At 36.7% G+C, this 139,661-nt stretch overlaps 2 protein-coding genes across 2 annotated transcripts; one reads left to right on the forward strand and one right to left on the reverse strand.

The window, feature by feature from the left end:
* Positions 1–4,636: 4,636 nt before the first annotated feature.
* On the reverse strand, positions 4,637–35,491 carry LOC131147733 (uncharacterized). The gene is made up of 3 exons (XM_058097277.1): positions 35,399–35,491; positions 7,206–7,405; positions 4,637–4,886 (listed from the first exon to the last, which is right to left on the reverse strand). The coding sequence occupies exons 1-3, from the start codon at positions 35,489–35,491 to the stop codon at positions 4,637–4,639; spliced, it is 543 nt and encodes a 180-aa protein (XP_057953260.1).
* A 4,639-nt stretch (positions 35,492–40,130) lies between these two features.
* Positions 40,131–113,355, forward strand: LOC131147742 (alpha/beta hydrolase domain-containing protein VTE7-like). Its single transcript, XM_058097289.1, has 10 exons — positions 40,131–40,678; positions 96,091–96,185; positions 96,263–96,360; positions 96,447–96,496; positions 96,765–96,860; positions 98,858–98,947; positions 112,123–112,215; positions 112,370–112,465; positions 113,031–113,096; positions 113,227–113,355. Exons 1-10 carry the CDS (start codon positions 40,442–40,444, stop codon positions 113,353–113,355), a joined length of 1,050 nt encoding a protein of 349 aa, XP_057953272.1. The 5' UTR covers positions 40,131–40,441.
* Positions 113,356–139,661: the final 26,306 nt, after the last annotated feature.

The following is a 139,661-nucleotide window of genomic DNA, read 5'->3' on the forward strand; positions in this document are numbered from 1 at the left end:
CCAAAGATAGGAGATCCTATGAAACTAAAAGACTATTGAAGCATGAAGTCAAAACAAACATAAAAAAAGGGAGCAATGCATGAAGATTTAGTTATTAGAAAATCTTAGTTTTAAGAAGTCTCGTATAAGCATTTCAAACTATTTTAATATGGATGCATGAAACTCTTGAGTTAATTACGTGAACTTAGATACCTTTTAAAATTTTTGAAAAATATTTTTATAAGGTCAAAAGTTATTTTAAAAATGTTAAAATTATTTTTTGAATGAAAAATACCAAAACATGATTCTCCAAATTCCATTCTTTTTTCAATATCTGCATTGCTGTGCAATTTTCTCTATCAATTGTTTCTTATCTTAAAAAGTGTTCAATATAAAAGTTATGAAATTTTCTCTTTAACTTTCTGTTAATACTAATTTGGAATTGTATAGAAAAAATTATGATCAAAATATTGAATGGTGGTTGAAACTAACTGCACTTCAGCCGACATTCAAAACAGGTTGTGCTCACCTTTGGCCAATCTCTCCCCCAATCTCTCCTCCACATTCAAAACGGGTTGTGCTCAATCTCTACCCTTCGCTCCTCTTTTCCGGTACTTCCCCAAGCCCCCTCCCCTCCCTTTCTAGGTTTTTTGTGTTCTTCAGTTCTAGGTCGAGTTTTGATCGCATTCCTAACTGTGTGGTTCAGATCAAAGTTTGGCGGCCAGTCTCAGGCCAAAAGCACTAGTACCATCAGAATGGCAGGAAGCAGCACCACCGTCCCAAGCATAGTCGTCTACGTCACCGTCCCAAACAGTTAAGACTCAGAGATGAGTGGATACTGGAGTTTCTCCTCTCAAAGGAATTAGGTTTGCGGTACGCCAGAACGTGGTCCACAGGGTTTTCCTGTATACCAGACACACACGCAAGTCTGCAATAACGTCTATATTTTGGACAGGTGGACTGTTCCCTCGTCCTTTCGGCCATCACATTACTCAAACCGTATTTAAAGTTTAAACAGTAATTAATTAATTGCAATAAATAAAAGCCTAAAAAGTGGTTCAAAAATAGCTAATCAAAAATTAAATGAAATAAATAAAATTATGTCAATATATTATTTGCGCGTGGGGGTTGGGGGACAAATTGATGTCCAATCAACAAAAAATAAGGGGTAATTTGGTTCCAAGGGGGTATTTTGTTTGTGGTATTTATCAACATTTCTAAAAATATGATACATATGATATCTCATTCCTATGTTTGTATTGGAACCAGAACCTTACATGGTAGAAATTTTAACATTCTTGGTAATGAAAGATACCCACAAAATATACGGTCATCCTATTCCACCCTTTCTTTATGAATAAGTTTTAGAGAATCCCATTCCCATAGGAACCCTTTTCTTTTTTGGAGCAAATTGCTCTCACTATTTTTCATGAGGTCGACAAGAATCCCTCTATGAAATAGTATAATTTACACATTTTTATTATATTTAAAATAATAAATTATTAATAAAATGAAAGTATTACTATTATTGTGCTATAGTACTATAATATAATTATTAATATTTAGGCACTATATTGCACTCAATTATGTCAATTTGAATTATTAAGTGTTGATTTTTTTTAATAAAAATTTATGATTGTTGAAAATGTTAGGAATTACCTAAACTTAATTAAGTACATGTTTTTAGTAAGTCTTTCTATTGAAAATATAATTATTTTTCATGTATTAGTTGTACACATGTCGAGGATACAATGTCAGCTTCTTGCAATCTTTGCTACGTTTTTTGTGTTAAATCAAATATTGATATAAGAATTCTATGTACATAATTGAGACGACCATGCAAACTAAATAAAAATATTTGTAAAAGTGAGACATCACATCCCCAAGAATGTCATTCCATGAAAATATTTTAAGTAGTGAAGCATCCCATAAAAAATAAACCTCCATGGGAAAGGAGATTCTCATGAAACTACTAGAGTTTTTAAGTTTTAGATTGTTGAAGGGACTTGCGGAATAACACAAAGATCCAGTTTCAGTGCATACGGATAACAAAAAAAACTGATCATGCAATCCCTAATTATGTGATTAGGATTATACCTGCGAGATTTGTTTGGTTTGATCCTGAATCTACAAGTACTAAAACGAGCTCTTGAAGACGACTAGGAATCTTCTATTGTATTTCTTGAACACGCCTTGCTCTTGAGAGAGTGGGCTCGTAAACGGCTACTAGGGTAGTCTTCTCTCAAAAAACCATCTGCCTCTATGAGAGTTCACTTGTAATTCCCTAGTTGCTGAGTGGAGCGCGTATATATAGGCTACAAAAGGGACCTCTGGGCAAATATGAATAAGGCTTACCACGTAATTAAGAATTCCTAATCCGACTCGGATTCATCCTTAATTATGTTAATTATAATTCATACCACTAAAGAATTATAATTGCACCCCCTGTCATATTCGAAATTAAATTTCAAGCTCCTATTATTAAATGCTTATTTATCTTCCCACATAAAGATTACAAATACCTGCCTATTAAATTAAATTATTAAAAATTTAATTAATTGATATATTAATTCCTCGAGACCTTTCACTTAATTTATTTGATGTGTTAAATTCAAAATCCACCTGCAGGGTTTGACACAATCACAACTTATAAGCTTCCTTAAGGGGGTATCATCAATCCTGATACCGAGACATGGATTCCATCAATAATTAATGTTCACCATACACATAATGTCATCACCCAACTCACTGAGTTTATTGACCTATAAAGAATCTCACTCTTCTATGAATCAAAGTAACAAACATTATATGCACATGTCCAATAATCATATCAGGATTAAGAGAATAAACACTCATAATAACCATGAGGTATTAATTGTTTTATATAGTCATAATAAAAATAATTATCTCAAGACGGTCATGTTCAATACACACAAAGTGTACTAGCTCAAGGAGTTGGAACTATACCATTCCCAATAGTCAAGACAAACTTATTAAAACCTTGTGCTAAAGTCCTAGCAATGGTGTGTCTAATTTCATTTAAGATTGTGAATAATAAACTTATATTCCATAAGAACTGATGATCTAATCTTCTGTGTATAAATCGTACTCTACACACTAGATCACGTACTATATAGAATAAAAGACACACATGCATAATCATTAAATAAATATTGTCACGTAAACATTACTCACAAAGATTCTCATTAAAATGGAATAACTGATGTTATTAATAAATACTAAAATCGATTACATAAAGCATATAACATGTCTTTTAGTATAAATACCCAACAATCTCCTACTTAAACTCAAAGCCATGCTACCATACATCTCACTTCCATTCCCTCTACATGACTATCAAAAGTACTAGCTGGTAAGCTCTTTGTAAATGGGTCTACGAGGTTGCTTGCCAATGCAATCTTGATCACCATTACATCACCTCTCTGCATGATATCTCGTATCAGGTGATACTTGCGCTCGATGTGTTTTGCCCTCTTGTGGGTCTTATGTTCCTTTGACTTAGCAACTACCTTGCTATTATCACAGTAAAGTGTAACAGACCATTGTACCGAAGGGACCACTCTAAGATTCAATAGAAAGTTTCTGAGCCAAACGGCCTCCTTGGCTGCCTCAGAGGCTGCCACATATTTAGCCTCCATAGTGGAATCAGCAACACATGATTACTTGATACTCCTCTAACTAATGGCTCCACCTCCTAGGGTAAACATATTTCCTGACGTTCATTATCTAGAATCCTTATCTGATTGAAAATCTGACTCTATGTACCTAATGGGTACTAGACTATCTTCCTGATAAACCAATATATAATACCTAGTTTTTTTTAGGTACTTGATTATATGTTTTACTGCGGCCTAGTTTTCCCGCCCTAAGTTAGACTGATATCTGTTGACTATGCCTACGGCAAAACATATGTCAGGTCTAGTGCAAAGCATAGCATACGTGAGGCTTGCTATTGCTGATACATAAGGAACTGCCTTTATGTTCTCTACCTCAATCAGTGCTTTAGGACACTGATCCTTAGATAGAGAGATTCCATGTCTTAAAGGAGTAACCCTTTCTTGGAATCTTGCATGCTAAAACGGGTAAGAATCATATTGACATAAGTAGCTTGTGATAAGCCCAACATCTTTTACTTGCGATCTCGAAAAAGCTTGATCCCAAGGATATGACTGACTTCTTCAAAGTCCTTCATGTCAAACTATTTGGATAACCATACCTTAGTCGAAGATAATACCCCCACATCATTTCCGATGAGTTAGATATCATCCATATATAGCGCCAAGAATACCACCACGTTTCCATCATGGTTTTTGTATACACATAACTCATCAGGACATTGATTAAAACCATAAGATTTAATGGCTTGATCAAAACGGATGTTCCAAGACCTAGATGCCTGCTTAAGTCCATAAATGAACTGCTTAAGCTTGCACAACATGTGTTGTTGGCCTACTGCTGCAAAACCATCTGGTTGCACCATATAGATGCACTCGTCAAGACTTCCATTAAGGAAAGATGTCTTGACATCTATTTTCCAAATTTCATAATCGAAATGAGTTGTAATGGATAAGAGAATCTAGATAGACTTTAGCATGGCTACCAGTAAGAAAGTTTCCTCTTAGTCGATTCCTTCTTTCTAAGTAAACCTTTTCGTAAAAAGCCTAGCCTTGAAGTTTTCCATCCTCTTGTTTGCTCCTCTCTTCTTCTTAGAGATCCACTTGCATCCAATGGGTTTTATCCCTTTGGGTGGCTCTACAAGATCCCAGACTTGATTAGTGTATATGGACTCCATCTCTGATTTCATAGCCTTCTGCCAGAATTCTACTTCTTTATCTTGAAGTGCTTCACAGTAGTTGCCGAGTTCAGTATCCAGTTCATCAGGGATCCTATCATAAGACTCTCCCAAGAACATATATTGATCAGGCTAGTGTACAAACCTCCCACTACGATGAGACATGTTTTGCTATGTTGATCTTGATCATTGTGCACCATCATATGACCCTGGTTATACAACCGGTGTGTTGATGGTAGCTACACATGATGGGTCAGACTCAACTCGAGTTACAACATTCCTCCCTCTATGACGAGGCAATGGGATGTTAGTAACTCTGTTTTCTAGTAATTCTTCTTGCACTACGGGTATAGCTGGTATATCTCCTCTAAACTCTTTTAGAACAATCCTACTTTTGGGTTTGTGGTTTATTACATAGTCTTCTTCTAAGAATCAAGCATTGGTGCTAACAATGACCTTCTGATCCTTAGGACAATAAAATAAACCACTTTCATTCCTCTAGGGTTGCCAACAAATAAACAGAAATTTGTCCTTGATTCCAACTTATCTTTTTTCCTTTTTAGCACATGTACTGGACTACGCCATATCCGAACATGCCGCGGACTATGTTTGTCTAGTCCACAATTCCGTGGGTGTAGCAAGTATTGACTTAGATAAGACCAAGTTTAGAATATAGGCTACTGTTTCTAGTGCGTGCTACCAAAATGAAATAGGAAAAACTGAATAACTCATCATAGATCTGATCATGTCCATAAGAGTCCTATTCCTTCTTTTGGTTACACTATTCTATTGTGGCATACCAGATCCAAACACCTGGGAATCAATTCTCTCCTCTAATAAGTAATCCACAAAATCTCCTAAGAGGTATTCGTCAACACGATAAGATCATAGTGTCTTGATACATTTATCCTGACGTTTCTCCATTTCTACCTTAAATACCTTGAATTTTTCTAAGCATTCAGACTTATAGCGCATCAAATAAATATACCCATACCTTGAGTAATCATCCTTGAAAGTAACGAAATACTTAAAGCCACCTTTAGCCTAGATATTCATGGGGCCACACAAATCAAAGTGAACTAGTTCTAGTGCCTCTTTTGCTCTATAGCCCTTGGCTGAAAAGGGCTGCTTGTCATCTTACCTTCTAAGCAGGATTCACGGACTGGTAGTGCCTCCACTTCTAATGAACCTAATGGTCCATTTTGAACCATCCTTGAAATCTGTCTCAGATTAATATGACCTTGGCGTAAGTGCCAAAGATAAGTTTAGTTCAATTTAGAAGGTTTCTTTCTCTTACATGGTAGTTTATTAGTGTTATTCAATTCATTTAGTTGCACTGTAGGAGAAACATGATTAATAAAATAAAGACCATCCACCAATGCACCAAAACACATAAAACATTTGTTTAACTTAATAACAACTGAGTTATTAAAATAAACAGAATATTCGTGATAAACTAACTGGGAAACTGAGATCAAAATCCTTCTAATGGAAGGTAGATAAAAAGAGTCTTTCAATATTAAAATCTTATCTCTACCAAAAGAAATGTGAATATCTCCTACTGCAACTACTGACACTCTCGTTCCATCTCCCAGAAATACGTAAATCTCCCCATCACTTAGTAGGCGGGTTTGTTGGACCCGTGCAAAAAATTGCAGACATGATTAGTGGCTCCCGTATCCACACACCAGGTGCTGGTAGATATCACCGCTGAACACGTTTCAACTACTAGTGAATGAGATATACCTTTGTTGTTCTGTTTGGCGAGATAAACTGGACATTGTGATTTCCAGTGTCATGACTACTTGCAGTGAAAAAAGTTGCCTTTAGGCTTTTTCACTCCATTTTGCGGCCCATGTACTACTGGAGCAGCTTCCAAGGTTTCAGAATCTCGTTCCATCTCCCAGAAATACGTAAATCCCCCCATCACTTAGTTGGCGGGTTTGTTGGACCCGTGCAAAGAATTGCAGATATGATTAGTGGCTCCCGTATCCACACACCAGGTGCTGGTAGATATCACCGCTGAACACGTTTCAACTACTAGTGAATGAGATATACCTTTGTTGTTCTGTTTGGAGAGATAAACTGGACATTGTGATTTCCAGTGTCATGACTACTTGCAGTGAAAAAACTTGCCTTTAGGCTTTTTCACTCCATCTTGCGGCCCATGTACTACTGGAGCAGCTTCCAAGGTTTCAGAATCTTTTTCTACTTCTTTCAACCTTTCGGCCTGTAAGAAGAACCTTTCTCAATCACAAGAGCAATAGTTGGTTTCCTGATGAGGCTTTAAGCTACTTGAAGCTCTTTAAGTGGTTCTACCAATGAGTAAGAGAGCTTATTCATGTTGTAGTTCAAGTAAAACTGCTTGAAAGAGTCAGGAAACGACTGGAGAACAATATCAACCTGGGTTTACCCATCGATTTCAGCTCTAAGAATCTCTGGTTCATTGAGAAGACTAATCATCTTCAGAACATGATGCCTTATTGGGGTCCCTTGTGCTATAGTAGTATTCATAAGTTCCTTCATAGCAGTTTGCCTAGCAGCACAATTTTGATCCCTAAACTTTTCTTTGAGGTTCTGCATTATATCATAGGCAGAAGGCATAAACTGATGCTGATGTTGCAGAACATTCAACATAGATGCCAAAATGTAACACCGCACTATCTCATAGGCCTTAATCCACTTCTAGTAAGCTTGGGTTTCCTCATCGGTTGCCCCTTCACCGGGTGTCTGTGGACATGCCTCTACGAGCGCATACTTGTACTCCTCTGCGGTCAGTACAATATCCAAGCTCCTTTTCTAGTCAATATAATTAGGTCCAACCAGTTTGTTTTCTTTGAGAATAACAGCCAAGGGATTGAAAGTCATTTCAATCTTGAGAATCACATATTATAACAAAATATGATAAGCAATAATGAACTTTAAATTCAATTAAAAGAATATGGTTCCCTCTACCAATATTTTCTTTTAAAGAGTCTATTAGTAGCCTAGCACACCGTGAGTAGTATACCTCGATGGGAGGTCGTCTACTATTCAACATTTGTGTAGACAGGTGACTATTAATTTTACTATCTAGGCAAGTAACTATGCCAAGCAAAATTAAACTGTTGACTTAGCTTTGGTCCTATACACAATTGCAGTGACTCAGATGGTGAGGATACTATCATTCATAACTAAGTGTATACCATCACATAATATTAGACCTATTGTTCCGAAGGGAATCCCAGATGGAGAGGTGACCCAATACTAACAATTACTAGAATTTATACTTGGTGAGTCTGTAATTAATTCTATCTGATGGGGAGGAATATACTAATATCATCACATAAAATTAATTAATTCACCTATAAACTAGTGATGGAGACCATGAGGTTTATATGTAATAAATTCCCTCACCCACTTAGTTATTTAATTCATAGGGGATACAAACACGTGTTAAATATTCAAATATATTTAATATTCCAATATTGGTTACTAAATTACATGCAACAAATAAAATTCCAAATTCCCTTAATATTTTTTTTTTAAAAAATTGTATTATAACTTGGGAATTAATTTTATTCTCTAGTTGCGCATGCATAAACCAACATTGAAATTCTAAATTTTACATGCTAATGACATAATGCAAGAACAACAAACACGCCAAGCAAGCATATATAAACAAGAAATATGATATAATAAATATCCGGTTATTATGGTCAAGCAGTTTGCATCGTAACACTGTGAATCCTTGTTATCCATTACGCCGTGCCAAGGTTCGGCAGGGCCCCGGGGGTAGCGCCCTCTATGGGGTTCAACTTGCCCAGTTAGGTCACAGGGTTCCAAGTAAATTTAAATTCAAATTAAAAAGGGAACCAAAAACCGCATCATTGTTTTAGGGTTTTTCCTATTTTCACTGTTGCTATGCACACACCGCAACTGTGCCTCTTTCTCGGATGAAGCTGCATCAGATTACAAAATCCTATGCTTCTATAACCGGAGTTCACATGCTGCGAATCTTGTAATAAACAATCACAATCACAAAACATACATTCGTGTGACCATAATTGTCGAACAGAACGTTGCAAAACAGAGGTTGGTGCATACACACCTTCTACCCTAAGCATGCATTAATTGATTTTTGAAGAACATGGTATTATTATCCGTATATAGTATCAATCGAGGCTCTGATACCAATTGAAGGGACTTATGGAATAGCCCTAAGATCCAGCTGTAGTGCATATGGAAAACAAAAAAAACTAATCATCCAATCCCTAATTATGTGATTAGGATTATACTTGAGAAATCTATCTGGTTTGATCCCGAATCTGCAAGTACTAAAACAAGCTCTTGAAGACAACCAGAAATCTTCTACTATATTCCTTGAACACGCCTTACTTCTAAGAGAGTGGGCTCCTAAGCGGCTGCAAAGGTAGTCTTCTCTCACGAAACCGTCTGCCTCTGTGAGAGTTCGTTCGTAATTCCCTAGCTGTTGAATGGAGCGCGTAGATATAGGCTACAACAGGGACCTCTGGGTAAATATGACTAGGGCTTCCCACGTAATTAAGAATTCCTAATTCGACCTGGATTCATCCTTAATTATGCTAATTATAATTCATACCACTAAAGAATTATAATTGTACTTTCTGTCATATTCAAAATTAAATTTTGAGCTCCTATTACTAAATGCTTATTTATCTCCCCACATAAAGATTACAGATACCCTTTTATTAAATTAAATTACTAATAATTTAATTAATTGACATATTGATTTCTTAAGACTTTCCAGTTAACTTATTTGATGTATTGGATTCATAATTCACCTATAGGGTTTGACACAATCAAAACTTATAAGCTTCCTTAATGGGGTATCATCAATCCTGATGCCGGGGTGTGGATTCCATCAATAATTAATGTTCACCATACACATAATGTCGTCACCCAACTCACTGAGTTTATTGACCCATAAAGAATCTCACTCTTCTACGAATCAATGTAATAAACACTACATGCACGTGTCCAATAATCCTATTAGGGTTAAGAGCATAAGCACTCATAATATGTGACGACCTACTTAATTTTCACTTTTTTTTTTTACAAAATATAATAATAAAATCAATATCTCATATTCCAGCTCAGCAGATCATAATCCACCTGAACCCGTGGGTACTAGGGATAAATCAGACCACAAAACGGAAGCCTAAGCAGCAGGAAATATATAATCACAGTATTATAAACACAAAACATCCATCTCATTACCACAAATACCAAAGTCCCTATATCCACTGTATTCTAGTATATACATCCCAAAAAAAAAAAACCTAGGGACATCTCCCACAAAAATCCAACTGTCCCTACTAAAACTTACGCTTCAAAAAGGGCAACAGCTCTAGATCAGCGGGGCTTTTCCCGCTCTCCTATCAGGGACCCCTGAAAAGTTTATGAAATTTAGGGGTGAGACACCTCTCAGTAAGGGAAATAAACCAATACCAATGTGTGGCAACATAAGTATTTTGTGTCATACATAAATTATATAGAACATATTCAGTAACTGTTATGTATCTGGGAAAACATATATATCATCAAATCATGGTATAACATAGTTCATTTTAATAAACATATTTCATCTTATATAATGATAATAAAAAAACATCCCTGATAGGTTAGCTGGCTGTTGTCATGTATTACCCTCACATGACTAGATTGTGTGGCCCAAATGCGGGACCAGTCAATGGTTGGCCGACCATTGCCAAGTGAAAAGTACAGTCTATAAGTCTGATGGGTTAGCCTGACCTAGTGCATACACCAGGGGCGATCACACTCTTCTTAAAAATCACATCGACCATCCAATCTCACACCACTCCGTACAGCGACGTTAACACAAATATCATGATCACGAAGACCATGGACACATAGCAACGGTACTATGCAAGTGCTAGCCTAGACCAAGCCAACCAGGTTTTGATATCATATACATATACTAAAACTGTGATACATGGATATCGCATATCATTAATTATCATATCAATCATGTCATTTTGCATATATACGTATATCATGAAAATCATCGGCCTGTATGCCAGTATTACACATTTTATCATAGCTCGGCCCATACGCCGGCAAATCATAGCACAACCCATACGCTGGCAAATCACATCTATAGCTCGGACAGTACGCCGGCAAATCATATCTATAGCTCGGACCATACGCCGGCAAATCACATCCATAGCACGGCCCGTACGCTGGAAAATCACATCCATAGCGCGGCCCGTACGCTGGCAAAATATATCCATAGCTCAGCCTGTATGCTGGCAAATCATACACATAGCTCGGCCCATACGCCGAAAAATATATATAAAAATCTCATCCCGTGCGCCGATTTTCCATTATAAAAATCAGTATCATAATCTCATTTCCAGAAAATAGTATTTCATAACATTTTATACTCATGCCACACTAACAGACTTTTCACATATTCAACATACCATCATTTTAACAGTATTTTCCCAAATATAAATCATATATAAATATATTTATTTTTCAGAAATCAAATGCTATATATATACATACAATTTCTCCAAAAATATCTAGCTTAGTTTATCCCTTTACCTGATTCCTGAAAAACCCCTAAGAAAATCTGCCCTGCTCCTATAGGGTTCTCAACTCAACACCCTAGAAACAACATTTTTCCAAAATTAAAGTTCAGTATTTCTATGCGTATAACACTTTCTACAACTGTCAAAACTCCAAATATTGAGTAGAAATCCTTACCCTGGATTTGGGATGATTTCCAACTTGCTTTCACCAACGATCCGCTCTAACAGATTTGGAGAGAACTTCCCTAGAAGCATCGTGGTGGCTTCGGATTGTCTATCTGGCGTAAATTTAGCTCGAAATCAACGAAAGAGAGAGAGAAAACCGAAGGCGAGAGAGAGAGAGAGGAGAAAGTTGGCTTCATTTGGAAGCTAAAATATGGATTTTTCTATATTTATAGAACTAGATTCGTTGATGAGCCACGTCATTCATCGATGAATCCTTTATAATTTTGTCGACGAAATTCAGTCAACTCAAAACCTCTCTCGGTATTTTTTTGTCAATGAATCCCCTGTATTCATTGATAAATTCTCTTAAACCCTCGTCGATGAATCCCTTGTATTCGTCGACGAATTCTCTTAAACCTTCATCGATGAATCCCCTGTTTCGTTGACGAAGTCAATTTCCTCCTTCTATTACTGTCTCCATTTCCCCTCCTCTTTATTATTTACATCCCATTATTATTCGGGTCGTTACATAATAACCATGAGATATTAATTGTTTTATATAGTTAGTATAAAAACAATTCCCCCAAGATGGTTTTATTCAATACTCACAAAGTGTACTAGCACAAGGAGTTGGAACTATACCATTCCTAATAGTCAAGACAGACCTATTAAAACCTTGTGCTACAGTCCTAGCAATGGTGTGTCTAATTTCATTTAAGACAGTGAACAATAAAATTATATTCCATAAGAACTGATGATCTAATCTTTTGTGTATAAGTTGTACTCTACACACTAGATCACCTACTATATAGAATAAAAGACACACATGCATAATCATTAAATAAATAGTGTCAAGCAAACATTGCTCACAAAGATTTTCATTAAAATGAAATAATTGAAGTTATTAATAAATAATAAAACTGATTACATAAAGCATGTAGCATGTTTTTTAGTATAAATCCCTGACAATTGTAACATAAGGTTCTCTTATCAAAAGTCTAAAAGTAGTGGAAATAAGCTTATAAAGCATTTCCCATTTCATTAGTTTAAAATCAAATTTGGAGGGATCCACATATATTTATTTATTTGGCACTTGTAAGATACATACACGTCTGTGATTAATTAATACCTAAAATTCAAAATTATTTTTTTTTTTCCAAATTTTGTAATTCCAAGAGAAATTTTGCAAAGAAATATTTAGGATTGTTATTGCAAATTTTTAGTTTTTTTTGTTATGTCCATGATGAGAATTGCACAACTCTTCTTCCACAGAACTCCTTTGGGTGGGGACAAATATCTCCTCAAAGATAGTGATATTCATGCCTTAAAACCACAATAGTCATTTCTGAACTTGTTCTTTTAATATTCTACTGCCATAGTAACTTTAAGGTGATAATTGATAGAATCAAGAAATTCAAAATTCGTAGTCAGAGTTCTGGATTAGGATTTTCTCCAATTGGATAGGTTCAAGGGAACAAACTTCACCCTTTGGAAAGATATGATGATGTTTCTACTAACAACTTTGAAGATTTCCTACATTCTTGATTCAAATTTACCAGAAATTCCAAAGCCAAAGTCAGATGATTTAGATCAATTGAAAGCATAATGGAAAAGCATGAAGAAGACAAACGACTATGCAAAGGTCATATTCTCATTACTTTGTCTGATAGCCTGTATGATATGTTTACTTCTGTCAAGTCAGCAAGAGAAATCTAGAATTCAGTAGAATTCAAGCACAACACAAATAAGCAAGGTGCGGATAAATTTCTAACTATGAAGTATTTTGAATTTGCTATGTGAGAATCTAGGTATACTCCCAAGAGGGAGGGGGATGAATTGGGATTGAAAATTTTTTTTTGCTTGCTTTGTATTGCAAATTCCTTAGTTAAAATTTAATTTCAGTAATATTTACGTTTAGTAATTAATCAACCTTTACAATTACTATTCTATTGATATCAATTTAAATTCAACTCAAATTCAATTTTTAATATTGAAATCCATCTGATAAATTTCAAGAATCAAATTAAGATAGTTTAGAAACAAACTTCAGCTTTTAAACTCAAACTCAGAATTTATTCTTTTACTTCAATTAATGAAATGCAATTTTTAGAGATTTGATTTTGTAAAATTTTTAGTTCAAATTACCTTTTAGTTGTTTATTTTAAAAAATCAGACTTTTATTGAATATATCAAACTAAACAACAATTTATAGTATGCTGATTTCAAATAATGATCAAAACCAAGATTCTAGCAATTTTCAAAGTTCAACAGTATATAAAAATCATACACGCATATAATATTCTTGCAGAAAATTAAAGACAGTAAGGAGAAGAGCTAAGAACTAGATTTTTACAAGGTTCGGTTTGCAGCCGACATACTTGCCCCAAGCAACTGTTGTGAGGATTCCAACTTTCTTACTTAGGAAAAGTTACAACCTCTCTTCTTCTTAGGTGGAGATCCCTCTTTAAAAAAAATACCCTTTCTTGCTAGGCAACAATCCAAAAACCTTGAATCGTCAAAAAGAAACAATACAAAGAAGCAAGATGTTGGCCTCACAAGGCTTAGAATCTTGTTTTGATGATAAAAAAGCAAAGGAGCCTAACATATTTGGTTAAGCAATGATTCAGGACTCAAGTGTTCAAGAACAAGTGCTTGACAATGTCTTTTGAAAGCTCGAACCCAAAGATGGAAGATCCTATGAAGCTAAAAGACTATTGAAGCATAAAGCCAAGATAAACATAAAGAAAGGAAGCAATGCATGAAGATTTAGTGATTAGATCATCTTAGTTTTATGAAGTCCCATGTAAGTACTTCAAACAATTTCAATATGGATGAATGAAACTCTTAGGTTAATTACTTGGACCTAGATACCTTTTAAAATACTTGAAAAATATTTTTATAAGGTCAAAAGTTATTTCAAAAAGGTTAAAATTATTTTTTGAATGAAAAGCACCAAAATATAATTCTCCAAATTCCCTTCTTTTTTCTATATCTGCATTGATGTGCAATTTTCTCTATCAATTGTTTCTTATCTTAAAAAGTGTTCAACATGAAAGTTGGGGAATTTTCTTTTAGCTTTCTATTGATACTAATTTGGAGTTGCATAGAAAAATTCATGATCAAAATACTGAAGGGTGGTTGAAACTAATAGCACTTCAGGCGACTGTACAGTTGATTGATGAGTAGACAGAACAAGCCCAGTCGACTGACCCTGAGAGTCCAGGCGACTGACCCTATACTGTTTTAAAAATTACGTTGATTTAAAAGGCCCAGGCGACTAACCTTCATAAATTTAAATTTAAAACAATGTGGGAAGGTTTCCAAAAGTATTTGCAAGGCCCCCAAACTTTGTAAAAACTTGGGGAATACAAAAAACTACTTTTTCTATCTATAAATACTTGTTAAACCCAAGAATCAAACACAACAACAAAGATCAAAATAAGCTATTGATCAAATTCTTTCTCAATCAAAGCATTCTTGTTGAATATTTTTTGAAAGCTAAAGCTGAGTACTTGCTGATCTTAAAGCTCAAGGTTCTTGTCCTCTACTTGAATTTTTCAATCTAAGAAAGAACCTAGTGATATACACTTGAGCTTCATATTTCTATATTGATATTTGATTGAAGTATATTGTGATATTCAAATTATACGAATCCGCTCTTTTGAGAGTGTCTTTATACACAAGAATTGTTCTTGTTTTTCTTGTCGTTTTGATGGTTTAGGTTTGTTGAATCGTTGGATTACCGATGGTGAGGTATTGCTTGGAGAGGAGGGCTCCATCCTACTTGAAGAAGTGTGTAAAAGGTTTGCTCTCCTTGATTAAGGAAGCGGTATAGTGAAATCCTTAGGTGGTTTATTTAATGCAAGGACAAAGGCGGGTATAACTGAACCTCATAAAATCTTGGTGTCTTTCTCTTCCCTAAATCTTTTAATTTTTATGCTTATATAAATTGCGTGGATGCTTACTTAATTGCTGGAAATTAATTTGTTATTGGGAATTGCGAAGACTTTAAAGGGAGTACGTTGATTGATAAATATCAAAGTTTGCGAAAACCTTAAAGGATTACGTTGATTGACAAATAACAAGGCCCATTAACATATTTAAATTCAAGCAACATATTTGATATCAAAAAGCTGAATTTGGAAGCCTGCTGAATTTCTTTGTTTGATTCTTATTTAAATTACCAAATTATATTGTTTGTTGGATTGACATATTCAAAAGTAAAACCAAAATCTGATATTGGTTTCTAAACCATCTTAAATTGATTCTCAAATTCAATTAGCTGTGTCTTTGCATCAAAGATTTGAACTTGAGATTGAATATTGAATATTGGTTTAAATCAAGGAATTTGATTGGATTTAAAGCTGATTTAAATCTTGTATGATCATCTCATCTATATTGCAAGAATTGGTTTATTGGAATTATCCATTGAAGATATCACTACTCATTGTTGAAAAGAAAATACAATTTGAAATTGTTATTCATTGAAGTATTGAAAATTAAACTGGTAACATCATCCTTACATTACAATAATTAAGGTGGTTAATAAGAGTTTGATTGTTGGTGGGATTTTAATCAACTCAATCTTAAAAAGGGGTTAATACTTAACTAAAGGAACTTGTAAAACAAAGAGTTTGCAAAGAAAATTTAAAAATCCAATTCACCCCCCCTCTTGGGAATATACCTTACTTTTCAATTGGTATTAGAGCAAGGTTATAGCAAATCTTAACTTAGAAGCTATATGAAGATCCCTATGGCACACCTAGGAGTATCTCCCTATGACCTCCTATCTTTTGTGGTATAAACTACACCTTTTGGAAACAACGAATGAGGATATACTTACAAACTATGAATTGGAAAGCATGAAAAGTTGTCCCACATGGTGACCTTATCCCCCTAAAATTGTGGATGGTAAAGAAATACCTAAAGAAGAAAAAGAGATGACTGACAATAACCATAAGATGTTGCAAGTAAATTCAAGTGCTATGAATGCTTTATGTTGTGCTTTTGACGTAAATGAATTCATTAGGATTATGGCATGTAAATCAACTAAATAAATTTGGGAAACACTTGAAGTAACCTATGAAGGTACTATTGATGTAAGAGATAATATAATTGATATGCTCACTAGTGAGTATGAAGCCTTTAGGAGGAACCCGGATGAAACCATCACTAGTTTGTACACTAGGTTCACCCATATAGTATACTCCCTCACTCGAATGAATCCCCCATCATTCTCTGGAGGAGCCGATCCATTCGTGGCAAAGAATTGGGTCCAGGAGATTGAGAAGACGTTGGCAGTTCTCCCTTGCACTAAGGAGCAGAAAGTTTTATTCACTACTTTTAAGTTGACATGGGAGGCTAAATGTTGGTGGAGGTCAATGAAGTTGTTAGAGGAGCAGAGGTCAGTGCCTACAACTTTAACTTGGAGCCACTTCAAGGAAGTATTCTTCAAACAGTACTTCCTCGCTACTACTAGAAATGCTAAAGTGGGGGAATTTCTAAATTTAACTCAGGGGCACCTGATGGTCCAACAGTACGCAAGCAGATTCATTGAATTGTCCCGATTTGCTTTATACATGGTGCCAGATGAGGAGAAGAAGGGGAGGAGATTTGAGGAGGGTTTGAGATAGATTATTTATGAGCAGGTGGTTCCATTCGAGGTCTAGACCTTCTCGGAGTTAGTAGATAAGTCACAGTGATAGAGACCGGACTATAGAGAGGTGCTGGGGTGCATAGTTAGAGGAAGAGGCTTGCACCTCCTGAATTTCGAGCAGGTACCATTCAAGATTAGTGGAGGAGATATGATGAGGGCCAAAGGTAGGTAGTGGTAAGTTGAGCCCCTCAAGGTGATCCAACACCCCTTATTTGTACTAGGTGTGATCAGAGGCATTGGGGGGAGTGCCGAATTGGGATGAATGTTTGCTAACGGTGCGGTCGGCCTAGCCATATTGTGAGAGACTAACGTGCGCCGCTAGCTAATGCACCCACCCTTAATCGTTACCAGGGAAACAACCAAGCACCCTGAGGCAACCAGCAATGGAACACCGCCCCAGTGTGTGTTTATGCGTTGACATCGGGAGATGCAGAGGCAGCTCGTGACGCGGTGACATGTATCATTTCTATATTCTCAAATAAAACTGTTGTTTTGTTTGATTCAAAGGCCACATATTCTTTTATATCTCTGGGGGTACATCAAGTTACGTGGAATAGAAACTTAGATGCTAGACACCGAATTATCAGTTACCACATCGACAGGATCAGTAGTGAAATGTAGAAGGGTGCTCAAAGACTGTCTAGTGGATATTTAGGAAAAAATGCTACCAGCCAATCTAGTGGTATTTGACATGCATGGGTTTGACATAATTTTGGGAATGGACTGGCTAGCTGCCAACTATGCCAGTATCGATTGTCATAAGAAAAAGGTAGTATTCAAACATCCAGGGGAGTAAGAGTATAGATTTGTGGGGTCGTGTGTGCGCTCCTCACCATATTTGTTATCTGCTAATCAAGGGAGGAGGTTACTGTTGGGTGGGTGACAAGGATACTTATCTTGTATAAAAGAAGCTCCAGGAGGGGAATTGAAGCTTGTAGATATTCCAGTAGTAAGGGAGTTCTCATATGTCTTTCTAGAAGATTTACCTGAATTACTTCCTAATCGTGAAATTGAATTTGCCATTGATCTACTTCCAGGGATGGCACCGATATCTAAAGCTCCTTATAGAATGGCTCTAATTGAATTAAAAGAATTGAAAGAGCAGTTATAGGAATTACTGAATAAGGGGTTTATCATCCCTAGTGTGTCACCCTGGGGAGCACCAATTTTATTTGTGAAAAATAAAGGTGGGATGATGAGGATGTGTATCGACTACAGGGAGATAAATAAAGTGATAGTTAAGAATAAGTATCCTCTTCCTCGTATTGATGATTTGTTCGATTAGCTCCAGGGAACACAGGTTTACTCAAAGATTGATCTTCGATCCGGGTATCATGAAGTGAAATTCAAGGCAGAGGATGTTTCAAAGATAGCATTCCAAACTTAGTATGGCCATTATGAGTTTTTGGTTATGCCATTAAGACTGATGAATGCTCCTACTGCATTCATGGACCTGTTGAACAGGATTTTCCATAAATACCTGGACCAATTTGTAGTGGTTTTCATTGATGATATTCTGGTCTATTCGAAGAGCCACAAGGAATATGAGGATCATTTGAGGATAGTTCTTCAGGTATTGAGAGAAAAGAGGTTGTATGCTAAATTCAAGAAGTGTGAATTCTGGCTGGAAAAAATTACATTCCTTGGGCATGTGATATCTAGGGATGATATCTTTGTGGATCTGAGCAAGATAAAGGCGGTAGTGGGCTGGCTAAGACCGAAAAAATGTTCCAGAAGTTAGGAGTTTCTTGGATATGGCAGGATACTATTGGCGGTTTGTGGAAGGATTCTTTAAACTATTGGGTCCTCTAACATGATTGATGAGGAAGAATATAAAGTTTGAGTGGACCAATGATTGTGAGCAGAGTTTCCAAGAATTGAAGCATCGAGTCGTCACTGCTCCAGTTTTGACCATTCCATCAGGAGATGGTGGATTTGTGATATAAAGTGATGCGTCTCAAAAGGGACTTGGGTGTGTCTTGATATAGTAGGGTAAGGTCATTGCATACGCTTCATGTCAACTTAAAGAATATGAAAAGAACTACCCTACCCATGATTTGGAGTTGGCTGTAGTGGTGTATGCATTCATATGGAGGCTTTATCTGCATAGTGGGAAGTGTGAAATATTTACAGATCATAAGAGTTTAAAGTATTTCTTCACACAGAAGGAGTTGAATATGAGGCAAAGGAGGTGGCTAAATTTGATAAAGGATTACAACTGTACCATCAGTTACCACCCAGGAAAGGCTAATGTGGTAGCTGATGCCTTGAGCTATAAGTCAGGAAGTGCCTCAGTATCAGCAGTGGTTGTGCAACATCAGATTAGAATGGATTTAGAAAGACTTGGTCTGGAGCTGGTAGAGGGAAATCACCAGGCTTTTATTGCTAATCTGGTACTTCAGTCGACTTTACTAGAGAGAATTAAGATTGCACAGATGCAAGATGCAGAATTGGTAAGGATCAGGGATAAAGTGCAGAGTGGACAAGGAGCCAATTTTGATATTTCAGATGATGGAGCTTTGAGGTTTCATAACAGATTATGTGTACTTGATGATGTTGAAATTATAAAGAGCATTTTGGAAGAGGTGCATCGTACCCTGTATATGGTACATGCAGGAAGCACAAAAATGTACAAGGATTTGTGGGTATCTTTCTAATGAAGCAATATGAAAAAAGAAATTGCTCGATATATGGAGCAGTGTTTAACCTATCAGCAGGTAAAAGCTGAGCATCAGAGACTGGCGGGACTATTGTAACCACTTCACATACCTGAATGGAAGTGGGAGAACATTTCTATGGATTTTGTCACAAGGTTACCCTCGAAACTTCATTGGATGCCATCTAAGTAGTCATTGACCGAGTGACGAAGACTGCCCATTTTCTTCCCATTAGAGTTAACTAAACCATGAGTAGATTGGAAGAGCTATATATACAGGAGATAGTTAGACTGCATGATGTGCCAGTGTCCATCATTTCTGACCGGGACCCACGGTTCACATCTCAATTCTAGAAGAGTCTACAAGGAGCCTTGGGATCTCAATTGACATTCAGTACAACGTTTCATCCTCAAATCGATGGAAAGACAGAGAGGACCATACAGATACTGGAAGATATGTTGCGGGGTTGTGTGTTAGATTTTGGAGGCAGCTTGATTCAGTATCTACCACTAGTGGATTTTGCTTATAACAATAGCTACCAGGCCAGTATTGGGATAGCCTCGTATAAGGTGTTGTATGGTCGGAGGTGTCGATCTCCGTTATATTGGAATGAAGTGGGTGAGAGATAGATTTTGGGGCCGGTGGTTGTACAGTGGAATTCTGAGAAAATCAAACTTATCCAAGAAAGAATTAGAGCCGCTCAAAGTCGACAGAAAAGCTATGTAGATACCCGCCGACGAGCGGTGGAATTTGGTGTAGGAGATAACGTGTTTTTGAAAATTGCACCAATGAAAGGAGTAATGAGATTTGGAAAGAAGAGTAAGTTAAGCCCTAGGTATATTGGACCATTTGAGATATTGGAAAGAATCAGTCTAGTTGCCTACAGGTTAGCGTTACCCCCAATATTGTCCAGAATCCACGATGTATTTCATGTGTCTATATTGAAGAAATATGTTCTAGATCCGTCACACGTAATAAGTTATGAGGCACTGTAGCTTGGGGATAATCTATCATATGATGAAGTGCCCGTTCAGATCTTAGATCATAAAGAATATGAATTATGCACTAAGAAAATCCCACTGGTAAAAGTACTCTAGTGTAATCACGCATTCGAGGAAGTCTCATGGGAACTAGAGGAAGAAATTTGCCAAAGGTACCCACACTTGTTTAGTGGGGCTGAGTTAGACAGATAACATAATAATCCATGTAAGAATTCAGTGATATGTAAGTATGTTTTGTGTAAGTTCATATGTATTTAATTGTAGATTTACATGTAATGGGTTTTATGTTTGAGTGGGTTTGGAAGAGTCTTGATTTGGTTGTTGTAATCTCCCAGAGCTATTTATGTAATCACGGTATTCCTCTGCGATAAGTGGCGGTAATTAATAAAATTTCAGTGATTTTCTTTGAACGTTGGTGCAAGTGCTAATTTGCAAATTTCGAGAATGAAATTTTTATAAGGAGGGGAGGATATAGAGACTCGGAAAATAGTAATTAATGAAATAATAAAGAAAAGAGGAATTGGTTTGGCATAGGCCAAATCGTCGATGGTTTTGGTGGAGTTTAGAAACCCGTTGACGATTTTGAGTTACTGAGGCTCAATAAGGGTAAAACAGTGAAAACGGTTTGGTTTAAAGACAAAACCGTCAACGGTTTTCCCCTGTGCCAGCAGCCTATAAAAGAGGATCAAGTCATTTTATTCTCTCTCTAGGTTGCAGCAATCACTCTCTCTCTCTCTCTCTCTCTCTCTCTCTCTCTCTCTCTCTCTCTCTCTCTCTCTCTCCAATTTTTGGCCCGATTTCAGCCCAAATTGAAGGATAAATGACATTTCGAGATCCCAACGACAATTCTCCGCAGTTTAACCAGAGTGGTTTCGCTGTTTAGGCTATCCAGGTACCACTCTAAAACTGGGGTTAGGAAGATGTTTTTCAAGTTTAATTAGTTATTGGAAGATTATGGATTTAGGAGTACTACAATGGTTAATATTTTGGGTTGAGCTAATTGAGTTAGGGTATATGGATATAGGGTTTCTACGAATGCTACAAGCACATTTCTAAGAACAGGAAAGGGGAATAAATTATGTCATAAGTTTTTAGAAATTTTATTGAATAAATTATAATATGTGATTTTTGAGTAATATAGATGTTTTCCCGAGTATATAGATTTATGAGAATGGGAACTTTGGAAATGATATATATATGTTTGAAAAATTGGGTTATTGAGTTTGAGAAAAACCCTAGAGATGGTTATACTAGTATTTTCAGTAGAATATTATTATAGTATAAGTTATTACTCAATCTGTGTGGCATGAGTTTGTAAGTTATGTATAATTAAATTTTTCAGATTCTACAATAAAATATATATAGACAGAGGTAGGTTTTATACAGATTTTATACATTATTACAGCGTCCTATAAAGGACTACAGTGCAGATTTTATACAGTATTACAACGTTCTATAAAGGACTATAGTACAGATTTTGTACAGTATTACAGCGTCCTATAATGGACTACAGTACAGATTTTATACAATATTACAGCATCCTATACAGGACTACAGTATAAATTTTATACAATATTACAACGTCCTATAAAGGACTGCAGTACATATTTTATACAGTATTACAACGTCCTATAAAGGACTACAATGTTCTGTATAGAACTATAGTACAACATTTGATACAAAATTACAGAATGATAGCGTTCTATATAGAACTACAGTATGATAGTATTTTATATAGAATTACAGTATTTCAGTGATTTTATACAGATTTATAGTATGAAAATTTATACTGAGTTGTGAATGAAATCATGTACTATATAGTTTTAGAAATCACATTATATGGTTTAAGAACCCTGATGGACCATAGCTAAGCACGGTACCGTAGCTTCACAGATACCAGTGCAATCACACTTCTTAGATAGAGTGTTGGTGGTATACAGTCGATTGTGCCATTGAAGTATAGAGTTACCCCTTGGAGTCCAAACCAGCTGAGTAGGCCAATTGTACTCACAAATATAGATATAGATACAATTGACTTAGCCTGGTTAGGCCAACCATGGCTAGGTACAGCCTATAGGCCGCACAACCTGGATCATGCAGGGTTAATACATGATGTTGTTGCTTATCCATCCAGGATAGTTCTTTTATGCATATATGCGTATTTACTAATACAGAGGTATTATCTTATATAGAGTATGATGCAAAAGGAATGTATTTTGAAATATATTTATATATGCGTTTACAGTTTTGCATGATTTCATAGTGAAAGAAAAAGGTGAATAATGGTTGTATATTTGGAACACTAAAACTCATATTGCCACACACTGATAATAACCTATTCCTTCTTACTGAGAGGTGTCTCACCCCAAGAATTTAAAAATTTCAGGAAATATGAGGAATCAAGGTTAGAGTGCTTTAGGGCAGGTTCTAGATAATATTGTTGGAAGTAAGTATTTGTGAGTTTTGATATTTATACAGTGATGTTTTGTACACCATGGGTTGCAAATATGTGTATGGGAAGATATTTATATGTTGATGGATGGTTGTAGAACTCTAGTATTGCAACTTGGATTTTATATGTATTTTTCTGCTGTTTAGTTCATGGATTGGTTTATGGTTAGGTTTACCTGTTACCCCACTTTGGGATCGAGATAGTATATCAGAGTAGACTTATTTTATATAAAAAGAGAAAAAAATAGCAGAATGTTTGAGTCGTTACAGCAACTGCATGGGATAATATAAATTCCAGTAGCTCAAAAAGTGAATCAAGCGATCAAGAGGTTGAAAATGGTTGTCTTATGGCATGGGATGATCATAAGGAACAAAGCTCTTCATCCAAATTTTGTGATAATTCATACAATGAATCTAGTTCATCTGATGAATCTGGTGATGAGAGCAGACCACCTTATGAAGAACTACAAACAAAACTATTCAAAGTTCATAAGATTCTAGTTAAAGTAACTAAATGGTATACTTCACTGAAAAATAAAAATGAAGTTGTAATGAAAGAATTAGAATAAAAAAAATCTTGCTGAAAGAGAAATGAATTTAAAAATCAAGAGATTGGAAAGCAAAAATGAATAAGTAATGAAAGACCTAGAAGATTTAAGATCTCAAACTTCTATTGAAAAAGAAAAGGACCTAGTCATTGGTGAACTTGAAAGAAAAATAAATCAGATGACTAAAGAGCTAGAAAGGATGCAAGCAAACTGCAAAGGAATAAAAGATTCAAAAATACTTTGCCTTGAAAGTAAAATTGAGGATCAAAATAAAATAATTTACAACTTCACTAAAGGAAAGGAGAACTTTTATAAAATGATTGGATCACAAAGAGTTTCTTTGGATAAAGAAGGTATAGGATTCAATGGAGTAGAGAACACAAGGAAAAAGAACTTCTACACGGGGTACTTTGTAAAAGCCTCTAAAGACTGTGTGGAATTGGTGTAATCCCAAGAGGGAGGGGGGTGAATTAGATATTTAAAAAATTTCTTCTTAGGTTTAATTAAGCCAGTAGCAATAATGAAAAACCTAGGGTCTATCTTAACACAACCAATTCAACAATTAAATTATTGAGTAGATATAAAACAAATAAACTATTCTCATCTATTCATAATAATTCAAAATGCATATGTAAAATAATAAGAGCATTAAACAATAACATATAGGTACGAAAAATGGAAATATAAAGTGCACACACGATATGTTATTAGCATTCGGCCAATACTGCCTACGTCCTCACCTCAAGCTCACAAGCAAGAGGGTTCCACTAGTTGCTTGCTTATGGGTGGAGCGACACCGATTACAACACCTTACCAGGATGGTGCACCTAGTTCTCTTAACCGGGTCTAAACTAGTCCGGTGCTCACCTAACCAAGTCTGAGCAATTTAGGACTTTTAACAGGGCAAGTCTCCCTCTTCCGACCATATGTCAAGCATACAACAAATAATCAAAAGAAATATTTTCATGCACAGTATATGTGTTTCTCCTATAAGAAAATATGTACCAATACACACAACACAACCAATGCACTCACAGATGATAAATATTTATGCTCAAAGTGAGATTGGTCAAGTTATATGTCAACTCTCAACCAATGTGTATATATTGTATATACATGAGAGATGATTACACGTCAAAGTTACGTAATTAGGCATTTAAATTCATGCATTAAATATTATAATTTTAATTAAATGCCTGATAATGTCTAATATTTTTATCATTGAGCTCACTTGATAATTTTAAGATAAGTACCCTATTTGTTGCCGAAATTTATAGACACTCGTATTTTATTATTGCAGGATAATTTTTGGACATTAAATTTGAAATTAGAATGTACGCTGGTCGTGAGCATGAAGAGGTGCCATGTACGTGAGCATTAAATGAGATTACGCGTCAAAGATAATTTTCGGAAGTTAAGCCGTGTTCGTGGAGAGCAGTGTACGTGAGCCGAAGTCCAAATCAAGACCGTGAGCATACATGGTTTTCCTAGACATTTAAAGTTGAATTAAAAAGAAAAAAATATATATTATGGAGCTTCAAAATGGGCTTTAAAAATGCAAGGGAAGACTGTGCGTGAGTGGCTAACCAAAGCAACCTATGGAGGCCGGTAAACTGGGATTTGTAAGCTGTTATTATGTGAAGCTCTGAGGAAGCACATGCATACACGCATTGTGGGCTGGCTATGAGGATAGACGTGAGCTGGAGCATTAACTGGGTCGTGGATGTGAGAATGCAAGTGCGTGTGTTTAAGTGGCTAAGCAGAGGGCTTCATAAAGCAAATCTGTGTGCTGGGCTTGGAGGAGACTCCATGCATGCACGTGAACAAGGCGTGTAAGGGCTTGAAGGTTGGGCTGTGACGTGACCCGTCCATGCAATAATAAGGCGCTGGGTCTCTCTTTCTGAAGGGGAATAACCGAATGGAGCGAGGGGGCATTGGTATTAAATAAAAGGGTTGTTTTTACTTTATAAAAGAGGGTGTGCGGTAGACTTAAAGGGGTTTTTTCTTAGGGTTTTAGGGGGCTAGTTTACTTTAGGGTTTTTAGACGAGAATAGGGTCTTCATTAGAGTTTTTTTTAGTCTTTCTTTTCCTTTCTTTTCTTTTTTGGGTTGGAGTGCCCTTTATGAACTTAAAATTAAAACACAAAATAAGAACCTAATACGCTTAGAATAACAAGAAATGAATGATGGTAATTAAATCCTATTTAGACAATAAATAAATCATACGTATGAACTCCGAAAAAAAGCCTAAAGATCAAAACTTTATTAATTAACTGAAGCATTCAACCATAAAAGTAAACACCAACTAAACAATTGAACTTAACCCAATTAATTAACGTAAACAAAATTAAACTTAATCCTATAATAGATTCAAACAAAAATAAATTAACCTAAACTTAAATAACGGATTAACAAAACTTAATTGAACTTAATAAAATGAAATGCAATAAAAACTCAGACTTTAATTAAACTGAACTTGAAATAAATAGAACCCAACAAAATTTAAATCCTAAAGAAGATTTTTTTTAAGAGACCAAACCGAACTTTGACAATGAAAAATAACTCAACCAAATTTAACTCTAATAATGATATTAAATAAGAAGAGAAAAAAATTGTATCTAATAATAATAACCCAACATAAATTTAAAAGTTTAGAACTTTAATTAAAATTCAACTAAAAATTAACAATGATCAATCAAGTATTTAATTGCAAGAAAAAAAAAACTAGAGAACAAGAGAAGGAAAAAGAAAGGAAGAGAGAGAGAGGGAGAGAGAGAATAGTCGTGAGGAGGGAGCTCCCCTGGTGTGCACGGCCTCCAAGGCCCTAAAAGAAAAACCTCCCAAAAGCCAAAAGAAAAAAAGCTGCTTTAAACCCAACCCAAAGCTACCCCTTTGACTTGTCAAAATAAAAATAATAAGTCCCCCTTTTTAACAATTCCACCTCTAGCAACTTGAAAACCAGCGCATAGCAAGGGCTGCCATCATGTGGTCACATCACATTTTTTTGTTCTTTTCTTTCTTTCTTTTGTTCACACATAGTCAGTTTTGCACTTTCAATCCTGATTTTGACCTTCCTACAGCCCGTAACTCTCAAAACTCAAAGCACGAAAGTTGTATATAATTTCCTTAGCTTTCCACATAATTTTGAATCATCTTAATTGGAGCTTAGACAAGAAAGTTACGCTCATATTATAGAGTAATGTCGAAATAGTCCATAAAAATAGTGTATGGTAACTTCACGTATGATTTCGACCTTGATGCAGCCAGTATCTTTCAAAACTCAAAACATGAAAGTTGTAAAGGGTTCTCTTATATTTTTAAGCATTTTGACTCATCTGAATCGGAGGTCGTATGAGAGAGTTACGCACAAATTATGAAATAATGTCAAAAACGGCCTCTCTTGCGTGCATGGCTCGGCTTCTGAAATTATCCTTTAAATGTCCATGAAAATCCCAGATGCTCACGGTCTTTATTTGGACTTTGCGTCACGTACACGACACCTCTTTATGCTCATGACCCGCGCACATTCTAATCTCGGATTTAATTTCCAGAATTTTTCCTACAATAATAAATTACAAAAATCCTTAAATTATTAAATAAAATTTTAAATATTATAAATTGGGTGCAATGTTACAATATTGAACATAATTAGGTATTTAATTAAAATTATAATCCTTAACGCATGAATTTAAACGCCTAATTACACAACTTTGACGCGTAATCACACCCCCTAAACTAAAGTTTTGCTAGTCACTAGCAAAAAAAAAAAAACTAAGGAAACTACCAAATCCTATCTACCTCCTCTTTCACGGGAAACACGGTTGCATTTACTGAATGTAATAAGGCTTTAAACCCCTAGGTCGATCCTAGTAGGCAAGTTGTAATCTTGTGAAGGTTTCTAAAGTGACACCCACAAACACCAATTCCAATGAATATTAAATGAATGTACATGCAACACGAATATACCATTTCACATACATGAATATCACCAGACTTCACACAAGCTCATCATATACAATGCACGTAATTCCGAAGCAAGTTATTCATGCAAGTCTCATCATTATGTAGCCATTAAGAACAGTATACTCACATAAAGTTAACCAGCAATTATTGTTGGAGTGTCAAGCTTGAAGAAAAAAAGAATCCAGACCGTCCATTTTGAGAGAGATCCAATGACTGCTGTTTTTACACTTTTGCTATAGGGGGCATTGATGTAATTTTGATCCTTTCTTGTCTTGTAAATTAAAAACAGTAGGGGCAGGGGTTTAATTCTCTGATTTTTAGAACAAATTTTAGCAGGCAGCCCGAGAGCCCTCACCTGTGCGAGAAAGCACCTACAGCCCGAGTTCCTTTAGCTGCACGGGAGAGTGAGGGGTTTTCTTCAGCAGCCGCGAGAGAAAGGGTTTCTTCAATAGGTGGAGTTCCTTGTGGCCAGCACTGGTTCGCACCTGGGTAAGCTAAACTAGGGAGCACAAATCTAGGTCTTGGGAGGGTTTTCTTTTAAGGAAATCAAGGAGAAAGATAGGAAGAAGCCTAGGGCTCTTTGCAGGTGCGAAGAGGGGGTTTTCTTGGGTCATTCTTGAGCTGATTTTCAGAGGAGATTGGTAAGCCTCAAAGGTAAATCTGTGTATATGTATTTATTTCCACCATCTTTAATAAAGCATCTCCGAATGTGAGTTCCTACCGTGGATGTAGGCCAATTTTTGGGCTAAACCACGTAAATGTGTTCTTATGGTTTGTAATTGTGCATGTTTATGTTTTGCTGAATTTATTGTGGCTTTGATGAATATTATTTGGAGAATAGATATTTTTCTTGATCAGGCTTGGCACACACGCACACGTTGAAATAAACAAGTTTCAGCTTATGTATGGTTGTGATTGTTGCAGAACTAAAATCAAATTCTTATTGTGGTCCATGAACACTTTATAATTGATTAAAATTTGTAAATTAGAATAAGCAATCAGGTTATTTACACAACAAGTGGTATAAGAGTCTGACTATGTGGTGGGGACCGCTAAGTTTGAGATAGAAAAATTCACCAGAAAAGATAACTTTGGTTTATGGAGGATTAAGATGCGCGCCATCTTGGTACAGCAGGGGCTTGAGGAGACCCTTATAAGAGAAAAGAAGGGGCTTCCACTTCACAAGAGTGGAAACTAAGTTTACCCTCCACTGACAAAGTGAAGCCCGAAATCCTCCAAAGGGCACATAGTGCCATTATCTTGTCCCTTGAAGACAAAGTGCTTAGGGAAGTTGCCAATGAGGATACGACAGCTGGTGTTTGGTCAAAACTAGAAAGTTTGTACATGACAAAATCCCTAGCAAATAGACTCCATAAGAAGACTAAACTCTATACTTTTAGAATGACCCCTAAAACATCTATTGATGACCATTTAGATGAATTTTATAAAATTCTTGTGGATCTTGCTAATATTGATATTAGTATAGATGAAGAAGACCAAAAAATTCTTTTATTGAGTTCTCTTGATTCCACATATGAAGATCTTAAAGAAACTATGATGTATGGGAGATAGGGCTGACTTTAGAAAATGTGCAAACAGTTTTGCACTCTAGGGAATTGCACACTAAGTTTGAGTCTAAATCAAGGTCAGGGGAAGGGTTAAATGTGAGAGGTAGGTTTGAAAAGAGGGATAAGAAAGGAAAAGGCAAGAGGTCTAGACCAAAGTCTAAAAGCAAAGCACTAAGGTGTTTTGCCTGTCACAAGGAAAGGCATTTTAAGAGGGACTGCTCTGAAAGGAAAAAGGTTGCCAATGCCACCACCTCTGAATCAAAGGGTAAGGCAGCTATAGTTTTAGATGGGTATGATAGTGCAGAAGTGTTGAACGTCTCTGAGAAAGATTTGGGAAAAGAATGGATATTAGATTCAGGATGTTCCTTCCACATGTGTCCGTTGAAAAACTGCTTTGAGTCCTTTACATGCTTAGAAGGAGGTCATGTTTTCCTAGGAAACAATAAGTCATGTAAAATATAGGGTATTGGGACAGTGAGGCTTCTAATGCATGATGGGATTGTAAGAGATGTGAGGTACATACCTGAGTTGAAGAGAAACTTGATTTCTCTTGGTAGCTTAGATAAGACAGGGTACACATTTGAGTCTGAAGGAGGTAGCCTGAGAGTATGTAGAGGTTCACTGGTAGTGATGAAAGGGGTACTTAAGAATGGGTTATACACCTTGTTAGGAAAGACAGTGATTGGTGAGGCTTCACCTATCAATCACAAGGTAGAAAATAAGGTTTCCTTGTGGCATAAGAGGTTATGACATATTAGCCAATAGGGTCTAAAGGAGCTAAAGAAATAGGGGCTGCTTGGGGATAGGAAACTTGAGGAATTGTCATTCTGTGAGGAATGTGTCTTAGGTAAGTCTACTAGGGTTAGCTTTAAGAATTCCACTCACACCACAAAACAGACACTTGATTACATACATTCAAACTTGTGGGGGCCTGCTACGGTTAGTTCTCATGGTGGTTCTAGGTATTTTTTGTCAATTATAGATGACTTTTCTAGGAAAGTATGGGTTTATATTATAAAACATAAAAGTGATACTTTTGAAAAGTTTAAAGAATGGAAAACCTTAGTTGAAACTCAAGCTGGCATAAAAGTTAAAACACTGAGAACAGACAATGGATTGAAATACTTGTTAAATGAATTTTCTGAATTTTGTAAAGCTGAGGGTATTGCTAGACATAGGACTGTTAGGGATACTCCCCAACAAAATGGATTAGCTGAAAGGATGAATATGACTATTCTGGAAAGGGTAAGATGCATGTTAGCCACTTCAGGTCTGCCCAAGACATTTTGGGTAGAGGCGATGACCACTGCTGTATACCATATTAATAGATGTCCTTCCTCAACTCTAAATTTTAAAATCCCTCAAGAAATTTGGTTGGGTAAAGCTACTAATTATCAGGGTTTAAAAGTTTTTGGGTGTGTAGCCTATGCCCACATTAGAACTAATAAGTTAGAGCCTAGGGCTATTAAATGCATTTTTTTGGGATACCCAAAGGGGGTTAGAGGCTATAAGCTTTGGGTTACAGAACCTGGAAAACAAAAATGTATTATTAGCAGTGATGTAATTTTTAATGAAACTAAAATAGGGGGAAAACCAAAAAATTCAGATGAAAGTGTTAGGCACTCTGATACTAGTGACCTGCAGCTTAAGATGGAGCAACCCTCCACTTTTTATAGCCATTTAGAAACAGATGCTGCAGATTTTGAGGAGCAAAACTCAGAACCAAAAACCTCTGAATTAAGTAAAACCTACCTTCTAGCATGGGATAAGGAAAGGAGGGTCATAAGACCTCCTCAAAGGTATGGGGAAGCTGATGTGACAGCTTTTGCTTTTTCTGTTGCTGAAACAGAAATTGAAGTGGAGCCTAGGACTTTAAGAGAGGCCATGGATAGTAAAGAGACTGAAAAATGGATTCTTGCAATGCAAGAAGAAATGGAGTCTCTAAATAAGAATAAGACATGGGTGATGGTTCCTAGACTAAAAAAACAAAAACTCGTAGGATCCAAGTGGATCTTTAAGAGGAAAGAGGGAATCCCTGGAGTTGAACCACCTAGGTTTAAAGCTAGGTTAGTGGCTAAGGGATTTACACAAAGGGAAGTGGTAGATTATAATGAAATATTTTCCCCTGTTGTGAGGCATAGCTTAATTAGAATTCTATTATCTTTTGTTTCTATACATGACTTGCATTTGGAACAATTTGATGTTAAAACTGCTTTCTTGCATGGTACTTTAGAAGAAACAGTTTATATGCAACTTCCTGAGAGTTTTGATACAGAAATGAATAATAATCATGTATGTTTATTAAAGAAATCTTTATATGGGCTAAAACAATCACCTAGACAATGGTATAAACGATTTAATTCTTATATTATTCAAAATAATTTCTGTAGAAGCAATTATGATGGCTGTGTTTATTATAAATCATGTGATAAATGTCATATATATTTACTATTATATGTTGATGACATGTTGGTTGCTTGTGAAGACTTGGATATGTTAAATCAAGTTAAGTGCATGCTTAAATCTGAATTTGAAATGAAAGACTTAGGACCTGTTAAAAGAATACTTGGTATGGAAATAACTAGAGAAAGGAATAAAAAGCTTCTCTATTTGTCTCAAAAGGCTTATATTTCAAAGGTGGTAAAAAGATTTGGAATAAGTCATGTTAAATCTACTTATATTCCTATTGCACAACATGTTAAATTGTCCAGAAAACAGTGCCTTGAAATTGAAAATGAGTCACTGTTTATGAATAGAATACCTTATGCTAGTATGGTTGGTAGTGTAATGTATGCTATGGTATGTTCTAGACCTAATATATCTTATGTTGTAAGTTAAGTGAGTAGATTTATGAGCAAACCAGAAAAACCACATTGGCATGCTTTGAAACAAAATTTTCAATACTTGTCTGGAACAAAACAGAAAGGATTAATATTTGGAAAAAGGGATATGCATTGTGAAATATGGTTAAAAGGATATGTAGATTATGATTATGCTGGAAATATAGATACCAGGAAGTCTTTGTCTGGTATCATCTTTTCTTTTTTAGGTAGTGCTATTAGTTGGAAATCACATATGTAGTCGATGGTAGCCTTGTCTACCATGGAGGCTGAATATATTGCCATAACTGAAGCCTTTAAGGAGGCTATATGGATAAAAGGACTGTGTCTAGAGTTAGGAATGTATAGTGGAATCGTTATAATTTATTGTGACAATCAAAGCACTATTCATTTGACTAGGAATCACGTTTATCATGATAGGTCCAAACATATAGATGTTAGGCTGCATTTTGTGAGGGATATTATTTCTAGTGGTGAAATAGAAGTAAGGAAAATTCCAACAGAGGATAATCCTTCTGATATGATGACTAAAATAGTACCTAAATCCAATTTTGAACATTGTTCAAACTTGGTTAACCTTGGAAATTGCTAGTGTTTGTTTTGCAGGAACCTCCATAGGGGATGCTAAGGAGGTGCAAGGGTCACAAGCTTGCCAAGGTGGAGAATTAATGGAGTGTCAAGCTTGAAGAAAAAAAAAGAATCCAGGTCGTCCATTTTGAGAGAGATCCAACGGCTGCTGTTTTTACACTTTTGCTATAGGGGGCATTGATGTAATTTTGCTCCTTTCTTGTGTTGTAAATTAAAAATAGTAGGGACAGGGGTTTAATTCTCTGATTTTTAGAACAGATTTCAGTAGGCAGCCCGAGAGCCCTCACCAATGCGAAAGAGCACCTGCAACCCGAGTTACTTCAGCCGCGCGAGAGAGTGAGGGGTTTTCTTCAGCAGCCGCGAGAGAAAGGGTTTCTTTAGTAGGTGGAGTTCCTTGCGGCCAACGCTGGTTCGCGCATGGGCAAGCTAAACTAGGGAGCATAAATCTAGGTCTTGGGAGGGTTTTCTTTTAGGGAAATTAGGGAGGAAGATAGGAAGAAGCCTAGGGTAGTTCTTCGTAGGTGCGAAAAAGGGGTTTTCTTGGGTCATTCTTGAGTTGATTTTCAGAGGAGACCGATAAGCCTCAAAGGTAAATCTGTGTATATGTATTTATTTCCACCATCTTTAATAAAGCGTCTCCCAAGGTGAGTTCCTGCTGTGGATGTAAGCTAATTTTTGGGCCGAACCACGTAAATGTGTTCTTGTGGTTTGTGATTGTGCATGTTTATGTTTTGCTGAATTTATTGTGGCTTTGCTGAATATTGTTTGGTGAATAGATATTTTTCTTGATCAGGTTTGGCATACACGCATACGTTGAAATAAACAAGTTTCAGTTTATGCGTGGTTGTGATTGCTGCAGAACTAAAATCAGATTCTTATTATGGTTCATGAACACTTTATAATTGATTAAAATCTGTAAATTAGAATAAGCAATCAAGTTATTTACATAACAATTACAATTCAGTGTTAACGTAGTCATATAAATTCAAGAATAAACAGGCGAAATCTCGAGGCATATGTAATTTGTATGATTCGTTACACTTAGGATACGGTGGACACCTACAGAACGGTTGTTTTGACTTGACCTAACTGGTATACCCTAAAAAATACTCAAAAAGGATGGGTTCACTCATTATATGTGAGGAGGAGTGTCGCGATCAAACATCTCACATATTGCAAGGAATATATGCTAAATGTATGGAGTGGACTACTCTGAAAAGGATCCAGCCTATTTGCAGGTGTCGGGATCCTTCACCCTAACATCTTTTCACCTACTCACCATATCCAATCAAGAGCATCCTAGATCAACTTATTCACAAACCAAGCGTGAAGACATTTAAGGCATTAAGCAGTTGAAGCGTCTTCATATGTGGATAATATGTGTCGTGTCCTTGACTTTTTTGTGATATTTATGTGGAGCGGGTATTAACCTTTCATTTTATGTGCATTTTTGTTTTTCTTATTCTTTCTTCTGCTCATTCTTCAATTTCTATATTTTCATTGTTAATTAGGACAATCATTATACTTCTTTCATTGTCTTCATACCACCAATAGGAATTAAGCTCGAACATTAGTCCATGAATTAAGTCTATTTCTAAGGGTGGCTCAGCCTTCATGTCTTGAGTAGGCTATAAGACCTAAGTTTCTATCTCCCCACTAGATGTCACCTCTAGGCTAGCAAGTCAAAAACATAGACTAGTGTATAAAGAGTATCCATAAAAGAAGGGAAAGTTGAGTTTCATGAACTCTAAGCTGACATCAAAAACTCAAAAGAACGATAAATAACTCAATAGTACCTCACAAGGTGTCATAGTCACTACAGGCACTCTCTCGGTGCTTACAAGGAACCCTAAGTGCTATAAGTCATGTGAACGTGTATTTTCAGTCTCATGGATACCACGTAAATACAAGAGTTTATAAAACCAGATTAACACGAATGAACTACCAGTCAACCATCATGGAGTTGCAATTCCTAGATAAACCATATAAAGAGAAACTACACATAAATAACCCACTTATACAACTTAAGTGTATAACTCATAGGTTATATGCAAGTATGTAAAGGGTATAAGTCAGTTTTAATCATGGTCTAATCATCCATATTAAAAAAAAAATTCAATGTAATTTCTTATCCCCCCCCCCCTCTCAATTAAAGTGGAACATTGTCCTCAATGTGAAAGCATAGAGGAAGTAGAGCATACCTAGGTGGAGAAGTAAGGGAAAAGAAAAACTGAAATTAAGGAAAAATGTACTTGAAAATTAACTAAAAATAAAATAAGGTAAAACAAAATGAAAAGAAAGGAAAGAAAAACATCACAGTTTGTCTAGTGGAGGCTCTAGAGGAATTTCATCTAGTGGATGCAGGTCTATAAATTGAACCAGCGAATCTCCAAATTTGAGTCACCAAAATGAATCTGTCTTGTTACTTGCACAAAAGTTAGCATCAAATAAATCAATACATTCTAAGGTACCAGACAAAATATGTGCAGACTGCCTTCCTTGTTTTAACAAGAAAAAATCTTTATTCAACATATTTTCCAGAAAATTCGCTTCTTTAAGAACCGGTCTTTGAGACAAAGTTGTTAGAGCAGTTACCTCTCGTTTTTCAAAAGCATCATCATTAAAATTTTTACTTGGTTCCTTTAAACGCTCACCATTCTGCTCACCCTCTTTATCAGATATACCCATCACTGTACCATTGACATTTACTCCAGTAGGGAATGATGGTTCCATGCCTGTCAATCTCTGAGGGTAAGGTACCACAAGTTAAACTCCTTAGTGGTCTCGGTCTCCTCATTAATTGACTTCTTCACTTCTAGGCTCGCTTCCACTGATTTTCCTTTGACTTCATTTGTCTCAGTCGTAACTTCAGGTGTCGGGACAATTGGTTATTTGTCAATAAGTATCTCGAGTTGGGGAACTTCTTTTCTACTTCTTGAAGTAATAATGGCCTTCACTGTCTTAAGAGAAATATAATGTATTTGTTGTTGTTGGTGCTGGAATTCTTGAGGATTAGGTTGAGGTTCTACCGAAAATTTCCTTTTTTCTAAGATATTCAACTGCGTGCTCAACTCATTAATGGTATCCTACAATTCATTCGTGATCTGAGTATTAATTTGCATATATTCCTAAAGTGTATTAGTCACCTATGTCATGCTATCCTAAAAAGATGTCGTCATTGAAACATGAGCTTCATTAGGTTGAAATTATGGAAGTGTGCAGCTCTGATAGATTTGTTGTGGCTGATACTAAGGCGAAGGAACATCTGGATAATATGTTGGCTCATATTTACCTCCACCACTGATTGTGCTAATAGGTTGCACTGCCATGGGTGCCTGATTGTATTGTGCATTCCATTGTCGAATACTTTCAACTAAGTAATCAAAGAATGATAGTGCCTGATTCGGTTCCTTGCTGAAGAGATCTCCATTGCACATAGTTTGGACAAATTGTTTGCAATCAGGAGTAAGAACTGTATAGAAATAATTAACTAACCTCTATGATTCAAACCCGTGATGTGGACAAGTACTTAGCAGATCCTTGAACCTCTCCCAGCAAGCCCGAAAAGTCTTGTCACCCTTCTACATAAACTGAATGGTCTGTTCCCACAAAAATTGAGTTTTCAGTGAGGGACAAAACTTATGCAGAAATTCACGCTCCATATAAGCCCAATTAGAGATAGAAAGAGGTCTTAAAGAATTAGACCACTTCTTCGCCCTATCCTTCAAAGCGGTAAGAAAGCCTAGTAAATTCATCAGTTCTAGCACAAGGGAAAAAAATATTGCAAGTTAACTCAAACTCCGTTAGGTGCTGATAAGGACACTCGGATTTTGTCCCATATAACTGATGTATCAATGACATCCTCCCACAGTGCATCATGAAATTAAGTGCATCATTAGGTAAAGCAGTGTAGGATGGTGCAGTGATGCATGTAGGCTGCAAAAAATTCATAAGCATGTGTGATGTAGGTGCAGTCATATTTTCTTCAAAACTTTTTTTTTCTTCTTTTTTATTTTATTTATTTATTTATTTATTTTTCTTCATGAGAAAAATTAAACTAACAAGAAAAAAACTAGTTTGAAACTAAAATTGACATTCCCTGGTAACGGCGCCAAAAACTTGACTTACTTGAAAAATGAACAGTTCGGAAGCTATCCCAAGTATAGAAGTTAAGTCGTGTAATAATTAATCCAATGATCAGATCATCTTCTCAGGGAATGCAATTTAGTTCCAAATTTTGTGTAATTCCAAAAGAAAATAAGAAAATAAATTTTTACTTAACACAGTTAAGATTCAGTTCCGAGGATATTTGAGAATTTTGTGATGAAATTAAAAAAACGTGAACTTTTATTTATGAATTTAAAATTAAAACATAAAATAAGAACCTAATACACTTAGAATAACAAGAAACGAATGACAGAAATTAAATCCTATTTAGACAATAAATAAATCCTATGTATGAAATTCCGGACAAAAGCCTAAAGATCAAAACTTTATTAATTAACTAAAGCATTCAACCATAAAATTAAACATCAACTAAACAATTGAACTTAACCCAATTAATTAACGTAAATAAAATTAAACTTAATCCTATAATAGATTCAAACAAAAATAAATTAACCTAAACTTAAATAATGGATTAACAAAACTTAATCGAACTTAATAAACTAAAACACAATAAAAATTTAAACTTTAATTAAACTGAATTTGAAATAAATAGAACCCAACGAAATTTAAATCCTAAAGAAGATTTTTTTTAAGAGACCAAACCAGACTTTGACAATGAAAAATAACCCAAACAAAATTAACTCAATAATGATATTAAATAAGAAGAGAAAAAAAAAATTTGCATCTAATAATAATAACCCAACATAAATTTAAAAGCTCTGAACTTTAATTAAAATTCAACTAAAAATTAACAATGATCAATCAAGTATTTAATTGCAAGAAAAAAAACCAGAGAACAAGAAAAGGAAAAAGAAAGGAAGAAAGAGAGAGAGAGAGAGAGAGAGAGAGAGAGAGAGAGAGAGAGAGAAACCATAGCCGTGAGGAGGGAGCTCCCCAAGTGCGCACGGCCTCCAAGGCCCCAAAAGAAAAACCTCCCAAAAACCAAAAGAAAAAAAGCTACTTTAAACCCTACCTAAAGCTACCCGTTTGACTTGTCAAAATAAAACTAAGAAATCCCTTTTTCTTTTTACAATTCCACCCCAGCAACTTGAAGACGCATGGCAAGGGCTACCATTACGTGGTCACATCACATTTTTTTTTTGTTCTTTTTTTCTTCTTTTATTCACACATAGTCGGTTTTGCACTTTCAAACCCAATTTTGACCTTCTTAAAGCCCATACTCTCAAAACTCAAAACACAAAAGTTGTAGATAATTTCCTCAGCTTTCCACAAAATTTTGAATCATCTCGATCGAAGCTCAAACGAGAAAGTTACGCTCAGATTACGGAGTAATGTCGAAATATTTCATAAAAACAACGTATGGTAACTTCACGTCTGATTTCGACCTTGATGCAGCCAGTATCTTTTAAAATGCAAAACATGAAAGTTGTAGAGGGTTCTCTTAGATTTTTACAGCATTTTGAATAATTTGAATCGGAGGTTAGATGAGAGAGTTACGTGCATATTACGAAGTAGGGTCGAAAACGGCCTCTCTTGCGTGCATGACTCTGCTTCTGAAAATTATCCTTTAAATGTCTATGAAAATCTCATATGCTTACAGTCTTGATTTGGACTCTGTTTCATGAACACGACACCTCTTCATGCTCATGACCCGCGAACATTCTAATATCAGATTTAATTTCCAGAAATTTTCCTGTAATAATAAAATATAAAAGTCCATAAATTATTGAACAAAACTCCAAATATTATAAATTTGGTGCAATTTTAAAATATTGAACATAATTAGACATTTAATGAAAATTATAATCCTTAACGCTTGAATTTAAATACCTAATTACGCAACTTTGACGTGTAATTACTGTACGCTTAGGTTCTTATATAATCATACATTATAACCCTAATTGTATGCTTGACATTATTGATTGTAAGAATTAGAGTTGTTACTCCCGTGGACATAGGCAAATTACCGAACCACGTAAATCTTGTGTCTTTGATTATTACTTTCATTTTTCTCATTGTTGATTGATTGCTTATTTTGTATTATTCATCCTTAAGTGATTGCATTGCTTATTTGTTGGTTGATTCGTGAGTTTGTGTGAGGGCTTTCGTTGCACATCTGCAAACAACACATTCACTAAAGGCCTCTCAAGGGATTTGATAAAAATCACAATAATTGGAATGAGTTTGAAACCCTTTTAAAATCATAAGTAACAAGAACCCAAACTTTTATTGGTTATATTACTAGTTAAATGGTTTAATGGGTAACAAGTTATTGACATGCGATTGATTACACTAAAATTGTATACAACACCTATGAAGTGTTATGTTAATAAGAGAATGAGTGATTTCCTCTTAATGAAATTCATTATTATAATGTGTCTGCTATAGTGAGTTCATAATGGAAATTTCATCTATCTAAATATGAGAAGTGGTGCCCCTTTCTTGCAAAATATTGGGATTGATTTTTGTAAATGTTCATGAAATGCAGGTGGTAGCACAAGACCATGATAGTATTAAAATAGTATTCATTGAACTTCTCACTAAAGCACGACAAACTTATAAAGGATTCTTGGTTTAAACTTATGACACCATTGGTTTCGATAGAATTTTGAAATAGTTACAATAACATGAAAGTTTAAGTCATAAGATACCTACTTGTAAGCATGACTCAATAACTTATACTTCATTCAATATTAAAATTACAATCTAAGTTGAGTATTATTGGATAAATTGAAATAAAAAGGGAGATAATATGTTATATTATAATCTAAGTGGGGGATTGTTAGAGTTTTCAAGTTTTAGATTGTAATATAAGATTGTCCCGATGTCTCAAAATAGTGAAAATAAGTTTATAAAGCATTTTTCATTTCATTTGTTCAAAATTAAATTTGGTATATATATATATATATATATCCACATAAATAAGTATATTTTATAATCTATTTTTTATTATACAAAAACAATAAAAAACAGGAATGATAAATTTTTAACTTTATTTTATTTCATTCGCAATAGGTTAACATGTGGCACACGTGATATTAAGTGAGGAACAAAAGAAATCAAAATGGCACATGTGCGCTTTCCTGGTACACTGCCCATGAGGCTGACAAAGAAGACGGCCCTCGTTTCGATCGCCATCTGACCCCAAAAGCAAACCCATGATCTTTAAATAAATGCGATAATATCTGTTGCTCGTGCTTCACGAGACTTCATTTTAAATTCCTTGCACAAATTGAGGAGCCGATGCAGTTGTTGTCCGTCGCTTTCACGCCTTTTCCCGATTACCACTGATCCAAGCACCCATGCAGTAGTCCCCCTCTTTTCCCTTTCGGGTTCTTGCGTCTCCTTCTCCAGTTATTTTTTCATTCTTTATGCATATGCAAGAACACTCGCCATCATTTTCTGCAGAAGCTATCATTCGCCAAATCGAACTCCTCCCCGTTGCGTGAATGCCCATTCCTCCCTTTGAAAGTAGTGTACTGTGTCTTGAGTGTTAATTAGTTCAAAGCCATGATGGTCGCGACAGCATTGCCTCCGCCACCAGTTTTGAGACAGGTGACGGAGGGCGGAGATGTGCATATCCGGGGTTTTCAGGTGGTAGTCGCCGCCGCCGGTGGCCCCACAGCCGGTGCTGGTGTTGCTGGTAGTGGTGGGAGATTTCCGTCGTTTCTGCCCAAAGAGGTTGAGAACATCAAAGACCCGTTTGCTCGAACTTTGGCTCAGAGGATTCAAAGGCTCCCCGTGCAGGTTAGTAGTCTGTATCATATGTGCGTTCTCTTGATCTCTTCTCTTTAATCTTCAACGTGCAATGCCTTTATGACTTACCAGTTGGGTTTATTTTATTATCCTTTTCGTTCCTTTCCTTTGTTTATAACTAACAAGGGTTTATATTCTTGAGTTTTTTCCCGTTTTAACTTTTTTTTTTTAAAATATATTAAATAATACCTCATTCTGGTAAGTAATTCCCAAAATAACTCTGACGTAATCTCGCTAGTTCAAGTAGCGATTTTTAACCAAATCTCGTTACTTGGAGTAGCGAGATTTACCACATGTCACTAGAGATTATTTTTGTAAAACACAGATCTCGCTACTTGGAGTAGCGATTTTTAACCAAATCTCGCTACTTGGAGTAGCGAGATTTACCACGTGTCACTGGAGATTATATTTGTAAAACACAGATCTCGCTACTTGGAGTAGCGATTTTTAACCAAATCTTACTACTTAGAGTAGCGAGATTTACCACGTATCACTGGAGATTATTTTTTGTAAAGCACAGATCTGATTATGTGTTGTAAAAAAATATTATTTAATATCTATATTTTAAAAAATGATAAAAAAGGAAAAAACTCGGTTCCTTGTGCTGTGGTGTTTTTTGGTTCGTTGAATGGATTGTCCTGGGTGGACAGCCCCAAAAATGATAAATAAAGATGCAGTCATCGATTCTCCCGAGAGGCCGCAATTACCGCGAGTAAATATTAATGACAAAGGACGCATTTTTTATACTAATACTTGTACTTGCTCCGCTATTCAGCCCAAGCCTGGCTGAGGAAGAGTTATGAGGCGTAAAACAAAAAAAATATGCAGATTGGCCCGTGCATACTATATTGAATATAATGATTCCATCATTCATGATCAGATCAATAATAAGATAAATAAGTGTTGGAATATTACTTCAAGAATTGCACAGTTGGAACTGGAATCCAAAGCTACGCAAGTTAAATTAGAAGAAGAGAAGATTAGTTAATTAGTTAGCCTGATTAGTTAGTTTTCTTTATTCTTGATTCTTGTATTATATAAATACAAACATATACTCTGTATTTGAAGCAGATAATAGAGAAGAATTTTTCAGCTTATGTAAAAACTTCACATGGTATCAGAGCACTTGCTTCCCTTCCGCAATTTTTTTTAAGTTTCAAGAAACCATGAAAGCTCTATTTTTAGCCACACTGCGCCTCCAAATTCTGAGCAGTACGAATATTCAGAAAAATTCTGACGCTGATCAAGAGAAGCTGATAGATTAGTATTCTGTATCGGCATTATTTTGGTATCAAATTGCAAAGCCTCAAGTGAATTGCTTTTATCTCTGGTCTTTACAAAGAAAAATTCTTTGATCTGCAAATTTTTTATATTTCTTGGAGAAATTCCAGATATGACTTATGCTGATAATTCTACCAGTTCTCAAAATTGTCATCGTATGATCAATCTTTCTGATGATTTATCCAGTCCATATTACTTACATCCAAGTGATAATCCTGGTGCATTACTGCTTTCTGAAATTTTTAGTGGTGATAATTACATTGCATGGAGTCAGTCAATCACCATTGCTCTAACAGTTAAAAATAAGGTAGCATTCATTGATGGCTCGATTCTTGCTCCTTCTATAAATCAGTGTTCTCTCCATACTGCATGGCTGCGTGCAAACAATCTAGTTCTTTCATGGTTAATGAATTCCATTTCCAAGGAAATAAGAAATAGTCTTCTCTATGTTACATCTGCTGTTGATCTTTGGAATGAGCTGAAAACAAGATACTTACGAAGTGATGGTCCTAGAGTTTTTCATCTTGAAAAATCTCTTAGTTCTATTACTCAGGGTTGTTTATCAATTACTAAGTATTTTAATTCATTCAAATCATTATGGGATGAATATATTAACTACCGACCATTCCCTACATGTAGCTGTGGTAAAATGGCAACTTGTACCTGCAACCTGTTTGATTTTTTGTTGGTTAGACAGCAATCTGATTATGTGTTGAAATTTTTGATTGGTCTGAATGATTTCTATGCTCCAATTCGAAGTCAATTGCTTATGATTTCGCCATTACCAAGTATAGCCAAAGTATTTTTTTTACTACTTCAAGAGGAAAGTCAAAGACAACTAAATAATGTTGTCAGCTGTGAAACTCATGCTTTGATTGCCAAACAAAACATTCAGCCATCTGGTTTTTTGAAATTCTCAAAGGATAAACAGAAGAGATTTTCTCTATATTGTACACATTGTGGATACAATGGGCATACAATAGAAAAATGTTTTCATCTTCATGGTTTTCCTCCTGGCTGGACTGGACCAAAAGGAAAAAGGAAGCCACCTACTGCAAATGCTGCCATGACAACTCCTGAGCTTTTTCTTCAACAGAATAATGAGGATCCAAAGTTTTCTTTTACTTCTGAGGAATTCAATAAATTGCTAGCACTTGCAAATTCTACTTCATCTCCAATATCTCATCAAACATCTTCTCCGGCTATTAACATTGTTACTTCTCAATTTTCTGGTAACCCTTCAAATTTTTGTTATTTAGTTTCTTCATCTCTGCAGAATGTACATTCATGGATTCTAGATACAGGTGCAACAGATCACATGATATGTTCACCTTCATTATATTCTTCTCCACCTACACCAATCAACACTTCCATAAATTTGCCAAATGGAAACTCTTTTCCAGCTTCACACATTGGCAGTATTTGCATTTCAAATATACTGTCTTTACATAATGTGTTGTGTGTTCCCAGTTTTTCATTCAATCTGTTGTCTGTTTCTAAACTAACAAAACAATCTAACATTTGTGTTTCTTTCTTTAACTCATATTGCCTTCTACAGGACCAATTAACAAAGAAGATGATTGGGATTGCATTTGAGAAACATGGACTGTACCATTTATCTCAAGTTCCTTCAAAGGCTGCTACTCACAATCAAGCCAAGTTTCATTCTTCATCTTTGGCTTCAACCATTACCCAAAATCAATTAGATACCTGGCACTACAGACTTGGTCATGTTTCCAACTCAAGGTTACCTTATCTTAAACAGCTGGAGTCATCCATATCTTTTAATACCACACATGTTTGTGATGTATGTCATTTAGCAAAACAAAGAAAACTCTCATTTCCTGTATCTTAGTCTAGTTCAAAGAACAAATTTGATTTGATCCATTGTGATATATGGGGACCATTCAATGTTGTTTCCTATTCTGGTTTCAAGTATTTTCTTACTATAGTTGATGATCATACTCGTTGTACTTGGGTATACATGCTCAAGATGAAATCTGAAGTTTCTTCTATCGTTAAAAATTTTTGCACAATGGTAGTAACCCAATTCAATGTTCCTGTTAAAAATAGTGAGATCAGATAATGGTCCTGAATTTCTTTTAACTCAATTCTATAATGACCATGGCATTATACATCAAAGATGTTGTGTAGAAACTCCACAACAAAATGGAGCTGTGGAAAGAAAACATCAACATTTGTTAAACACTGCCAGGGCCTTACTGTTTCAAGCAAATATGCCTTTACCTTTCTGGAGTGACTGTGTATTAACTGCAACTCACATTATAAACAGAATTCCAACTCCAAGTCTTAACAACCAAACACCATCTGAAATGCTTTTTGATAAACCTCCTAATCTTTCTCATCTTAAAGTATTTGGTTGCCTTTGTTTTGCATCAACACTTACAACCCATAGACATAAATTTGATCAAAGATCTACCAAATGTTTATTCTTGGGTTATCCTTCTAACATAAAAGGTTACAAATTAATGGACCTTAATACTAATAAAGTTTTCATCTCAAGAAATGTAGTTTTTTCTGAAAATATTTTTCCTTTTAAGGTTTTTTCACCTAATCCTGAATCACATTCTTTCTTATTCCCTCCATCAGCTTCTACATCTGATTTTTTTTATTCTTCTAATCAAACTCCTCCATCCTCTTCACATTCAACCAACAATCATCTAACATCTTTGAACAATGTTCCCATCCCAGATATTATTTCACCACAACTCAGAAAATCTTCAAGAATTACACGACGGCCAAGCTATTTGCAGGATTTTTACTGTGGTACAGCTTCCAAGGTTTCACTTGCAACTTCTTCATCTGATATTGCTAATTGTTTTTCTAATAAAGGTATTCTATATCCCATCTCTGATTATCTTTATGAAAAACAATTATCTCCTTCTCATAAAGCTTTTCTAGTCTCCATTTCAGCTTCTAAAGAACCCAAAACTTACAAATTAGCTGCTCAAATACCTGAATGGCAAGCTGCAATGCAAAATGAATTAAATGCCTTGGAATTAAATAAAACTTGGGAACTTGTAACTCTTCCTCAACATAAACAGACTATTGGTTGTAAGTGGGTATTTCGAATTAAGTATAAGGCAGATGGAACTATTGAAAGGTACAAAGCTCGATTAGTAGCTAAAGGTTACACTCAACAAGAAGGGTTAGATTTCTTCGACACTTTTCTCCTGTAGCAAAAATAACTTCTATTCGGTTATTACTTGCTATAGCTGCTATTAAAAATTGGCATCTTCACCAGTTGGATATTAACAATGCATTCTTACATGGTGACTTGAATGAAGAAGTTTACATGGACTTGCCCCCTGGTTCGGTTGTCAAAGGAGAAAATAAAGTTTGTCAACTTTTAAAGAGTTTATATGGTTTGAAGCAAGCATCTAGGCAGTGGTTTGCTAAATTATCCACAGCATTGCTTGCTTATGGCTTTACTCAAGGTACTTCTGATTGTTCTTTGTTTATCAAGAAGTCTACATCATCTTTCATAGCTTTATTAGTCTATGTAGATGATATTCTTTTGGCCAGTGATAGTTTAAATGAAATTCAGTTGCTTAAATCTTTTCTCCATGACAAGTTTACAATCAAAGACTTGGGGGAACTCAAATACTTTCTCGGTTTGGAAATAGCAAGAAGTAGAACTGGTATATCTGTTTGTCAAAGGAAATTTATTCTGGATACACTTGAACAAGCTGGAGTTATTGGTGCTAAACCAGTGGCTTTTCCCATGGATTCCAATTTAAAACTTACTACTGCAGATGCTGATTTCTATGAGGATCCTTCAGCCTATAGAAGATTAATTGGCAAAATGTAATTCACCTTTTTAGTAATTCATTTCTGAAAAAAAAAAAAAGTTTCTTTAATAGGGAGGCCTAAGGGTGGTTATCGCTTAAGAATAATTAAGAAAGAGGAAGAGGAGGTCATCTGTAACACAATTCCTTAGTCCCAATTTTAAGTCTTAGTTACTTTTAAAAATAAAAATAAAAAAAATAAATATAATTTTGTTTATTTTAGCCTTTTTTTTTTAAAAATATCTTTACTCATATTAATATTTAAATTAGAAGGATCCGATAGTTTCATTTATTAAGTCAAATGACAAAAATACCTATCATAGATAGTGCTGGATCTTGGGGATAATAATAATAATAATAATAATAATAATAATAATAATGCAATTATTATTTTACAAAAAATTCATTAATATTGTATTGCTGCCCCCTTATGTTTTTGGATCCATTTAAATGTTTATTAAGATCAGGCAAGAGAACAAAATTAAGAAGTGTATCTCATTTCAAAATTGTTTCATATACTATTCAAAATTTTGAATTTAATATTTTTCATATCAAAGTTGTATTATATCCCCCCCATAGTACAAGCATGAAGTTATCTCTTGCTTTAGAAGCATGAAGTTAGACTTGAGTTCATGGACATATTAAACTATATAGAATGTTGAATTGAAGACCATTCAGTGTCAACCTAAAATCTTTAAGAGTTCGTACTTTAGACTAGACCAATGACATAATAAAAAGGATAAATGGCATGGAGTCTTGCATGCATGCCTTTCAGAGATAGCCCCATCACATATCATGATAAAATCAAGAATAAGCCTGCAACCTATAATCCCCAAGACTTGCAGCTTCTAAGCACCAGTCCCATGCATGATGATTAATGGCGCTAAATTATTGAGATTGATCTGCTCTTACCTTCCATATTTAAATTTACATGTTCTAGCATATAGAGTTGGGACAACACTGTCCTACATTTAATGTTTTGTAACTTTTACTTCTTCATCATATATGTATCCATTATCGATAGGAGTTAATACAACTTCCTCCTTTACAGATCATAGGTTATTATTTTCGTCTGGCTTATGTTTAACTTTCTACATTTTGGATTGTCATTACATTTCTGATTTAATGATTGGTTCTATTGTGCCTTTGCTTAGCATTTGGTTTGTGCATTCAATGATTCCAAAGTATTCCAATGTTTTCCCTCGTTTAGTTCGAATTCCATGTCTTCGAAGCTGTGTCAGTCATATCTCCATTGCAACTTGGTAGTAATAACAAGACAACTCTACTTTATATGTATAATAAGACGACATCCCTCCTTTCCATATTCATCGTATTATGAACAAACGCTTACGCCCCTGCGAAGGACCTTCTTAGCCATATGTTTGGGTCCCCCCCTTACGTTCTTCTGTTCATAAACAATATTTCAGAACAAAAAATGCAAAATATAATATATCTTACTAACAGTTCTTCCCCAAAATTTCTTCACGCGTATACTCCGTCAATTCAAGAAAGCTATCAGATGCAAATATCTGAACATCAAGGACCATATTGAGTTGATTTCCAGAAAAAAAATGCACAATATCACAAATTGAAATTGCAAACTAGACATTCCATATTGGTTGTAAAAATACCACTTTACCTAAAAGGTTAAGCTGTTAGGTTGTGGGCTAACAATGTATTGCAAGCTTTAGCACTGCCTCGCACATGCAGCCCGACAGCACGTGAAGAGATGGACACTTGATAAATAACCCTCATTACAGGAAATAAAATAATTTTTTAAACACCACCATGGCAGGCATTAAGACTAGAACCCAGGACCTTTTGGTACCCAGCTCCACTACCAAGTTAGAATACCACTTTACCTAAATGGCTCAGTATACACTTTTTAGGATTATATATTTTTTGGTAGTTCTAAAGATAAATCATCATATCATACAGCTCTTTTACTAAGTATACATTTCAACCCTATTCAAGTTGAATTGCACCTAATTGAATTCTTTCCTTTTTCCTCGGGGGCCCGTTTGGTGTTACTTTCAATATTGTGAAATTAAAAGTAGAAATAAAACCTAAGAAACATACATAGAGAGACTAAATTATATTTCACGACGTTACATTCACGAGATTTGTATACATTGAACCTATCAAAATAGTATACTAATTTCGGCAGAGTCCTGTTTAAAAATTGAGCATATCCATCCACACACCTGTGCAAATAAAACATTATTCAAATACAGTTGATACCAGTATGTTCACAACGTTACATTCACGAGATTTGTATACATTGAACCTATCAAAATAGTATACTAATTTCGGCAGAGTCCTGTTTAAAAATTGAGCATGTCCATCCATGCACCTGTGCAAATAAAACATTATTCAAATACAGTTGATACTAGTATGTTCACAACGTTACATTCACGAGAATCGTATACATTGAACCTATCAAAATACTATACTAATTTCGGCAGAGTCCTGTTTACAAATTGAGCATATCCATCCACGCACTTGTGCAAATAAAACATTATTCAAATACAGTTGATACCAGTATGTTCACAACGTTACATTCACGAGAATCGTATACATTAAACCTATCAAAATGCTATACTAATTTCGGCAGAGTCCTGTTTACAAATTGAGCATATCCATCCACGCACCTGTGCAAATAAAACATTATTCAAATACAGTTGATACCAGTATGTTCACAACGTTACATTCACGAGAATCGTATACATTGAACCTATCAAAATACTATACTAATTTCGGCAGAGTCCTGTTTACAAATTGAGCATATCCATCCACGCACCTGTGCAAATAAAACATTCTTCAAATACAATTGATACCAGTATGTTCACAACGTTACATTCATCAGATTCGTATACATTCAACATATCAAATTAGTACACTAAATGATACCAGCTTGTCACTTTACCTATTGCTGCTCTATAGATTCAGAATTAAGAAAATTACATTATATACAAATGATACTCCAAACAATTACATTATGTACAAATGATACTCCAAACAAGTAGAAATAAAGGACAAATGATATATTCTATACAAATAGATGATGTACAAATGAAGTCATTAATAAATACATTATGCCCAAATGAATAATGAATAAATACATTATGTAGAAATGAAGTTGTAAACATATATCTGATGTACAAATGAAAGTATGAACTAATTAACAAATACATATATTGGCTACTCGGTACCGCATGGAGGTCGTCTCCGGTGTCGGGGTGGCTGCCGTCTGCATCTACCCTCACCTGGCTGCTCCTTCGCGTATGGCGTCCGGTCAGGTCGAGGGGCTACATGTCTGTCGTCTCCGCCCATACGTCCTGGATAATCCCTCTCTAGGTGAAGCGGACAGGGAACTATGTCGTATGTAGTCTCTAGACGAGTCCGAGCTGGCAAGCCAGGTGCATCCACCTCCTCCGCATCGAGAGGGTCGTCTAGTAAGTATGACATCGACGGCGTCGCGGCAGAGTTAGATCGATAATCCGCCAGTCTATTGGAGGGTCCCGCAAAATTAGCAGTGGATGGCCCAAACACATACTCCTCATGTACAATGGGCGGTGAGAAGGCCGGACTCGATGGACGGCTGGAGGTAGCTGCTCGACCCCCTCGTACTGGAGCTGCTCGACCACCTCGTGGGGCTGGGGTCCGGCGCGGGGTAGGGATCCGTCGCCCGTCCTCCTAGACAATGTCCCAACCAACTCTCGCTAAATCGCTCACAGCGAGGTCTAATGATAGCGAGTCGACCTGGTGTAATACGTCAGCCTGCAGCATACGAAAATAGTGGTTAAAACATTGAACTACTAATCATCACGGTAACAAATTAGGTATACGTTTGAGTAAGCGTACGAGGCTCATGTAGACCGTAGCAGTCCTATCTACGAAGCGACGTGTGATCGACCTGTACCATGCGTAATACGGATCCTCCGGACGCATCGGGCCATCTACCCGCACTCCCTCGACAATGTAGTCGCGCCTATGTACCCACATACTCACGTACATGGCGTGCTCCGTAGCCCAATCTGTGTTCCCCCGACCGCGACCATCAATCTCGTGCAAGTCCTCCTCACGTACATCGACACCCGAAGTACAGAAGCGACCGGGAATGCCCTGTCGAAAGCCAAACTGGCGCATCACTCGGTCTGGGAGATGCCACTTGAGAATATGAAAACATATGAGTGGCACTCGGGCAACCCAGAGGTCCGACCTAACTGTATAACCAGGTGGTAGGTCGGCAACAATGTCATCAATGTAGGGCGCCCATACGAACTGCGCGTAGACATATAGTAAATGTCAGAGGTGGGACGAGAATATATGCAAATCTTGAAAAATACTATCAATACACATAACCGAGACTACCTCATGCTCCCGGTGCATGTCCAGCTCAAATCTGTACCAGGGCAGCGTGTGTTGCGTAACATTAGGCGCCAACAACTGATCCCTCCACCTGTACACAATAAAATGTAAGTTAACAAGGTGTAACCACTACTACGTACTACAACTGAAGCAAATGATTTTTAGTTGAGTTACTAACCTCCACGCGAGTGGAGTTGGGTCAATCGGTCGTCCGTCCTTATCCCTCTAAATAAGACGTCGGACACCGCGGCGCGTAGGAGCTAACGACGTGAATCTCTCCCACGCCCAAACCTGCAATAAGCGGAGTGCTCCTCCGATCTGTGAATGCGACACGTCAGCGGCGCGGCACATCTCCCGGTACAGCCAGGCTAACGGCGCAGCACCCCAACTATAATGGCGTATCTCTCCTCGCTCCGCGAACCGGTGGAAGGAACATCAAGTGTGCGTAACTCCCCGATAGGTTGCAGAACAGCGTCCCACATATCAATCGCAGCATGTGGGCACGTGCGCGACACGCTATAGTCTGATCATCAGCATCAGCCGGAAGCTGGCGAAACATCTCCCCCTCTAGAAACCGCATACGAATGCGAGCACCAACAAGCTCACCATCTGGGGGCACCACTCCTAACAATCTCTCGCACATGCGGCGAAGTCCTCCCCCCTGACCGATGCCTCCATCCTGTACTGGTCTAGTTATACGACTAGTGACGGGCAACCTATCAATCGGTAGCCCGAACAACACCGCGACATCCTGTAATGTGATAGTCACCTCCCCGTGTGGCAAGTGGAAAGTGTGTGTCTCTGGCCTCCATCGCTCGACCAACGCGGTCACAAGATGCCAATCCAACTGGATATGGCCAATTTGATATATCCCATAAAAACCCGCGTCACGTATCCAATCAATAATGCGAGGGTTTGCACCTATCCTATCTTGTACGCTCTGACTGCCCCCTCGGCAATATAACACGTTAGCATGCGAATCGGTCCACGCCCGACTGGACCGGTGCCGATCGCCCATACACAGTACAGTAGTATCGGACGGCCCTGGATCGATCCTGCAAACAAGCCAGAATATTGAAAGCATTAACATAGAAATCATAAGAATTGAGTATTTGTCCCTGGTGCTTTGTATGGTGGAACCAAACAAAAATCTCAAGGTTTATCCTGTATGTGTACGAATGAAAATGTCTCACCAAGTTTTCATCTGAACATACACTATTCTCGATTGATGAACACAGTGACTCAATTGCTCAGAGACAAATTGAGCATGGAGCATTCGCGTGTTCACCGAAAAATGAAAGCGGTTTGAAGATTTAACATTTGGAAACAAATTTTTTAGAAGGAATGAGTAGAATGGCAGCTGAAAACTTGTCGTGACGTGAGGAGTAAGAGTACGTAAATCCCGGATAACCTATAAGTTATAGGTCAGTGCGAAGGTTCAGGTGCATCCCCAGGTTGGGTCCTTCTCGGACATCTTGTGCGGTTATGTCCTTCTTGACGGCATATGCTACACGTGATATGTTTCCGACCTTCCCGAGCATCCATCTCGTTATGTATACGTGAGCTCCTAGGCCGACCTTTATGTCTAGTGTATGCAGGATTTGCCTGCAAGTTTGGCAACGAGCAAGTTGGCCAATATGCCTCATGCATGATTGGATAAAATTCTGCAGCATATGTTGCATAGTGCTCGGCAGTGCTCCAATATGGCTTAACAGACTGGCTCGCATTTAGTCATGTCTCGGCACAGGTTGCAAGAAGGTGCAAGCAGGGATAGTGTAAAGATTGCCACTTCCCGCAGGAGCATTCGCGCCTCTGGATGCTCAAAGTTTGGACATTGTTTCCTTTATGGGGTCCCCGCTGCGCGGTCATGATGCTAAAAGTATCCCTAGACCGGTTGAACGTCGTGACTCGTTCTCCGGTCGCCTTCAGCTTCCTTCTTTCCATCGCTAGCAATATATGCGGAGTTAACGTATTTCCTCCAAATATTGCATTACGAGCAGACTCCCGTCGGCTATTAAAGTAATGTGCAACGCGATAAAATGTTAGTTGCACGAGAGCCGTAATGGGAAGGCTACGTGAGCCTTTTAGGACGGCGTTGAAACATTCGACCAGGTTGGTGGTCATGTTTCCATACCTCTTTCCACCGTCGTGGCACTGAGTCCACATATGAGGAGGGATCTGATCGAAGAACGACTTGGCTGGCTCTCCACCCTCGTCGAATATCCTCTCCATCCAGGTGTCAAATTTTCTCACCTGATGCTCCCTTCCGGCTCGCTCAGCCATTCGCTTCATATTGACACTCCACACTTTTGTATTAAAGTTGCTGACGACATGTCAAAGGCAAAATCGGTGGTGCGCACGTGGTGGTTGCCAATCAGGATTGTGCTGCATCGCAGCGATAATCCCTGGATGTCGATCTGATATTAGGCAAATGTCGTCCCTGTCGGTAATCAAACGCAGAGAACACAGAAACCAATTCCATGTGTCGAGGCTTTCCTCTTGCACAATAGCGAATGCAAGGGGAAATATTTGCCTATTTGCATCGGGGCACGTCGCAAAAAGGAGTTTGCCCTTGTACTTACCGTACAAGTGTGTCCCGTCCACACATATAACGGGAGGGCAGTGACGAAAATCCTGAATAGATGCTGCAAATGACCAAAATACAGATACGAAGGTTGCGCTGTTAGTGCTACCTAGAACCGGAGTTGACCTCCACCTGACTGTAGTCCCAGGATTGTACGCGCGCATCGCTTCCATCCACTTCGGTAACGTTTCATACAATTTCTCCCAATCACCGAAGACTTGGGCTATTGCCTTCTGTTTGCCCAACCAAACCTTCTTATAAGATATTGAATGCCCGAATCGACGATCAATGAACTCCATCAATGTAGCGATTGACGTCGACGCATCTCCCCTGATCATATTCACTATCTCCCCAGCAATGAGGGACGACGTGATTTGGTTATGGTCCTGCGATATAAGTTCATTCAGACACGTATGTGGACCACTATATTGGGTGATTTCAAAAAAACGGTGTATCATCCGATACATGGCACGCAATCTCCACGCGCAATCGTGGTCCTTACACCTAGCAACCCACAACTCAGGAGTAGATCGCACCACATGGAAGTCATGGTGCGTGCGAGCGTGATATATTCGCACTGCGGCGATCAGCTGATCCTTCGAATCGAAGAGCATCCCCTTACTCAACTCAGAGGATTCTTCCCAACGAGTGACGCGTATGGGAAGCTCATCGACCGTAGTTAAATCTGCAGCAGCTAGGTCAATTTGACCGTACATCGGAAGCTCGCCGATGAATTGCGCGTCAAACGTTGCGTCGTCTGTGTCATGGTAAGGTAAGTTCACATAATCGGGAACATCATTTAACCCTTCACCCATTTCCTGCTCGTGCATGTGTTCGTCTTCAATATGAACATCATTCGTAATGTTCATGCCCTCGTCCAATGCGTCGTTCGCAATGGCAAACAACGATGCTGGTACCGCACTCGGGACGTCTTCGTAACCTCCTTGCGGAAATGTGTGAGGAACAGGTGCTTCGTACTCCGACGGCTGGAATGACGATCCCGGATATTCATTAAAATCGACCGTGGACATAGCACGAACCTCCCCACCAACATTGACCTGATGTGTTTGTTCGGTGTCTTCACCGACTTCACCCAATTGCTCCGCGGGCTCATTTGGTTGCCTAACTGCAATTACACCCATTTGAGGAATAGTCTCGACATACAATTGCATCGTTAAATATGTCTCACCGACACAGTGTGCATCCAATACAATACGCAACCCATAATCATCTGATATCGGAACAGCCTCGTAGAACGCTGTATTATTTAACTCTCGCGCAGGGTATCTTGCGGTCACCCGCAATGCATATTGATCTGGATCAATATGCAAATATTTATATATCTTCGTATATAATTTACTTAATTTACACCTACGGCCAATTTGAATAAGTCGAACTGGCCGACTACTATACCTAACACCATCTAATGCGGTTATTATGTTCCCCCCTATATATAAAAATACCGTGACTGGATCACTGCTTGAGCTTCTTGCCATTTAGATCGGCGATCGGGAAATAAAACAAACCTACACAACACAAAATTGTATGTATAAGTGATGTGTAAATGAGACGAAATAACTAATAACTATAAACCAAATAGATGTATACAAATTCTAATGAATGAATGAACTTAGAGTTTGGACCTAACTTTTCCACGAAGAAAATAAATAGATGAATTCAGCGTATATGAATAAACAACATGAATATGTATTGATTTTCCCCATATGACATATACTTCGGATTTTCCCAAAATTGTAATTCAACTTAGAATCCAAAGAACTATGAAATGGTGCTCTTAAGAGTAATTTTTCCAAAATGGTACTTTGTACTTTGCCTCATTATGTGTTGGGTTGCCACTTAATTTGAAGTTCAATTTTGTTAAGTAGCCTTTTGAGGATTCATTGCTAATCCAAACAACCATACTCAAAGGAGTTGAACGGATCTTTTGGAAAAATGTTACTTAGGACGCATAACATCCCGATTCATGAAATGGGAATGGGATTGTTTTATGGCAAGTGCTTTAAAATGTGAACACTACATTTATATCGATATATTGGTGAAAAATACATAAATTCGGGGAGGAAAAAACTCATTAGTACTCTCCTCTAATAATGTGACCTTTTAGCTATCATCTCTACAGTGTTCCCAGTCAGCGTCATCGACGGTGACTAGTCGAGGCCGGCTTCGCCCTCATACCATTGGATCTTTAATGGTGCTTTGTCGACTGTGGCCTCCTCAGGCACCCCCCACCCTAGGATCTTATACATATGGGGCTTTTTTCATGGAGTTTTTTATTTTAATTTGATCCCTAAGGAACCGCATTTTTTAGAACTGCTGCACCCACCAAATAACTCGGGTAATCCAACTAATTGTCTTCTGCTACTTTAGGATTCTAATGATGGTCAGCTATTCAAGCACCTTTCTTGTTTGGCATTTTCTGTGTAGTGTAGCAGTTGCCTCTATTTATATATTGGTTAAAGCCATTGTTCCATTACATAGGATAGACTAATGACAGAGGATGGGTGAGATAACCTTTCATAGCTAGAGCTGTGATTCTGTGAACATTGCCTCTGTGTATGTGATTTTGGGTGAGTTAGAATTGAGTAGATTGTTGGAAACCAAGTAGTAGGCTTGTGAGTATAGGTGAACAAAATACAAAAGAAATTTAGGCTATGAGCTTGGAGAACTAAGAAAACTCTTCACTCAAATAGAACTTGTCAAACAATACCAAAACATGATCATCTGAGTCTAAGAGAGGGAGAACTCATTGATGTCCATATAGCAAGTCACATTATAGCTGGATTCTTGAGTAGGCAGACAAAGAGGTAATAAATTTTCTTTCATTTTCATAGCCTACACACACACATTCCCAAAGCAACATTTTTTTCATAGCCTACACACACACACATATATATATATATAAGTATGGAAAAAATCTCACCCCAAATACTAGTGTCAAAAACATGTTTTAACATTCTTCTCAAGATGGGTTAAAATTGGAGTCTCATGTATGAGAGAGAGATTATTGGAATTATTGTGAAAGGTACTAATAATCAATTATTAAGTATTTGGAAAGATTTATCCTATGAGTTAACTTTTGAAATTGAGAAGACGTAGCATCCAACAATATATATATATATGCATCATTGTGCTGTGCTGGCCCTAATTTTTTTTTTTATTAGTTTCTTGAAGAACTAATTCATAAATCTAAAAATAAAATAAAATTATTTAGTTAAAGATTAGAAAGGTGAAAAAGAAAACATATTATATAAATATGTTTCTTTATGTGGTCATTTTTCAGTTTTTATTTTCAATTTTTAACTGTTTATGAAAAAAATTTAAATAGAATTCAAAGTAAGATATATATATATATATATATATATATATATATATATAATTATAAAAGCAATAATATAATATTTTTCACAATTTTTCAATTGTCATGTAAAAAAAATATTTTATTATAAAATAAATTTGGATAGTACAACAATTAATTAAAATAATTATAATAAATTGTATTTTATTTTTATAATATTTTTATTATATATTCTTTGTAATTTTATTTTTTAATTATATATTTAAAATATCAATTGATTTAAAAATAATACATAAATATTTTTTAATTACAAAATTTAAGTTATATTAATTTTCATAAATATTAACCAAACATATTGTCAAATTTTAATTTTTCAAATAGCCCTAAATTAACTGGAAAAAAGAAAAAAATAAAGGGAAGAGAAAAGCCTAAGGATGTGTTCAATGTTTAGAAAATAATTCTCAATTTTCAGATTCTTTTTTTGTACATTATAAAAATATCACATTTTTTTTTTTTTAGTTCTTTAGCATTAATATAAGAGTCGGAATTTTTTATTTTAAAATGTTCAACATAATTATTAATAACCCGAAAAATAAGGTATAAGATCCTAAGATCTTATACATATGACAATACAATTTATAATTATAATGTGCACTCACATTAACTGAAAGCATCAATTAAAATCATACAATTTACATGTTATGTTCACAACTTTAGTGGATGTGCCCAATTATATTAAAAACAGTACAAGAAAATTTAAGAATTGAATAACAAAATTTCCCATTTTGAAAGTAAACCATATGATCTAATTATAATTGCACAATTATATTCAAAAGAGTAGAAGGAAATTTAACAAATTTTGTGAGTGGATGAAACTTCAAAAATTTCTAGGGCAGGAAAGATAATGCATTTTACAATGAAACAACAATCCAAAATAAATAAATAAATATTGAACAACAATTTGAATGGAAAAAATAAAATATTATCAGCAACAAATTAAATTCAAATACCCAAACAATAAAATACAAAGAAAATATTATCAGCAAAAAATTAAATTTAAATACCAAAACAATGAAATACAAACCTTAAGAGTAGTGTTTGTCCACGAATCTTTTAACACAAATCACAAACTCTCTCTCGGATTATCAAAGCTTTCGATGAAATAAAAATAACGTAAAAATCTAAACACTGAACATGGAAACCATAACTTACCCCATCTCCTTATATAACTTGTAATGTGATGAAGCCTGCAACGGTCACCTGCTCGGCTGTCTTCCTTCAACGGTCACCTGCTCGGCTCTGCAACAGGCACTCTGTTCGCGCAAGAAAGGAGGAGGAACTGGCGAGGTTATTCTGAAGCAAATCTCGCTACTCCAAGTAGCGAGATTTGTCACGCGTCGAAATCCGGGTGGAGGTAATTCAAAAGGAGATGGCAGAGCATTAATTATCAAAACAAAATCTCGCTACTCCAAGTAGCGAGATTTAACATGCGTCAAATTGTGGTTCGCAGACAGTTACACGCGTCGAAACGTGGCTGCCAGAGTGTTACTTCTCCCAATTAAATCTCGCTACTTGGAGTAGCGAGAATTGCCACGCGTCACCACGAGCCCTTTATAAAAGAGTAAAACTCGCTACTTGGAGTAGCGAGATTTGGTTAAAAATCGCTACTTGGACTAGCGAGATTACGTCAGAGTCATTTTGGGAAATACTTCCCAGAATGAGGTATTATTTAATATATTTTTTTTAAAAAAAGTTAAAACGGGAAAAAACTCTATATTCTTTGGGAATCAAGTAACGAGGAGGGATTCCAAGTCTTTTTCTTCTGACAAACATCGCATCCTAATTAATTGTCTGAAATTTCCTCATTATTTATTTTGAAAGGACAAAACTACCCCTATAATATAATTTTATCACACCAATATTATCAGATTGGGAAAAAAAAAATGCTCTTGGCCCTCTAAAAATATTAGCAATCCACATTTATTTTTCATATATTAAATGACAAGTTTACCTTTAGTTTTTTCCCCAATATTTTTTTTGTCTTTTTGTACAAAGTGAAAGTTCAAGGGTAAAATTGTCATTTGATTCATTAAAAGAAAATATATGCATCAACAGTATTTGGAATGCCACCAGCTCCTCTAATAAACTAGTTATGTGGTCACCCGAAAATCTTTGCTTTGATACCAACTGTTGTAACCCAAATATTAGCTTTTATACCAATTGTGGTGACCCAAATATTTTATATAGCGGAAGACCTCGAATTCATTTACACCAAAGTACTAAAAAACTCTTAATTACAACAATATTTTAATATCAAATTTAATATATCCTTAGGAATTCTAAAATATACAAAAAAAAAAAACCAATTTAATATTTAAACTCAACTATGCTTCCTAATCTCACTCACACTTCCGCTATACTACTCTGATTTCGACTAGACTCCTCAGGGTATCTGAAATGTATGAAAATAATTGGGTGAGACACTTATAAGTAAGTAAGGACTAGATTATTATCAGTGTGTGGTTAGAATGAGTTGTAGTATAAAAATATATTCAATGATTATATTCTAATAAAAATCGCATTTGTAAATATTTAATTTAATAATTTAACTCTTAAACCCGCATTTGTAAAACAGTAGACCACATATAAACAAATATGCGTAATTTCATTCAAATCGTAATTTAAACCTATCATATGATCATAATCACATAAATACATAAATATGTATAAAGAACTCTTTTTTGTTCATGTCATGTTTAACCCCTATGACCGGGTTGTGCGGTCCGAGAATTGGATTTAACTGGTTGGTCACCAACCAACCAGACTAAATCAAAAGTTTATGTCTATAAGATCAGTTTGCCTATCATATCCTCAAACTCATTCTCATACTCGGGTCAAACTGACTATCTATCGCCAACACTTTCACAATAGTATGACTGCACTATATCTGTAACTACGGCCATCAGGGTTCTTAAAACATATAATACAATTTATGCAATTAAATCATATAATAATTTGAACATTTCCTCAATATCAAATTTATAGTCAAATCACATAATTATTTTCAATAAATCACATAATAAACATAACATCGCAAAAATCCCAAATTTGCTCAATTATGCAAAAATATAAAATTAACTCATGCCACATGATTTGTCTAATAATTATAATTTTAACAAATTACCATAGAAAATGTATAATAATTCACCTATTTAATTTAATACCAATATAATCAGAAAACCCGATATAATCAAATCCCCGTAATACAATTAAATTCCAAAATACTCCCAAAAGCCTAGGCATATGGAAATAATTGAATTAATATACTCAATTTAAATTAGAAATATATTTAAAATAATTCTTGATATAATCTAGTTCACTTATCCTAACCCTGAAATTGTTGCCTACGGTGTGTGGATGATGAAATTTCTGTGGTTAAATCGTTGAAGAACAGAGCTAGAACCCAAGAATGATATTCGTTCTTCAATTTGGCTGAGAAATAGTAGAGAAATTGTGTGTGTGTGTGTGTGTGTGTGAGAGAGAGAGAGAGAGAGAGAGAGAGAGAGGTGAAATTGGAAAAGGGGGGGAGAAAAGAGACTTCAGGAAGTCTATATATATATATAATATTATAATATTATATTATTTAATTAATAATAATTATTAATTAATTATTTTTTTTACACTTCTATGCATATTATTTTTGGGATCGTTACAAATTAAGTATGTGTTTGTATGCATATATTTTATGTCATAATAATATAATTCTAAATTTTTCTATTATTACTCTATCTTTTGCTATTATTTTAATAAAATGATGTAATAATGTAATTTCACCTTGTATTATTATTATTATTATAACATTTATTAAAAAATTTGAACAATATTATTTATTCTAATAATAATATGATATTATCACACACACATGCATATACATACACACACATATTAAATTGTGATAACATAATTGAGAAAAATGTTGAACAATATTATAATATTATAATACAATGTCATAATATATGATATTAAAATTAGTAACTAGCACATAAGATAGTATAAATTTTGATGTCCATATTCCTATAATGCGAACCAATCAAAAGTATTCCCATCCCAACAAAGTTATTCTAATTAAGGGCATTTTTTATTTTTCAAATAAAATGCCTTGTCTAGAAGGTGATGGGTATGATGGGCCTCGAGTAGATGATTAATGATATATATATATATATATATATATATATATATATATATATATATATATATATTTATTTATTTTTATAAACAAAGGTTGAAAACTCGACATAATTCCATTCACAATGTAGTGGAGATTTTGCATAGGTTTTGTGAGTGTGGGTGTAGGCACCGAACAAAAGTATGTCATGTTATTTCTATTTTCTGTTCGCTTTATGTATATCCCCACACACTTGTCCTCACAACAGTTTTTTTTTTTTTCACTAGGGAAGAAGAATATGGTTGCCTCCAAAAATGTAGATAGATGAAGTAAATACTCTCATGTTTTGCACTATGCTTTTCTATATGATTTTCACATACAATCAGTTCCAAGCTCGGGTAAAGGAGAAGGGTTGCTTTAGGTAGCTGACGGCCCATGTAAAACTTGTTTAATCTCTATGATATGAATTCTTAGTGATTATTTTATGGGTTGTCCCCTATGAGTGAAGTATTGTACTTATATTACTTAGGTAAAGTGAAAAATGGACGAGGTTGGGTTAGGTCATCACCTTGAAGCAACACGTTGTGTTGGCAAGTACGATGTCAAATATGCTAGGGTTCCTACATCATTCTATTAGATTACCACTTTACTTAAAAGTTTAAGCTGTTAGGTTGTGGGCCAACAATGTATATCAAGTTTTAACACTCTCCCGCACGTGCAACCTGGCAACACGTGGAGAGATAAACACACGATAAATAGCACCCATAGTAGGGAACAAAATAATTTTGTAAAAAAATACCACAGTAAACGCAGGCAACAAGACTAAAATCCAGGGCCTTTTGGTAACCCCCTCTGATACCACTTTACTTAAAAGTTTAAGCTATTAGGTTATGGGTCAATAATGTATATCAAGCTTTAACACATTCTAGATGTGAGCGACTAAAGAAGTTAGTTTAGGAGACAAGGGTTAGATTAGCAAGTTATACTATAAGGACTTATGGGTAACAACATGGAAATAGGGGGTACAATGATTAGAAGAAAAACTAATATAATTTGCCTTCAAAAAACTAAATAGGTAATGGAGAAAACTAGAGAATTGAAATATCATGATTTCAACTTTGGTATACTGGGAAAAAAAAAAAAAAAACATAAAAATGGGATAGGAATCATTATAGTCAAAGATTTAAAAGATAATGTGTTAGATGTCAAAAGAATTGGGGATAAAACAACAACAAAACCAAGCCTTAAGTCCACTAGGTGGGGTTGGCTATATGAATCCTTTTTCGCCAATTTATGCGATCATGGATCATTTCTTTTGACAGATTTAGGGATATTAAAACAAGATGGTCTTAGGCAAAACATTAATGTTTATGCTCCTCAAATAGGCAAGTATAAAATCAAAAGGGACAATTTTGGAAAGATATGGATAGTATTTATACAAGGGATATTAGAGACTGAGAAAACATTCATAGGAACCGATTTGAATGGATACATTGGAAAGGAGGATAATAAACATTATGAGAGGATACATGGAGGATATGGATATGGAAATAAAAAATTAGTCTTGGGATAGGATCTTAGACTTCGCTATGTCATATGCTTTTATTACAAATTTACAATGAATACTTGTTTTAAAAAGAGAGAACACTTAATAACCTTCAAAAGTAGACAACAAAAAAGTCAAATAGGTGTTTTCTTTACTATGAGGTTAAATCATTCATTATGTAAGGATTGTAAAGTTATCTTACGTGAAAGTTTAACTAAATAAAATAGAGTTTGTTTTAGATATATGAATTAAAAAATGGAAGAAAAAGGTTAATATAAATCAGTGCAATAGAACTAGGTGGTTGAACTTAAAGGGAGAAAATACAATGTAGACACAAACACTTTCTGGAGTAGGATAGTTAGCTCTAAGATAGCAAAAGAAATTTTAGGTGAATTAAAAGTGTGACGCCCCGAGCCCGCTAGGTTGGACCCGAGTGCCACGCTGCTCAATTCCTATCTTTGATACCATAATTAACATACACGTAGCAGAATATAAATAAATAACCTCAAATAAATACCAGAATTCTATAAACATCCCAAAAACGAATACTACAACATCCAGATATCCGTATCTACAACCAGCATTTAAAACATATCCCCGTACAAATATATCTGTATATTTACCAGTATCTTACAATACCCTAAAAAGAAAACTACCAAAAACAGTCCCAGCCTAGGCCTTCAAACCCGATCTCCAGAAGAACTTGAAAAGTTGATAATCCACTAGGGTGAGACACTTCTTAGTAAGGGTGGAAGTAAATTATAACAGTGTGTGGCAGATGAGTTTTAATATATATATATATATATATATATATATATAATATCAATAACAGCTGAGAAAACGCATCATTAATAACATCACTGACATCTGGTATCATACATACATCCAATATGCACAAGTACATAATTTTTATGTAGGCAAAAGTTTCCGAGGATAGGGAAGATTACCTGTCTATACAAGTAGTTTCCCTCTACTCTGGTATCTAAAAGATACCTACCAAAGCACTCACCTTACTCAGTAAGCCCTCAAGCGAAGAATTACCTTGCTGCCAGTATACACATCTTTATTTTTATTTTTTAAGAGGTGAAGGTTTCTGAAGATCGAGATGATTACCTGCCCATACAAGTAGCATCCCTTTGCACTGATAACAAGAAATTACCTATCAGAGCACTCGCCTTTCTCAGCAAGCCCTCGGCGGTATGTTTACCTCGCCGCATGCACACACATGCATTCACAATATGCTATACTATTATTATTATGTTATAATTAAATTCATATGCGCATTACACATCCATACAGGAATCATGCATCTCATACTTTGTTTTCCAATGTCCAATGTCCTTAGTACGTGGCCCACACAGAGCAACTGCGTACATATCAGTATGTGGCCCACACAGGCACCATCATACTTCTTATCTATACGTGGCCCACACAAGCACCACTATCCACATAGGGTATATAACATGGTCCACACAGGTGCCACAATCCACATAGGATACATAACGTGGCCCACACAGGCGCCATCATCCACATAGGATATAACATGGCCCACACAAGCACTACTCTAGCTTCCGCAACACGTGGCCCACACAGACACCATTATTCACCAGTATCCAATCCCCATGACCTACCCATAGTATATCAGTAGAACAAGCTCCTCAGATCTGTCAATGTCCTACCCCATATAAATGACAATATGATGAACTCCTCGGCCTGCCAATGTCATATCATGATTTATATTTAGGCAATATAACAACCTCCTCATGCCATCGTTATATTGTAATGCATACGAATAACCACACCAGGTAATCCACACAGACACATCAATGCATTTCCACACAGGAATTCAACATATCAATACATTTCCGCATAGGAATCAAACATAACAATTCATTCAACATGCCATAATTATTACAAACTGACTCACTCTAAAATGAGCAGCTCGGAAGTTATCCTAAGTATAGGAGTTACATCGTGTAATAAATAGCCCAAGGGCTAGATCATCTCCTTAGGAAATGCAGTTAAATTCCAAATTTTACATATTTTCAATCGAAAATAAAAAGTCATTGAACACAGTTCAGATTTAGGTTTTTCAATATGGTTGAGATTTCTTTTGACAAATTAAACGAATATGCAATTTAAACTCTAAAATGTAACACTCACTGAATTATATAATAAGAAACAAAAATCCTGTAATTAACTAGGGAAAAATTGAAACACGCGTTGAACTTTGGAACAAAAATTAAAGACGCAAATTTTCCCACATAAATTAAAACATGCAAAAAAAAAAAGAAAACTCAACCCAACACAAATGTGATCAAGTAAAACCGAACTTTTACTAAAATCAAGAACCTGAATTAAGATCAAAATTTAAATGCAAACAAGAACTTGAAAAAAAAAATTAAAGTTTTAACAACTTAAACAATAACTAGACATGATAAAAATGGGAACTTTAATGAGATTAATCCTAAACTAAATCGAACTTCAACAAACAAAATTTAAATTTTAAGGAAAACTACTAATTTAACTTCTAAAAAAATTTTTTTTTTTTCCTTTCGAGAAACAAAACTGAACCTTAATCAAACTGAACTTTGATCAATTAAAAACTACTTCAAGCACAAAAGTAAACCTATTGCTAATAAAGAAAACAAATAACCTTAAAAATAGCTCCCAAACACGATTTAAAAATTAAAATTTTACTAAAAAAATACAATTATTTAATGAATTAAAAGCAATAAAAAAATAAAACTAAAGGAGAAAAGAAAAGAAAGGAAAGAAAAAGAAAGGAAGAGAGAGAGAGAGAGAGAGAGAGAGAGAGAGAGAGAGAGAGAGAGAGAGAATCTAGCTATGATGGTAGCAGGGCTTCTCGGATCTCCTCTTCCAGCGGCAGCGAGCAAAACAGGAGCAGCTTGAGGGGGAGTTCGGGCAGTAGCAGGGATAGCCAGCAATGTCTTCTCGGGTTGCAACAGGTTGGAGAAGCAGCAGATGTAGCAGCAGCTTCAGTTGGTGTTCAGTTTGCAGGGGCAGCAAAGAGCAACAGATAGGCTCAGGTCTCTCGGCTGGGGTGTTCCACGGCAGCAAGAGTCAGTAGGGACCTTCGGGTTGTGGCTTCTAGTAGCAGCGCCAGAGCAAGGAGGATAATTGAGGTAAGGGGGAGAGAGAGGGAAGGAGAAGGAGAAGAAAGAGAAAGGGAAGGAGAGGGAGGTTGGTAGTTTGGGTCGACGAAGTAGCAGCCAAGCTGCTATGAGCTTCTCAGCTACTGGTTCACGGAAGCAAGGAAAAGGAAGAGCAAGGGAGAGAAGAGGGAAGAGGGAAGAAAGAAAAGAAGAGAGCCGAGAGTGAGAGAGAGAGAGAAGAGAAAGGAAGGAAAAGGAGAGAAGGAAGAGGGAGAGAAGAGAAGAGGAGTGTTGGGGTTGCTGTTGGGAAGAAGAGAAATATAAAGGGGAAGGGGGAGAGAGCCTTACCCGGTGCACGTTTGAAGCTCCGGACCCGGCTGCATGGACGGTCACGTCAGATTTTTTTTTTTCCTTCTTTTTGCTTCCCTTTCTTCTTTCCTCTTCGTTTTATCCTTAACAAACGAGGATGATTTTGGCCATCTTACAGCTTGTTTCTCTCGAAACTCAAAACTTGGAAGTTGTAAATAATCTTCTTGTCTTTCTCTAGGATTTCGAATTGTCTCAATTGGAGCTTGGATGGGAAAATTATACACAAATTATGAACTGATGCCGGTTTTAGCTTCTAATAATTTTTCTGTGATAAAAAAATGCCAAAAATTCGTAAATTGCTCAATAAAACCCAAATATTACAAATTAGAAACTATGTTAAAATATTGAGAGTAATTAGGTATTTAATTAAAAATATAAGTTCCAATGCACAAATTAAAATGCCTAATTACGTAGTTTAAGCACGTAATCACAGCCCTCAACTAACGTTTTGCTAGTCTCTAACAAATAACGTGAATGAATTCTAAGGTGGTATCCATAAGTACTAATTCCAACAAACATGAAATGAATACACATGTGACACAACTATACCGTTTCACATAGAGGGATATAACCAAATTTCACACAAGCTCATCATATACAATGCATACAACTCCTTAGTAAGTCATTCATGCGAGTTTCATCGTTATATAGCAAATAAGAATAGTATACTCTCATGAAGTTACCCAACAGTACAATTTAGAGTTAATGCGGTCATATAAATTCGAGTATAAACAGGTGAAATCTCGAGGAATGTGTGATGTGTGTAGTGCGTTACACCTAGAATACCAGTGGATACCTACAGAATGGTTGTTTTGACTCGGCCTAACTGGTATACCCTCAAAAACACTAAAAAAGAATGGGTTCACTTGTCATATGTGAGAAGGAGTGTCACGATCAAACATCCCACATATTGCAAGGAACAAACGCCAAATGTATTTAGTGGACTAGTCTGAAAAGGATCTAGTCTATTTGTGAGGTGTCGGGTCCTTCACCCTAGCATTTTCTCACCTACTCGCCATGTCCAACTGAGACCACCCTAAATCAACTTATTCACAAACTTGACATGAATACATCTAAGGCATTAAACGGTTGAAGAATCTTCATATGTGGAGAGCATGTGTCGTGTCCTTGAATTTTTGTGGTATTTCTGTGGAGCAGGCATTAGTATTTCATTTCATGTGCATTCCTATTTCTTATTCTTTCTTCTGCTCATTCTTCAATTTCTGTCTTTTTTTGGTCAATTAGGACTATCATTACACTTATTTCATTATCTTCATACCACCAATGAGAATTAAGATCAAACAATGGTCCATGAACTAAATCTATTTCTAGGGGTGGTTTAGCCTTCACATCTTGAGTAGGCTACAAGACTTAGGTTTCTATCTTCTCACTAGATGTCACTTCTAGACTAGCAAATCAAAAATAGAGACTAGTGTACAAAGAATCGTCCAGAAGAAAAGAGAACTGAATTTCGTGAACTCTGATTTTATGTTAACACTTAAAAGGACAATAAATAGCTCAAGAGTACCTCACAGGGTGTCATAGTCACCACGAGTGTTCTTTCAGTGCTCACAAGGGACCCTAAGTGCAATGAATCACATGGATGTGTCCATTCAGCCTCATGAGATACCATGTAAATACAAGTTTTTATATAGCCAAATTAACACGATTGTACTACTAATAAATTTTTCATGGAGTTACAAAGTCATATAAAGAGAAACTACACATAAATGACTCAAGTGTGCAATTCTTAGATTGTATGCAAGTATGTGAAGGGTATAAGTCAGTGTTCGTCATGGCATAATCGTGTAATTCCTCAATACTCTTTCTTTCTTTCTTTCGTCGTCTTCTTTTTTTTTTTCAAATTAATATAAAACCTAGCAAGTATACGTGCACAGTGTCACGTGCAAATTCTCACCCCCCCCCCCAACTAAAGTGGAACATTGTCCTCAATGTGAAAGCATAGGGGAAATAGAAAAATTGTGCATGAGTGAACAAATTAATAGAAAATCACTACCAAATAATGCGACAGAAAAAGGAAAGAAAGATGCAAATAAGAACAAATAAAACGAAAAGAAAAGAAAAGAAAAGGAAAATGAAAAAGAAAAACAGTAAGATAGAGAGGTCAGAGGACTCTACAAGACCTCTTTATTGGGATTGAAGGGGATCGTGGAAAGCTTGAGCTGCTATTCATTGACCATGACGCTGTTATCATTCATTGGATCCACCAGTTCTACTGCGCCGTGGGAATGAGCATGTTCAACGATATACGAGCCACCCCATTAGGATCTCAGCTTCCACGGAAACAGATGGTATCTAGAGTTACAGAGAACGTCTTGCTAATTTGGGAAGAGTTGTTTATCCTTGATTTTATGCAGCAGCTTCATCTGCTTCTTTGTTAAGCGGTCCTTGTCATAAACTTTCCTCTTGGATTCTGTAAGCTCATGCACCTGCAACTTTCTCAAACCTATGGCATTATCAAGTAAAAAGTTAAACTATTTTATATCAGATAATGCATAATTCTGAATCTTAACAGGTTCATAACATGCCTTACCATAAATCAACCTATACAGAGTCATCTCTGAATTTTTCTTGAATGCAGTTCAGTAGGCCCAGAGTGCATCAACCAATTTCTTGAACCAGGCTTTTCGGTTAGGACAGCCCGTCTTCTCGAATATGATCTTGACTTCTGCAAAGAACTTTCACTTGTCCTGCATTATCCCATGTTTTGGCGTTCGATCGATGGCAAAGTAGTTCATAATATCATCAACCCAAGGGCCGCGTGACATGTTGATAGTAGGATAAGTGATGTCTAACATTTTCAGCACTTCTTTCTTTATCACCTCCGTCATGGTGGGGTTCGGTCTCTATCGTGCCTTATGGACTGGTATTGCATTTATCTGTGTGGACAAACCCTTTGATATTAGTAACGCTCTAATCAAGGGAACTTTTTTATCATATACTTCAGGTAGCTCGGGAGATTCATTCTCAAATGCATCATCAAAACCAAATACCGAAAACAGCCCTAACATATCCAAGTCATCTATCACATCTAATGCGTGTACCTCTGAATCATCATACCTAGTCGACGTCTTATTAAACCTATTCATCTCCAATGTCATGTTTCCGAACGTAAGCTTGAGTACTCCACTTCGACAGTTAATCAAGGCATTAGAAGTAGTAAGAAATGGTCAGCCAAGAATAACAAGGGCCTGATATATGGTGGAAACAGGCTGCTGCATGTCCAAAACAACGAAGTCCACTAGGTAGTTAAATTTGTCGACTTGAACCAATACATCCTCAACAACGCCTCGTGGAGCTTTTACGGATCTGTTTGCTAATTGTAGCATCATGGTAGTTTTCTTTAGCTGACCTAAACCCAACTGTTCATATATCAAAAATGGGAGCAAGTTCACATTACTCCCCAAATCAAGTAAAGCTCTCTCGATATGAGATTCACCAATCGTGATCGAAATAGTGGGAGAACCAGAGTCTCTAAGTTTCTGCGGAGTTTGACTTAGTATCAATGCACTAACTTTCTCAGTCAAGAAGGCTTTTTTCTTCATGTTCAATTTTCTTTTCACTGTGCATAGATCTTTCAAAAATTTTGCATATCCAAGGATTTGCTATATAACCTCTAGAAGTCGAATGTTGATCTTCACCTGTTTGAATATTTCTTTAATCTTAATGTGATACTTATTCTTTTGACCAGATGTCAACCTCTGAGGATGGGGTACCATAGGTTGATACTCCTTAACAGTCTCATCCTTTTTATTATCTGACTTCTTTGAATCCGAGCTCGCTACATCTGATTTTTTCTTTCCCCTCATCTGTCTCAGCTGTCACTTCAAGTGTTGGAGTAACTGTTTGTTGATCAGTGGGCATTTCAGGATGGGCAACTTCTTTTCCACTCCTTCAGATAATAACCGCCTTTGCCGTTTCAATAGAATCCCCTGAAACAGTATGCACTGGTTGCTATTATTGTCGATATACCTAAGGATTAAGTTGAGGCTGTGTAGGAAATTTTCCTTTTTCTAGGGTATTCAGCTATGTACTTATCTTATTCATAGTATCTCTTAATTCTCCGGTGGTCATGGCATGAAGCTGCATGAGTTTTTGGAATATGTTCGCCATCTACGTCATGCTATCATCAGGAGATTTCTTTGCTGGAATAGGAGTTAGAGTTGGTTGGAATCTCGGTGGTGCGTAGCTCTGAGAAATCTGTTGCCGCTGATACTGCTGTTGAGGAGCTGCAACTGGGTGATATATTGATTGCGGAGGCAGTGCATAAAATTGAGGAACTTGCTGATACCGTGAGGTTGATGGACCGGGCTGATCATTCCTCCATGAGAGGTTTGGATGATTCCTCCATCCTGGATTATAAGTGTTCGAGAACGGATGATTTTGAGTTTTGTTGACCCAATTTGCCAATGGCGCTTGATCAGATCTACTCTCCTGCCACATTGGTAGTAAATGACAATCCTGAAGTCTGTGGTCTGAGGTCTCACAGATAGAGCCATCCTCAACTTTCACTTTTTCTAATTCCATAACTTCTAGTTTTTTAGACAACATAGCAACAAGAGCCTGTAAACTAGGTTCCTCTTTGACCTCATATCTGCCTCCACCATTGATCGCTCTGAGAGTTTGTGCTACTATTGGTGCTTGTTCATAACATGTGTTCCATTGTTGGGCACTCTCAATTAAATAATCGAAGAATGATAGAGTCTCATCTGGTTCCTTACTGAAGAACTCCCCATTGCACATAGTCTGGACAAACTGTTTACATGCAGGGGTTAAAGCAGTATAAAAATAAATCACTAACCTCCAAGATTCGAATCCGTGGTGTGGACATATATTCATCAGGTCCTTGAATCTATCCCAGCAAGCTTGGAACGTCTCGTCACCTCTCTGCATGAACTGACTTATCTGCTCCTATAGGTACTGAGTTCTCTAAAAAGGAAAGAACTTATGTAAGAACTCACGCTGCATTTCAGTCCAACTAGTAATAAAGTTAGGTCGTGGAGAATTAAACCAGATTTTTGTCATATCTTTCAAAGAAAAGGGAAACAAGCGAAGTTTGATATACTCATCAGTTCTAGCCCTATTAATAAAAGTGGTGCAGACCAACTCAAAATTTGTCAAGTGTTGGTATGGACTCTCAAAATCCATCCCATGAAACTGTGGATCACAGATAAGATGCCATGCTTAATGTTGAAGTTCGGTGCATCTTGTGGTAACACAATACAGGAAGGTGTAGATGTGTGTGTAGGCTGTAAAAAATCCTGAAGTGTACGTGGTGCAGGTGCAACCATAACTTTTCAAAGAACTCTTCAAACAGATTACTCAAATTAATTTCAGAATCACTCGTTAAAGTAACAGGAGAATAGTCAGATTCTGTGCTCTATGTATCACTACTGCTGTTAAGTGAAATTTTAGACAGTCTGTTCGAATTATCTCAAACCCAAGGCATCAATCATCAATGCAAACAGTAAAAATTTAGCAACACAACAGCAAATGAGCATGATCAAATTTTTTTCAAAATTTTCAAAATTTTTTTTATTATATATTTTTATATTTTTTATTTAATGAAAAATAAAAAATAATTGGAAAAACACAAAATTTGAAATTAAAACTAGCACTCTCTGGCAGCGGCGCCAAAAACTTGACTCACTCTAAAAGTACGCAGTTTGGAAGCTATCCCAAGTATAGAAATTATGTTATGTAAGAAATAGCCCAAGGGCTAGATCGTCTCCTCAGGGAATGCGGTTAAATTCCAAATTTTACGTATTTCCAATCGAAAATAAAAATTCACTGAACACAGTTCAGATTTGGGTTTTTTCAAGATCGTTGAGATTTCTTTTGACAAATTAAACGAACATGCAATTTAAACTCTAAAATCTAACACGCACTGAATTAAATAATGAGAAACAAAAATCCTATAATTAATCAGGGAAAAATTAAAACACGCGTTGAACTTCAGAACAAAAATTAAAGACGCAAATTTTCCTACGTAAATTAAAACATGCAAAAAAAAACTCAATCCAACACAAATGCGATCAAGCAAAACCGAACTTTTACTAAAATCAAGAACCTGAATCAAGATCAAAATTTAAATGCAAACAAGAACTTGAAAAAAAAAAATTAAAGATTTAACAACTTAAACAATAACTAAACACGATAAAAATGGGAATTTTAATAAAATTAACCCTAAACTAAATCAAACTTCAACAAAAAAAATTTAAATTTTAAGGAAAACTACTAATTTAACTTCTAAAAAATTTATTTATTTTTTTTTATTTTTTTCTTTCGAGAAACAAAACCGAACCTTAATCAAACCTTACTTTGATAAATTAAAAACTACTTCAAACAAAAAAGTAAATCTATTGCTAATAAAGAAAACAAATAACCTTAATAATAGCTCTCAAACACGATTTAAAAATTAAAACTTTAATAAAAATTTTACTAAAAAAATACATTTATTCAATGAATTAAAAGCAATAACAAAATAAAACTAAAGGGAAAAAAAAAAAAGGAAAGAAAAAGAAAGGAAAAGAGAGAGAGAGAGAGAGAGAGAGAGAGAGAGAGAATTTGGCTGTGAAGGCAGCAGGGCTTCTCGGATTTCCTCTTCCAACCGCAGCGAGTAGAACATGAGCAGCTTGAGGGGGAGTTCGGGCAGCAGCGGGGACAGCCAACAATGTCTTCTCGGGTTGCAATAGGTTGGAAAAGCAGCAGTAGCTTTAGCTGGTGTTCAGTTTGCAGGGACAGCAAAGAGCAGTAGATAGGCTCGGGTCTCTTGGCTGGGGTGTTCCACGGCGGCAAGAGTCAGCAGGGACCTTTGGGTTGTGGCTTCCAATAGCAGCGGCAGAGCAAGGAGGATAAGGGAGGTAAAGGGGAGAGAGAGGGAAGGAGAAGGAGAAGAAAGAGAAAGGGAAGGAGAGGGAGGTTGGTAGTTCGGGTTGACGGAGCAGCAGCCAAGCTGCTATGAGTTTCTTAGCTACTGGTTCATGGCAGCAAGGAAAAGGAAGAGCAAGGAAGAGAAGAGGGAAGAGGGAAGAACGAAAAGAAGAGATCCGAGAGTGAGAGAGAGAAGAGAAGGGAAGTAAAAGGAGAGAAGGGAGAGAAGAGAAGAGGAGCGTTGAGGTTGCTGTTGGGAAGAAGAGAAATATAAAGGGGAAGGGGGAGAGAGCCCTACCCGATGCACGTTTGAAGCTCCGGACCCGGCTGCATTGTAACAACCCGGGATTTTTGCACAGGATTTCGTTGACGAATACAAGGGATTCGTCGACAAGTGCAAAATGGACTTCGTCGACGAAGCCACATCTCATTGACGAAAAAATACCGAGAGGGGTTTTGGATAGCCTGAAATTCGTCGACGAGGGAGTAAGGTTTGTCGACGAAATTATTCAAAGATTCGTCGACGAGATGACATGTCTCGTCGACGAAGGACGCAGTATAAATAGTGTTTAACCCGAATTTTTGATGAAAAATGACGCAAGAAGCTTTCCCCTTTCTCTCTCTACGTCCCTTTCTCCTTCTCTCTTCGTTTTCGGGTCTGTTTCTCACTGAATCGAAGATCTGAGGTTATCATGACGCTCCTAGCGAAATTCTTTGCAAGTCTGCCGGAGCTGATCGTTGGAAAAGTTGGGTTGGATTTGTGGTGGAGTGGAATGAAAGGGAGATTGCCGAATTTGTTCAGCAATGCTTGACGTGTCAGCAGGTTAAAGTTAAGCACCAGAGACCGGCAGGGCAATTACAGCCGTTATTTATCCCAAAGTGGAAGTGGGATCACGTTTCGATGGATTTCGTTATGGGGTTGCCACCAGTACGACAGGGATTGAATGCGATTTAAGTGGTTGTAGATCGTCTGACGAAGACCGCTCATTTCATCCCTATTAAAATTGGTTATTCCATGGACAGATTGGCAGAGATATAAGTTCAGGAGATAGTTCGTGTTCATGGAGTACCAGTATCCATAGTCTCAGACCGAGATCCTCGGTTTACTTCACGATTTTGGAAAAGCTTTCAGGAGGCTATGGGTACACATTAGCATTTAGTACAACTTTCCATCCCCAGATAGATGGCCAGACTGAGGGGACAATTCAGACCTTAGAAGATATGCTTCATGCTTGTGTGCTTGATTTTGGGGGCAGTTGGATCCAGTTTATGCCGTTAGTTGAGTTTGCTTATAATAATAGCTATCAGGCTAGTATCGGCATGGCTCCATACGAGGCATTATATGGCAGGAGATGTCGTTTTCCTCTTTTCTGGGATGAAGTAGGTGAAAGGCGAGTTTTGGGTCCCGAGATAATACAACAGGCGTCCGATAAAGTCTAATTAATTAAAGAAAGAATTAGTACAACACAGAGTCGGCAGAAAAGCTATACAGACACTCGCCGCAGAGAGTTGGAATTTGATGTGGGAGATCGAGTATTTTTGAAGATAGCTCCTCTAAAAGGAGTTATGCGGTTTGGAAAGAAGGGCAAGTTGAGCCCTAGGTATATTGGCCCTTTTGAGATACTTGAGAGAATAGGGTCATTTGCCTACAGGCTAGCTTTGTTGCCAATCTTGGCACGTATTCATAACATGTTTCATGTTACTATGTTAAGGAAATACGTCCCAAACCCATCCCCCATTCTTAGCTATACAGAGATAGAGCTTAAGGATTCATTGGCATATGAAGAAGTACCAGTATAGATTTTGGACAGGAAAGTTCAGACTTTACACACTAAAGAAATACAGTTAGTTAAAGTTTTGTGGAGGAATCATGTTATAGAGGAAGCTTCTTCGGAGCTCGAGGAGCAGATCAGACAGAGATACCCGTAGTTGTTCCAAGAGGTATAGAGGTACTCAGGTAAAGTATAATAGTTAGATAAGTTTTCTTGCAGGTACATGTACTGATTTTAGTTAGTAGATAGTTTTTAGTTTTATATATGTAATCTTCCAAGACGTAAATGTAACCACGGTATTCCTCCGCCACAAGTGAGGGCAGGTAATAAAATAAATAGACCTTTTTCCTGTACGGAATGATGGAGTGTATAGATGGGATACAGAGAGTAAATTTCGAGGACGAAATTTTAAAAGGAGGGGAGAATGTAACAACCACGGATTTTTGCACAAGATTTCGTCGACGAATATAGGGAATTCATCGACGAGTGCATAAGGGACTTCGTCGACGAAGCCACGTCTCGTCGACAAGAAAAATACCAAGAGAGGTTTTGAGACAGCCTAAAATTCGTCAACGAGGGAGCAAGGTTCGTCGACGAAATTACTCAAAGATTCTTCAATGAGATGACGTGTCTCATTGATGAAGGCCGCAGTATAAATAGTGTTTAACCCGGATTTTTGATGAAAAACGATGCAAGAAGCTCTCCCCTTTCTCTCTCTATGTCCCTCTCCCCTTCTCTCTTCGTTTCCGGGCCTGTTTCTTGCCGGATTGAAGATCTGAGGCTACCATGATGCTCTTGGCAAAGTTCTTTGCAAGTCTGCCAGAGCTGATCATTGGAAAAGTTGGTTTGGATTTCGTCCCAATCTCAGGGTAAGACATTTTATTCGATATCTGCCTTTCCTTCAGTTATAAGAGATGTTGTAGGTAAGAAAATACTGATGTTTTGTTCTGGGGGATTTTGTTTTCAAGATGTTGAGTTGGAAACCCTACGGGTATAAAGCCAAAATTTTATAAGGGCTTTTCAAAGTTAAGGTAAGGGAAATATGCTATGTTAGGAGTTTTCATAATGCTATCAGAGATTTCATAGACACATATTTATACCAGTTTATTATACAGTATTTATAGAATATGAGTTTAAATGCTTGTGTGGCCTGAGTAGATTTTCATGTGATGAAGAAATTTATATAGCTTTTATAATGTATCATACTATACTAAATACACAGATATAGACAGCATATACAGTTTATATAGTTTTTCCCAGTATATGGAGTTATACAGAATATACAGATATAGATATATATATTCATAGAGATTGAACAGAGAAATTTACATGCATATACAGCTTTTATACGAATAGTTTCATGAAACAGATATATATATATATATATATATATACATATACATGTATACAGTTTTACTCAGATTAGTATATATATTACAGCTTTATACAGAACAGTATATACAGAGTTATAACATGCCATGTTTCCTGTTACCATAACATACAGAGTATACAGACAGATATACAGAGGTAGCATCAAGATGCTATAGATACAGTATACAGAGATTATAGTATTTACAGTACAGAAAGATAGCGTTATGGTAATTTTGGAAACATGATGAAAACAGTAAAAGAGTATATATGTACATATATATATAGTATCAGATCCCTGTGGAAAAGATTACAGACAGATACAGTACAAATATAGATTACAGAGCACGGTACCGTTGCTATCAGATAGAGTGCAACCACATATCTCAGATAGTGTGGGGATACCGTCAGCCGTGCTCGGAGAGGTTGCAGCTCCCTAGTTCACTGGGTGGAGGGGGCTGGTTTGACGAGGTAGTAGCCAGTCCCGAGCCTAGGAGCGGATGCAGTTTGGCTGGGCTGAGGTAGTGTAAAATATATTGACTTATCTGGAAGGCCGACCAGATGAAGTCCCGCCTACTGGCTGCACAACCCTGTCATGAGGGGTCAAATCATGACGTACAAAGTCCCAGGGATAAAGCACAGTTATGTATATGTATACATTTTTACAATATATGATGAGTATAGTATGATATTATCAGTACGAAAAGTAGAAAATATAGATGATACAGTATATTTTTAATTGTGAAAGAAAGATATGCTTTACAGATTATTTATTGCATTACAGTTCAATTACTATTTAAAAGTATCCTTAACTTAGTTGTCACACACTAGTAATAACACATTTCTACTTACTGAGCGTCGACTCACCCCATTACTTTAATATTTTTCAGGTGAGCCAGTTAGGTGAGCAGAGCAGGCTCGCGGATAGAGAGTATTTTGATTACCCTAGTTATAGGATGAGTTTTTGGCAGAGTTGTGTATATTTTGAGTAGATGATGCTGGAGGGGTATTGTTGTATGCCTATGGTCTGTATATACTGGATTTTGGTATTGTATAGTATTTATGTGAATGGTTGTATGATTTGTGTTTCCGCTGCTTAGGTATGGATATATATATATATATATATATATATATATATATATATATATAAATGATAAGAAATTTGAGGGTGTTACATGCATGGCCGGGTCACATCAGATTTTTTTTTCTTCTTTTTGCTTTCCTTTCTTCTTTCCTCTTCATTTTATCCTTAGAGAACGAGGATGATTTTGGCCATCTTAGAGCCCGTTTCTCTCGAAACTTAAAACACAGAAGTTGTAAATAATCTTCTTGTCTTTCTTTAGGATTTTGAATCGTCTCGATCGAAACTCGGATGGGAAAATTATGTGCAAATTACAAACTCATGTCGGTTTTAGCTTCTGATATTTTTTCTACGATAAAAAAATGCCAAAATTCATAAATTTCTCAATAAAACTGAAATATTACAAATAGGACACTGTGTTAAAATATTAAGAGTAATTAGGTATTTAATTAAAAATATAAGTCTCAATACACGAATTAAAATGCATAATTACGCAGTTTAAGCGCGTAATCACAAACATCCCCATATGCAAGCCCAAATACCACAATAATTCATATTCAATTTATTAGGAAAAAATGTTCTCATGCCACATGGATTTAATATCATATGCAATTATCCCAAATATAAATTTTAAACAAAATCATCATTTTCCAGTACTCAGGCTGTTCTGAAAATCATATAGATAAATACTAGGTTTCATATGCTCGTAAATAACAGACTCACCTTAATAAAATACTGATATAATGTTATTCCCCCTTACCTGACCCTCGAAAATAAACCTGCGGGGACCTTACACCGCTCTTGTGGCATCCATGCAAAAGCCCCTGTATCAAAAAATTCCAAACCAATCATCTCAATCCCAGAACACTTCCTAATAATATTCCTTAACCTATTCCCCTCAAATAATCATTAAAACCCAAAACAACCTTATCTTGATTTTGGAGCTATGCCCCCGAACCTCAAACCAAAATTCTACTCTGTTAGATTTGTAAAGAATTGTTCCAGGAATCCTGTGGTGGTTCCCGATCATTGATTTGACTTAAGATTTTAAAAAAATTGAGGTAAGGGTGAGAATTTGCCTTACCCTAAGAGATATGCCTACGTTGTTGGGTGTCCCTCCTTGTGGGGCCCTTGACTTGAGAGCTGCACCATTCTTTAATGTTGTTGGCTTCCCAGAGAAAAGAAACAGCTGCAGCACGTTTTTTGAATTTAGGCACCAAGGTCTCATGCGCAGTGGTTGACCCTTTCTTTATTTCCATTTTTCCTGCTTGCTGCCATTTTGGACTCTCTATTTTCAATACTAGCTCCCAACGCCTACAGCAGCCAACACCTGCAGCTCGCCCATACCTGCACCGGTCATCTTTTCCAGTGCAGCAACCTGCTGCTACCTTTATCTTCGTGTGTCTCCAGCTGCATATTATTAACAACATATTGAGTTATTCTGGTTGTGCTTATTTTGGTTGGTTCTTTGGAGCTTTGTTCAGAATATTTGGTGAGGCATTTCCATCTTGCTACATTTGTTTATACACTCTTGTGTATTTGTAAGGCATATGCTTTTTTGTATCCACTTTGTACAACATATTTGGTGATAGTGGATTTGGACCGCCGTGCCCCGTGGACGTACCTCAACATTTTAGGGAACCACGTTAAATTTCTTGTGTCTCAATTTTTTTATTGTTTGCATTACTCCATTGATTTACTTGTGGGAATTTATTCGTATATATTATATTTTTTCCCAACATACGTCGCTCCTACGACAAATCTATTCCTGTAGAAATATTGGTGGTGGAGAATGGAGTCTGGTATTTTCAGATTTTCGATCGGCCAAATATTTGTCGAGAAATTGAGAAGAGAGAGTGAAGTGGACGGAGTTAGCGCAAGAAAGAGAGTCGTACAGCCTAAGGCTCTGTAATTCCAACTGAATGCATTTCAGTGAAGCTTCTCTAAGAAGCTTTAACCATTTTTTTTCCTTTTCTCTTTTTTTTTTTTACTTTTACCATTATTATATAATAACTTTACATACATATATATATATATATATATATATATATATAGATACGTATATATAACTTAATATATCCTTATTTCAATTTTTTTTCCATACTATTCCTTTTATTTTTTTATTTCTTTAATTAATTTTCTTAATAATGTTTAATTAATTAGTTAATAATAATAATAAATTTTTTTTTGGTTGTTACAAAAAGAAAGATTTTTAAATAGTAAAGAAATTTGGTGGCATGATCAAGATGTCTTAAAAGCTATAAGGACAACGAAAATTTAGTATAAAACATGATAAAAATATAGAAACATGGAAAATTTTGAAAAGTATAAAAAGGCAAAAAAGATGCAATAGAGGTCATTAATGAAACTAAACTTAGATCATCTAATAATTTATATGTTGGATTAGAAACAAAAGAAGGGAAAAGAGACGTATTTGAACTTGCTAGAGCAAGAGAAAGAAAGAGTAAAGACTTAGCAAAAGGCAATTTCATTCATAGGAATAGAATTTACACGAGGGGGAATGAGACATCTCCCCAAAAAAGGCCTGGAATTATCTAGTAAAAACAGCTAAAAAATACAAAAAAAATAATAAATCAGCATTCCAAAATGTTCCTCCAATCTCTATGTAACTCGTGGAAACTAATTCCTCTAAAAAAAAAAAAAAACCCAAACCAGCACACCACAGTGAGGCTAAATACTTAATTTTTTCCCAAACCAGCACCCCATTTAATTTCTTCCCATTGAATATCCTTGCATTACACACTCCAACCATAACCCTCATAAAACTGTGAACATTCCACACCTCCATAGGACTGCCTTGTCCTTTCTCCTACCAAAGCCTTTGAAAGAAATAACTAACAATTCACCAACCAAAGAAGGGCAAATCCAGCTCTATCCAAAAATATGAAAAAGCATATTCCAAATCCTCTATGAAAATTCACAGTGCAAAAGAAGATGAGAAGCTATCTCAGAATTTTTGTAACAGAGCACACATGCCTCGGGAGAGAGAGCTTTCAATGGTCTCTTAATTTGTAGCAAGTTATTAGTATTAATTTTATTGAGCACAAACAGCGAAGTGAAAGCCTTAATTTTTGGAAGACCCTTACCCTTCCGGATGAAACCATAAAGTGGGAAAGAAGAATTGGAGTGAGTCAAGAATTCAACAAAAGAATTACAAGAAAACACTCCTAACTGATCCAAATACCAAGACCGAACATCCCTCCACAATGAAAGATTATTCCTATTCAATAAAGATAAATAAAGAAGACAGTTCTACTATCTTCCTACCATTAAGCGGTCTCCTATAATGGAGATTTTAGGAAACCAATGGACTACTCAAATCCCTAGCAAAGAAAGGTATGACTCTATTTCGCTCAGAGCTTATTTGAAATATATGAGGGAATAAATTGGATAAGGATGCATTACCTAGCCAAGGGTCTTTCCAAAAATGGATTCGACAGCCCTCTCTACCTCAAGTTTAGTGTAAGGGATGAAAGAAGGATAAACCTAAGAAATGGACCTCCATAGATTACACAAAGAACATCTTAAATAAACATTGGTATTCCTCCCATTCTCATCCAATCGAAACTTACTTTTTATTATCTTATGCCATAGGGATGATACTTCTAGAGGGAAATGCCATAGCCATTTAGCTAAAAGAGCCTTGTTTTTAGACACTAACTTCCTTAAATCCAATCTTCCCTCCTTTTTTGACCTACAAACCTTTTCCAAGCTGACTAAGTGGTCCCCGTGATCCCCCCTACTATAGACCATAGAAAGTCTCTCATGATTCTCTTGAGCTAGCTAGCAATCCTTATTGGAATCCTAAATACAAACATGGAATACAACAAAATGCTAGAAAGACAAGCCTGGATCAAGGTTATTTTATCCCTTATAGAGAAAGAGCCCCCTTCAAACTGTCTAACCTCTTAGTCAACCTTTCACTACAGGATTCTAAAAATTTGTTACTCTAGAGTTACACCCCAAAGGGACCCCTAAGTAAGTCATAGGCCACCGAAATGCCACACCCCACTTTAGTGGTCCCTTGCCTCACTCACTCCATTGGTACATTCAAAGCTACTAATCCACTCTTTCCCATATTTATTTTTTGCCCGACACCCTCTGAGAAGTTTGAAGAATCCCCACAATTCTTCTAAACTAAAGGCTATGATTGTCAAAGAATAAAATGGTGTTGTTAGCAAATTGAAGATGAGAAACCACCACTCCCTCTCTCCCTAGTTCTAGACCTTTAACCAACCCCTTCTTAGCAACTCTATCCACCATCCTACTCAACACATCAGCTGCAAGGACAAATAGAAATGGGGATAAAGGGTCATCTTGTCTAATTCCCTTAGAAGTCTAAACCAAGATTTTGACTCAACATTAACGATCACCAAGAACCACACATTAGACATGCAGCCCCTAATCCATCGACGCTAGTGCTTACCAAAGCCCTTCCTCTCAAGGACTTTATCCAAGAAGCTCCAACTCAATATATCCTAGGCTTTCTCAATATCTACTTTAAAGAAAAACCCCTCTTCTAATTCCTATAAACATCCTCCTTCAACTTATTGACCACAAAAGAAAAAGAAAAAGAAAAAGCACTCTGGGCAGTAGAAGTGGTATCAATGAGCACCTCACTCATCCTATTAGCTAAAACTTTAGTGATAATTTTATAAGCACTAGAAACAAGGCTAATAGGTCTAAAATCCTCAACCTTAATAGATTTGGAATTTTTAGCTACCTAAGCAATAAAAAATAGGATTTGATGCTTTTTCTCAAAATTCCATTCCCAAAGAATTTTGCAAAAACTTTCAACAAATTTCCCATGACAACCTCCCAACAATCTTGAAAAAAATGCCATGTTAAACCCATCCAAATATGGGGCCTTATCCTTATCCATACCAAAAACCACCGCCTTCACTTCCTCCTCTTCAAAAGGTCTCTCCAACCTACTTTTTTGATCAATAGAAATAGGATTCCAATCCAACCCCTTTAACATTTGTCTACAATAATCCTCCTCCAAATACAAGTTCTAGAAGAAGTTGGTAAAATAGGATGCAATCTAACCTTGATCACTAGTGACTACCTCTTCTCCCATATCTAACTCCCTAACCAAATTTTTACTCCTCTTGCCATTAGCTAACATGTGAAAGAAAGAAGAATTTCAATCACCTTCTTTAACCTAGTTAATTTAGTTTTTTGCCTCCAACTCCTTAATTCCTGAAAGATCACCTCTCTAGCTCGCTCTTCAAATAGCTCTTCTAATCTCCTGAATGTTCAAGAGAATAGACTCCTCCTCTTTCCTATCTAGAAGGTCCAACTCTCCTAATATTCTAGATTTTCTAATTCTAACATCCCCAAAGACCTCCTTATTCCAAACTTTTAGTTTCTCCTTCAAATGTTTCGATTTTTCATAAATCTAAAACCTTCCCAACCACTTTTCATATCTTTCCCCCCAAGCCTCCCTTACCAAAGGCTTAAAAACACATGATCTAGCCACATGTTCTCGAACCTAAAGGGGGTGGGGCCACCTTGTTGGATTCCAACAAAATAGGAAACTGATTAGAAGTTGTTCTAGGGAGAGTACAATGGGTTAGATTCCAAAACTCGTTCTCCAATTTTCCGCAATAAAGAAATCTATCCAATGTATGAGCAATAGCTATAGCCCCCCATATTGATAAAGTAAAAGAAGCATTATCCAATGGGATGTCTCTCAAACCACAGTCCCTAATTAATGAGTCAAATTTGAGCACTCTTGTAGATACCCCCCCTTATTATTTATGAGAAATCTTACCATATTAAAATCCCCTCCCATTATCCACCTAGGAGTGCAAAATTCATAAATAGAGTAGATTTCATCCCAAAAACTCTCCTAAGATTTGGTCTGTATGGCCTATACACTAACGAAACCCACCATTGACCCCTCCCTCGCACTTCAAATAGCACTGAAAAGGGAAAACCCCCCCTTTATTATGTCCAGTCTAGATATATTATGAGAATCGCACATGACAAGGATACTACTAGAGGCCCACCATGAGAGTTTATATTCCTAATCCTTGCAGCCACCTCCCTAGATACTCATGATTACCCCCTGTTCTATGGTTTCCAATTTGGTATCCTGGCGGAGGACAATGTTTGGGGTGTACTTGACCAACACTTTCTTAATCAAAATCCTTTTTCTAGTCCCCCCCTTTCCTTCTTACGATCTAGCTAGCAATCTTCATAACTTAATGTGCTTACTCCCCTTCCCCAACCCCTTACCTCCCTCATAGTTAATCAAAGAAACAAGGTTTTTTTTTTTTATAGATTTTCTAAACTTTATTTTTCCTTCCCTTGTAATTCCTAGGGCTTAAACCCACCCTCAACAAGTTTTCAACATGGTCTAAAAGTTCTAAACCTAAGTCCCAAAGGAGATTTTGTGGTTCTAGGTTGTCTTTCTCACCACTCTCAAAGCAAACCCCACAACCCTCCTTTATATTAGAAACCTCCCTTTGGCATAAAGCATCTAAAGAAAGAGAGAGTTGAGAAGGAAGAGGGAGAATACCTTTACTAGTTCTAGATGGATTAGGATTCTCCATGAAAAGATCACCCTTTGCAAACACATCCCCCCAACATCGTTGGAAGGAATAACTAACTTAAACATTGAGAAATATTGTGCCCAAGGTTAGGATTAAAAAATAAAGGCCCCTCATTGTTTAAAGCTAACAAATTATTAGAATAATGATTAATAAAATTTATACCTGCTTGTGCATTCTTAGGATCCAACTAAAGACAATCTCTCTCCAAATCCTGTGAGATCTTTAACTATACTTTTGCTGTTAAGGATCTCCTCCCCCTTAGAATCTCCATTGTTTTGAGTAAAAAGTTGAATTAACAAATGCTCTTATGCATTTTCTATACATTTGTTATACCAATAGTTTTCAAACTCAACTATATTGCCAATCTCTTCTTTCGGGTGAAAGTACAACTCTTCTACTTCATTGTCCTCCCTTGTATCTAATAACAAAAGAGATAACTGATTGTTGGTTTCCGTTAGCTCCCTTCTGATCATGGAGATTGCTGCTTTACTACAATCGGTCTCTTGGCCTTTGCCTTCCCTAGAGATTGCTACATTCTATAGACCCAACAGACCTGCACAATCTACTCTTGGTTGCTGCAACTCTTGGACTAAACTCTTCCCGCCATCCCTTATCGGTACAGTAGTTTTTCCTTTGATGAACCACACTGACTTTGATGTCTTATTCCCATAAGTTTTAAGCCCTAAAGTGTCTAGCCCAACCTTATCATATCCTTTATCCTTCCCAAAAGGCCACCTAGTAAATTTTGTAGCCTCCTTTGTGACTTGTCTAGTTTCTCATATTGTGCAGGGCTTCCTATTAGGATAGATCCCACCCTCAATCCATTTGGCCGCAAATAAGAGCCATATCTGGATTAGACCTTATCGCTAAATATCCTCTGGTAACATCGACAAAGGAAAGTATTTGGAACACACTCTTACTTTTCTCCTTTGGCCTAACGTTCGAAGATTCACAGTCTAAGGGGTCATTTGTTGTCAAAAATTACAAAAACAAAAAGCAGAAACAGAATTAAAAAACTTGAAACCAACAACCTATTTGGTTAACGTTTATAAAACTAACAAAAATTAAAAAAATTAATTAAAAATGCTCATTTTCATCTTAAAATCAAATAATACTATAAAAATAAGATTAAAATAATAAAATTACAAATCATACACATTAAGAACAAGTTGCCAAAACAACTGCATAAAATCTAGGCTTTAGTTTTTTCGCAAAAAACTGAAAACTAGCAACAACAAGAAAAAAAAAAAAACTGACAATACAAACAAATTTTTTTTTTATAATCTGTTTATTCACTGTGTAGAAACAAAAATAGAAAACAAAAAATAACAATGATATCAAACAAGCTCTAAGCATCTCAAGTTGCCCTTGTTGCTGTTGGTGGCCTTGTTGGTGGGTGATGAGAATTCCAACCGGGTAGTAAGTAAGGTCCTCTATCCAATTTTCTGATTGCCCTAAGGAATATAGACATCAAGGAGGCACTTTCTACTATCTTCCTTGTCCAACACAATGTAAGATATGTGTCTTCCTATATATTCCATGATACGATAGGTTGCTGACTCCAATCGTATGACTGAGATAACTTTTATCTTTTCTTTGAATGTAGCAAACTCCCCCATCCTGTAGCTATAGAGGAGCTCATGATCTCTCTAGTTCAAAGAGGGGGGAATTGAGTTTGAGGAAGGATCACAAGGCAAAAAAAACTAAGGGTCAGGTGGGTTCTCACGAGTAACAATAGTAACAGAAACCTCTGTGTGTTTTCAGTAATCCCAATGATCAAGCATGAGAACACGTAGGGAGAATATTGTTGGAGGAGAATTGACTTTGATTCAGTCGATTAGATTTTGGTTTTGCAAGAGATCTCCAAGAAAGAAGACTATCAGAGAAGAGTTCACTTTGACTTAGTTGATTGGGTATTGGCTTTGGTAGTAGAGAGCTAGGATGAGGATGAATGGCGTTGAAGAACAGTCTTTAAGGAGTTAATAATCAGCTAAGGTCTGGCTTCGAGAGCAAGAGTTGCACCTCTCTAATTTTACTAGAGCTGAAGAGAACTAGGAAGAGGAAGGGAGAGTGTTGGGGAGATGTTCACCATGCTCGAAAACTTGAGGGACAGTATCGCCTTGGGGAGAGCATCGCACTCAACCCTCCTTTAGTGGGAAAATCAATTGTTTACAAGTCTTCAATTCAGGCTATTAATCAAATAAGTATTGGTTCCATTAAATTGAATAATGAATTATATTAGTATTCTATAATACTTTCTAGAAAATTATTAATATATCTAATTAAATAATTATATTTGACAATGATCCTTTTTAAGTTGCTGCTATATCGACATGGGAAGGAGCCATTTGGAACCCTAATGGCTCAAAGGGCAGTGAGACAAACAAATTCTGGTAAATATAGCTAAATAATGGGTGAATAGATCATTTTTCTCTCTTTATATTCAAATTTGACTTTTGAAAAATACGCTATACTAACATAAAACTCTCTTTAATAATTCTTGCAGTCGAATGGTGGATTCATTATGACATGTGTGATCCTGAGCTCCTAAGAATAGCAATTAGAGTTCTTAGCCAGATCACATCAGCTTGAAACTATGAGCGTAATTGGAGCACCTTTAGCCTCATCCATACGAAAACAAGAATTAGATTAAAGTACATGAGACTACAAAAATTTCTTTTCGTGCATTGCAACATGAGGTTAAAGTTAAGACATACAATGAAAAGAAGCCAACAGGAAATTGAAGATAGTTTCAATCCTATCAATTTGGACTATAATTGAAGATAGTTTCAATCCTATCAATTTGGACTATATTTTTGAAGAATATGATCCTTTCAGTCCATGGTTAGAGGAGAGAGAGGCACCATAACTCGAAGGTCCGGACAATTCAAATTGGTTAGATAAAGAGGTTGGTGGTACTGTAGAAGGAGGCGATCAACCACCAATAAACGTGTATGATTCAACTTCAAACCTTGAACGTACACAAAGTGATGACAATCTTGGTTTAAGCCCACAAAGTGATGATGATGGTGGTAGTGGTACTGGAGCTAGGGTTAGGGGTAATGGTGGTGGCGGTGGCGGTGTAGAATATGAATATGGGTATGACATAGGGACATCATTTGTAAGGGATACATATCCTCCTAGTCGTTATGGACTACATGATATACCTAAAAATTATGACTTGGGTATTCCTCCAGGGTACCAATCTTCACAACCCAAGAGAAGGAGTGCTACTAGCAGTGACCCGAGTGAAAGTCATAGCGCACAAACTAGAAGAAGTCACCAACACTGATATCGTGATTCTGTTGAAGATTCATATGGTGTGATTCATAGTTTTGGCAACTTTGGTTTAGATGATTCATCGTCACAATCATATGGATCTCATCCAATATATCCACCATCTCAAAATTCTCGACACTATGATCGAAATTATGCACCTCATCTTTATCCTAGTGGGTCAGGAATCTCAGAATCTAGTGAGTCTTCTTCTACACACTACCCAGAGCCAACCCCAGCCCAACTTCTAGATATTATTCAGTATATGGTCGAGGAGATTATACACCTCCTATATCAGTTAGATTTTCACCACCAGTAGATTTTCAGGAGTAACAACGAAATAACGTAAACATGGGTTTATTCAGCTATGTATTTCCACAAGAGTGGGGAGATAATTCCCAACACCAGTCTCAAGATAGAGATGTAGATTATGAAGACCCTCCACATCATTCTTTTTGGTGGTGACAATGTGACATGTGCTATGTTATAAATTTGTAAAATTGTATTCATGTATTCAACTATTGATATTTGATACCAATTATTTTTCAAATTCATCTACCTGTATATTGATTATTAACTCATTTTTAATAACTTTGTGTCTTTAATTAATTGATTCTTCATTTTAATTACATTTCTACATCTTTTTACCCATTAAAGTAATGAAAACTATAAAAATAATATGCCTTTTTTTTTTTTGGTAAACAGCACACTGAAATTAATATAAAAATCATATGTTCTATTAAATAGCATTTGTAGGTTGAATAAAAGCTGTCAAAATTGATTAAAAATCATGTATTAATGGATTTCATGCTTATTTTTCAATTTTGGCATGGTTGTGCATGAATGAAAAAAATTCACGATTGTTACGCCCGCTTTCGGTTACGTAACACCCGTGTCTCCCATGTCCTACAACACCCACGACCGCGATTTCGAACCATGTTTAGGAGTAAGGATTTCAAGAATTAAATTAGGGATTTTTTGGATTTTATATTTTGTTTTGTCTAAATTCATACAAATTCAATGTTTAAAATTTTTACTCCCAAATTCAAAGTCCAAAATCATTTCTTTCTAAATGTAGAGTTGGATCTACTTAGTATTTTAATAGTGTTAATATTTTCTTTCTTGATTTGGTATTTTTTAAAATTAATTATACATATTGGGGGGGTAATTTAATATATTTGAAGTTGAGTTTGTGCATGAAAGTGCAGGGAAGAGTTCTGCTATGTGTGTGGAAAGGTCTCTTGTTTTGGTTGTGTATGCAGCTATGATGAACTGTTAAAATATCAATCCAGGATATCCTTGTAAATAAAATACAAATTAGGAAAGTGGGTAATTATGGGGGATTTGATATTATTCATTAGGAAATTTGTTTCCTTGTTTAGAATAGGTAATTGTATTATATATTGGTTTGCACATAAGAATAATAGATGAAGAAAATATTTTTCCCAATCGTTTCTTCTTACATGGTATCAGAGCTAGGGTTTCTTAAACCCAGCTAAACGATGGCTAATAGCGGAGGCTCTGCCTCCTCTGCAAACATCACCGGTGACTCAGAGGTTACATCCGGTGGTGGTACGAGTAGACTGGATAACAAAGTCTTCCCACTCTCATTGGAAAAACTAAATGGAAAAAATTTCCGTGAATGGGCTCAGTCCATGAAACTGGTGATTGAAGGAAAAGGGAAGCTTGGATACCTTACCGGTGAGCGGAGGACGCCAGACCCTTCCGACGCTGTAGCCTTACAAAGATGGAGGTCCGAAAACTCCATGGTCACGGCTTAGCTCGTCAACTCGATGCAACCATCGATCGGAAAAATTTATATGTTCTTGCCAATGGCGAAGGAAGTGTGGGAAGTCGTACGTGAGAAGTACTCCGATGTCGAAAGCTACTCGCAAATCTTCGACATCAAGACCCGATTATGGCAGATGAGGCAAGGCGAGAGAGGTGTTACCGAGTATTTCATGGAGATAAGTCATCTCTGGCAGGAACTCGATCTGAGCATCGATGAGGAGTGGGAGTGCTCCGGCGACAGCACTCGATACCGGGGGAGGCTTGAAAACGAGAGGGTCTTCGAGTTTCTTGTTGGCCTGAATCGAGAGCTCGATGACGTGAGGGGGCAGATCCTCGGCTGGCGACCTCTCCCTTCAACCCGAGAAGTCTTTGCAGAGGTCAGGAGGGAAGAGAGGAGGAGATGGGTGATGCTGCGCCCCAAAAATGAATTCGCTGGGCTGGACCCAGCTGTACCCGTATTCGCCCAAAAATTAGATGGGCTTCACGCTGGGTCGGATGCCTTAGCTCTTATATTAAAGGGCCTAGGGGGACCAAGTCAACGACCGCAAAAAGGAAAAATATGGTGTGAACATTGCCGAAAAACAGGTCATTCAAAAAATACCTTTGGGGAGATTCATGGAAAACCGGCAGATTGGAAACCGAGACAATACCAAAAAAATCGTGGGTACCAGGCCAACACTGACAGATCAACTGAAAGATCACAAGGAGAGAACAACAATACCCCGTCCAGCAGTGCATTCAGTCCTGAACAGTTGGATCAGTTATATAAGATGATTTCATTAATGCAAACATCGGGTCAGTCTTCCTCTGGTTCCCTAGCTCACAGAGGTAATCATCTGTTAGCTCTAAAAACCTCATCTTGTTACAAATGTCCTTGGATAATTGATTCGGGTGCATCCGATCATATGACTGGGTCTTATCAATATATTTCATCCTACTCACCATATGCCGGGAATTTGAGGGTAAAAATTGCAGATGGCTCTCTCTTACCAGTTGTTGGAAAAGGAAGTATTCGAATATCTGATTCCTTAACTTTACAATTGGTTTTACATGTCCCCAAGTTATCATGCAATCTATTATCTATCAGTCAGTTAACAAAAGATTCGAATTGTTCCGCTAAATTTGTTTCCTCTCATTGTGTTTTTCAGGACCTATCATCGAGGAAGACGATTGGCACTACTAAAGCGTATGAGGGACTCTACTACTTTGAGGAGGCAAGTTTGAGTGAACTATGTAATACTGCAATTTGTGATTCTGCATCTACTTCTAGAAATAGTGAACTTTTATTATGGCATTCACGGATGGGTCATCCTAATTTTCACTATTTAAAACGTTTGTTTCCTTCTCTTTGTTCAAATAAAATGGCTTCTGAGTTTCAATGTGAAGTATGTGAGCTTGCTAAACATCGTCGTACTTCTTTTCCCTTATCCATATACAAACCATCTCGCCCATTTGCCATGTTTCACAGTGATGTATGGGGTCCCTCACGTTCCCTAAATCGCACCAATACAAAATGATTTGTGACCTTTATTGATGACCATACTCGTCTTTGTTGGGTCTACTTACTGAGAGACAAAATTGAAGTCCGCTCCATTTTCATCACTTTTCATACCATGATTCTTACACAGTTCCAGACTCATATTCAGATCCTACGTACTGATAATGGTACGGAATATTTTAATACCATCCTGGGAACTTATCTTCAAGATAATGGGATTGTTCATCAAAGTTCTTGCGTGGATACCCCACAACAAAATGGGGTTGCTCAACGAAAAAATAGACATGTACTGGAAGTAGCCCGGGCATTAATGTTTACTACCCACATGAAACATTATTTTTGGGGTGATGCCATCTTAACAGCCACACATCTCATTAATCGAATGCCAAGTCGAGCACTCTTATTTGTCACCCCTCTTTAGAAATTTCAGGAACACTTTCCTACCTCTCGACTCCCTTCCAGTCTCCCACTGAAAATTTTTGGTTGTACCGCCTTTGTTCATATCCATGCACACCATCGCGATAAATTGGATCCTCGTGCCATTAAATGTGTCTTTCTTGGTTATTCACCTACCCAAAAAGGCTACAAATGCTATGATCTGATCTCAAAACGACTGTTCGTTGGTCTTGATGTCACTTTCTTTGAAACCACTCCTTACTTTCCAAAGCCCTCTCTTCTGGGGGAGAAATGGGGTGAAGATCGGTCCTTTGATCGTTTTACCACTGAATCTGTGGTTACTCTAGTTACTCCATTCCCTGACCCATCTATTGAGTCTTCCATTACATTACTTCCCGACTTGCCAAACACAACTGAACACTTACCCTCAGGGGGAGATGCAGGAGAGCAAAACAACGCAGACATACTGGTTTACTCAAGAAAGCCGAAAACAAAGGAGAGGGAGAATCTCATACCTGAGGCACTAAGAGCGTTGGAACCGGTGATAGCTCCGAATGATCATGAGCCCTTGCCTTATCCTGATCTGGTAATTGAGTCTTCCTCTGATAATTCTGCACCTGATGATATCAATTTACCTATTGCAATCAGAAAACAAACCAGGTCATGTACTCAATACCATTGGTCGAAATACATGTCTTATAAAAGCTTGTCTACAGGATATCGTGCGTTTGTCACTAATCTTGACAGGATGAAAACACCAAAAAACATTCAGGAAGCTCTAGAAATACCAGAATGGAGAGAGGCAGTCATGGAAGAAATGCGAGCCCTAGAAAAAAATGGAACGTGGAATTTGACAGACCTACCGAAAGGGAAGAAGCCAGTGGGTTGTAAATGGGTCTTCACAGTGAAATGTAAATCTGATGGAACAATTGAAAGATATAAAGCTAGACTTGTCGCAAAAGGCTTTACACAAACCTACGGCATTAACTATACTGAGACATTTGCACCAGTGGCAAACCTAAATACAGTTCGGGTTCTCTTGTCCCTAGAAGCCAATTCAGATTGGCTACTACAACAACTTGATATTAAAAATGCCTTCTTAAATGGAGAATTAGAAGAGGAAGTTTACATGACTATACCACTTGGATTCAGTAGAGCAGGTGAAGAAAACAGAGTGTGTAAACTAAAGAAATTGTTACATGGCCTCAAACAATCTCCTAGAGCGTGGTTCGACAGATTCGCAAAGGTACTAAAGAATCAAGGGTATCGACAAGGGCAATCAGACCATACACTATTCTTCCAACAGTCTGAAGGAGGTAAAAGATCAATTCTAATAGTGTATGTCGATGATATAATCCTTACTGGTGATGATACTGTAGAAATGGAGAGATTTAAGAAGGTTCTGGCTACTGAATTTGAAGTTAAAGACTTGGGACAGATGCGGTATTTCTTGGGCATGGAAGTGGCAAGAACGAAAAAGGGAATTAGCGTTTCTCAACGAAAGTATGTTACTGACCTCCTAGTTGAAACTGGCATGTTAGGGTGCAAACCCAGCAAAACCCCGATAGAAACAGTAAAGACGGTTGAAGATTGTGGAAAACCAGTCGAAAAGGAGAGGTATCAGAGATTGGTTGGCAAGCTGATCTACCTATCATATACTAGACCAGATATTGCATTTGCAGTCAGTGTAGTAAGTCAACACATGCATTCACCAAAGGAAGTTCATTTAGATGCTGTATACAAGATCCTTAGATATCTCAAGGGATCCCCGGGAAGAGGACTCTTCTTTAAGAAATGTGAAAGTAAGGAAGTAGAGATCTTTACAGATGCAGATTGGGCAGGATCAGTGGAAGATAGAAGGTCCACCGCAGGATATTGTACATTCGTTTGGGGAAATCTCGTCAGTTGGAGAAGCAAAAAACAGAATGTGGTGGCTTGTAGTAGTGCTGAAGCTGAATTCAGGGCAGTCGCCCAAGGGATTTGTGAAGGATTGTGGTTACGAAAACTATTGGAGGAATTACAGTTACTGGTGAACCTTCCTATCAAAATCTACAGTGACAATAAGGCAGCTATTAGCATCTCTCTTAATCTAGTCCAACATGACAGGATTAAACATGTGGAGGTGGACAGACACTTCATCAAAGAAAAAATTGAAGAAGGAATTATATGTATGACTTATGTGCCAACCGAGGAACAAACTGTAGATATCCTCACTAAAGGGTTGGGAGGACAGAGCTTTGATGATCTTATTAGCAAGTTGGAGATGATTAATATTTATGATCCAACTTGAGGGGGAGTGTTAAAATATCAATCCAGGATATCCTTGTAAATAAAATACAAATTAGGAAAGTGGGTAATTATGGGGGATTTGATATTATTCATTAGGAAATTTGTTTCCTTGTTTAGAATAGGTAATTGTATTATATATTGGTTTGCACTTAAGAATAATAGATGAAGAAAATATTTTTCCCAATCGTTTCTTCTTACATGAACCCTTTAAGTGTTCCTTGGCACTTAATGTTCTTCTTATTCTTATGTCTTTACTTATTGTTGATAGTCATTTTTTGACCAAAAAAATAATAATTGAGCTATTTTTCAAGGTAAAAATAAAAGAAGAAAATTCTATACAGTGGTCGATCGACCACGTATGGACAGTCGATTGACTTCTTTTCCCACACTTTTTATTCGTGCACACGCAAAGCAGTTGGCACCAGCCTGATGGGCAGTTGACCGACCTCTTAAGGGCCATCGACCGGTCTAGGCAATTTTCAATTTTTTGTTGTTTTCTTGTAATTGTTTGATTCCCTTGGTGTTGCCACGTGTCCTTGATTGTTGATAGGTCTTGCAATGGTCAGGGCCATGTTAGCTACCCTGTCTTGCTCAGGGTATTTTTCTTAGTTAACTTTTTGAATTTTAAATTTGAAATATATATTTTTTCCCCTCAAGTGTTTGGTATATATATACGCCAAGTTTGGGGAATTTTGGGGCATACATGCAGTGGGGAAGGGCAGCATTTTGGCATTAAGAAATGGAGACTTCACAACACATTCTTCTCCTTGTCCAAACTTTTGATTTTGTATTACCCATTATTCTCTACCATTTCTCTTCGTTCCATCCCTTTTTTACCATTTCGTAGTGAGATTAGTGTTTTCCTACAGTCCTCATGTGGTTAGCACTTTAGGTCAGTACCCATACTCATATCCTTAAATTTTATAAGTATGCCTTGTTTAATGTTTTCATGAGAACATATGTTATTGCACGTGTTGTACATGTATGTTTTATGATGTTAGAATTCCATATTGGTTTGTTAGATGGTGAGATATAATGTAATAAATGTTTATATGTTTCGAATTTAAGTGTCTTTGGTGTAGCTTTTCAAAGAGAAGCATGTAGTGTGTGTTGATTGCATGAAAATTTCATGAAAATAATTTGTTGCTTATAGCCGGTCGATCGCCCTCAAGAGTGCAGTCGACTAGTATTTTTGGTTCAGGCGATTACCCGCCCATTAAGATGTGGTCGACTGGCCAGTCTAGAGGCCATTTTTTGGCCTAGTGACGATTGACTTCTAGAATTTCTTGATGTTTATGAGATTATATAATTTCTGTGATGTTGGATTGAGTCTTCTGGATTAATGTTTGTCAATTTTATGGGTTTTCTTCTTAAAAAAAATCAAAAATCATTATTTAAAAAAAAAAAGAGGTTTTTAAAATGTTCATGAAGTGACTTTTGAATGGATTTTAAAAACATTCCTTTTTTGGAAAAATCAGCTTTTTCAAGCTTGGGTGCTTTTTCAGGTGTTATGGTTTTTCTTTCCAAAAAACCAAAAGTTTCTCCTTTTTGAAAATTCATATTCAAAGATACTATACATGACACGGCTTTTGGATAGATTAAAAATATTTTTCTAAAAAATCAATGTTTTCAAGGTGTTGCAGTGTTTTCAACGTTATTTTTGAAGAAAAAACAGAAAAAAACTCAAAAAATGTTTTTAAACTCAATTTGAAAAATATTTTTTTTGGGAACTACAATGGCTTGATCACTCTCTGAGGGTATGTACATAGGCAACCCATATTGGTAGCCAAATTTCTAAAAAGCCCAAAAAAATTTCTCTTGTCATGTGTTTTGCTAAAAAATTGAAAAGAAAATAAAAATGCATAGGTAACAAAGTAGTGAGCTCTTCATGAAGATTATGCCCTTGCATAGACCCCATTCATAGTAAGGTTGCGGACTTATTAGCTCGTCAGGGAGAGGAAGGCACCACTATGAGATATCTGGAGTTTGCTTCTTTACCCCATCTAGTTAGAGGCATGATACGCCTTGAAAAATTTGGTCTTCCTAATTTAAGAGTCTAATGTGTCGTTTTGTATTCATTTCGTTTTGTTATATTTTGGTTATCTGTTTTTAGCTTGTTTTGCTGGAACCACGGTATTCCTCCGCCATAAGTTAGGGGTTTTCTAGTAAAGAAAGGTGGTGCTGCCCTCTTTTATAATAATAATAATAATAATAAAATAAAAAAAATAAACCCCATTCATAGGTTTAGGACACTTGAAAGAAATCAATCAAAGAAATGTGCAGTGTCGATACTGCAAGAAGTACGACCATATGAAGAGGGAGTGCCGGAAATTGATGAGAAAGAACATGAATGCTCGCTGTAGTCTGAACGATGATGGATGGGTTTTGGACTCTGGAAGTTCAGCTCATGTTTGTTTTAAGGAAGAATTTTTCCATTCTTTCAAAGAAGTTCACGGTACAGTATCACTCGGTGATGGATCTTCATGCGATGTCAGAGGGATTGGATTTGTGAAGCTGAAGATGCCTGTTGGAGCACTCCGTATTTTGGATGACGTAAACATCGTTCCAAGGATGTGAAGAAATTTGATCTCCCTTAGTCGGTTGGATTCTAAGGGTTGTCAAATCTCTGTCGTAGGTGGAGCTATGGAGGTTCCCGACGTGACTCAATGATATTTATTGGGAAGGAGTCTCATGGGCTATATCAGTTGATGGGAACCATAGTGGTTGGTGGTTTGACCTTGGATGATGATAGTGGCACGTCGTCAGAAATGAACAAACAAGTTCGGTTTGCCGATGAAGAAGGCTGTGCTGATTGTATGGTTTAGACATTTGAACCAAATTATGAAGATTTGCCTTGATCGAGTTCGTATCAAGGTGGAGCTTTGAACTTGGGAGTTGATACTCGCCAAGGTGGAGATTGTTAGGGTGTGGTTCGTATTGGCGTTGGCAGCCACACCACCCGGCCACAATCATTGACACTGGAAATCGACGACCACCAAACTCTGCCTACCATGTTGAATTGCAGCCACCTTCTGTGACTTTACCCCTCCCATTTGTGTATATATGTGCAATGTATGTGTGTGTAATTGTGTGTGGCAAGATTGTGAGTTGCGTGTTGTGGTGTGTGTAGAGAGAGGGAGTTGCAGAGGGTGGTGTGGTGGTGTGCAGAGTAGTGTGAGGCAGAGTGTGCGTTGTAGAGAGAGAGAGAGAGAGAGTCAAGTTGAGGGCAGTAGCCTCCTCCTCCTTGTAATTCTCCCGGTTATAGTGGATTGTGTGTTTTCCCGTGGACGTAGGTCACAATGGACCGAACCACGTCAAATCTGGTATTGCATTGTGGTCGTGTATTTTGCTCATGTGCGATTGTTGTTCGTAGATCAACCCGCAACAATATCTATACTTGATTTTATAAAGACACTTAAGCCCTAAAACTTAACTCAAACAACCATGTTGAGTAACCTTTTATCATCAAAATGAGATTAAGCCTTGTTAGGCCACAAATACTTTTCTTCTTCTGCCTGTTACATCTCTGTTAGTGTTTGGATAACTGAAAACAAGTGCTATGCTTGACTCTCGACTGGCGAATGAAAGCCATTGCTGGAAGGGTTGTTGTATCCTGGAGGTGGAATCGCACAAGCCTTCTGCACCATATCAGAGAGGCAAAATCTACCCTAAGGGCAGTGCTCCGTACACCTAAAACAATAAGTCCTTGTGTTTTATTTCCTGCATCCTGGTTATTGTATATTGAACTTAACAGTTACATTGAATTGTAATTCATTACCTTATCTTTTTCTAAACCGATTCAAGGCGTTTAAGGTCTACATACTTATAAAAGATCGGACTAGGTTGAAAATATCATATTATTACCTTTTGACCATTGTGGTTTGCATGTAATAATTGCAGACTGGATTCTCAGACAACTGTATTATGAGTAGTTGTGTGAAGCCGCTGACTCAAAGAGAGGACAATCCAGCAGTTCTCCTCCATTGTTTTGATAGGTTTGTAGCATAATGCAGGATATACTATTGTTACAAAAATGTATTCCCTGTTAAGCTGTGTTCATTCTATTGCATAGCTCTTGCTTAGAATGGAGACGTGCATTTCCCTTGCTTGAGGAGGCTGGTATGGAGGCTTGGGCCATTGACATTCTTGGATGGGGCTTCTCTGATTTAGGTTCTTACACCTTAGCCCTGTTTTAACTACACATGTTATACATTTCTTATCCATGTATCCTTGAACTATTTTCATACCTTTACTAGAAATGCTTCCACCTTGTGATGTGGCATCCAAGCGTTACCACCTCTACCAGGTACTTTCGTATATCCGTTAAGCTTTGATTCTTGGAAATGTTATTTTGTTCACTCAAACCTGTTAATTCTCTGCATTTCTGGAAATGCTTTGATACATTTTCTGCATATCTTGACAGCATTTATTCATGATATTTATATATTTTGATAGTTGGTTGCATTCAGGCCTGAGAATGTGGGTAGATTGAAAATCTCATGATGGAAGATGATAGTAGAATTTTGTCCCTTGAGATTAGAGACTGATTTGATTTTATCTTGACTGTAACATAGTTTTGGAAGTCCTACATAAAGAGGCCAATGATATTAGTTGGACCGAGCCTTGGTGCTGCAGCAGCCATTGACTTTGCAGTCAAGCATCCGGAAGCTGTAAGTATATTCCTTCAGTTTTGCAAACTATCGGGATGCATACACTATGGACGGTTCGTGTAAAATGTTACAGCTTTACACTTTTAAGCTCATTTTCTTTAATCTTTTTGTATTTTCATATCAAAATATTCATGCTATTCAGTTGGTTGTTGGTTAAGTTTTTTGGACCTGCCAAATGGTGTAAACCAAGCACTGATAATACAATGCTCAAATGGTAAATCTAAAAATGGTTTTTGTGGAATTCTGGCACTACTATGTATCAAGTCTTAGAAGTTTTATGAAATTTGTTTTTACTTGATTGAGTTGGGATTTATCAAGTGTATTTACCCTGCATTTTCGGGAGCATGGAATTAAGACTTTGGATTTGGATTTGTGTGGATATGAAAAAAGTCAATACTAATTTGTGTTGTGTTTTATCCAAATCCATACAAATCCAAATCCAAGCTTTGAAAACCATGCTCCCAAACACTACCTTAGAAGTTCTATGAACTTTATATTGAATTGATTGAGTTGGGTTTTATCAAGTGAATTTAGCTCTATGAACTTTGTTTTTACTTCATTTAGTCAGTCCTTAATTTAATACATATGCTAACTGTGATCAAATCCTTCAATTTGTAGCCTGAAACATAGGTTAACGGTCATCCTATTTCAATTTTTAAGTTAGAAAATTTGGGGTTTGAATTTGAATCCACAAATCTAATCCATAGATCAAAAGTTTTGGGGGCTGTGAATAGTTTCAGGAAAAAAGGCTGATTAGCCTATTCAACAGAATCAACAAACAATATAGACAACAAAACAGTCTCAGCAAGAGAACACAACAAACAGAAAAAACATCTCAGTTTGCTGATGTAACATCACTTCCTTTTGAGCACTGCAATCTGACTTCCTGAGCAATTCTCATACTTAAAAGGTGAGGATGAAAAGGATTATTATTATCAAATGCCTGAACATTTTCTGGCTGTCCAAGTGCAATAGCAGCAGCTGTCCAAACCAGCTTACAAATAGCATCAGAATTAGAATTTCCTTTTCTTGACAACCAAGACAGATTTGAATCTCATTCCATATGGACCCTCAATATATTCATCTTCAGCATAGCATCCTTGTAGATTTGTTTCGTTGTCATTGTAGGCAATCTATTCAAAATAGCCGACCATGCAATAATGGAAATTTTGGGTACATTTGTATTTAGCCCATAAGATATTACTCCAAGGAACAGTGCTACCTCTTCTTATAGCATGCCAAGTACTGTAAAGAAAACTTCCTATTTGTATTTAAACTCCATAGGATTTGATCCTCACATTCAGAATATGGAGTGCAGTCAGTGTGTACCTCTATTGAATTCATATTAGCAGCTAATCTTCTGTTCCAAAACCAGCTTCTTCCATCAATTATAGAATTAACTTTGTCAAACTTTTGAAGGCCAAACTCAGTAGGCAAATGCTTTCAAACTCAATGGGCAAATGCAGTCCATATTATGATACTCAATTAAGGGGCTACGATGGTGCCAATATCATAAAATAGGAAAGTTGAATGCCCATTACCTATTTTATACTTGATATGCTGGTAGGCAGTTTGTCTCTTTTTTATAAAAAAAAAAAAAAGAAAAAGAAAATTTAATGCCCATTACCTATTTTATACTTGATATGCTGGTAGGCAATTTGTCTCTTTTTATGAATCATTCTCCAAGACCATGCAGAGTCTGATGGAAACTGAATTGTTTTAGTCCCTTAGTTTTTCTCCATCTGTTCAAAGATTATTATAGCTATGTGGTTGATGAGCTGAAGCCAAGGGGATATTTTGTGCTAATTGATCTTAACAAACAAATGGCAGTTACTAATTGCATGTGCACATGTACTAGAAAGAACTTGTGTCCAATGCAGGCAAATATTTTTCTGCTTCATCGCAGTTGTGTTCGGCCTGCTCTGTGATATGGTTTCTTGGAAAATTCTGTTCATTTCCTGTTCCCTAAAATGATATTTTTTTAAAATGCCCTCCAGGTTGAGAAGCTGGTACTGATCAATGGAAGCGTATATGCAAAAGGCACAGGACGTCTAACAAAACTACCTAGAATGGCAGCATATGCCGGGGTTAGTCTCTCTATTCAAAGTCTAGCTCTTGATGGTCATAAATGTTAGAAAATCATCTCTTCTTTTTTAATGTTATGCACATACCTATGACAGAGATTCATACTTCAGCGATTGCGTTTTATATGACAAGATATAAACCTGCGGCTGTAAAGGCAAATCTAAAATTTTAGCAATTTTAATCGTCATCCAAGACAATGAATTTCCAAGAATTTCTTATTTTTAAAACTAAATTCCTGGCCTTTTTGGACCTCTTTTTTCTATTGTAGACACGTCATTTTTAACCATGAGATCATTTTATAAATTTCAAAAATATTGGGGCCTCTGGTGCAGTTTGTCAAAATTGGCAGCCCCAGGATGCATAGGTAATTATGAAGGGTTTCTAAGTGGTATTTGGATGTCCAAGACAAGGGAACAAGTATATGACTCGGCGATGGGCCTGGATCAAGGAATTGGTGGGTCAAAATAGCCCAAATGAAGGAAGAATCAGCAGAGCATGTCACTGAGCGGCACCTGCTGCTGCACCAAGCCCTGCACCGGTGTCTTTCATCACTTCGCACAATTTGTGCCTTTTTATTAAATTTAGAGGGATCCCTGGCCCTTACGAGCTGTTGGATTGCCCGAGTAGAACGGAAACTTTTCACCTAGGTGCTCCGTGCTCCATTAGGACACCTAGGATTTGGAAGAAAAGAGGGCACCAAGGATTAGAGAAGAAAGAGGGCATCAATCATTGATCAAGTTTGTTAAAAAATATGTTTATTTTTATTTATTTATTGTGGTTTTTATCACAATCGTTGGATCGTCTCTAAAACCAACGATTGTGTGGTATCATATATATGTTTGTAATTCATGGGAAAATATAGAGATTGCCTGTTATTTTGTGCAAGGAGAGGTAGAGAGGGGTTCTTTTTAGGAAGAACTTTTCTTCAACGGGATGAAAGTGAAAAGATGTACAGGGGATTTGGGATTGGTAAGAGACTGACTAGATCTTGTACTGCCATCGTTTCATGGTGAATTTTTCTCTAGGTCCATGCTCTGTGGACGTAGGTAACCTTACCGAACCATGTAAAATCTCTCGTTTCCATTTTTCTGTGAATGGTTTTTATGTGATTTATTTTGTTTATCGGAAGATTAAAATTGCTACGCGTCAACAAGTGGTATCAGAGCCAACAGTTCGTAACTCTGGGTTAGGGACATCGTAAAAGTTGAGATGTGAAACTAATTTTACTAACGTGCTAACAGTTGGAGGACCAAGTGTGTGACCGAGGCCAATAAGGATCATCTAGGTCTGGGACAGATTCAAATAGGGTTAAGACGTGGGAGGTAGGATTAGTTTAGAAGTACATGAAATGCAATCCGAGACACATAAGGTGTCAGTGGTAAGACCCACTTGAGCAACTGTTGGGGAATTGGGCTTACTCCCATAAGGGAGATGGTTTCCGTTCAAGGGAGAGCGGTTGGAACTCACAAGTAAGGGGGAGATTGTTGAAAATTCCACTTGTGAGCTTTTCCCACATTGAAAAATTAGAGTGGATGATGGGTGCTTATATATACATGGTTGGACCCAAGACCCAATAGGCTTAAGCTTTTAGGTCAAGTTGGTGTTCACTCATGTGTATCAAGCCCACCCATCGGCTCCTTGGTCCTAACAAGTGGTATCAGAGCACGGTTTTGATTAGGTGCATATCTGATAGATCAGATCAAATTGAAAGAAATTTTTTGGATCTAAAGCCGCGGGAGTGCTCAAGATCAGAGCAGTTCGTTCAGATCGGATTGAGGCATGTGAAGATTCAGATCAGGTGCCAGAAAATTATTTCAGAATTTTTCAATTGAAGGAGGATCATTTTTCAATTGAAGGTGTAAAAAAAAAAATTCAGAAGGAAAAAAATTTTCGTGGATGAAGAACATGATGAATAGTGCTAGAATTAGGTGACAGACCCGAATTTAGAATCGGGTCGGAGCACTGGTTGAGGTGCGAATCCTCCCCGTGGAGCGCTGACGTCACGCTTACGCAAAAGCTAACGCAGGCACCGTTGCTGAGGTCATCCTAACAGGTGCTGACGTCATTGCTAACATAAGAAGAGAGAAAAAAAAAAATTTAATGGCGAGTACTTCGATGGCCAAGTTCAAGGTGGAGCCCTTTAATGGGAAAAATAATTTCAGTCTGTGGCAGAGCACTGTGAAGGATGTGTTGGTCTAACAAGGACTGATTAAGGCACAGTATGGGAAAGACAAGAAGCTAAAGACCATGTCAAATGATCAGTGGTAGGAGCTGGAAATTAAAGTTATAAGTACCATTCGCTTAAGTTTAGCTCCAGAAATTAAAACAGCGTGTTGAATGAAACATCACCAGCTGAGTTTTGGAAAAAAATGGAGAATATTTATATGTCCAAGTACCTAGTTAATAGACTGTATTTGAAGAAATAGTTGTATCAGCTGAGGATGGCTGAGGGCATAGAAGTGAGAGACCACCTCAATTCTTTCAATAAGATAGTCACGCAGCTGCTGAGTATTGAGGTAAAAATTGAGGAGGAAGATAAAGTACTGATTCTATTGGATTCACTTCCTAGTTCACTTGATACTTTGAAAACCATACTACTGTTAGGTAAGGAGACTCTTACAGTTGATGAGGTGACAACTGTCATTCTGAAGAGTGAGAATTTTTACAAACTAGATCATCTAGGACATAGAGAATGGTTGGTGACTAAGGGTGAGTCTAGCCAACAGCGGGGCAGGAGTTCTAGCAGGAGTAATTGGAATAGAGGGAAATCTCGATCCAAGTCCAGGGGTAAGAGTGGGAACTGGAGGAGTGGTTGTTTTTATTGTGGAAAGAAGGGCATATGAAGGAGGACTGTCTAAGGAGGAAAAGAGATTTAGAGGAAAAGAATAGGAAGAAGACTGAGCATGTAGAAACCCGAAGAATTAGGGTACTTAAATAATAAAGAGGGAGAAAAAGGAAATTGTAAAGGAGGTCACAGCAGGTCCTCGTCGACAAATGCGAAGACTTATTGGGATCGTCGACGGGGACATGTGTTTTGTCGACGAGAAGTTACCGAGAGGCTATTTTCAGCTCTGAATTTCGTCGACGAGGAATGAGCATTCGTCGACAAATTTCCTTCGTGGCCTTATCGACGAAGTGACGTGGCTCTTCGACGAGTGCAGGTGTATAAATAGCCTAAACTCCATTTTTCAGCAGAAATTACGCGAAGGATCACTTTCTCTCTCTCTCTCTCTCTCTCTCTCTCTCTCTCTCTCTCTCTCTCTCTCTCTCTCTCTCTCCTGTTCGTCCCCTCTCCCTTCTCTCTAAGATTTTGAGTCGGTTTCTTGCCAGTTCGACGATACGAGGCTGCCACAACACTCCTGGGAAGTTTCTGTCCAAGTCTGCTGGAGTGGATCATTGGTGGGGCTAACTTGGACTCCATCCCAAATTCAGTGTAAAGCTTTTTATTTAGTATTTGGCTTTCTACGATTGTAGAAAATGTAGTAGTCGAGGAAATACTGAAGTTTTGTTCAAGGAGATGTTGTTTTCAGGGTGTTGAATGGGGAACCCTGCGGGTGTAAGACTAGACATTCTAGGAACTTTTCAGAAATCAGGTAAGGGGATAAACTAAGTCAGGATTTAATGAAAGTGTATTTACTATTTTACAACATTTAGTTTCAAATAAATATGTACATTGTAGAATTATATTAGAAATAATGTTGTTGATCAAAAATATGGATTTCGTGTATAATATCAAAAATAAGTTTATTATCTCTTTTGTGTGGCATAAGTAATATTTACCACGAAAATTATGATGATGAAATATTATGTTTACAAAATAGGTATGTTATTACTGTTTTCAAGAAAATGTTAAAATGATACAGGGATTTTTCAGACTAAGGAATTTTATATGATATGTCGGCGTAAGGGCCGAGGATTCTACATGATATGCCGAAGTAAGGGCTGAGCTTTTATATGAAATACCGGCGCAAGGGCCGAAGATTTTTATGATATGCAATACCGGCGTACGGGCCGTGATTTATAAAACACAAAATGCCAGCGTAAGGGCCGTAAATTTTATATGATATGTCATGCAAAGATGTATGAAAATATTAACATGACAGATATGAGTATGAAATAGCCATGTATCATTATTTGGAAATATGTTATATGTTATCAAAACCTGGTTGGCTTGGTTTAGGCTTTCAAGAAGCACAGTACCGTACCTATATGATCACGATCATGTTTATGTTAGTGCTACCGCTTGCCGTACGAGGTAGTGGGAGTTCGGCAGTCGATGTGGTTTATTGTAGCGCAAACGTCCCTCTGGTGTCCAGACCGGGAGGGGCAAACCCATCATACTTACAGACTTATGTTGATCTAGCTTGATTGGCCAGCCATTGTTAGGTCCCGCCTTTGGGCCGCACAACCCAGTCATGTGGGGGTAAGACATGACATCAGCCAACTAACCGTCCAGGATGTTTTCTATGTACAGTTATATGAGATGATTTATGTGTATAGAAATTCAATATGTTATACCATGATATGATAAAACATGTTTCTCTTAAATATGATACAGACAATTTTATCAAGTATGTTTATGTACTGTTATATGTATAATACGAAAATACTCATGTTGCCACACACTGATATTACTTTATTTCCCTTACTGAGAGGTGTCTCATCCCAAATTATATAAACATTTCAAGAGCCCCAGATAGAAGAGTCGATAGAGCTCTGTTGCATTAGGATTCAACTGTTCTACCTTGATTAAAGGGTAAGTCTTTTGCTAAGGTCAAACGGATTTTTGGATGACAACCCTAGGACTTGTTTTTGGATATTTTGGGTTGTGTGTAATCATATGAGGGATGTAGTAAACTCTGGTATTGTGTTGAATGATAATTTGATATGTATATGTTATTATGTTTCCTGCTGCTTAGGTATCAGTATTGTATTTCAGGTATACCCCTGGTGCCCTTGGGTTCAGGTGGATTATGATTTACCAGGTTGATTATGATTAGCCATGGTTATTATATAGAATATTATTATGGAAAAAAAATAATTTGTAAAATAAGCAGGTCGTTACAGAGTAGGCTACTGTAGTGGAGAACAGTTCATCAGTTTTGAATGGGGATCTTTTGGCTGTTACTACAGATTCCAATTACTTAGTCGATATTTGCACTTTGGATTCGGCGTGCTCATATCATATGTGTCCATACAGGGACTGGTTTGACCCCTATGAACCAATCTCTGGAGGGACGGTGTTGATGGGTAATGATGCTTCCTGTGGTATTCTTGGTATTGGAACAGTTAGAATCAAGATGTTTGATGGTGTGGTTAGAACCATCAGGGATGTGAGGCATGTTCCAGATTTGAGAAAAGAATCTGATTTCCTTGGGCTCTTTGGACAGTAATGGTTTCTCTTTTTGAGCTAGGGATGGCGTGTCGAAAGTGGCTAGAGGTTCACTAGTAGTAATGAAGGGTCATCTGAGGAACAATTTGTACACTCTGGTGAGTAGTACAGTGACAGGTTAAGCTGCAGCTAGTACCTCTTCAAATACAGATACAGATGATACTACTCTATGGCATATGAGGCTGGGTCAAATGAGTGAGCGTGGTTTGCAGGAGCTACACAGGCGAAACTTACTAGGAGGTAATTCTTGTTGTAAGCTTAAGTTCTGTAAATACTATTTGTTTGGTAAACAGCACGGGGTGAGTTTCAAAACAGGAAAGCATACGAGCAAGGAGGTACTGGAGTACATTCATTCAGATGTATGGGGTCCAATACAGGTACAGTCTCACAGTGGTGCTATTTATTTTGTCTTATTTATTGATGACTTTTCTAGTAAAGTCTGGGTTTATTTTATGAAGCATAGGAGTGAGGTACTTAGTAAGTTTAGGGAATGGAAAGCTCAAGTAGAGAAGCAAACAAGGAAAAAGGTGAAGTTTCTGAGATCTGACAATGGAATGGAGTACAAAAACAGCCATTCATTGACTTCTGTAAGGAAGAGGGGATCACTAGGCACTATACAGTTCCACATGGGCCATAGTAGAATGGGGTGGCTGAAAGGATGAATAGAACATTACTAGAGAGGGCAAGGTGTATGAGGAATCAGGCTAATATGCCTAAGTCATTTTGGGCAGAAACAAAGATTATGGCATGCTACCTGGTGAATAGGTCTCTTTTTGCAGCTATTGACGCAAAGGTTCCTAAGGAGGTATGGACAGGTAAGCCAATAGATTACTCTGTGTTGAGAATATTTGGTTGTCCATCGTATGTGCATGTGCCGGAACAGGACAAATCAAAGTTAGACTCTAAGCCAAAACCGTGCGCATTTATTGGTCTCCAAGAAGGAGTAAAGGGATACTGGTTGTGGGACCCTATAGCACGAAAGGTGGTCATTAGCAGGGATGTGGTCTTCGATGAGGAATCCATGTTAAAGGAGAATGCTGATACGAAGGTGGAGTCTGATTTAGCGGGAATACCTATTCAGGTGGAGCTGGACAGTATTCAGAATTCAAGTATGGGTAGTACTCAGACTACTGTTGTTGATTTTGTTGCACAAGATACAGTGAGATAGGCTACATTTCCTCAGGAAATTCCTCATACAAGTGATAGACATAAGCCTATAAGGCTAGCCACCGGCAGAGAAAGGAGGAATGTTAAGCCTCCGGTCTGGCATGGGTTTGAGGACTTAGTTGTATTTGCTCTGATTACTAGTAGTGCAGATCCTTCTGATTTTTAGGAAGCAGTTCAGAGTTTTGAACGAAATAGTTAGCTTGGAGCCATGGTTGAGGAAAATGGAGTCTCTTCGTAAGAATGACACTTGGGCGTTGGTTCAGAAGTCCAAGGACAGGAAGTTGATTGGTTGTAAGTGGGTTTTCGGAAAGAAAGAACCTACTTCAGAATCAGAAGGAATAAAATATAAGGCCAAGTTAGTAGCAAAATGATACAAACAGGAAGAAGGTATAGATTATAATGAAATCTTTTCTCCTGTTGTTAAACATACTTCTATTAGATCCATGTTAGCATTGGTTGTCGTGCATGATTTAGATCTGGAACAGATGGATGTAAAGACAGCTTTCCTTCATGGTGAGTTGGAGGAAGATATCTTTATGGAGCAATCGAAGGGGTTTGTGGAACAAGATAAAGAACACTTGGTATGTAAGTTGAATAGGTCTCTTTATGGTTTAAAGCAATCCCCTAGGCAATGGTATAAGAGGTTTGATTCTTATATGTTGAGGATTGGGTATGTTAGAAGCAATTATGACAGTTATGTTTACTTCAGATTGCTTAACAGTGGTGTATATGTGATCCTTATGTTATACATGGATGACATGTTAATTGCCTCTAAGAGTACTGATGGGTTGAATGTGTTGAAAGCCAAGTTACAGGATGAGTTTGAGATGAAGGATCTTGGTGTAACTAAAAAAATCCTTGGCATGGAAATCTGGAGGGACAGACAACAGAAGAAGTTGTGGTTGTCACAGGGTAAGTATATTGAGAAGGTGTTGGAAAGGTTTAACATCGATAAGGCTAAGCTGGTAAGTACACCTCTAGCTGCTCATTTTCAGTTGTCTGCTAAACTATGTCCTTCTACTGATGAGGATAAGTTGGATATGGCTAGTGTGCCTCATGCCAGTGCAATAGGGAGTCTGATGTATGCTATGGCATGTAGTAGACCAGACTTGTCATATGCAGTTAGTTTGGTAAGCAAATATATGACTAATCTAGGTAGACTGCATTGGAATGCGATGAAATGGATTTTCAGATATTTGCGTGACAATTCTGATTATGGTATCCTGTTTGAAAGTATTGATGATTGTAATGTTCAGGGTTTTGTGGACTCCGATTATGCAAGTGATTTGGATAAGAGGAGGTCTACTTCTGGCTTCATTTTTACCATGGCTGGTGGTTCCATGAGTTAAAAGGTTATGTTGCAACCTACTACAGTTTTGTCTACTACAGAAGCTGAATACATAACTTTGGCAAAGGTAGGTAAGAAGGCTTTGTGGTTAGCTGGACTGATTTAGGAACTTGGTTTTATGCAAGATAGGTTACACATATTCTGTGATAGTCAGAGTGCAATCCACTTGGCAAGGAATCAGGTCTACCACTCTCGTACAAAGCATATTGACGTGTGGTACCATGCAGTTAGAGGTTGGATTGAAAGTGGTAAGTTCCAGTTATTGAAGATCTACACAGATGGAAATGTTGCAGATATGCTCATGAAGCCTGTTACATTAGCTAAGTTCAAGCGTTGTCTGGACTTAGTTAACATAGTCTCTTGTTGATTGTTGACAGAGCATCCCAGAGCGTGGGAATGGAATGTTGTGCTTAATTGTGATTAAATGCCAAGATGGAGATTATTAAAATATATGTTTATTTTTATTTATTTGTTGTGGCTTTTATCACAGCCGTTGGATTGTCTCTAAATCCAACGGTTGTGTGGTGTCATATATATGTTTGTAAGTCATGGAATAATATAGGGATTGCTTGTCATTTTGTGCAAGGAGGGCTAGAGAGGGGTTCTCTCTAGGAAGAACTTTTCTCCAACAGGTTGAAGATGAAGGGGTGTACAGGGGATCTGGGATCGGGGAGAGACTGATCAGATCTTGTATTGCCATCATTTCATGGTGAATTTTTCTCCAGGTGCACACTCCGTGGAAGTAGGCAACTTTGCCAAACCACATAAAATCTCTCATCTCCATTTTTCTGTGAATGTTCTTTGTGTGATTTATTTTGTTGATCAGAAGATTAAAATCGCTACGCATCAACAAAGTTGCAATAAAATATTAAAAAAGAGAGGAAGCATCAAAGAAAAGAAAAAGAAAGACTTGAAGAGAGTAGAGAAAAAAAGAAGATAATTGGAGGTTGGAGAAAGAGGATTCCTAAAGGTTTTCTGCTAACCTTCACCAAACTCATTCTCCTTCTTCGTGTAAAAGAGGACTGCCTCCTAACCTTTGACCTTTGAAGTCCTTCAATATTGGAGAAAATGCTAAATTGAATTCTTGAAATTATATGCATGCATAGGTTTTTTAATAATGTGATGTTCTTAGATTTTAATTATTCTTTGATTATTATATGAATTACATATGCATCTTCAATTAATTTAGATAAGGATGTGTTAAGAATATAAATAGAACAGAGAGAGAGAGAGAGAGAGAGAGAGAGAGAGAGAGAGAGAGAGAGAGAGAGAGAGAGAGAGATACATATGCATCTTGAATTAATTTAGATAAGGATGTGTTAAGAGTATAAATAGAATAGAATAAGGGAAGAAGGGGGAGAGAGAATTACATAAAACCCCAATATAACAGGAAATTACACCACCAAAAAAGTCTAATATGAGCACCAATTTCCTAAATCTATGCCAAAAATAAGTATGCAGAATAAGCAGCCTGAATGATACAGGCGATCCTCCATCAGAATATATTGTTGCATCCTGCATGCTTATATCAAATGATAATGTGTGAATTTCATGTGCATGTGCATATTCATGACTAATGTGCACGTTCTGGTCACCCTTTTCATCGAGGACCATGAACTATTAGAAACTTGATTCCTGTCAAGAGGGGGATAAGAAGGTAACTTGGGATTTTTTTACCCTAGGCACAAATCTAGGGCCAAAACATTTTTGTGTGTTTTCTTGTTTCTTGGATTGGTTTTATTTTCCCCACTTTACTGTTAGTGTAAGGACTATAGATGGAGAAACTAGAGAATTTCCAATCACCATAAGTGTACATCAAGGATCTGCTTTGAGCCCTTATCTTTTTGTTTTAGTGATTGACCAACTGACTAAGAGTATTCAAAAGGAGATCCATGGTGTATGTTGTTTGCAAATGATATTGTATTAATTGATGAAACTAGGGTTGGAGTAGAGGCTGAGGTAGAGTTATGAAGAGAAGCTTTGGAATCTAGAGGCTTTAGGATAAGTAGAAATAAGACATAATATATGAAATGTAATTCAGTAATGGTAGGAGAAATATTGGAGACAAAGTTAAATTTTGGGTCTATTGCGCAAGCTGAAGGAGAAATTGAAGATGATTTAATGCATCGAGTTAAAGGAGGTTGGGTAAAATGGAGAAGTGCTTCAAGTGTGCTTTGTGATCGTAGAATACCCTTAAAATTAAAAGGGAAGTTTTATAGGACAGCTATAAAACCAGCTATGCTATATGGATTAGAATGTTGGGTGACAAAGAAACAGAATATCCAAAAAGTAAAAGTTGTTGAGATGAAAATGCTTAAATGGATAAGTGGTATGACACTGAAAGATAAATTAAGGAATGAACATATTCATGGTAAGTTGGGTGTAGCTCCTATAGAAGATAAGATAAGGGAGGGACGACTCAGATGGTATGGACACTTGCAACATAGGTCACATAGTGCGCTAGTGAGGAAGAGTGAGTTACTTACTATGGGGGCAGTAGAAGGGGTAGGGGTAGACCTAAAAGAGATAGTGAGTAAGGATTTAATATCCTTGAATCTGTCAAAAGAAATGGTCCATAATCATATAAATTGGTGAAGAAAGATTTATATAGCCGACCCCACCTAATGGGACTTAGGGCTTGGTTTTGTTGTTGTTATTGATGTGTTAAGAATATAAATAGAATATAATAAGGGAAGAAGGGAGAGAGAGAAATACATAAAACCCCAATATAACAGGAAATTACACCACCAAAAAAGTCTAATACAAGCACCAATTTCCTAAATCTATGCCAAAAATAAGTATGCTGAATAAGCAGCCTAAATGATACAGGCGATCCTCCATCAGAATATATTGTTGCATCCTGCATGCTTATATCAAATGATAATGTGTGAACTTCATGTGCATGTGCATATACATGACTGATGTGCACGTTCTGGTCACCCTTTTCATCAAGGACCATGAACTACTAGGGACTTGATTCCTGTCAAGAGGGGGATAAGAAGGTAACTTGGGATTTTTATCCTAGGCACAAATCCAGGGCCATAAAATTTTTATGTGTTTTACTGTTTCTTGGATTGGTTTTTTTTTTTTTTTTTTACCTAGCTTTACGATTAAGTTTATTTAATCATTTGTTTGCTTCTATTCCCATGGCTTTTGCAACTTAAGCTTTTTCAAATAGGTCTAAGCATGAGTAGGGGTTCAGATATGTTATGTCCATTGTTTGTTTTATGAAAATTGACGTTAAAGTTTGCATTTTCATTGCTTATCCACCGATTAGTTATGCTCGGAAGCATAGGATGTGTCAGGCTCTTCTATTTTATCTTTTTAATGGTACTGATCTCTTTGAATGGTGGAATGTTTGATTTAGTGGATGTTTGTGTTCTTAACTTCTTGTTTATTTTCTTATATGTGATGGGTGACTTAAACCGAAGCTTGGATTTGTTATTTTTTAAAAGATCTTTAGATTATCAATTTTCCAATAAGTAGACTGAAAACACAAATTGGGGAGTGGGCCTTTCATGAGACCCATAAACTTTCCTAATTTATAACTTAATTCTGGAACCCTATTTATGATAGATCTGATTCCTATTATTCAAAAATGTCTAATTTGGAGTTATGGCCCTATTGAGTGGGGGTGTTTTTTTGGGTGGGGGGGGGGGGGGGGTGGTGGGGCGATGATGGTGCATTAGGATTCCTACAACCTAGAAAAGGACTTGTGATCCCAACATTAGGGTGAGTCCCAATTACTCCAAATTTGACCAACTAAGAAGCAGTGATTAAAGCTTCAAAGGCTCTTGGGTCCTTGAATAAAGGTTGATACAACTTGTGCAATTTAGGTAGAGAACTTGCAAGGGACTCAAAATTTGTTCTCAACCCCAAAAAACATCAACAGAAGGAAAATTTCCAAAAATTTAAAAGGAAAATAGCACTTCTATTTTATAAGCAGTCCGAGGGCAGGGTTTGACAAGTAGTACAAGATAGGATTTTCCATTTGGCATTTTGCTATGCAAATCAGCTAGATGCAGGAATGGAAATATGAAGCTTGATATCATATAAGATAATATAGAAAAGCCTAGAATCCACTAGGAAAAAATGTCTAGAATACACCAAAGAATATTAAAGTTGAGACAAATTTATTTAATAAAGACTTCTTTGCTGATTACAATATGTTCCTATTTATAGGGAAAAGGAAGTGCAAAAATTCATGCCTTACTAGGAAATGTTGAAAAATTACCAAAAATTAATTAACATTCTATAACTATGATATTATTCCCGAACCCGTGTTTAACTAGAAAATGATCTATCAAATCTAAAACTCATAGAAAATGGTGGAATTCAACTCCAAAAATGGAACCCGATGTGCTATCTCATATGAGCTTGTTGTAGAGTTTGGAAACCCCTTTTCGTTGATATCCTATCATGTATTGTAACTGATCCTGGATCAGAAGTTACATATGCTTGAAATTTTATCATATTTCTTATGCATTTCCTGTATTTTCCCTTGCTTACCTCTTGGTACGTCTGAAACTGCTCTGCATGTCAGCCTACAACTTAACAGAAAGAATCCCACAAGCCATTAGACTACTTGAGGGATCAACTTGGCTTGGAGAAGGATTTTAAATTTTCTTTCCATTTGTTGCAAGGTACCAGAACTCTGCCCCTCCATTGTTGTGTTCTGCTGTTAAGAAACTAAGATTTGAATGGAGAAGTAGCTTGCTAGTGTGAGTCCCCAGAATAAGCATAATAGATATAAATAAAGTAAGCTATCATAGTGATATTGCTGTTTAACTATTTGTTAATTTAGGAATGCTTTCAACCTGCAAGTTGTAGTTCTGCTGAGGAGCAGTCATTAGCATAAGGGGGTTGGAGACTACTTGCATGTTACTTCTGTTTTCTGAAATGTCTGTTCCAGCGAATAGTATGATCTTAGTATAAGTATTTGATAGTTTACAAAAAAATTATATAAAATAATATCTTCACAAAGTTAGTGCCAGTGCAAAATTTTTATGAATCCATGACGCAAAATAACCAAGGAATTGCTATTTTTAAAATTTTCCATAGGAATATCTATTCTTATCCTGTTCCATGTCAGATGGGAACTACACAAACTTCTGCAGGAGTGATTTTTAGCAAATTATTACATCCCTCTACATTTTCTACTCCATTCTGTGAAGGCGTGAACCAAACATAAGCTCAGTTGCTCAGCTTCTTCTTCAAGCTGCAACTCCTCCATTTCAGTTACTAATTGAAATTGTTGTTCTTTGAAACAGGTTTCATTGTTAAAGAGTATCCCAGTACGACTCTTTGCAAGTTTTCTGGCTTTCAATGGTATGCCAGTATCTACAATCATAGACTGGACTAATGTGAGCACATAAATTACTCGTCTTTTATGGTTCACTGTTGCAAGTTGAAGGCTAATGAATGTAAAAATTTCAAACTGGCTAATTTAAAATTTATATAAAGTGCAACATGGATATATATATATAATGGCAGCTTATTTCTCATTTTGCCATTTAGATTGGCCGCTTACACTGTCTACTGCCTCGATGGAATGATGCAATGGTTAATTTTATGTTCAGTGGGGGCTACAATGTTGCTGCTCAAATAAAACAGGTATAATAGAAATTATAATTGTAATTTCCGTCAGTATTTGCATACATATAATCATCAAAGGAAGTGCGAAGGGCCTATAGTAAAGAAGTCTGCTTCCTTCCTGTTATATACTCATATGGCACACAAATGCTGGACATGTCATGGGTTCATGGGATATTTTTTTCAGGATTTCTATAGTTGGTGCTAATTATGGCTGTTTGTCTCTTTTTATTTGATTTCATTTTAATTTTGTAGAAGTTGCTATTCACAGGTACAATAGTTCAAAATATTGGATTACTTAATAGAGGAAAAGGGAATATAGAATTAGGGGCTTTGGATTTGGACTTGTCCGGAATTGGGCGAAAGCTTTTTTATTTTATTTTTATTAATCACTGAGAACCCCAAATCGGGGGAGGCCATGAACAGCCTCACGGCTCCCTCCTGATAAATTGGAATTGGACGAAAACTGGATGCAGTTTAAAGGCCCTAATTCCATGTTTCCTAAAGCATAACTGTAATCAAGTTCAGAGTTGCGTGATGTTTGTTTGTTTCCATTGAGCTGGAGCTGTTATATTTTGTTCCACAGGTAAAACAGAGAACTCTTGTCATCTCAAGCGAGCATGACCAAATCGTCAGCCATAAACTGGCAGTGGTGAGTTTTGACATTTTACTTAGCAAGATCATAGTCTAATACTACAGATGCATGCACATGCACTTTAAAAAGTGCTACAGCGTTTTAAATTCAGGGTTGAGTTGATGCCTTCCTGTTTAACATGGTGCAGAGATTATATTCAGAACTGCAAAATGCCATTATGCGTCGTGTGCCAGATTGTGGTCATCTTCCACATGTCGAGAAGCCCCAGATTATTGCAAAGTTAATCTCAGATTTTGCTCGAAGTGATCACTGCTAGGTGCTAAGGTTGTCCATTTGCTTCACCTATACGGATGGGTTTTATTTTGGAGTTGGACAATGAGAGTTTTAATTTACCATTTGTCAAACTATCTAGCTAAGAATTCTGGTGTGACATAGCTTTTTATACGAAAAGACATTGCTACTAGTGCAAGTTTAAAGAAAACTTGGTCATTGTTTATAGAAACCCCTTTATTGAATGGATAGGAATATAAAAATTGGGAAGGAAAAACCAAGGACCATGGTTTTAAATAAAAGCCGCGACAGTTATGTAACGCCGTTACGTAAAGGTTTTTTGGGTTACTGATACCGTTACACAACGCGAAATCAGTGGGAAGAAAAATCACGGCCGTAGCGGCTGTTACGGACCGCGACCGTTACGTAAAGGCCGCTATGGCCGTTACGTAACCGCTACAGGACTGTTACACCAAAAAAATATTTTATTTTTTACTTTTTCTTCTCACTTTTTTTCTCTCTTTCATATATCATTATCAATATACCAAGTGGCAAGAGGTGGAAAAGATTATAATGAGGATGACAATGATACAAAATTTACTTTTTCTTTAAATACTCACAATAGATGCATTAATTAACACTTTTAAAATACTAACTTGTTAAGGAATTTTTTTTTTTAATAATATTAGTAATGTGATATTTATGTTCTTTATTTTTCAACTTCAACCTTCTTTCTGTTATAGTTATTTTGTATTTATATTATTCGTATGTCTTATGTGTCTAATAGATTAATGGAGTGTATAATGTATTTTATTTTATTAATTCATTTAGCACACATAAGAATTTGTCACAATAAGAACAATGAGAAGTATAATACGCGCACACACGTAATTTTCTATCAATGATGGTTTAAAACAAATGTAAACTTGTTGCCCTTACCAAATAACTTAGTTACTCGAACTAAAGGGTCTAAAATACACTAAAACCCTTTCTAAGAATGGCCAAAAGCTTAAAACATGCAAGTACGCTAATATGCACAAGGTTGTGCGTGCTTAAAAAAAATTCACGGCCATTACACCCGCTTCCCGTTATGTAACATCCGCTACTCCTGCTTCCCGTTACACCAGTTACCGTTACGTTATGCTACCCGCTACCGCGATTTAAAACCATGCCAAGGACTATGTCCAGATTGTGAGATATATCAGACAGAAAATGGACGACTGTTCTGTCTAATTGGGAAGATGCCATTAGTATAAACACAACAGGAAGCACAAATGTGAAGAAGATTTGTTATGCAAGGAGAGACTTAACACAAGAAGGGAGAAATGAGATTAAATAAAGGAGAAAGAAAGCCTACGAGGAAAATGACTGAAACAACAAGATAAGAAAAGAATTTCACTAATGTAAGGAGGAAAAGGAAGAAGATGGTTGTGGGCTAGCGAGTATTTGGTAATTAAGGGGCTTCTTTGTATCATTTATTGTTTTTGTTTTTTGTTTTCATTTCAATATGTTGAAAAAAATAAATTATGACAGCACATTTGTTTACCTTAGTTTTTTTATTTTTTATTTTTTGTTGTTCATTTTCAACTATTTAAAAAAAAAAAAATACAAAGTAGATTGTATGATTTTTAATTATTTAGGTTTAATTATTTTGACAATTTGTACTTCTACATCAAAACTAACTTTTGTGCTTCAAATAATTCAATTTATGCACTTTCAGTTTATTATTTTTGTTTCTGATTTTTAGTTTTCTTTTTTGGTATTTGTTTTCATAATTTTTTGCAATAAAGACCAAATGACTCTTGTGGTTAGGTTTAATTTATGGAATCTCAATTCTTTGGAATAAAATGGAATCAAACGAGAATGTGAAAAAAATTATACAAATATATAAAAATTTATAAAGGAGGTAACTTTTTGCAAAAAATTATATTATCACATCAAACATGGAACATGATATGAATAGACATCCTCATATTAATTCCTTATCTATTTTTTGTTATAGATTCATAAAAATATTTTTTATTGTCATTTACTTTTTGATGATAATGCAATTTCTTATATAAGCTATGAAATCCTTAAATTATGTTTGTTTTATTTACAAGAAAAATATTTTGTGAACCAAGTCTTATTTAAGGGGTTGAGATAAAAAATATATCATTATCGATTTGGGGAAATCTCCTCGCTACATTCCATCCATCCTATTTAAATGGGTGGACACTTACTTTTCATCCAACTTAATAAGAACTAAATCATCCAATTGATAAATATTCAATATCTAATAAATCATGGTTTAATCTTTTAAGCAAGGGATGTCATGAAAAAAAGTTCAGGAGTCTTGATCTTTAATCACTTCTATTCGTTATCCTATTTAAAAATCTTAATTTTGATTGCCTTACCTCTTTTCCTTATTTTTGAAGGGGATACTTTCTATCAAAGCTTTTAAACAAGTCAATTTTGATATCAAGCTAACTTAATAGATGTTGGTTGAGTGGTCAGGCTCTCTCCATAGAGCACATTCAATCAAGGCATCTACGTCGAGGTCATTGATTGTTTTGTGCCAACAACCATGTCCCCTACATCTTGTCAATGAAATGTTTGAAGACGAATGTACGAGTAGAAATGTGTTTAACAAAGCATGTAATGTTTGGTTGCCAATTTTACATGTGTGATTTGTCTAACTATCATCAATCATCTTATTTTAAAATAGTAGGCTGAGCCAGTTGCTAGTAATTATGCATATTTGAAACAGTAGACTTGTATAATGTCAACCACAATGACCATGCTTATTCCTATTTTGAGGATACTAAATTGACAACAAGTAGGTATAAAACGGTCATCTTCAACCTTCTACTTCATAGTTAATATATAGGGCTCCTCTTTCTTGCTACAAAGTTCCCTTTTCTATGTTCACCCTTTATTACTTCTTGCCCATTTATCTTTACCTCTTAAGTGATGCTTAGTGACTTATCATTATCTGAGGAAATGTCTAATACACCTCCTTTTTTAGTTTAATAATTCTCAAAAGTCTCTCTCTCTCTCTCTCTCTCTCTCTCTCTCTCTCTCTCTCTCTTCTCGATAAGGTTTCCTCTCCTTTGCTCTTTTTTCATCCTTTGTATAAGCACAATAGAAATAGATAAGAAGGAAGCTATCCTCTAACAGGCAAAGCCAAAGCCCTTTATTCACAAGAGCGAAAATAAGGTTATGGCAGTTAATGTCATTGATATGTAGGCAAAAAACAAGGTCGAGAACTATGTCACTAGAGAACCTAGGCAAGAATCTTATGAAATTTCCTTTCCTCAAGGTGGCAATGGCATCTTTGTCCCAATGATTTTTGGTCATGTAGTCTATCTATTTGGGAAACTAATCCCAAAACATTATTATAAGATCCTATTGTCAAATGTGATAATTGTAATACAAACATTTTAAAAAGTGGCAATTCCATGTGTTCGTCGATAGGCATCCTTAAAAATTAATGTTTAGCAATTTGACTAAGTTTAGGAAATTGACTACTTATGGAATGAATATATTTTTACAGTCCTCTAGCTATCCTAAGTTGAGTTCTTGCTACAACTTTCTCTTTTTAGTGTGACAAGCATGTTATATGCTATAAGTGCCAATGCATTTATCATGAGGTTTGGCAATATTTCTCCAACTTTGTTTAATATTTGATCCTATGAAGAAGAGGTCTACATAACCATGCCCATACTTACACTCCTTTCTACAATTAGGGAACCTTGCTATATTTTTCACTCCATAGCTAGGTCATAAGAAATGTAATAGGGTTAGCAATCACCTTGGTGGAACAAAATAACCATTTCTATTTAAATGTGATCACATACTTGCCTAACAAACGGAAGCTAGCATTAGGGCCTCAAGTCATTTCTTATGTACATCGAGGATTTTTGTGGTTTGGTATTCCCTTCTAATCGTGAGAAACTCTTTATTAGCGTAGAAAACATTCTATATATAACATTGTTGACCTGATAGGTCACACTCAGTTTTGATTATGAAAAATACTCTTGGTACTGATGGTTGTACTAAGACTTGCATACAGGTTCACCGTGTGCGCGCTTTCGGACTAAAAGACATATCACGACGGCGTGTGGTGTTCATGCCGAAGAATGAAGAATTGTGTTATGTATTTGTATTCATTATTTCATTTCTTCATTCTGGGATGTAAATTTAATTATGGACTGTGCACTCCTATGGCTTGTAATAATTTACATCATGTATGGTAGGCAGGTATGCTCAAATCGACCATAGTTGGACTTTAGGTACCTACACTAAGTACACAAGTCCCCAACATCACTTATCATATCAGGGTAATCAAATCAAGGCTAAAATTAACTTATTGGAAAAAGTTGAGAAGGTTCGGGCGACTGAACCTATGCCGTATAAAACGGCTCGGGCGACCGAATGAGTTAACATGTTGACTTGGTGTTCGGCCACCCGAACCTGATTTGAGCGTGTCTTCCCCGGGCACCCAAACTTATGTCAGAGCACTTTTCAACTACCCAGGTGACCGAATGATTACGTTCAAATTGCGCTTGGGCGACCGAATTGATCAGTTCGGTTAACTGAACTATGAGTCGGGCACCCGAACTAACGAACAAATGCTACTGAATTTTATTCGACCGATCAACTCACTCTTCGGGCACCTGAACCACTAAAAGTTGGATTTTTGACTATATCTATTCGGGCACCCAAACCTTAGGCCAGGCACCCGAACCTCGCGGGTTAAAATAATTTTTATTGATTTTTTAAATGGGGTAAACTAGGTATATTTTCTCAATGGCATTTGAAATAATTTTTTATACCCATTGTGTCCCCAACGGTTAAAAAATCATCCTTGTCTATATATACCCATTCATTTGTCATAATTAGTAAGGATTAGCAAACTTGATTAGGGCAAAATTCTCTCAACATCCAAAACCCTATATTAGCCAAATACTCTTCCAAACACTCACATACCCCCCACTCTTGATCTCTTTAAGCATTGTGAGTATCTCTAAGGCTATTGTGCTTAATCTCTCTAGTTAGAACTCTCATTTGTATTATTGCTTGATTGATTTTTTTTTAGAGTTCAACAGTAAAGCTCTTCCACTGATTTCATTTGACAAATCTAGTGTGGAAAGATTTTGAGGGTTGTGGTTCTTGCATTGTCATTGCAAGATACCTAAACCTAGGTTTTGGTGTGCAAAAATCCTTTTCAAAAAGCTAGTCTTTCAAACAACTCCATTGTGCTTTGTATATTGAAATATCTTATTGAGTTTGTTTGATTAAACTTGCTTAGCATATTTGAAACCTTGATTTGATTTTGTGTTATTCACATATTGTGTTTCAAATCTTGCTTGGATATACATTCTAGATCTAAATTGAAAATCTATACTTGATTGAATGGTTAGCACACATTAGAGCACTGAGCATATTTACATATCATTTGTGCTTGCAATATTGATTGAGTTGTATTGGTCCACACATTTGCTTGTCTAGAAGCATATTTCCATATACAAACTTTATATACACATTGGTTGTATTCCAGGCATGGGCTTGAAGAGGGAGACTAACCCTGTGGAATAGTCCTAGATTGACTTAGACCTGGTTAGGAAAGTTAGGTGCATCATCTTGTTAAGGTGTGTTGGTTGAGGTTAGCCCCTTGAATTGACCTGGTTGTATAGGTGCCGCTCCACCCGTTTAAGTGAGCATTATAGTAGTAATCCTTGTGCTGGTGTGGCCAAGGCGAGGACGTAGGCAATTTGGCCAAACCTCGGTAAAATATTGCGTGTACTATTTACTTTCTACACTTTGCATTTACTGCACGTGTATGTTTATTTATTGATTGCTTAGACTGACCCTAGGATGTATTATACTATTGATAAAACCAGTTAACCTAGGTGATAAATTTTAAATACCCAATTCACCCCCCCTCTTGGGGTTGCACCAGAACTAACATTTGGTATCAGAGCCTTGTAACTTAAACTTAGACGTCATTTAGTAAAAGATCATGATGGCTCGTGTTAGTGCATCCCCTTCATGTGAGGGAAGATTGGTCACACACCCACCTGTATTCTATGGTGATAACTATACTGTATGGAAATTCAGAATGACTATGTATGTGAAAGCCTTAAATTGGAAATTTTGGAAAGTCATTGATCGGGGTGGTTGTGTGCCTATAAAATCTATTGGGTGTACTGATGTTCCTAAATCTGAGTGTGAATTAAATGACCATGATAGGAACTTAGTACAGATAAATTTTGATGCCATGAATACCTTACTGCATGCTTTAGATTCTAATATTTTATGTGAGGTTATAGCGTGTAGTAATGCTATGCAGATTTGGGATGAACTTGAGAAGATATATGGTGCGTCCATGCAAAAGGAAGTCATCTCTCCATGCGACTCTGGCTCCACTAATCTTGAGGGAGGTAACCGGTGTTTTGTTGCTTTATCTGATGATGAGGTTATCTCGATTCCTTCTACTTCAGTAAATAAATATGAAAATGATTCATGTACTGACTTGAATGACGTATCTGACTATGAATCATATGATAGTAGTGATAGTGAAAGCATGCCATCTTATGAGGAACTGCAAGTTGAATACATTAGGACTCATAAGTTACTTGTTAAATCAAATAAGAAATACTTTATGCTGAAAAACAAGTATTATGCATGCGTTAAAGAATGTGACTCAAAGGTTATTGCTGAAAGAGAAATGAAAATTAAAAACTAGAAAGAAAAAATGAATCATTAGAAAAGGAATTGACTATTTTGAAATCTAAAGTTTCTAATGATGATAAAAAGGACTACTTGATTGCAGAACTAGAGAAGAAAATAGAAGATCAATCTAAGATCATCTACACGTTCACTAGAGGTAAGGAAAACTTTGATAAATTGCTAGGTTCACAAAAATGACCTTCGATAAGGAAGGTATAGGTTATAATGAGATTGAAAATAAGAAAAGAAAGAACCTATACCTGGGGTGCTATGTAAAAGAATCAAAACATTATGCTAGTACCTCCTCTAGTCCATACACTCCCACCACATGTATCTTATGTAAAAAGAAGGGGCACACAAAATTTGATTGCCCATTTAAAAGAAAAGGTGTGAGACCTAAACAAGTATGGAAAATCAAAAATCGCCAACTCCTAACCCATCAAGAATAAAAGGTAGAAAAATGATATGGGTTGTTAAGAAAAAAAACCCCTTGAAATTCAAGGAAGAATTTGCTCAAAGAGGAATTACATGATCACATAATTTTTCTTTAGTAGTTAGGATTAGCTATAGGGGGTAGTATCTTCTAAAGGCTTAGGAAGTGGTTCGGGGCTGAAAGTGTAAAATCTTAGTATATGACCTTATATACTATGTACTTTGAAAAATCAAGCCAATCTACAAATGCAAATACATAACCAATATGAACTTAATGCAGATATTCATTGGTTAAAATATGAAATCATTGGCTGTTTAAATAAAAATCCACTTCCAAATGGACATGGCTTGTTTGCCTTGTATTTAAATTTCAAATTTCTTAACTCAAGCTTAATCATGAATATCTAAAGTTAAGCATACTTCGTCCATTGCACAAGTCTGAGCTTTAGGAAATGACTAACGCCTTAAGTATCATCTAAACCTAAACTCACCTTGGAGTCTTTATAAATGCCCTAAGTGATGTAGACAAATCATAGGGGTCTTAGTTTTGGAAATCTGGTCAAAATAGAATAAGTTGACCAAGCTCGGGCGACCGAACAATACAGTGCATTTGCACTTCGGGCGACCGAACTTGGAAGTCCGACCAGGCCATTGACCAAGCTTCAGGCGGCTGAACATTCATGTTCAAATTAATCCGGGTTGCTGAACATGGTTCAGGTAACTGAATGAGGATTTCAGGCGACCGGTTCATGCAGTTCATTTTTAGTTCGGGCGACCGACCCTCAATTTTACAAAATGGCGCTTGAAATTCAGCCGACCGAACCATTTCTCAGTCAACTAAAAAGACTCAGTGGAGGTCTATAATTAAAGTTGTTCGGGCGACCAAACTTCTGCTCAGGCACTTGAACCATGCTGATATATATGGTTTTTTTGCAAAATTCAGTTCATTTTTCCCATATTCTTAAGAGCCTCCTTACTTTTTCCCCATCTTTTAGCCTAGTACTCCTTAAGAAATTCTTATGGCTAGGGATCACAGACGTGCCACTGTGGGTATTTCACTTGAAGAGTGGTTCCCTACACCCAACCGGTGTATTAAGTATGACAGGATTTTCCGCCTTAAAGACCCCATCTTAGGACAAATCCTAGATTTAGAATTCATGCAAGCCCACTTCAACAACGTCCTGGATATGTTTTGGTACCAGGGTGGTACGAGTTTATCGCCTTCCAGCCCAGGGGGATGTATCCTCTGCTCATTCGGTTGTTCTACGCCAATCTTGCACAGGATGGCCAGGGTTACTATTCTAGGGTACTTGAAACATATCTCCATTTTGACGACACTTATCTAGCAAAGAATTTTCAGATCCAACGTGGCGATTTCATCTGCTTTGATTCTTCCTCCACTTGGCTTGGCGAGCAGGATTTCACAGTAAGCACCTTCATCAATCTTATTATGATGAATCCTATAGCTGCTTTGACACATACTCCCAGCTACAGATCTCTGAACTTAGAGGCAAAGGTGGTACACCACCTAATTTCATATAATATATTGCCAAAGTCAGGATTGAGAGACCACGTATCCTATTTAGTTTGTTTTGTGATGCGGTGCCTCTTTACTAGAAAGAAGTTAGATCTCCCTAGGTTGATCCTATGGTGGATGTTTGTTAAGACTATTGGGAGATCCTATGGTGGATGTTTGTTAAGACTATTGAAAAGAGGATCATTTTACCCTACGGTGGCATCTTGTCTAGGCTATTCGTTAGGGAGAGGGTTAATAGGTCGACACTTGCTACCATCAAGAAAGTCAGGTCCTCCAACATCTGTAACTTCACCACACTAAAATTAATGGGATACGAGCTCATAGGCAACATGTGGTTGCCCACTGCACCAGAGAGTTGCCCAGGAGCTCAAGAGATCCTGCAAGAGCTGCCCTGTACGCCATCCAACGCCGAGATCATGGCGGCCATTACCGACCTCTTTGCATTATTTCAGGAGTTTAGGGGCTCCATGACATAGCAAGCATATTCATCTTATGTTAGAATTGACTCTCTTTATAGTGAGTTCACCGGGTTCCAGTCCGAGGTGCGGGCTAACTTTCATATTTTCGGTGAGCGGTTAAGAGAGATGAATGACGACGACATTGGGGAGAATGATCAAATGGAGATGAGTGGTGAGGAGGAGGATGATGATCACGACGATGGGGAAACCTAGTGGTGTATCGTGAGGACCCGTTTCTTCATATCCCAGCTTTTATCTGATCCACTTTCATGCTTTATTTACATACATTTTATCCGGCTTGTAATAACTTTAAAATAACTTTTATTTTTGTTATGACGATCACACTCACCCCACACACACGCAGATATTATCCTGTGGTGATTGTGCTTTTTTTTTATGATCATATATATCTGATAGTATTCAGGATTGCATGAGTTTTGTGCTTGGATGACTATACTATTGAAATGCATGCTTAGTGTAGAATGCGTCCTGCATGGCAGATACAGTTGATGAGAATTGCCTGCTGGTAGATTTAGGTTCTCGCATGCCTTAAACTCTTGAAATACTGCTTGTTTGAGGATCATTTTTGTGCAGGTTGAGTTTGGAAAATGTCTTGTTTATAGTCGACATGCTGTCGAATTTTCTGTAGACATTTGCCCAAAAGGCTGAAATGATTGAATATCTTGTGTGCAAATGAAATTTGATCTTAGATTTTAAATACTTACACTTAGCTCATTTGCTTTCAAATTTTAAATTATTTGGAGTTGGTTGTGCTTATATATTAAAAGTGCTTAGATATTGGCAGGTTCTTATGGATTGACCACATTTTTAGACAAAATGCTGTCAAAATTTTTGAAAATTATTGCACATAACTTTATATCATTTCTAAATACTAAACTTCTTAAAACTTGAGTTGTGTTTATTAAATAATATTTGAATTATACTCAAGTTGATTTATAAAGAAAATGCATATTCTTAGGGGGAGTTACTTAACATTAAAATCATTAGGCCTTGAGAAATACATATGTATTGTGCTTTCAGTCTATAAATCATTCGAAAAATACATTATCTATATGGTATCAATGTGCATGCTTTGGTAAATCTTTGTTTGATATCATGCTCATTTCAAAACAACATGCCTTTACAACTAGTGGTATTCTAACATTTGGTATCTTAACAGTTGGTATCCTCACTACCACGTAGTTGTAACACTTGGTATCAGGCCAACTTGTTTTCACTATACTATACCTTGTGGAAATACATGTTTGTTTTGGCAACCAAAGATGATTATGGTAAAATTTACATTTAAATATTTTTGAAAGGAAAAGTAAAAGCCAAATGAAAATTTAATCTTCATCCTTGCATAATCATCCATTAGGGGAGTATAGAACATTAAGATTTTTAATGTGCTGCACGTCACTCTTACTTCCATGATGCACATTCTATTTGGGTTAGTTAATTGAAATTTGCTATATATTGTTCATGAAAACTCCAAACAGGTCTCTTAGATACAAGCTTATGATGTGGAATGGTCTATTTTCAAATGGCATGCTGCCGATTTTTTTTTTTTAAAATTCCTCCCAATATACCTTCTATATCTAAATGACATCCTTTGCCTTTGCGCTTTATTGCTTAACCCTTTTTTCTGTTGCCAAAAGGGGGAGAAGAGGCAAAAGTGGGTAAAACAATGCTTAATCATGCTAAATCTTTAATTACCCATTACTTTAATTATCTTTATGCATAGAGTTAGGAGGAGCCCTTCTTGGTTGTACCCACTTTTGCATAAAATATTTGTCATCATAAAAAAGGAGTAAATTGTTGACCTAATAGGTCACACCCAGTTTTGATTATGACAAATACTCTTGGGACTGATAGTTGTACTAAGACTTACATGCAGGTTCATCGTGTGTGCGCTTTCTGACTAAAAGACATATCATGACAGCGTGCAGTGTTCGTGCCAAAGAATGAAGAATTGTGTAATGTATTTGTATTCATTATTTCATTTCTTCATTCTGGGATGTAAATTTAATTATAGAATGTGCACTCCTATGACTTGTAATAATTTGCATCATGCATGGTAGGTATGTAACGACCTGCTATTTAACTAGGTATATATTTTTATATATATATACCATGATATTTAACATGCTCGGATACCATACTAGTTAAACCCAATTATTAACCTAAGCAGCGAGAAGCAGAAATCATATAGACATAACCATATGTAAATATATATACATATATATATATATATATATATATATATATATATATATATACAATACCAGAGTACTAACATGTTTCCCAAAATACCCTCAACTATGCTGGGATATACAAAAATCCTCCACAAACATACTCACTATCTACTGACAGGGCAGTACTGAAGCCCCTCTATCTGTGAGCTTGATCTACTCATCTACCTGGATCACCTGAAAAATGATTCAACACTAGAATGAGCCAACGCTCAATAAGACGAAATATGCTATTACTAGTGTGTGGGAAATGAGTTACAATATTATGAAAATCTGTTTTCATATAATCATGTATAACTGAATATGTAAATAAAGTACAAATGATAAAATCCACCCCCCTTTCCATGTTGCTTAACATAACAGTATTATAGGTTACTATTCAAAATACTTCTAATGTACATAAGTATATTCCCCGTTTCTGTAAATCTGTATATACATAATAGTAACTGAAAACTTTCCTTGTGGATAACTGTATGTCATGATTTAACCCCTCATGACAGGGTTGTGCAGGCGGGATCTACCCTAGCTGGCCGACCAGGATAAACTACTATACTCTATCAGTCTAATCTGCCCACCTTAACCCATATCTGATGGGGAGTCTGTCCATGTCAAAGGCCTAGGTGATCGACCTACTACCGCATATTATCTAAATAGGTGGTTGCACTCATAACATAAATATCTGTAGCTACGGTACCGTGCTCTACTGTATGGTCCAATAGGGTCTGATACTATATTATACATCTCTATATACAACTATCTGATTTACCATGATTCTGAAATGACCGTAATAACCATGATACTGAATAAACTGTAATTGTAATCCATATGTCATAGTACTGAGAACTGTATAATCATAACACTGAAAACTGCATAATCATAGTACTGAAATTCGTATAATCTTGGTACTGAGATTCGTATAATCATGATACTAAAATTCGTATAATCATGGTACTGAAATTCCTAAAATCATGGTACTGAAATTCGTAAAACATATCTCCGTACTATATTCATATTCTCAAGTCACACCATACTTTAATACATAATATTCATAATTTAATAAACTGTATAATATTTTAAAATTACCTAGCATAGCATATTTTCTTTACCTGATTACTGGAAAGTCCCTATGGTATATTAGCCTAACACCCGCAGGGCTTCCTACATAACACCTTGAAAACAACATTTTTCAGAACAAAATATCAGTATTTTTGCGCTTATATCATTTCCTATAACTGTCAAAAGGCCAAAAATGGATTAAAATGCCTTACCCTGAATTTGGGATGAAATCCAACTTCGTTTCACCAACGATCCGCTCCGGTAGACTTGCGGAGAACTTTGCCAGGAGCGTTGTGGTGGCTTCGGATCGTCGATCCGGTGACTGGCGGGGCCGAAATCGAAGAGAGAAAGGAGAGAGACCGTAGGAGAGAGAAAGGAGAGAGAGAGCACTGAAAATGTGATAAAAATCTGAGTTTGCACTATTTATAGGGCTAGATTCGTTGACGAGACACGTCACCTCATCGACGAGTCCTTCAGTAAATTCGTCGACGAACCTTACCCTTCGTCGACGAAATTCAGAGTAGCCCAAATCCTTCTCTCAGAATTTTCTCGTCGACGAGACGAGACCTCATCGATGAGGTTGTGAAGACCTTCGTCGACGAATCCCTGAATTCGTCGACGAAGCCTGGAAATTCCTTGAAATTATATTCTCCAAAATGCAATGTCATCGACGAACGCGAACTATTCGTCGACGAAGTCTACTGCCTCCTTCTATTATTGATTCCATTTCTCTCCCTCATTATTATTTAAATACTATTATTCTTCGGGTCACTACAAGGTAAGTATGCTCAAATCGACCATAGTTGGACTTTAGGTACCTACACTAAGTACACAAGTCCCCAACATCACTTATCATAGGGGAATCAAATTCAGGCTAAAATAAACTTAATGGAAAAAGTTGAGAGGGTTCCGGCGACCGAACTAATGCCATATAAAACGGCTCGGGCGACCGAATGAGTCAACATGTTGACTTAGTGTTCGGCCACCCGAACTTGATTTGAGCGTGTCTTCCACGGGCACTTGAACTTATGTCAGAGTACTTTTCAACTACCTGGACGACCGAATGATTACATTTAAATTGGGCTTGAGTGACCGAATTGATCAGTTTGGTTAACCGAACTATGAGCCGGTCATCCAAACTAACGAACAAATGCGACTGACTTTTGTTCGGCCAACCAACTCACTCTTCAGGCACCCGAACCACTAATAGTTGGATTTTTGACTGTGTCTATTCGGGCACCCGAACTTCAGGCCAGACACTCGAACCTCGCGGGTTAAAATAACTTTTACTGATTTTTTAAATGGGGTAAACTAGGTTAATTTTCTTAATGGCGTTTGAAACAATTTTAATTATACCCATTGCGTCTCCAACGGTCAAAAAATCCTCCTTGTCTATATATACCCATTCATTTGTTATAATTAGTAAGGATTAGCAAACTTGATTAGGGAAAAATTCTCTCAACATCCAAAACCCTATATTAGCCAAATCCTCTTCCAAACACTCACATACTCCTCACTCTTGATCTTTTTAAGCATTGTGAGTATCTCTAAGGCTATTGTGCTTAATCTCTCTAGTTAGAACTCTCATTTGTATTATTTCTTGATTGATTTTTTTTTAGAGTTCAACATCGAAGTTCTTCCACTGATTTCATTTGACAAATCTAGTGTGGAAAGATTTTGAGGGTTGTGGTTCTTGCATTGTCATTGCAAGATACCTAAACCTAGGTTTTGGTGTGCAAAAATCCTTTTCAAAAAGCTAGTCTTTCAAACAACTCCATTGTGCTTTGTATATTGAAATATCTTATTGAGTTTGTTTGATTCAACTTGCTTAGCATATTTGAAACCTTGATTTGATTTTGTTTTATTCACATATTGTGTTTCAAATCTTACTTGGATATACACTCTAGATCTAAACTAAAAAACTATACTTGATTGAGTGTTTAGCACACATTAGAGCAATGAGCATATTTACATATCATTTGTGCTTGCAATATTGATTGAGCTGTATTGGTCCACACATCTGCTTGTCTAAAAGCGTATTTTCATTTACAAACTTTATATACACATTGGTTGTATTCGAGGTGTGGGCTTGAAGAGGGAGACTAACCTTGTGGAATAGTCTCAAATTCGCTTAGACCCAGTTAGGAAAGCTAGGTGCGCCATCCTGTTAAGGCGTGTTGGTTGAGTTCAGCTCCTTGAATTGACCTAGTTGTATAGGTGCCGTTCCACCTGTTTAAGTTAGCATTATAGTGGTAATCCTTGTGCTAGCATGGCCAAGGTGGGGACATAGGCAATTTGGTTGAACCTCGATAACATATTGCGTGTACTGTTTACTTTCCGCACTTTACATTTACTGCACGTGTATGTTTATTTATTGATTGCGTATACTGACCCTAGGCTGTATTACACTATTGATAAAATCAGTTAACCTAGGCGATAAATTTTAAATACCTAATTCAGCCCCCTCTTGGGGTTGCACCAGAACTAACAAACATGTTGTTATATAACTATTTTTTTGAGCTCGTGAAGAAACTCACCACCCCTCATCAATAAATTTTTTGCCTCTTCCTATTGCCAGCTCCTCCTTTCTTGCTCTATTATATTTCTAACTTTGAGAGACAACTTCTCAATGTTATGTTCTATAGAGACCAAAGGTATTAAAATCTTTTGTTTTCTCCCTCTTAATGATCCATGTTGGCTTTGAGATTACAATCTTGCTATGTGGATGAGCATTTTGAACAATAGCATCTTTATTGCCTAAGGAACAACAAGTGTGGAGTTGAAGTATATAATACATTTTCATTACTGCACATACTAGTTTGGCCTTTCTCAAGCAATGCCCTTTTCATATGCACTACCTTTTTCAAGAACTTGATTTAATTAACCACTTTCCTACATCTCATAATAGTTGAGCTGTTCACAAAGATATTTAGTAAGCTAAGGGCTTATTTTGGCTTTAAATTATTTAGCTATGAACCCATAAGTACTCTTATATTCCAAATGAACAATGTGGGTGAGTCACGTGCCAAATATTTCCACTCCCCCTTTTAAAGACATTTATCACCTCACCAATTATGAGGCTTAACCTAGCATCAAATATTGACTCAAGAAATTTGTGAATGAATTTGGCCCTAATTCTACCACTTCAATGGCTATCTTGACCACTCTTGTTGGTCAAAAGCTATGAATTGACTCCTAGATTGGATTTTAAAGATTAGTGTGCCAAAGATTGCTTGGAGATTCTACTTGACCAAGAATGGCTTTGAAGATTGTTTGGGTCAGTTGGTGCATAGGATTTTGTTAAAGCCGGATTCTGTTTGGGTGCCAACGAAAGGCAATGGTGGTCCCAAACAAAGAGAAAGTTGAAGAAAAACAGGGGGGGGGAGGGCAGATAAAAGTACACCACTTTATTATTACTTTTTTGAAAATATAGGGAAAACAAAGAAAAATCCTAGAAAGTTCTATGGAAGTCAGAAGTTTAGCTTGGGAGTACAATTGTGCATAGGGAAGGTAATTACTAACCATTTTAGTGATGGTTAGCTGACTAGCACCCCTTGTTGACCTCATTGGTCACACCCAGTCTTGATTATGACAAATACTCTTGGTACTAATGGTTGTACTGAGAATTGCATGCAGGTTCACCTTGTGCGTGCTTTAGAACTGAAAGACATATCACGATGGCATGCGGTGTTTGTGCCGAAAAATGAAGATCTATGTGTTGTATTTTGTATTCATTTGATTATTTCTTCATTCTATGATGTAATTTATTATGAACTGTGCATGTGTATGACTTGTAATAATTTGCCTCATGCATGGTAGGTAGGTATGCTCAAAATGACCATAGTTCGACTTTAGGTACCTACGCAGACCTTAGGGATCACAATTCGGTCAACTGACACCGGATTTTTTCTGGGAGGATAGAAAGTCCTTAGGTCTTAAACAAATGCACTAATAAGTCCCCATTATCATCTTCATATCAGGGGAATTATAATTGACTAAAAATTGAACTAAAAATTGAAAAGATTGAGAAGGTTCGGGCGACCGAACCTATGCCGTATAAAGCGGCTCGGGCAACCAAACAAGTAAACATGTTGACTTAGCTTTGGGCAACCGAACCTCTTTTGAACGTATCTTCCTCGGGCACTTGAATGCTTGTTAGAGCACTTTCAACTACTCGGGCGACCGGATGTTTACGTTCAACTAGAGGCACGGGTGACCGAACTGCAAGGTTCAGTTAACTGAACTCAGCTTTGGGCACCTGGACCTCGGACATTTTGCTACTGACTTTCGTTCAGCCAACCGGTCTTTAATTCGGGCACTCGAACCTCTTAGAGTTGAATTTTTGACTATGTCTCTTTGGGCACCCGAACCTCTGGCCAGGTGACCAAACCTCGCGAGTTAAAATAATTTTTACTGATTTTTTAAATGGGGTAAACTGGGTTAATTTGCTAAATGGTCCTTTAAACAATTTTAATTATACCCACTATGTCCCCAACGGTCAAAAAATCCTCCTTGCCTATATATACCAGTTCATTTGTTTTAATTAGCAAGGATTAGCAAACTTGATTAGGGCAAAAATTATCTCAACTCTCAAAACCCTAAAAACCCTATATTAGCCAAATACTTCTTGAAAACACTCACATACTTCTCATTCTCTTTCTCTAAGCATTGTGAGTATCTCTATAAGGCTATTGTGCTTAAATTTCTCTAGCTAATACCCTCTCTTGATATATTGATTAATTGATTTTACTTGAGAGTATAGCCTAAAGTTCTTCCACCAATTTCATTTGATGAATCTAGTGTGGAAAGACTTTGAGGGTTTTTGGTTCTTGTATTATTATTGCAAGTTACCTAAACCTAGATTTTGTGTGCAAAATTTTTTTCTCAAAAAGCTTGTCTTTCGAACAACTCCATTGAGCTTTACACATTAAAATATACTATTGAGTTTGTTTGATTTATCTTGCTTATCATATTTGAAACCCTAATCTCATATTGTGACATTCAAATATTGTGGTTCAAATCTTGCTTAGATAAACACTCTAGATCTGGACTGAAAGTATATATTTGATTGAGTGTCTAGCACACATTAGAGCACTGAGCATATTTGCATATCATTCGTGCTTGCATTATTGACTGAGCTATATTGGTGCACACATTTACTTGTCTCGAAGCGTATTTCCGTGTACAAACAATTAATACACATTAGTTGTATTCTAGCCCCTGGCCTGAAGAGGGAGACTAGCCCTATGGAATAGTCCCGGATTGGTTTAGACCTAGTTAGGAAAGCTAGGTGCGTCATCCTATTAAGGCATGTCGATTGAGGTCAACCCTTTGAATTTATTCTTATTTGATTGAGTGCCTTGCATTTAAACTTCAAATTTCTTAACCCCTTCGAACATCTTACGTTAAGCATACTTAGTCCATTGTTCAGCTTTGAGGTTTGGAATTAAATTCATAAATCCTGCCCTAAGCTTACCTTGAAGCCATTTCAGTGTCCTAACTCCTACAGATAATCCATAGGGTCTCTTGTTTCAAAAAACAAATCAAATAAGAATAAATAGACCCAAATCGGGTGAATGAACCCTTAAGTACATTTAAACTTCGGTCGACCAAACCAGAAGGTTGACCAAGTCATTGAGCACATTTCGGGCGGCTGAATCTTCTTGTTCAAATCAGCTCGGGCTGCCGAATTGTCTTCGGGTACCCGAATATATATTTGGGTTACTGAACTAAGCATTTTGGGTGACCGATTGAATTAGTTCAAAATATATTTGGGAGGCTGACCCTCGAAAATACAAAATGGCACCTGAAATTCAGCCGACCAAACCTGGTTTCGGGCTGCCGAACTGACTCAGTGACCCCTCATAATTGAAGCTGTTCGGGCGACCGAACCAATGCTCAGGCACCCAAACCATGCTGATATATATGGTTCTCCGCGAAAAATGGTTCATTTTCTCCATACATTTGAGAGCCTCCTTAACTTTTCCTCTTACATCCTTCCCCAACCTTATGATTCATTTCCATGGCCAGAGATGAGAGACGTGTTGCCGCGGGTGTCCCATTAGATCGGTGTTTTCCCACACCCGATTGGAGAGTAAAATATGAGAGGGTGTTTCGTCTGAAGGATCCTATTCTGGGAAAAATCCTCGATATCAAATTCATGCAAACCCACTTCAACAATGTTTTAGACATGTTTCGATATCAGGGATGGTACGAGCTCAATGCCTTTCGGCCCAAGGGGATGTACCTGCTGCTCGTCCAGCTCTTCTATGCCAACCTTACCCAAGATGGCCGGGGCTATTACACCAGGGTAGTGGAGACAGACATCCACTTCGATGATGCATACCTGGTGGAGACTTTTGACATCGAGCGTGGCGACTTCATCTGCCCCGATTCCTCCTCCACCTGGATAGCCGAGCAGGACTTCACTGTGAGTACCTTTGTAAATTTGGTCATGGCAAACACTATAGCTGACTTGACCCATACCCCCATCTACAAATCCTTGACTTTGGAGGCAAAGGTGGTACACCACCTGATTTCCTATAATATTTTGCCCAAGTCAAGATCAAGGGATTATGTGTTCTACTTGGACTACTTCGTCATGTGGTGCCTCTTCACTAGGAAGAAGCTAAACTTGCCTAGATTGATCCTATGGTGGATGTTTGTCAAAACCGTGGGAAACAGGATCATTTTGCCCTATGGTGGGATTCTATCTAGGATATTCTTTAGGGAAAGGTTGAATAAGTCACCACTAACTACCATCAAGACAACTCCACTACCTTAAAGTTGATGGGATACGAGCTTACTGGCAACATGTGATTGCCTACTGCACATGAGAGAGAGCCAGAAACTCAAGAGGTCCCACAGTAGCTGCTCCATGTGCCATCTACCACTGAGATCATGGCAGCCATCACCGATCTCTCCGCCTCGTTTCAGGAGTTCCGAGTCTCCATGATTGAGCAGGCATCTACTTCACGGGCCAGACTTGACTCCCTCTATAGCGAGTTCACTGAATTCCAGCCCGAGGTGCGGGCTAACTTCCACATCCTTGGTGAGCGATTGCGAAAGATGAATGACGAGGACATTGGTGAGGATGACTAGATGGAGTTGAGTGGGGAGGAGGGAGATGACGATCATGACGACAGAGAGACCTAGGAGTGCTTCATGAGGATCCAGTCCATCATTCTACAACTCCTTATTTGATTATCTATTTTATTTTATTCAAATACATTTTCTTTTATTTGGTCAGTATTTATACTTAAAACAGCTTATATATATGTTCTTATTTGACTTTCACATTCACCACACACACACACACTAATACTATGATATGGTGACTGTGCTTTTGATTTGATATATGTATGCAGTACTTTGATTTGCATGTGTTTGTGTTTAAATGGTAATTCTGTTGAAATACATGCTTAGTATAGAAAGCCTCCTGCATGGCAGATGCAGTGGATGAGAATTGTCTGTTGGTAGATTATAGGTTCTCGCATGCCTTATTCTTGAAATACTGCTTGTTTGAGAATCATTTTTGTGCATGTTAATTTTGGGAAATGTCCTTTTTACAACCGGCATGCTGCCAAATTTTCTATAGACATTTGCCCAAAATAATTGAGATGATTTACTTTGTTATGTGCAAATGTGATTTATACTTAAAGTCTAAATACTTATGCTTGGCTCATTTGCGTTATTTGGTTAAACTCTTTGGGGCTGGTTGTGCGTATTTATTTAGAATACTGGCAAATTTTTATGGATTGCTTACATCTTTAGACAAAATGCTACCAAAATTTTTGAAACCTTTGCACTTAACCTAATATCATTTTCTTAATACTAAACTCCTTTAGACTTGAGTGCATTTCTAAGATAATTTGTGAATTTTACTCAAGTTGATTTATAAAGAAAATGCATATTCTTTGGGAGAGTCCTTTATCTCAAAATCATTAGGTTCTGAGAAAATAAATAAATAAATAAATAAATATATATATATATATATATATATATATATATATATATATATATATATCTTGCATTCACCACTATATCTTTTGGAAAATATAATAACAATTGGTATCAATGTGCACATCTTTGTAAATCAATATTTGATATCATGTTCATTTCAAAACTAACAATATGTCCTCATAACTAGTTGTATTGTTTTAATAATTGGTATCTTCTCTACCACGTAGTTAAAACGATTGGTATCAGACTCACACGTCTAATATACTATACCTTATGGGCATACACGTTTGTTTTGGAAACCAAAGATGATTATGTTAACATTAATTTTAAAATATTTTTGAAAGGATGAGTGAAAACCAAACGAAAAATTAACCTTCATCCTTGCATAATCATCCATTGGGGGAGTATAGAACATTAAAATTGTTAACGCGTTGCATGCTACTTATACTTCCTTGATGCATATTCTGTTTGGGTTAATTGATTGAAATATGCCATATACAATTCATTACAACTCCAAACAGGTCACTTGGTACTGAGTTATGATTGGGAATAGTCTACTTTCAAACGGCATGCTGCCGAATTTTTTAATCTTCCTATTATAGCTCTTGTATCTAATTGATGTTCTTTGCCTTTGCGTTTTATTGGTTAACCCTTTTTGCTGTTGTCAAAATGGAGAGAAGAGGCAAAAGTGGGTATTACTGTGCTTTATTTTACTTACATCTCTTATTACCTAGATTTTTATGCATAAAGTCAGGGAAAGCCTTTCTTGGCTGAACCCACTTTTGCATAAGGTATTTGTCATCATCAAAAAGGGGGATATTGTTAACCTCATTGGTCACACCCAGTTTTGATTATGACAAATACTCTTGGTACTAATGGTTGTACTGAGAATTGCATGCAGATTCACCTTGTGCGCGCTTTAGGACTGAAAGACATATCATGATGGTGTGTGGTGTTCATGCCGAAGAATGAAGATCTATGTGTTGTATTTTGTATTCATTTGATTATTTCTTCATTCTAGGATGTAATTTATTATGAACTGTGCACGTGTATGACTTGTAATAATTTGCATCATGCATGGTAGGTAGGTATGCTCAAAACGACCATAGTTCGACTTTAGGTACCTATACAAACCTTAGGGATCACCCTACGGTCGACCAATACCGGATTTTTTTCGGTAGGATAGAAAGTCCTTAGGTCTCTAAACAAATGCACTAATAAGTCCCCAATATCATCTTCATATCAAGGGAATTATAATTGTTTAAAAATTGGACTGAAAATTGAAAAGATTGAGAGGGTTTGGGCGACTGAACCTATGTCGTATAAAGCGGCTCTGGCGACCGAACAAGTCAACATGTTGATTTAGCTTCGGGTGACTGAACCTTTTTTGAACGTATCTTACTTGGGCACCCAAATGCTTGTTAGAGCATTTTTCAACTACTCGGACGACCGGATGTTTACGTTCAAATAGAGGCTTGGGCGACTGAACTGCAAGGTTCGGTTAACTGAACTTAGCTTCGAGCACCTGAACCTCGGACATTTGGCTACTGACTTTGGTTCAGGCAATCGGTCCTCAATTCGGGCACCCAAACCTTTTAGAGTTGAATTTTTGACTATGTCACTTCGGGCACCCGAACCTCTAGCTGGGCGGCCAAACCTCGCGGGTTAAAATAATTTTTTTAGTTTTTTAAATGGGCTAAACTGGGTTAATTTGCTAAATGGTCCTTTAAACAATTTTAATTATACCTACTATGTCCCCAACGGTCAAAAAATCCTCCTTGCCTATATATACTAGTTCATTTGTCTTAATTAGCAAGGATTAGCAAACTTGATTAGGGCAAAAATTATCTCAACTCTCAAAACCCTAAAAACCCTATATTAGCCAAATACTTCTTGAAAACACTCACATACTTCTCATTCTCTTTCTCTAAGCATTGTGAGTATCTCTACAAGGCTATTGTGCTTAAATTTCTCTAGCTAATACCCTCTCTTGATATATTGATTAATTGATTTTACTTGAGAGTATAGCCTAAAGTTCTTCCACCAATTTCATTTGATAAATCTAGTGTGGAAAGATTTTGAGGGTTTTTGGTTTTTGTATTATTATTGCAAGTTACCTAAACCTAGATTTTGTGTGCAAAATTTTTTTCTCAAAAAGCTAGTCTTTCAAACAACTCCATTGAACTTTACACATTAAAATATACTATTGAGTTTGTTTGATTTATCTTGCTTAACATATTTGAAATCCTGATATGATATTGTGACATTCAAATATTGTGGTTCAAATCTTGCTTAGATAAACACTCTAGATCTGGACTGAAAGTATATACTTGATTGAGTGTCTAACACACATTAGAGCACTGAGCATATTTGCATATCATTCGTGCTTGCATTATTGACTGAGCTATATTGGTGCACACATTTGCTTGTCTAGAAGCGTATTTCCGTGTACAAACAATTAATACACATAGGTAGTATTCCAGGCACGGGTCTAAAGAGGGAGACTAGCCCTATGGAATAGTTGCGGATTGGCTTAAACCCGGTTAAGAAAGTTAGGTGCCTCATCCTATTAAGGCGTGTCCGTTGAGGTCAGCCCCTTGAATTGACTTGGTTGTATTAGGTGCCGCTCCACCCATTTAAGTGAGCATTATAGTGGTAATCCTTGTGCCAGTGTGGCCAAGGCGGGGATGTAGGCACAGTTGGCTGAACCCCAATAACATATTGTGCGTGTTGTTTACATTTCCGCAATTTACATCTACTACACGTGTATGTTTATTTGATGATTGCATAGATTGACCCTAGGCTAAATTACATTGTTGTTAAAATCAGTAGACCTAGGCAACAAATTTTTAAATACCCAATTCACCACCCCCCTCCTCTTGGGGTTGCACCATAACTATCACCCCTATCCACACCCGTTCATATAACGGTCATCACAATTACGTACACATGCCTTCAAAGGAAAAGAAAATTAAAATAAAAGAGTGTGATAGGCGGCTAGTTCCTTTCTTGATTCTGCAAACCAAACATAGGAATGTGATTTTATTGTCAAGATTTGATTCCATTTCAAGACTGATTCTGCAAACCAAATAAGGGGCTAGTTCCTTTCCTCTCTGCCTTATCCTCAATTCCTCTTCATCTTCACTTCCAATGCATAAGCCCAAAGAAATCCTAACCCACAGAGTTGCAAACGTTAGATTTCGCCTAACACTCTAACAATCACAACCATTGGTCATAGATGCAAAGTGCCATCGCCCATAGGCTATCATTGTTGGCCATCTCCCATACCTCTGGTTGCTTTCTATCGTCGACTAGCTACCATTGTCCTACAGATGTCACTTACATATTTGATGATTTAATGGATACCCTCTATCTTTTTCTTTCTTTTTTTCACTTACTCACTCTCTATCTTTCTCTTTCTCTCTCTCTCTCTCTCTCTCTTGATCACAACCATGGTTCAATATTCATTAAGATTCATCCAGATTCAATGGTTTGACACTCATTTTGCGCTTATGCAACCTTCAAAAAGGTCAATATTATGAGTTATACAACTTGTCTACTACTGTGCAATGCCCCCCCATTCTCTCTCTCTCTCTCTCTCTCTCTCTCTCTCTCTCTCTCTCTCTCTCTCTCTCTCTCTCTCTCTCTCTCTCTCTCTCTCTCTCTCTCTTTCTCTCTAACATTTTGGTTCAATTACTTGTTGGTTGGTGGTCTAAAATTCGGTTAACCAATTTTCAATTAACTATTTGGAATCGCTCGTTTCTAGTTCACATTTTTTGGTGAATTAAAACTTCGATTTGGTTAACAGTTTAGGGATTACTATTCAATTAACTAAAACATGCCCCTAAACAATGCTGATAAGTGCATTTACTCAAAGTTTCACAGATGATTATGGCATTATTATATGTCTGGAACAAACATGCTAATTTCTGGAACAAACATGAAAAGTGTGAACGTTATTGAGAAGTATTTATCTTCAATTTAAAACAAATTATTTGAATGAAAGAGATACTTGTTGGCCTTACAAGGCTTAAAATCTTATTATTATGTTTTGATGCTAACAAACAAGTGGAATTTAATGTATTTGTGTGAGTGATGATATTTCAGAGCTCATATATGAGAAAGCAAGGTCAAAGTGCTTACAAGGATCAAATGAAGCTTAAAAGAGTCAAATCATGGATTTAAATCTTGAAGAATATGAGGACATGAATGAGTTGTTGAAAGCCAAGGCATATTAAAGTCAAAAGAGCCAAAGAAAGGCAAAGTGAGAAAGTTCAAAGAATATGGAAGCTTGAAGAAAATATGGACTCAATCCAAGGACAAAACATGAAGACTCAAGAATCTAGAATGAGAAAAGTTTTAGAAGTTTTCATGTAAGTACTTTAATGTTTAAAATATCATTTTAAATATTTTGAAGCTCTTAGGTTAACTTAGACCTAGATACTTTTTAAAATACCTGGAAAATATTTTTATAAGGTCAAAAATTATTTTAAAAAGGTTAGAGTCATTTTTGGAATGAAAAGCATCAAAAAGAGTTTTTCCATTTGCTGTCAGTTTTTATACAACCATATTGAGGTGACTTTTTCTCTATCCAAAACTCATTATTTTAAAAAATGGTCAACATGGAAGTTCTATAATTTTCTCTTAGCTTTCGTTTGACACCAAGAAAACCTAATTTGGAGTTATAAAAAAAAATTTATGGCCAAAACACTGAAACGGGGTCATTGCGGACAGAGAACAAGACAGAACAGGCAGAGAGTTGCAGCAGCAAGTTTAGACGACTGAACTTGCCACTTCTGACGACTGAACCTGCGATATCAGACATCTGAACCATGACTTCAAACGTCTAACCTTGTATCTAGCTCTATTTTAAAGGGATTTAAGGAACTTCAGATGACCGAACTCGAACCTTCAGTTATCTGAACATTGTTCAACAGGAAAAATTTTTAAATTCTCATGTTTTAAAATATAGCCGTTTGAGTTCTAAACTTTCTAAAATTTTGGAAAACTCTCAAAGGAAACTTTTGCAACATGGAAACAAGTTTGAAAGCCTATAAATACATGTTTTTTGCAAATCAAAATACATCCAAGAATTGAAAAATCTGCTTGTAAAGCTGAAAATATTCTTGTTCTTCCAAAGCTCTCTTGTTCACTCATTGAAAAATTATTTTGCTGAGATATTCTGAAGTGCTTATCCTTCCTCCTCTGAATTTCTATTGCTAATCCTTATCTAACAAGGATATTGGCGAATTCTATACTTGAACTTCATTGTATTTCATATTGATATTTTACATTCAAAGTATATAGTGCTGAAATTGTACTAACTTGCTCTTTGAGAGAGTATATTTGTACGCAGATCTTATCTTGTGTTTCCTATAGTTCTTTGATGTTCCAAGGGTTGTTTGTATCATTGGCTAAGCAAGGGGACATTGCTTAGAGAGGCAGGCTCTAGCCTATGTAAGGAGTGACCAAACGAGGGGATATCGTTTGGAGAAGGCGGGGTCTAGCCTTAACCAAGGAGTGTTATAATCGGTATTGTTCCACCCATCAACGAAACTGAACTAGTGAATCCTCTGGTGGTTTTCCAAAGGCGAGGACATAGGCTGGGTATAAGCCGAACCTCGTAAAAATCTCCATCTCATTCTCTTTTTCCCTTACTCTTTATTTTTAGCATATTTAAATTGCGTGGATCGATTAAAATTTGAAAATCATATAAACTACATATATTTGGAAATTAAACAAACTTAAGGTTTAATTTTGATTTGGGTTGCAAAAACCGAAAAGGAGTACGTTGGTTACACCATATCTTGCGAAAACCTTACGGGAGTACGTTACTTGGTTAACATCCCAAAGATAAATTTACCAAGAGTTTATTTGAGTTCTAAATATTTGGAAAGAGTGATTTGATTCATCTATACAGGGCTTTAGATCAGCAAGCATA

The sequence above is a fragment of the Malania oleifera genome, chromosome 1 (genome assembly GCF_029873635.1).
Source record: "Malania oleifera isolate guangnan ecotype guangnan chromosome 1, ASM2987363v1, whole genome shotgun sequence".
NCBI classification, from domain to species: domain Eukaryota; kingdom Viridiplantae; phylum Streptophyta; class Magnoliopsida; order Santalales; family Ximeniaceae; genus Malania; species Malania oleifera.

What these genes read in the sequence shown, in the direction of transcription:
- LOC131147733 (XM_058097277.1), bottom strand. Translation starts at nt 35,491, where the DNA reads ATGGGTATATCTGATAAAGAGGGTGAGCAGAATGGTGAGCGTTTAAAG. An exon ending in ATGCTTTTGAAAAACGAGAG is followed by an intron (nt 7,406 to 35,398) that starts GTAACTGCTCTA and finishes CTGCAACATCAG; the next exon opens with CATCAGTTTATGCCTTCTGC. An exon ending in CTTAGAGCTGAAATCGATGG is followed by an intron (nt 4,887 to 7,205) that starts GTAAACCCAGGT and finishes GTCTTATGATAG; the next exon opens with GATCCCTGATGAACTGGATA.
- LOC131147742 (XM_058097289.1), top strand. Translation starts at nt 40,442, where the DNA reads ATGATGGTCGCGACAGCATTGCCTCCGCCACCAGTTTTGAGACAGGTG. An exon ending in TTCAAAGGCTCCCCGTGCAG is followed by an intron (nt 40,679 to 96,090) that starts GTTAGTAGTCTG and finishes TAATAATTGCAG; the next exon opens with ACTGGATTCTCAGACAACTG. An exon ending in GAATGGCAGCATATGCCGGG is followed by an intron (nt 98,948 to 112,122) that starts GTTAGTCTCTCT and finishes TCTTTGAAACAG; the next exon opens with GTTTCATTGTTAAAGAGTAT.